Raw genomic sequence first — 144179 nt, forward strand, 5'->3', positions numbered from 1 at the left:
GTTTAGTTAAAAACCTCTGGCTGCAACCAATTCAGGGAGTTTAAGTTCAGAGCGGCTGAAAGAATGCTGCTCTCAAGTGTATGAAATTAATCATAATAAAAGTTATACAGTCCACTTTTGTTGTAGTTCAATGGTTGTGTTGCGTTGCAGAGTAGAGCCAACCGCAAGAAACCAGCTAATAGAAAAAGATAATCTTACCTAGAGGTAAGAACACTTTGAACATTGAAAAAAACTGCTTTTTCGTTAGTTAATTGTGAACAATTAAAAAAAAATCTTACAAGAAAGTGCTATTTAATTCAAGCGTTAATCTAGTTTATTGCTTATATTTATCAAACTAAGTTTCGTTTTCACTTACCATAATTTCTTGGTTCTTTTATTCCAATATTTGGTTCTGTTACACCGAGTTTCTTTATACTGCACCACCCCCCACATACACAAATTTCGTGCGATATTAGCTCATATAACTTAATATATTTCACTGTATTATGTGCACCAATATTTAGTTTCGTTTTTGTTTAATTAATTACTTTTGCTGAAATAACCTTTTTTTTCTTTTTTATTTCGTTGGATTTATGTTTAAAAACGATTAGAAAAAATATTAATACTCTGTATATTGAAAAAAAAAAATTTGTTTATCGTTAGTTATTAGTGAACAATTACAAATAATGTTACAAGAAAGTGCTCTTTATTACAAGCGTTGATCTAGTTTATAGCTTATATTTATCACATTGTTTCGTTTTCACTTACCATAGTTACTTTCTTTCTCCTCCTCCCATACATAAATTTCGTGTGATATAAGCTTACATAAAACTTTATGTATTACGTTTAGTTTGAAATTGTTGCTCTGCTCTGGATTTAAGTGAAATTTGAAGGAAAAAAAAGCAAAACATAAATATTTTGATGAAAAATATAAATTAAACAGTTCAATCTTAATTTCAATTGAATTCTCTACATGAGTGCGTTATTGAGTTTTTCTACTACAGTGGAGTTTCTATTATTCAAGTTAAGCATATGTGAAATTTAATAAATAAGAAGAAAAAGGACATGGAAATATAACTAGAAGAAAACAAAATTAGTGATTTAAATTCCAAAACTTTAGTTGTTCATTGCTACTCTCTTTCTATTTTTTTAAATGAATAACTTTAAAATCAAGTCTTCTCGCTTACTCTTAAAATTAAATGCATAGTACTCAGAAAAATTATGAAAACCGGATCGTAATTTACGGGTTTTATTGGGAGAAAATGTTTTCAAAAGTCAGCTAAAATCATTTTTAGTTTCATGGCAAATGAGCAGAACAGCCATATCAAAAACAATATACAAAATAGAACACAAATTGCACAACACATAACAAGAATGAATGCTCGCTAAAGTCGTAGCAGAAATACAAATTAAACACATCGAATGCAAAATATGCCAAAAACCTAGGGTGGAGTCAAGTATTCTATGCTTCTCTGAACAGCTTTCATGGCGAAAGTAGTTTAATACTTCCAAATATACAGGTGATAGTTTTTAAAACACACTTGTTTACAATGCTTCGCTACGAGCGAAAAGATATAAGCAGTGCGAGAGATGATACTCTAGCGGCCTCTGGCGGAGGTGGAATTTTGTTGCCAAACTGCTAACATGGAGATTCGTCTCCTTCCTTTTACTCCCTGTGTCCTGCTTATGCAGCAGAGTCTTCAATAACCGAAGAAAGAGTAAGTAGATCAAAAATAGTTTGTTTTCATAAAGTAGTTAATGTGAATTCGTTTGCATTCTGTGAAATTCATATAGGCGCTTCTTACAAAGTTTGCTCATGAGTTCCTGTTTTTTCGTGTTCCTCGCGTTGATCTAAGTAAGTGAAGCTTGGAAAAATATCATATTTAAATGAAACTTTTAATGCCGGTGAATGATATGAGCTTTTTTTTCTTTTTTTGTTGGTTGTTTTTTTGTCTTTTTTCTTGACTATTACTGTCTTTTTATTTACTTGAAGGATTATTGCAAGAGGAAAATTTTAAATTTGTCGGAACTTTTGATTTTCACTCGGATAATTTTCAATTTCATTGGCACTTTTTTTCTTTTTTGATGACTTGTTATGTATAGAGAAGCAAAATGAGTTTCCTTTGGCCAAACAATAAATAAAATGAAAAGTTGGTCATATTGTCATGATTAAAAGTGGTACCATTACGAGATAATATCTAGTCCTCCCCCCCCCCAATTAGTTTCCTATTCCACTGACCGAAAAAAATATGAGAACGCTCAAAACTACTCTCCGGAGAAAATTCCTTCAATATGGAATGCGTTCATCGGTAATCGATCTCCTAATTTGTCGTGTGCAAAAACAAAAGCAGAGAATATTCTTTCGACCTTTGAGAATGTGAGACACTGAGGTAAAAGAAGACTGGATAATGAAAAAGAAATCTATCTGTCTCGAGACAAAATACATTTTGCTGAGGAATATTAAAATTATGAATTAATTTCGTTGAAAAACTCAAAATCATTATCAACCCCTGGCTGTTTTCGTCAATGTTTATCTTCCCAATATTCTTTAGTGGAAAAATTGAATTTTTGAGCAGTTCAATTTGAAATGCTCAAACATGATAGCAATGATTGCAGAAAAATGGTTACAGAATTAAATATGTCACTTGGTTTTCATTTCAGAAAACATTTTGAAACAGCCTGCTTCGGAAGTACTTCTCGAAAACGGTGACATACCGATCGGAGGAGAGACGGACTCCGTAAGTTTGATTGATTTTCGAGAGATTCTGTTTCAATTCTCTCAAGAAATCCAAATTTAAAGATCTGAGACTGCCGTAAAATGCAAGATGAAAAAATATTTGAAATGAAAGATCCCTCGCGATCTCTGAATTTCGAAAGGTTATAGGACTCTTGCACTGTTAGCTAAGAGGTTTGACCTCGGAATGGCAGATTGACATGGGCCGTAAAGTGCAGTTTTTGAAACCAGCCATAAACATTTTGTTAAATCACTAGAAAAAAAAAACAACTACAGGGTTACCACTATAGGGTTTATACCCTGGGTTCATAAAAATAAAGATAAACTGTCCGAGTTTCTTTTCACTCACAAATATTCGATGTGTACGCCGTTTGTAATGTGGCACACATCAAACATGCATTTTTTTTCTTTGCAAAAATGTAAAAACATTTCTTTTGCCGCCAATGATTAACTTATTAAAAACGTCAAACTTTAATAACTCTTATCTGCACTGAAGTCAGTTTCTACGGGGAAAATAGCCGAGACCCCCTCCCCCCCCCCCCAAGTTAAAATTTGGCGTAAGGGCGCCAAGGCACACATGGAGCAATTGTGAGTGAAAAAAAACTTTCACAGTTAATCTTTACTTTCATGTATCTTGCATATAGTGCTAAGTGTAATAGTTTATGAAACATAAATTTTTAAAACCGGGATATTCTTTTATAGGCCAGTGGTTGGGGAGTGAAAAAAGGTCGAATACGGAAGTCATTGGCGGAAAGCTGGAAATTGCTTTAATCTATGCCGTATGGGTCTGGGACAGGGTTGCCAGACGTCCCGGATTTCAAGGGACAGTCCCGTATTTTGGAAAATTGTCCCGCGTCCCGGGGAACATCCATACGGGACGGCTAAAGTCCCGTATTCTGGATGATAACAATATTTTATAGAACGAGACATTATTTTAAGGGAAAAAATAAACTTAAAAAAAAAAGTGAAATAATGAGCAATAAGAAAATCATGTGACTGCAAACGAAAAAATTATTTTCCTTTCGATTTGGTTTGTATGTTTTTGTTTTGGCGGCAGACCATGAGGAACCGAATGGTTGCTTCCAGGGGAGGGTACAGAAATAATATTTGGAGGGGTCCCGGAAATTGCAAAGCCCCCCCCCCCCATAAAACGTTTCAAAACAAAGTTTCCATGACTTTATTTTTAAATGTTTTTTAGGATCCCTTGAGGGCAAGTAATCTCTTTAAGTACATAAACATTATGCACTAATATACTTTGAATGCGGATTTAAAATATGTTTAATTTATATTTCAACTATAAAATACGAAGTAATTAAGAAAATCATAGCTTCATAACGTATAAGTTTTATTTAAGAATGCGGAAATTATTTCTTTTGCGAATTTCAAAGCATCAGATGCTCATTTATTCTTAAAACAATGATACAGTTGAGGTAACATTTTAGTACAATATGACACTTCAATTAATAATATGGTTTTGCCAAGAAACTACCATATGGTTTCCTTTCATTTTGTATTTTTTATAATCTGAAAAAAGAAGTCCATTATTTCACAAATTACTTTCTGAATTAAAGTGACTTTCTAGGTTAAGTCTACACACTTTTTTTTAAATGTTAATAATTATTGATTATATCACAGATGAATTAATGAACGAATCCCGATATTACATTCCCTTAAGTTCAAAACCAATAAGTTAAACGCATTCTGCTGCTCTGGTCTCTGACTCCAGTATTACTTCTTCAGCAACCAGAAATGTTTTATTCAAATAAGCTTTGTGTTCTTTTTAAAAAACTAAAAAAATTCTTTATGTTATAGAGAAATCAACTAAAAATAATGCTTGAAGTAGTGAAATTAATTGATCCCTTTGGGAGGGGCCTGCCCCCCCCCTAAAATCCGCTACTGGTTGCTTCTTCTTTGCTCATAAATCTCTGCGTATGCGTCGGTAATCGCAATGAAAACGATTTTTATACTAAAAGGCGACATTTTGTGAGGTTTAATGCTTTGTTGCGAATGAATTTTTCAGATTTATCATGAATAGACGTCTCAAAAATCCCCCTCCCCCCCTTTTCTGTAATAGAAACCCTGTCCCGTATTTACTGTTCCTAATTCTGACAACCCTGGTCTGGGATGACCATACTGAGTTTTCGCCCTTCCACTACGTGAGCTTTAGCCGTTATGGGCACATTAGTGACAAAAAAACCTGCTTTTTCATTAATGTAACAATAGCTCAAAAGTTGCGCTTCCAATGGCCATACATATGGACAAAGTACTTGCAGAGATTGAAATTCTGAACAAAATGAGTATCTATATTGTATATCTTTGTTAAATTCTAAGCACACAACTTAATTTCAAAGTTTGGCTAAAATCACTAATCAAGCGCTTCAAGCCAGAACGTACCTTTCCCACTCCCACCCCCTGGAATAGAACGCCGTAACACCAAAACTGACGGCGGTGCTTTTCCACCTTCGAAAGCAGCTACACAGGTACGTATTCATCAGGTTGACTTAGATGTTGCTGAAAACAATATTTTTCATCACAATGTAACAGATAAATGAAAAGGGATCCTATCTTCACACAGAACCAATTTTAGTTCTTGAAAGGAAGCGCAAAAATACTGTTAGGTTCATTTCAAGTAGAACTATCCAGAGGAAATGACTGGTTTGAGTGACATAGTTTGAATTAGAAAATCAGTACTATGTTCAGGTTAGAGAAGTTTTGCAGTTAACTTTTCCTGAAGTAAATCATTTTTTTTTAATTTACCACAACTTGAAGAAGACTTCATTAATAATATCAGATGTTTTGCTGTGAGAGAAATGGCACTATATTGCTCAATCAGTGATTGCAGGAGTGAACTATATCGGGAAAACATGACTGACTTGTGTGTGATTTGGGATAAATTACATAAGGAAGGTGACGTGATTGAAGTCAAAGAACGTGGAGTTCAAAACTTTGCTGAAAGCAGCCATAAAACACTCACATGTCAAATGAAGCGAGAAAATTTATGTTGTTATCCATCGCCATCCCACGAACTGTCAAACTTTCGCATCTTTTCAAATGTTTTAGCCATGCTGAGCGTATTATTGTAGGCGATCCACGTGTATACAATATACTGTTTGTACCTTTTCATGCCTAGTTATGCCAAACTTTACATTTATAAACATAATGGAGTTCATACAATAGATGAATCCATTCAGCTTACTTTTAAATTAAGATAAGTTCTCTATTCAGTACATTTTTAAAAATTTATAAAAGCGAGATACAGCTTAGATAAGATGTGATTTTGTTTCATGCTTTGTTTAAAGATAAGGTTTCTACCATCATATACGTTTTTAGTTTAAAATAATATGATCAACAAATATTTTTCTTAACTATATTAGGCATGGTGTAAAAGAAAACTGCACATTTTTATTTTATTCTGAACTGTAATTACGGATTAAAAGCAATATTGCAAGAGTGAAGATCTGTTACGCGCACAGAAAGAGGGACCTTTGTAGTTTTGCCTGTTGAAATTGGGATAGTATAATGCAGTGCAGTCAAATTTAGAGCAATTCCTTCAAAAACTGCAAAATTAATTTATAAAAATAAAATCAACTGATTTTAATTGACAGTTTTCTTTAAAAAAATATCGCTTAATTCAAATCAATTTTTGAGCTGTAACCTTGATTATGCTTACCTTTTTTAGGGGATTTTAGTGAAAAATAGCCGTGTTATTGGCTCGGAATTTAGTTGGAATATTTTTGAAGAACCACTAAGAAAGTTTCTCAACTCAATTTAGCGCCAATGACCCCTCCCTATTTCCCAAACAGAGGTAAACATTTTCAGAGTCGGAGTTCAACTTCTCAGAGCCTCACAATAGAGCCGAACTCATCGTTTTCTTTTGAAATTGCAAAAAAAAAGAAAAGAAAAGAAAGAAAAAAAACATCAATTCATTAATTACTTAAATTTTAAAATCTGTTTGGATTCAAATACTTTTATTTTATAAAGACCAGGCAGCTGCTCTTCCTTCCCACCTACTTCCTCTGGATATGTCCGTGGACATTGATTGAAACATATAATAAGAAATATGAATGCAGTCAACTCTAGACAACTCGAAGTCCAAGCAGCCAGCTAAAACCTTTGAGGTATGGGAAGTTCCCACAGCCTTGTCAAGGGTTTGATGCCTAATGAAAACTTCGAGATGAAGGAATATTAGACTTATGAGGTTTCAAGTTATCGCAAGTTGACCGTAGATTGTCAAATTTTTCTTTTCTCTACAAAACCTTTTCTTTTTCCGAAAAATAAAATTATATTGACATTTACACTTTACAAACCTGACTCCCCCCCCCCTCAGTTTTAGCTTGGATAATTTAATACTTCTTATTGGCAAAAAATGAAACTGGTTTTTGCCAATCGTAGTTCAAACTGAAATAAAAGTGAGTGAATGTGTGAGAAATACTTTATTTGAGTTTTTACTTACACTTAAAAAGTGACAGCACAATATTTAAACACAATAAAATTGTAGCAGATATAGGATATAGACCAACTCACTATCAGTGCCACTCGGTAAACTACAAAAATAGATTACTTTTATGAAGAATGGGGCTTGCAAACTTGTTAAACAGTGATTCTTCTAGAAGAAAGCTTGTTTTGACAATGATTGATTTGATTAGCCAAGATTCATTTCATTTTTAACCACTTTTTAAGTAGATTCGCCCACAGAAGAATTCCAACAATTGTAACATGGACTGTACTAAGGAATATATTTTCACAGGTTTCATAAAAACGGGATGTTTTGTCTCCAGTTTTCAGATTCTTAGCCAATCAGTCCTAAATCCAATTCTCTTTAAAGCAACAGCAAAGCACATTTTCTAATTTCAACTCCAATTTGATCCATAGCACTGCGATGCCGAAATAATCGATTAGCAAGTTACCAGTGTGACAGATAATTTTGTTAATTAAATCTGCCAATATTGATAAACCAGCTGGTTTTGAGAGGAACAAGTGTGACACTTGAATTAAATCTTCTGCAAAAAGGACAAGAGAAGGGTCAACGAAATGCTTTTCGTCCACATGGTTGCGCATTTGCTTGCCGATGCACCATGTTCCGTTCACTTAAATACAAAAACTACAAACTTTCATGTTGTTGCAGTGGCCGCTGCTTATGTGAATCAACTTGGTTCTCAACAGCTTCAATAAAGCTGAATTTTGTTATTTTTGGAGATTTGATTTATCAGTGCAGTTTAATCAATTAACCGGCATCCACTGTATTAGCCTTACTTTAGTCATCTTTTGAATTTTTGAATCACAGAAAAAAAAAACATGAACACTTTACTATACATAAAATATTATAAAGTATATACTCTACATAAAGAGTAGAGAAGAAGAGAGGGTATAAAAGAGTAAAATATATACTCTTTCGAGCTTATTTGCAACTTATAGATATCAAAAGCCTCCAACTAAAAGTACTTTTAAACCCTACAAATTTATGTACAGTGAAATCCCGCTACAACAAACTTCAAGGAGCCTCACATTTTGTACATTGCAACGGGAATTTGGTTGCACTAGATTTTAAGCAATGCATTGGAACTGTAACCAGAAATCAAAAAAAAATTTTTTTTTTTGAAACAAATATTACACTGAAAAAGTTTGCCACAACTATTTCACTGTATTCTTTTCGATCAAACCACTTGAGACTTTTGTAAAAAGTTTTCAATACATCACAAACTGAACACAAGGAGGTAGCAAAGGAGTAGAATTAAGGGATATACCAATCCCCAAAACTCAAAAATTCCCCCCCTTTTTTTTTCACTAAAAGCAAACCATCTCTATTTCCGTATTTTTATCAAAATAAACATGCGTATATTGTATAGAAGTTTTTCAGAATTCAATTTTTATATCTCAAGACCATAGGTTGATACGAAGGTCAACTCTCATTCTTTCCATGTAAATTGGTTTATTTTTTATAAATTGGAATTTTTAAAACATTAATATTTCCCATAAGATATTTGGACATTGGATAATTTATAACGTTCAATATACAGTGAAACCTGTTTATAACGATACTGTCAATAACGATAACATGCTTATTACGACATTTTTTTAGGTCCCAACAGTATCGTTGTAGACAGGTTTTACTGTATAAGGGGACATAAAATTTATCTATCATGTGTAGTATTTACAAAGTTTTTGTTTTCACCTATGCATTATCAAATACTAAAATTAGTCAGAGACTGTTAGATGCTTGAATTTAAAGTGATAAGTGAACAAATTTCAGAGGTTTCCGTTTCCTGAAGATTTTGAAAAAAAAAAAAGAGGAAGTTTCTGCTCTTAAATAACTACAGAACATGTTTGGCTTAACAAAACGAAGTTTTACATTACAAAACAAATGCCACTCATTGAGTTTAAACGCAAGTCACTATCGCAATGTGCACTTCAGATAAAGATTTTAAAGAAAGCGCATGAAAATGAAGAGAAATTAACTTGAAGTAAGTGAAAATCAGTAGTGAACGAAAGCGTATTGCAGTATCACTTGATTTGCAAAACATTCCGCTGTAACGAATCTCTTCTGCCAGAACATGATTGAACATGTTTAAAAATAATAAAGCACATGGGGTACAATTATCTTTTTGCAATTAAGAGATAAAAAACACTCGAAACATGCAATGCGGAGTCAATCGCTTTATCGATAACATTATGCATTCATACCGATAACGCAAACATAACAACGAAGCTAAGTTAGTACTACTTGACAATAATGAGAGTTTTACGGATTAATTATACTACAACACTGGACGCTAAACGCAATACCCCTTTAACACTGAAATATATAAAAATACTGCACAAATAAGAGCTTATTTCGTAAAAAGAAATGCGAAACAGACTACAGCTCGCAACAAATGGGGAAAATCAACAAAGCTTGCTATGGAGAATGTGATTATGGCCACGGTTAGTTATAGGTTTCGGTCCGACATTGAGCATCCGGGCAACGCCCACTTCTTCTCATCGCAATCTCCAATCGTCTGCGATATGACTTGTCTAATACTATATTAATAAGCAAATGCAGTTATCAGTCATTCATAAGTTATTACTAAAACAATACTATTCCACACTAATAACTAAGCAACCAACTTAGTGAAGCCTAAAGAATGCAACGCCGCGTGCAGCGGGGAGCTCTATCGAAGGTCGAAGGAGGAAGATAACATGCCAGCAATGCAAGGGACGCTGGCTATAAAGAACTGTGCGCATGCGCAAGTATCAACGAAGGTCCACCTGCTCTATTGTGTACTAACTACCTTGACGGCGACGGCATGAAATCAATACCATCTTGACGGCGTCAACATGTATGCAATGCTGATATTGTAAGGTAATATCAATATTGGTATTTTAAGATGAATGCAATGTTGTATACGTGTTGTTATTACAATATTGCTTTTTAATCTTTATGCAACCCCTACTCGGCGCCCAATCTTCCTAGACCATGATTTAGTATACTGAAATAGTATCGACTCTGTAATGGATATGTTTGTATTTTAATATCAAACAGATGATGAGACTTGGTATTAACTCTTTCGAAACTAGTTTAAAAGCTACACTATTGCATGATTGCAGACAGAAAAGAATAATGGCTAAGTTTTTCATCATTATTTTAGTGTTAGTCATGCATGTGAACTTGCGCATTTCTTTTAAACTTCTGTCTAGTGTTACACAAAATCTGTGGGTGGTGGCGAAAAACTGCATCTTTGAATTCATTTTGCATGAACATCAGGTATTTTTCTCCGTGTAACAGAAAAAAGTTTTTTTTTTTCTAGACTAGTGTTATTAATTTTCAATTTTTTGTGTTACATACCTACGATAAATCTTTACTTTTGATACTGAAACGAACATTGCTTATTTGTTTTATTTGTATTTGTGGAATAAAACCAGCTGACAAAACTATTCTGAATGTAACGTTTCTTCCCACGGAAAGGACTTTTAATCAGTGATATTCCCACCAATTTTTCTGAGGGTATACTTCCAGTAATCCATTACGCACAATTTGTGTATGTGATCATATACATAGTATGTCATGATATGAAAGTTTATGAAGTTTCAGGGTGTACGCCGTGTCTAAAAAATATTTGAGAGTCTACAGCGTATACGGAGATGGGAATACCACTGCTTTCAATATCAATTTGTGAGCAAAATTTTGAAAAGATCGTAAGGTATGACTTTTTCCCAGGACCCCAGATAAAACGACTTGTCGATCAGAGTTCATAGACGAATGAATGATGCCCTCAAATATTCATCTTGATTCATAGGGTATAGCACTGTTCAGAATAAATTTAAGACCTTACTTATTTTATTTTTACTTCTGATTGTAAAATAAAATCAAAGGCCACAAAGTTAAAAAAGTGGATTCATTTTCATTTAAAAAAATCAACTCTTCTATTTAGCATTTTTGTGCTTCACAGTAATGTTCTTTTTTATATTCACCGTCCGATTTTTTAGTGCAAAACTAAAAGGAAAAGTATATGACTCAAAGAAAAAATTTTTTTTTCTATGGGGGCTTAAAAAAACTGACACAGGTTTTACATGAAATGTCATGTTTCTTGTCACAATGAATCTTCAAATTGACATAGATAAACGAATAAAAACATTTGAGCTAAGTATAAACATAAACAATGTTGGAAAATGTAAATGACTGCTCACATGTGAATGAACGTACATCATTGCATTGTGTGGAGGCGAAAGGAAACCGCTTCCCAATGCATAAAAATGCGAGCCTATGGACGAAGAGACACCCGACAAACGCTCTCTTCTGTGCCGTCAAGTCTTCACAGCCATTTACCCACATTTTTGCATTCAACAGATTCTTAGCAGCTCCGAAACAGTTTTCTTTTCGGCTAAATGGATGCATGCTTTTCAACGTCATTTTTTACATACATTAGTAAGATAACTAATGCATTAAATTATAAGCTTTTTTTTTTGTCATTTCAGGCACTGCCCAATAATAAACAGACTTCGGTTGAAAAAGCTGCAAGTACAAATACCCAAGATATAAAAGTAGTAATTTTAAATCTGTACCTCAGAGCAAGACCGACGTAAGTCCAAAAAAATGCGATTTTCAATTTTTTTGGTGAATTGCACGCAGAAGCATATTCCGGGGAAGATTTCAACAATTGGGGATCTGGCGATCTTTTCTGTATTGGCGTCCATTTTTTGGCTCCAGTGCCAGAAGTATTTTACCAAAATAAAAATATTTACCCCAAAAAATGAGACGGCCGCGACAGATTCCCAATTATCGAAATATTCCCCGATGACGCATCGAGCCATGTGAACGTCATTCTGTTTTTTAGCAGGGTCAATATTTTCGGCTCACTCTACTTCTTTCGTGCCAATAGGGTACAATAAAAGAGAATTTATCAATGGCTAGAATATTCCTTTTATTACGTGATTGATACACACAAAGCCATTTCAAAGGTGTCTCAGAATAATCATCTTGCGCATTTCTTTGCATGAATTCTTTGCATTGAATTTGCGCATTTCTTTCAAACTTCTGCCTAGTGTTACACAAAATCTGTGGGTGATGGCGAAAAACTGTTTGCATATTTGAATTCAGCGCATCATTTTACGTGAAAATCAGGGCGCTTATTCCAAGCTCGAAATTCACCTTGCGAGATTAGTTCTGATCGCCTCACTAGATGGCGCTATAGGGAAAAAAGCGATCTCGAAAGGAAATTCTCGCAAGTAGCGATTCCAATCGCCAAAAGAAGGGGAAAAGTGACTTTTCGGGCGCTTATTTGCGGAGCGAAATCTCGACTGCCCTAAAGTAGGTGAGATTGTGCGATTTTTGTGATACAATTTGGGAGTTCGTCTTTCTGAAAGGTATTGGCTCGAGGAAAACGAATTTGGATGTTGCCAAACTTGGAGATGGTGCAGGGGGCAAGGGGGGATTAAAACTGCACTGAGGGGGGGGGGCAAGTGGTTTTCGTTAAATTTTTGTGATACAAAAATGGGAGTTAGTTTTTCTGAAAGGTATTGGCAAGCAGAAAACAAATTACAATGTTACGAACCTTGAACATAGTGAAGGAGAGGGAGGGGGGTTAAAACTGCGCTGGGGGGGGGGGCAAGTGGTTTTCCGTTAAAATTTTGTGACACAAAAATGGGAGTTAGTTTTTCAGAAAGGTATTGGCAAGCAGAAAACAAATTAGAATGTTACAAACCTTGAACATTGTGAAGGGGAGGGAGGAGGGTTAAAACTGCGCTGGGGGCAAGTGGTTTTCCGTTAAATTTTGTGACACAAAAACGGGAGTTAGTTTTTCTGAAAAGTATTGGCAAGCAGAAAACAAATTAGAATGTTAGGAACCTTGAACATAGTGAAAGGGGGGGGAGGGGAAAAGTGGTTGTCCGTGGAATTTTTGTGATAAAATTACGGCAGTAGTTGGTTTTTCTGATAGGTATTGGCATGAGGAAAACGAATTAGGATGTGGCCAACCCTAAAAATGGTGCAGGGGGCGGGGGGGGGGGGTTATAACTGAAAACATAAAATAGGTATATATGCAACATTTTTCGCTTTGCAATAAGTTTTCAAAGCTTAAAATGCTTAATTTAACTAATAACAACATTATAATGCACAAACATCCGAATTAAATTGCAGACACGTGTTAAGAACTTCTTTTTCAATGTAAAATGTTAGTTTGTGAATGAAAATGCATTCGGCTACGGTTGATAACTTCCATTGATTCCACTTTCTTGTAACCAAACCCATCATTTAGGAATTAAGGTAAGGGTGGGGGGGGGGGAATCGGGGGCACTCCAAATTTTCAAGATATAATGCATTTGAAATAATTAAGGGGCTAGGAATTTCCTACTCCCTCTTATTTTTTTGACCGTTCGACGGCCTGCACAAATGCGTCTAGGGCAAATTTTATGTAAAAAGCGTTTATAAATTTTATTTTTCTTTTGTACATTATCCCACTTAAAATTTAGTTTTTCACAAAAGTACTAGTTGTTTCTGAAAATTGTATGAATTTCAAATTTACACAGAATATACAATCCCTTTTTTTTTTTTTGCGTTTTAGCGGGGGGGGGGGGTGACATCACAAATTACCGCCCCGGGTGTCACCCATGCTAGGTACGCCACTGACGTAGGTAATTTTTTTTTCCTTTTTTTTTTTCTTTTTGTCTTCTTTTGCTATAAAATCCTCCTCCCCCTTTTTTCCTAAATTCTTTATTTATTACCTACTGTCAATATTCAATTTCAATTGAATTCAATTTGTAAGATAATTTATTTTCCTTTATTGAAATTTGATATTGATTAACTAATTACAAAACAGTAGAAAGGCTGGTAATTTCTGGGGAGTTGTTTCTAAAATTTGATTTTCCATTTCGCCAACATCAAAATTAGCAATATTATATAAATACTGTATTCGATTATACTGTAAGCATTTGTAAATTGGCTGCTATATAATATGATGCATTTCAAGGAAAAGAGAATGCTTCAAAATGCTCCTTTTTTCTTTTCTTCTTCAATTTAGGATCTTTCCTTTGGGTTGAACTTTAAAGTTCTTTATCAGCTGAAGAGAAATAATGATTGAAAAATTTATTCCTTTTACGAATATTTTTCAATATACATTTACAGAAGCAGAGTATTTATTTATTTTAAACTGCTCTTGTAACCAAGATTGCTGTTTTGACTTTTTAATCTTGAAAATAAAGATGGAATTGTGTAATCATAGGTACAAGTTGCTTGTTTTGAAAAAAAAAAAATCTAGAAAAGTACTGTTTTGAGGATATCTTAAGATTGGGTCTTGGAAAACAATACCTAGAAAAAATGGAATTTGAAAACCGGAATATTGAAGAAGTAATACTTTTTATTTAGCATATGCTTATTTAATTATAATTTTAAAGGAGAAGAGAAAAAAAAAATCTGGAACATGTCTTTGAAACTGAGATTGTTGTTATAATTGCAACTGGAGCGGGGGGAGAGTTGGTTTTCACATTACTAATCCTAATATGGAAGATTATATATTCTGTTATGTCTGCTCCCATCCCCAAAAGCTCAATTAGCACAACAAACCTTTTACATTTTGTAGGGGTGACCCTCCCCCCGAATATCCGGAAGACTCCCCCTCCAAAAGCAAGAGCCCCCCAAATAAAAAAATACCCCTCAAGTCCCTTTAAAAATTTCAATGGCGCAATTAGCGCCATTGAAATCCCCCCCCCCCATTTTAGTGTTTTTTTATTCAATTTGAATTAGCAGATTTTTTCATCAAGACTTTTGGATGCCTTTAAACCTTTCGCACTCTGCACTTCATTAGACACGGCAACAACATAATATTCAATCCACGATTACGAACTATTTATATTTTTTCATCTGCATTTATGACGGTTAAGATTTTTTTTAGTATCATTATTTTTTTTAAGTTATTATTATTATTTCGATTATAGTTTCTTGGGAAAAATATATTTCATATAAGACATTCTTACTAATATAGATGGTGTTATACAGTAAATCAACAAAATTTACGGATAATTTTTATCAAATTTATGTATTGGCTGTTTTAACCTCTTCGATTTTTGTTTTAGACACTGTAATATTGAAATATGCAAAAAATACGACTTACTTTTTGCCATTCGACTAAGCTTTTTGCACCGGAGCATTCTGCCATTTTTCCTTTGTGTACTATTTTTTAAAATTCTCGGAGAATTAATTTTTAAGAACATCAGGATTTGCTTCAAGAAAATCTAAAATTATTTCGGCGTGATTCTTTGTAACGTAAAACGTATTCTTTGAAGAATAGCCATTAGCGTGCCAGTCGTCAAAGTTCGCGCTTTTCCGTCCAAGAATTAAACAAAACAAAACTAGCTGCACTGAAAGGGCATTGGTTGGAAGAAGTCACGTGTACTTCCTGGCCGAACAAACTAATCGAAAAAATTGGCGCCTCTTCGAAAGACAGCTGCGAGCTGTTCAGAATTCAACGTTGCGAGATTTTTTCGATAACATCGATCACGTGACGGGAAATCTCGAAGTCGAAACGTAAGTAGTTTAGAATGACCACCCAGGTCCGTATAACAAAAAAAAAGTTTTTTTTCTACACTAGTAATATTAATTTTCTGTTTTATATACCTACGATAAATCTTTACTTTTGATACTGAAACGAACATTGCTTATTTGTTTTAATTGTATTTGTGGAATAAAACCTGCTGACAAAACTATTCTTTATGTACCGTCTCGTACCATGGAAAGGACTTTTAATCAGTGATATTCCCATCGATTTTTCTGAGGGTATACTTCCAGAAATCCATTACGCTAAATTTGTGTATGTGATCATATACATAGTATGTTATAATATGAAAATTTATGAAGCTTGAGGGTATACGCTTTGTGTCTAAAAAATGTTTGAGGGTATACAGCGTGTATGGAGAAAACCTATGGGAACACCACTGTTTTCAATATCAATTTGTGAGCAAAATGTTGAAAAGATTGTAAGGTATGATTTTTTCCCAGGAACCCCAGATAAAACGATTTGCTGATCTAAATGAGTTCATAGAGGAATGAATGGTGCCCTCAAAGATTCATCTTAATTCATGTGGTATAGCACTGATCAGAATAAATTTAAGACCTTACTTTTTCTATTTTATTTTTATTTCTGATTGTAAAATATAACTAAAAGCTACAAAGTTAAAAAAGTGTATTCATTTTCAGTAAAAAAAATAATCTCTTCTATTTAGCATTTTTGTGTTTCACAGTAGATGTTAAACGAGCTCTTTTCTATATGCACCCTTCGATTTCGAGTACAAAACTGAAAGGAAAAGTATATGACTCACAGAATTCTTTTTTTCTCAGCTTAAAAAAACTTACAGGTTTTACATGAACTGTAATGTTTTCTGTCGCAGTAAATCTTCAAATTTACAGAGCTCAAATGTTTTTTATTTCTCAATCCAAGTATAAACATAAGCAATGTTGGGAAATGTAAATGATTGCACTCATATGAATGTACGTACATAGTTACATGTGTGGAGGTGAAAGGAAACTGCTTTCCAATGCATAAAAATGCGAGCCTATGGACGAAGAGACACCCGACAAACGCTCTCTTCTGTGTGGTCAAGTCTTTACAGCCATTTACCAATATTTTTTGCATTAAAAGTGATTCTTCGCAGCTCCGAGTTTTCTTTTTGGCCAAATGGATGCATGCTTCTTAACATCATTGTTTACATACATTATGCATTAAATTATAAGCTCATTTTTGTCATTTCCCAGTAATAAATAGACTTCAGTTGCAAAAGCTGCAAGTACAAACCCAAAATAAAAAAAATTGTATTTTTAAATCTGTACCTCAGAGCAATAACGCCGTAAGTCCAAAAAATGCGATTTTCAATTTTTTGGGGGGGGGGGGGAATTGTAAGCAGAATAATATTCCGGGGAAGATTTTGATCATTGGGAATCTGGCGATCTTTCTTCATTGGCGTCCATTCTCAGTTCCACTGCCAGCGCGAGAGGCATCTTACCAAAAAAAAAATATTTACCCCGAAAATGAGACCACCGCACCAGATCCCCAATTATCGGAATAGCCCCCGATTACGCATCGAGCCATGTGGATGTCTTTCTCAGTTTTTAAGCAGGGTTAAAATTTTCGGCTCACTCTATTTCTTTCGTGCCAATAGGGTACAATAAAAGAGAATTTATCAATGGCTTGAATATTCCTTTTATTACGTGATTCATACACACAAAGCATTTCGCACATGATGTACAAAGCTATTTAAAAGGTGTCTCAGAATAATCATCTTGACAAGACAAACGGGTTTGTTTACGAAAACAGCAGATAAAGTTCAGTCAACTATCTCGGGCACACTCAAAAACAAAAGATTCATACAGTTCAAGTCCTGATCTTTATTTTCTTTTTCGCCGGGGACTAGAGCTCCTCGGCCCGGGCGAAGTGCCTCAGGTCGTCCTCCGCCAGGTACGCGAGGAGGACGTCGGTGCACGTGGGGGGCAGGGGCGGGCAGAGGAGGGGGATGCAGCGCAGGAAGCGGTCCTCCAGGGCCCTCCTCTCCCGGACCTCCCGCAGCCGGACGAGGAGGAAGTCCCGGTCCGAGAGCCGCCGGATCGCCTCGTCGGAGAGGCGCAGGGCCAGGCGGGAGGGGGGTCGGCGGGCGGGACCCCTCCGTCAGGGCCTCCCTCATCTCGGCCTCGCACTCGGAGAGCAGCCGGACGCCGCGCTCCTTTTGCTCCTGTGGGAGCCCCATCTCCCCCCAATGTACCTCGATATTCCTCCAGGCGTAGGTCGCCAGAAGCACCCTCGCCACATCGTCTTGTCTACACCACAGGGCCAAGTACAGGGGACAGTGTCCATCTCTATCTTTAAGCTTCAAACGCGCACCCCTCGACAGCAAAGATTGAACTATCCGCGGGAGACCTTCTCTCACAGCGTAGTGCAGGGGGGTGCGGCCTTCCATGTCCGGCCCGTCGCATTCGGCGGCGGCCTCCAGCAGCACCTCCGCCGCGGCCTCCATCCTAGAGATCACGGCAAAATGGAGGGGCGTGCTTTCACTTCTGTCTTTCGCACTTGCATTCGCCCCTCCCGCGAGCAGGATACGGACGACATTCACGAACCCACACTCGGCAGCGAGATGCAGAGGGGTGCGCTTGTAGAAATCCACCACATCCGTGATGCAGTCCGCGTCCGCCAGCAACTCCGCCGCGGCCTCCTTCTCATACAACAGGGCCAGGTGGAGGGGCGTCATTCCATTCAGATCCCTCGCCCTCGTGTTCCATCCTCCTTCCAGCAGCTCCCTGATCCTCTGCGTGTCTCCGCTCAATGCCGCACGATGCAACGCGGTCCGCCTGAACCAATCCGTCTCCGACGCAGCTCCGTCCTCCGGCCGGCGTCTCCTGGAAGAGAGAGAGACAGATTCACGTTCTGTGCAAACTGAAAGCGGGAGGAATTTCGATCACTTTCCCACTTCTGCTCCCATGAAAACTTTTTGAATGAAATCTGGACTAGAAAACCTCAAAAGTGAAAGATTACTGTCAAATCTAAGCATATTTAGCTTGATGCAGGTACGGGACATTTGGATTCAATGTCCTAAATTCTTACTCCATCACGAATTTTACTGGATTGGAGTTTGAGAGACAGCACACGATTTCCACCAAACTATATTTATTACTAGTGGTACCCGCACGGCTTTGCCGTAATAGAAAAATTGGAAGGTCCTTTGGTTCGCCTGTATATTTACAAACAATGTATGGTGAATTTTCTCGCCAATTGGCTCGTGCCCGTGTTACGGTTCCACGTTATGATCATTTCGCATTTCGCCCATTGGCTCGTGCCCATGTGACGGTTCCACGTTATGCTAATTTCGTCATTGACTCGTCCATCTTCTGATAATTTTGTTCTTAAAATTGGAATAGGAAAAGAATCACGTCGAATTTTCGAAAAATCGCTTCGAGGTGCACACCCCCATGCTGCAAACTAATTTTGTGTCAAATTTCATGAAAATCGGCTTAACGGTCTAGGCGCTATGCGAGTCACAGGGATCCAAACATCCATACAGAAAGACTTTCAGCTTTATTATTAGTAAAGAAGAAAAGAAAAGAAGAAAGATAAAGAAGTAAAGAAGAGAAGAAAGATAATTAAGTAAAGAAGAGAAAGATAATTTTCAGAACAAATTCTTTCCCATTTTATTAAATTTCTGTGAAAAATGGGATTAAAATTAGAATAGAAAAAGAACAAAATCGAATTTTCGAAACATCGCTTCGAGGTGCACACCCCCCTGCTACATACTAACTTTGTGCCAAATTTCATGAAAATCGGCCGAACGGTCTAGGCGCTATGCGCGTCACAGACATCCTACAGACATCCAGACATCCTCCGGACAGAGAGACTTTCAGCTTTATTATTAGTAAAGATGAGCATATTGAAAACATCGTTACAGTTTACACGTGCTCGTGTGGGAAAGTGAAGCAAAAGTCCCTGACCGCCACAACAGCTTTACACATTGGACAACACTCTGTGGCCACACCAAGAGCAATGGGGGTAAAAAATGGAAACAAGGTTCATTTGCATAAACATCAATGATTTAACGACGTCGGTCACTAAACATGAACACAAAACATGGAGAATATTCTATTTAAATTATCTACTTTCAGTTTCAACAACAACAATGATTTATAAGTTGAAACTATGGTTGTTTATACGCAGATATATTTTTCGTTTAAAGTTTGTGCCCTACGATACGATCTGGGGCTCTGCTCTTTTAGTGTTTCATTGAATGTGCAGAACTACTGGTATACAACCTACATGAAAGTAGAAAGGTTTTAAAAATTAGTTTTAAATGCATTTAATTTGTTTTTGAGGAAATGATTTGTGAAAAAGCTCGATTCCTTATTCTGAAACAGCATTTCGTAAAAATGAATAAAGATGCACTGTTTTACTAAAAACAACTGTAGAGCCGGATATCCGAATCCGGCAGACAAAGCGCAGGATGTCCGGTATCATCGCTATCCGGCGCATCCCTAGTACGCATGCGAAGAAAACTGCATCGATGAACTGTTTTCCAAACATTATAAGAACACTTTAATGTATGAGATCTTCACCTCTTTCTACCCACTAGTGTTCGCCCAGTGGTCGAAATTCCACCCTGTTCACGATTGAATATTTGAGAAACCTTGTATGAATTTAACTATTCCCAACATTTTTATTTCTACTTTTACTTTCGTTTACTGCATATCCGAAAACAGACAATTTTTATACGTACACGCAATGACGAAAGGTAATTTTTTCCAATTTTGCTTTTTGTCCGTCAATCTCAAAATATATCGATGAGAGGGGTTATTTCGGTAATGGTGTCGTTTTCGAAACTTTTAAAGTGTTTTTTCTGAAAAAGCAAGTTTAGAAACATGGATTTTAGCCATTTTTTAAATAATTTTAAAAAATTTAATATTTTTTAGCAATTATTTTAGTTGGTGCGCAGATTGAAATTCAGTTTTTACGCTTCTGCACATGGCATCAAAAGTGATGAAATGCCATTCGCTGATGCCATTAGCACACGGCGCAAATGGTCACAGCGTGGAAAGGCGGTCGACAGCAGAGCGTAAACATTAAGCACGGCAATGGAGTAGCGTGCCAAAGTACATCCCTTGTAACGTCATAAAGATCACGCTTTATTTCCAAAATTGAACGTTTGAAATATTAATAAAAAATAACCGTCGAGAAAACAAAAGTTTTTTCTGGCCCCATGTTATTTCTTTTACTTATTCTATCAATTTCAGTGACTAAAAGTAGTACTTTTGACTGAAGAAAACAGCCCCATTGAGAAGTGGTCGTCCAATTCCTGGCTTGATTCATTTTATTTTGGATACCATGTTGCTTTGTGCTAACCCTATGCAAATAGATTCTTCCTGACTCTTTGTTTACGTATGCAAAGGAAAAAAAATTTTGCGCTGGCATTGGAAACAAAAAAATGGCCGTCAATGGGTAAAAATCGTTAATAATACAATTTTGGAAATTTTCCCGTATGAAATGAAGCATCAAAACTCAGTTTATACGAAAAACTTCTGTGTGAACAATATTACTTATAAAACGTCTACTATTACTGAGTAAGTAGCTTCTTTGTCGTTAGAAATATAAATTTCCAAGTAACAAATGAACGAACTCTACTCGTGGCAACTGTTCATTCAAAAACACTGGACATGATAATAATAGTGCAATTTTATTTAAAAAAAATGGCTTTTGTGATATGTTTACGGTTTAGGAAATAACTGACTAATGCACTTTTAGAAATTTTTGACCCCTCTCCCCTTTGTCACAAAGTTTCACACTTCACCATGCTCCCTGTTTCCTTTGCCACATGTCATACTCTTTTTAATAAACTTTCTTATCAAAAAAAAAAGCTTGATGTCACATTTTCTCCATTGTATGTCCCTCTTGTCATTTCTGTCCTCTCCTTTGTCACAAACTTTTACTATTTCGTGAACCCCACCTTAAAGCGGGACTTCATTCCTACTCTTTGCTTGTGTATGCAAAGAAAAAACATTTCTCGCGCTGCAATCGGTGCCAAAAATTTGACGCCGATAAATGAAGAGCGCCCATTTCCCAATTATCAAAATCTTCCCGAATGAAATGATGCTGCAAAACTGAGACTTTACGTAAAACTTCTTCATGAACAATATTTCTTCTAAAAAGTTTAATACTATTGAGTAAGTTGCCTTGACCTCTTCCATTTGAAATATAAAATTTCAAACTGACAACTGAACGAATGATACTTGCTACATTAAAAATTGTCCATTCAAAAACACTGGACATGATAATAATAGTGCAATTTTATAAAAAAAAAAAATGGCTTTTGTGATATGTTTACGGTTTAGGAAATTTCTGACTAATGTACTTTTGAAAATTTTTGACCCCTCTCCATTTCGTCACTAAGTTTCAATGAACTTTAAATTAATAAGTTTTAATAAATTTTCTTATCAAAAAAAAAAGGCTTGATGTCACATTTTCTCCATTGTATGTCCCTCATGTCATTCAGACGTGTGACCCAAACAGCATGAAAAATACTGAAATTGCTTGGCTGTGCGAACTAACACAACACTGTTAGTATATTTTACTACAACTGAAAGCTCTCCCATGTATTTTTGTGTCAGCAAAGTAGACTATTTTAATTCGATGCATGCAATTAACTGGAACATGTTGAATTTAACTTCGAATGCTCCTTCTTTTATTATACGTCCAGTATTTTGCTGTCTCAAAAAATACTGATTTCAGTAAAATTACTGAAAAATCACATGTCTGGTCATTTATTTCCTCCCCCTTGTCACGAATGGTTAATTTAATGAACCCCACCTTAAAAAGGGACTTTATTCGTAGTCAGTTCCTCGCAATTAGACATTTCTCTACTCTTTTTTTTTACGAATGAAAAAGAAAAATATTTTTCGCGCTGGCATTTTGGTGCCAAAAATTTTACACCAATGGATAAAGTTCGCCCATTTCACGATTATGGAAGTCTTCCTGAATGAAATGATGCCGTAAAACTCCTTTAATACATAAAACTTCTGTATAAGCAATATTCTTTGTAAAAGTAGGCAGAAATACAAAATTTTCAACAGTCAAATGAACGAATTCTACTCGCGGCAACAGAATTGTCCATGCGAAAGCATTGGACGTCGTAATTAATACGCCAATTTTATCAAAAGTTTCACCTTGAGATTTGTTGCTGGCGATAGCAAATGCAGGTATTATTTTGAGAAGATAATTTCGTCGAAACTGAAAGTCCTCCCTCCCTCACTGCGTAAAATGATTTATTTAAATATTAAAATCTCGAAAACATAACCAAAATGAAAATATTTTTAATGCCCATAGTTGCCCAAAAAGCCTCAATAATTTTTAAAAAAAATGCAAGAGTTGCATTTCTTTATGGTCAAGCGCGAAATGGCAACGAATAATATTATCTAGCAATTTCTTCTTGTAAGTCGCGTGAAAAATAAAAAAAAAATGAATTTTCACTAACTTATAATTGCTTCTAGATCCTTTTCTAGTCATCTTAGTGGGTTTTCGTTTTTTTGCCGCAAAAGGGGGATAAACGTTTTTAGAAGTAGTTTTCACGAGCTTTCCAACCATACCAAGCTCAAAGCACTAAAATGCATTTTTCGTGTAGAAAAAGTAGTTTAAAAAATGAATTAAAACTTAATGTTTCACGCTTCCGACAATGAATTTCAACAATGGAAAAGAGATAAATTAAAATTTTTGAGTTTCGATAACTAAAAAACGCTTATAACTTTTTTCTAATGGATTTAGGTTGTCGGACCTTGGGCGCCCTGACAATTTTTTCGTTAGGAGTATTTTTTAAAGACCTTTCCAACCATTAAAATTCTAAAATACTGGACCATCCGTTCGCGTAGAAAGAGCCAGTTAGGACGAAAAAGCGTTGTTTATTAACATCAGTTAATTAACGTTCGATTTCAAAATTTGTTATTGATGACACTAAAACTCGGCAATAACTACCGAACAAAGAAAGAATGAAGGAAATCGGTTCACAAACAGAGGAATCGGTACCGAAAGAAAACGCCTCGCCTATTAATATACAAAGATACCCCCTTTAGTTTGCATTCGTCCTTCACGGCTTATGAGAACTAAAAGGTGGGGGAACGTTATTGGGGTTGGAAAATACGTCACGTGAACGAGTGGCAGTGGCGTGAGTACATACCGCAAGGCCCCGGATTCGCAAGGGGCCTAAAAATGTGTTTGATCTTTGTTTTCATTCAATTTTATTAAACTTTTCCGTGAATCAAACTTGGTTTGAAAAGCTTAAACATAAGAGCAATAAAAAAAGTTGAGGAATTCATTAAATTCATGAACCTTAGGGACACAGTGAGGCACCTAGAATCCCAGAACCTATTGATTTAGGGCCTCCGATTAAGATATCGGGGGCCCTTGGCCAAACGCACTTTCGGGGCCCTCATGTAGCCAAATGTTACAAATTTTTGCCACTTTGGGCCCCTAAATAGCAGGGGCTCAAGGTCACTGTTTATTCGGCCAATTCAGTAAGTAGGCCCCGAGTAAAGAGAAGGGGGCCCACGGTCCAACTTCCAAGCGCGAAAACCAAACCTTGGCTCGGTACAAAGAGTACCACATGCCCTCCCTAGACCATCACTGGCCACGGAAAGAAGGGAAAATTCCTGAATGAAGAGGAAAGGAAGGAAACAGTCCTGACCGTACCAAAGCCAGTTAAAAGAAGTTTTTGAGTAGGATCTATCTTTGGGGGGTGGAAGGGGGCGAATCGGAAGAGGTCGGAAATTTTTTTGAGCTTTCTTTTCATTCAATTTTATTAACTTTTTCTAAAAATCAAACAGTTTTAAATGCTTATATTGATTCTGGGTCCCTGAGCCTATTGGTCTAGCCCCCCCCCCCCCGAGTAAGATATCAGAGGTCGTTGGCCAAACACTTTCTCCGGGCCCTCTTATAGCCATACGTTGCAATTTTTGCCACTTGCTAAAACAGTTTTCGCCATTTGGGCCCCCCCCCGAATGGCCGGGGTTCCAGGTCATGGCCTAGCTGGCCTATTCACTAAAGAGTGTCCCTGACATTAGGTGGGGAAATCGAATCAACTCTTGACCTCCCAACTTAAAGAAAAGAAATGGAATAGCTACTTTGTTTTAAGATTACTTTTTTTTTTTTTTGCGGGCAATTGTTAATATATTACCTACTAAGTTTTCTCATTTTTTTCCTCAAAACAAATAAAAGATAGGAACTTTACCAAGAAAGTGAGAAGGAAGAGATCCTCTAAGTAATTGCCTTCAAAACTGCCTTTTGTGTTTTTAAACTTATATTTTGGAAACATTCCTGAAGAGAGTCCAAGAAACCTCTTTCTTCCCAATATTCAAAAATTGCTTAAAATTCCATTTTTGGAATTTCGATTTCAAAAATTCCGGGGCGAAGTTCCGAAACCTTCCCCAAAATTTGTGATTTTTAAACTTTGATTTTCAAAAAAAAAAAGCTGGGACAGTCCCGGAACCTCATCTCTTATCGTCAGGTCATCAAAGGTGGCCTACAATTGTGTTTCAGGAGTTTAAATTCGGAAAATTTCCGGGGGAGAACCTCCGAACCCCCAATCTTTTTTGAATTACCGAGGATCATCTAAAATTGCGTTTTGGGAACTTCAATATCAAAACAGTTTTCCGGAAGTCTCATCTTTGAACAATTTCCCCTTACATCTTACATACATACTATAAACGCATTTGTGAACCACTTTGGATGAAGTTAGGGGAAGGGATGAGGGGGTTTGGAACTTTTCCTTATAAATCGAAGTTGCAAAAAGGCAATTTGAGAATGGCTTACAATCGCACTTTTAAATCTTCAATTTCGTAAAATTTACAAAGAAGGCCAACAAAATCGAAAAATTGTGCTTCAAATTTACATGAATACGATTTTTAGTAGGGGGCCCAAAATCAGATTTGCTGGGGGGAGGGGGGCAGAAAATTTGAAGTTACACAACTGATCAGTGGCGTGGCTAGCCGATGGTTTTTTTTTAATTGGGGGGGGGGATTCGGCGGGCACTAAATTTTTCACCTTATGTATACATAATAGCTGTACCTTCACGGCGATACCCGTGCAAAGAATTTAAAGCTTAAACTAATGCTCCATAACATTAAACTATGTCAACAGTTGCGCTGAAGCATAAAATAATCCCAAAATTGTATTATTTAACTTCACTAGAAAGTCGCTCGTCATGGTATGAGGGGTGAAAATTTGCTTCCATGTACATTTGAAAGCAGCGATTGCCTGTTTGGGGATATTTTAGTAGTTTTAAGTTTTAACCCAATAACCAGTGTATTGACCCATAACTCTGGTAGATAGCAGATAATGTTGATAGATGATGATGCAGTGGCTAATAAACAGTTTTTTTTTTTTTTTTACAAAATGATGTTTCCGTGTTTCACTTTAAAAAACGTAGCACTTCAGCGACTATTCGTTTTGAACAGGGAACATATTAAAAGCCTGGATATTCACCGTGGGGTGCAAAAATGTCAGTTTATGATTTGACTTATAAGAAAACCCTTAAATATTCAAATGGAAAGCAAAAATGAAATTGACGCAAGACTGGCTTTCGACAGGGAGTGGAGATGAAGCACTGAATAACAATTTGGATTGAGGAAAGCCTTCGAAATTTCTGAACCATCTGATGATTAAACTAATTAATCCTTTAGAATGTGACACATTAATTGACAAAAAATTCAATTTTTCTATTTTTCCCTCCATTTTCTTTTTTTTTTTTTTTTTTTTTTTTTTGCTGTAACCACCACTTTAAAATTTCCATAATTTTTACATCTCCAAATGTGACACAATAGGGAAGACATCCCTTCCCGTTTTGAATGAATGACAGCACAATGTCACTTCATCCACGGACAACTTACTTGGGAGGTTGTGGAGGTTCTCCTTCGCCATCTTGGGATTGACGCTTGGACGTCGATGGCAGCTCCCCATCTGCTCCACGGCCACTCCCCTGAAACAGAGCAAACACAGGGTTCTTAGGATGGACAGCGGAATCGTGACTCGCTAACACATCAAACAGTAGTCCAAAAGACAGCCGAAAAGGATGGTTCCTTTTCCAGTGACGATTTTACAAGAAAAAAAAAAAAAAAAGAAAGTCGAAGGCAGAGAGCAGTCCTTTTTACTTAAAGAGTTAACTTTCAAAACGGATTATATCCAGTTTTATAATTTTTTGAAAAAAGAAAAAACACGTTTTACGCAGAAACACTAACTGTTTGAATTTCGAATTTCCCACAATGTTTTGGTAGTGGCTATTCGCAACAACAAGTGACTATTGGCATAAGTCTAGGAATTTTTACTTCACTTTATCAGACCTAAATTATCAATTTTATTTTGGACTACGAATCAGAATACTTGGTGATGTTCTGCAACGTAAAATCATTTAACCAAAATTGTTCTGCAAGTACTTCGAGCGTTGTATACACAAGAAACCAACCTGACCTTTTCCACAAATCGGGTGTCCTAAATCAAAATCGTTTTATACAGGAGGTTTCCTTTCTTTTATTTCTCAGTTTTTAAGACTCTGCTGTTGCTATGCATTTCTGTGGAACCTTAACCGATTGAGGCTCTAATAAAATATTTTATATGCCTTTTAAAACGCACAGAAAGAGCAAAGATACAAAAATCCCAACCTAGGTGTCGAACCGCGGTTTTTTTTTTTTTTTTTTTTTGGTTTATTTTACATAGAATGAAGGAGCAATTAAAATAACGTTACTAAATGAACAAAATAACTGAAATAATAAAAATATTGAGCCAAATTAGGGCAGCACATAAAAAAACACTTCAAAACTTTCTAAATAATTGAAATATTTTCAGAATGTAAGAGGGTTAACATCTCAAACAAGACACGCAATTTTCGGCAATGGACGTGTTTCAATGCGTTGGCATGTTTCCAAAACATACTTTAATGGAGGAAATTGCAGTGGATGAAGATCGATTGGGAAAAATAAGGAAAAGGGGAACCGAAAACGCTAGAAAAATCAGAATCTTTTCAGATTTAGAATAATATGATATTTCTGCAGAAACTGCGGATGTCAACAGAAATTTCACAGAAAATTTGTCTAAGTTTTCCTCACGCATTTGAACAGAACTGTTCTGCAGCTCAAGCAGCTGTTCTGCGACGCATGTCGCAAATTTTATATTATTCTGCATTGGGGGTTTGAAAATATTCTTTTGGTATAAAACAGTAGATATCATCTCTTTTGCAAAAAAAAAAAAAAAAAAAAACACGCATTTTGTTCAGAAATATCTTTAAAATTGACACAAAATGTTCAACATTTTTTAATACATATATATTTTTTTACTCTACTTTACTCCTTCCTACTTTATTCTTTTGACTAAACATTAAAAAAAAAAAAAAAAAAAGGACCTTCAATTCAATTAAGTATGACCAATAAAACCACCCAAGCCGATTCAAATAAAAACGTTGTAGGTATTAATAGAGATCACAACTAATCACAATATTTTATTAAAACTTATCACATTAGTGATATTTATTATGTAATATTAATTTAGTAATCATAATTTAAGGTCGCACTTGCCTAACATATGGTTACAAATCTTGTAAATAGTAATTGTTTCTACGATTAATTTGCTGCAGTCTGGCTAATTTTGGCGGTTGTTCCATCAATTTTCATCTGAAATTATCGTAGTAACTTAACCGGTAAATAGTTTCTTGTAATGAGTATACAACCCCCTTACATTCGAAATGACGCATATGGTCCCCTGATCAGATTTCTGAATGGAATAAAAAAGAAAATATTGGTAGAACGTAATCGAAATTTCTCAATGGAATATTGTGGAAACTTTCCGGGGATTTATAAATAGCCAAGGCGGAGTGTTCAAAGTTAGTCTTGACTGAGTCGTCGCGCTGTTGAGTGTGTAGGGTATTAGGGTGATTTGCCAGTGGTTGACCACCTGCCAGTAGTTGACCACTCGAGCACTAATATGTGCAAAACAAGAATAAATAAGTAGATATTTTCAATCTGATTGCCGGAACTAATTTATAGCATCCCATGTTCTCTTATAATTTATAATTGTAACTAAAGTTTTGAATGGAGGTTAGGACGGTACAATTACAGAGACACATGAAAAATTTCAAGAAAATCACTTTTCTTACTAGTGAGAATTGTCATGAGATAATATGTTTAATTGTATTCCTTGACGCCAAATTTTATTCTTTAGGTTCATTTGCTGATGTATGCTGATCATCCATGTTTATGCTAAGTAAATAAAAAAAAATTGCATCATTTTACTAATCATTCATGCTGGGATTGAGGGGTGGTCAACTACTGGTTGTCTAAAATGCAATTAATGCTAGTAGTTGACCAGAACGGTCAAGTAACGAACTTATGTTGGTTTTAAAGCTTTTTTCTCGAAAACAAAATAATTAAAACATTTTTTAGCTTAAGATAAACTACAATGCTACTTTTGTTCCAAAAAAAAAGGTATTTTTGCAACTAGCCACCTGTCTGCTGAACCAATAGAACCAAAATTTGTGTTACGGTTATTTGAACAGATGCTCTCCTAATAGCGAAAACTTTAAACAACGTAGTTTCAACACAGAATTTATTACAGTGACCTAATTTCGGAAATTTCGAATTGCAACATCCACATTTTTCTTGCGCAAATTGATATGCGTATTGAAAAACCTCATATTGCGCTGTAACGAGTGGCGAGTGACCAAAAACTGCAAAGATAAAAATTGTTTATCCTAGTGAGAGTATAAAAGATAAGCATGTCGCATAACTCACAGGGTAGGACAGTAGTAGAAGCACCAACCACTAAACACCATGTGCAAAGCTTAAGGAAAAAAATCTGTAAAATGCAGAGTGGAAAGCGTCTTTCATCAGACGGTGCTTAATTTTTCGAACAAACTATTTTCGTCCCACGTCGATGGATCGAACGCCATTTCTGGCTCATCAATACACTGATCAATTCGCGCAAGGAAGACGTTGGTGTTGTCCTTTGAACATTTTGAGATTCTATCACCGTAACCATGAGATCACTGCTCTGTTTAAAATCATAAATCTCTAACACATTCCTTTAAATAACTGTTCTAAAATTTTGGATCGATAGGTTCAGCGAATAGGCCGCAAGGACTCCGTACAAAAGGAAATTTACTGTTCGACACCACTACAAACTATTAAGCATTTTTCATTCAAGTGTTACTCAACAGTAATGTTATCATGTTTAGGCATTATTCTGGCAGCTATGCCGACTAGATTCATTCGACTTACACGATGGGGATGTCATATCTGCTTGGAGTGGCTGCTGTGGATTTGGCGAGAAATTAAAGAGATATCGCTAAGTTGGCATCCTTTTTGGCAACTTATTTTTGGTGCCAAATTTGGCGAAAAATTGCTAAATGTCGCCAAATGTGGCGACTTTTTAAAATTCAATAGGTCATCGCTGGCAGAGTTTGAAAGTATGTGCGAGTGTTGATTTTAATTTAGTTTGCAGATTATCCGCGGTTACAATGTCACCCTATTCTGCAGATAATTGGGAGTTTACTGCACTTACACTGATCACTCATAATACCAACGCATGATTTTTAGTAAATATTTAAGCATGATACGAGCGGTCTAGGATGGCTCGATTCTCTGCCTTCGGCGTCTCATATATCAATGATGTCACATGCTTTTCTAGTCTATAGACTCGGCAACAAATTGAAGATGTAATATAAAGTTGGCACCATTTTTTGGTGACTTAGTTTTGGCACCAAATGTCACGACATTTTAACCTATTAGTCATCACTGTCGTGTAACCATCATCAAAGTCACGTGACACGTCATCCACCCAACAACCAATCAGGAGCGACCTTTAAGTGCACACAAGCATGCATGCGGTTCAGGGTTAGGTTTTGGACTGTCCAAAACTGGTTTAGGACAGGACAGGTGGTTTTTACCGTCCAAAACTGTCTAAAACTGTCCAAAACTGTCTTAAACTGTCCAAAACTAAAGGGGTGTAATATAATCGATTTGTTTTGATGCAATATTCGCAATACATAGATATTAATGAAGTTTAATTAATGAGTATTCAATAATATTTTTCTCCAAATGTTCATTTAAATATATTTTACTTAAAGAAATGCCAGTAACTAGTACATAAAAACTTCCTTATGTAACAGTTAGTAGAGTTATGAAAGAAATACACAACACTACCAAGACAACTAATTTCAGTTCCATTTATTTATAACTCAAAGGAATGCTATTAAATGTGCAATAAATATTGAGGTGAAAAAAAAAAGTTTAATTTTTTTTTAATTGTTCTCATATAATTTTTATGTAATGTTTAAAAAAAAATCACTTTTTAAATCAGATTAAAGAACAAGAAATTGATGATTTAACACTTAATTATAAAACTCTTGTGCTATTCTTTTTTTAGTTCATATTTTTAATATAATACATTCTCTAACTACAAAAATTTGTAATTTATTGCATTTAAGTCAATTATTGAACTATATTTTGAACACTTTCTTTTGCACATATGCATAAATGTGGAAAAATTTGGTTAATGAAGAAAAAAACTCCTGCATACAAATTGAAATTTTTATTGAAGAATTTAATTTCTACATAACTAGATTAAAATCAGCTGCATAAATAAGTTAAATATTTATACTTGAATATTCACATTGAATAAATGCATTAAATATTCCAAAAAATAGTTTTGACACATTTTGTTCTGTTTTTGATATTTTCTCACAGAATATAGTTTCTTAAAAAATAGTTTTGGACACTTTCGGACACAAGGGCTTTGAACAGGATGGTTCAAACCTTGCCAATCCTGCTTTCATTTGCACACATGCATAAACATAGGGAAATTTGGTTACTATTATCAAAAAAATAATAAATAAAAAATAACATAGACTCATGCATACAAATTGAAATTGTAATCAAGAATTCAACTTCTATGTAACTAGATTAAAATCAGCTGCACAAATAAGTTGAATGTTCTTATTGAATAAATTTTCAATCTAAAGCATTACTTTAATACATTTTATTCTGTTTTTAATGTTTTTTCACAAAATACAATTTTTCTAAAAACATAGTTTTGGACACTTTTAGACAGTTTTGGAGACAAGGGTTTTGGACAGGACGGTAAAAACCAGGGTTTTTACCGTAGTGTCCAAAACCTTGCCAACCCTGATGCGGTTAGATTTTAATTTAGTAGCTTTCAGATTTTACATTGTTTAAAAAGTGGTCAACTACTTGCACACGCTGCTCAACTACTGGAAGTGAGTGGTTAACTACTGGCAAAATCTCCCTTTTTAACATCTATTCGAAATAACTTAAAAAATAGTACGTAAAACAGAAAATTAATTAGGAACCGTTTATCCTGATAGTTTTATACACACATAGAAAAATTTACAATTTTTGTCCAGTTTTTTTTTCCTGTGAAATTAAATAGAACTTGTAGAGATTTCCACTAAATGGTCAACTACTGGAAAATCACTCTAGCTCTGTTTTGCAAAGCCTTTGCGCTGTGTGTTTTGCGTATTTCGATGTGAATATGTGTGTTACCGCTGAGTTTACGGTGTTAGTTGACATTTGCCTAATTGCTGAGAATAATTTAGCAGTTGTTAACTACATTTCCTGTATATAGTTGTAAATAAATATCCTGTGTTTTTCTCAAAAACTGTGTCGTCGTTTAAGAATTTCTTGAAGTGGCTGGACCAGGGTTGGCAAAAACCCGGGTTTTTAAAAAAAATCCCATGGACCCAGGTTTTTTTAAATAAAACTAAAAAAACTCAACTGAAGCTGGGTTTTTTAAGAGAAAGGTGGGGGTTTTTTTTTTTTGTCTTTTTTGAGGGAAAATGTAGGGTAATTGTAGCATGTTCGAACCTAAGTATATGGACAAAGCACAAAAATTGTCTTGGGGGAAAAAAAAAAGCTGGAAAATTCAGCGTTTTCTGAAGAAAAGTATAAAAGACGTTGAAACCCAAGAATGGTGAAGTTTCCGGTTTTTTAGTTTCCATAATTACCAACAGTTAAGGCAAATTTGCTTCTCGAGTGATAAAATCTATTGTTTGTTTGTTTGTTGTTAGATATTACTACCTTTTTTTTGCATTTTACTTTGTTGTATTTCATTTTGTTATGCAAAACTACGGTAGAACCTCAAGTAGTTTAAATCCCTTTTTACTGAATACCAGCTTAATCAAGACATTTCTTTGAATTTTACGTTGCCTGTTTTTCTATTTCTGTGTACGAAGTAAGAAATATTAAACTTTTTCATATACTGTACAACCTATTCTGTTTTCTGTCCGACCGTTTGTAAAACCTGTTAATTTCTATAAAAAAAATATACCTTGTTTATTCAAGATTTGTGACCTGTTGGTTTGCAGAAAATAATTCACATGAAAGCCTTTTAGCTAGAGTAGTTTCCTCTGTACAATCTACAAATATTGAGAAAATCGGACGTGACAGGACTTAATCAAGATAATTTGAGTTATTTATTGACCAGTGAAAGAAAAAGGTTAAACATATTTATTTAAAATCTTAGAAGTATTTTTTTTAATGCTTTTAAGAGTTAAGAAATACTACTAAAATTGAAAATTCATTTTTAATGTTCATTGTGGTGAAGAACAAATAAAAATAAGTTTAAATTGTGAAAGTATTTAAATTAATTAATTTTTTTAAAAACAACTCAGAAAATTTTTAAAAATCCAAAAGTGGGCTAAATAATGGTTTTTTTTAAACGTTTTATTTTTCAAAAAAAAAAAATCCATTTGGTCCAATCTGGCCAACCCTGGGCTGGAGTGGTGACAATATAAGAGACTTGCACAATGCGCAAGGTACTGCAATCTCTTAATATCACGCTTGATTGGAAATGCTCAGTCGGTGCTTTGCTTCGCCATTTTATTCGTGAACTGCATTTGAATTGGAAGCGGCAAATTCAAATTTGGATGTGAGCCCTTTTGATATGAAAGTGAATGGAGTGGGCACTGGCAAATAAGGGATAGGTTCCACTTTGCTGTAGAAGACCTGGCGAGAAATAAGGGGACGGATAAACACCGTTTAGGTGATAAAAACAATCCCGATGAATGAGAAAATGTTCTCAGATATGCTCAAAAGAAAACACCAGACATTGTTTACAGAATGAACCAGAATGATTTTTTGCAGGTGTCCAGTTTAAGACAACATTTTCAGCAACCATAAGCATCTGAATAAATGGGTACAAGAAACACCTCGCTAGGGGGCAGGGGGGGGGGGAGATGCGGTTGTCTTCAGAAGACCTCCGTAAAATAGAGATGTGGAAATAAAAGAGGAAGGACAATGAACCTCAAAGAACTTCTCGTTCAAGATTTGGGAAAGAAGTTCAGTTCCACGCTGCCGATTGATCGGGAAAAACCTGGACACGTCCTCTCTTGCTCAAGTTAGATTCCTTCTGTATATCACCCGTTTTATACAAATCTACATTCTAATTAAACATTACTTAATATTGTTTAGTTTAAAGTTTCATTGGTATGTGTTTTGCTCAATGAAAGAATTTTTTGAAGTAAACATAATGGTATCTAAACAACTTTTTTTTTAATATGTGGATTATATGTGGAAAAAAAAATTTCACAAGCAAAAATTTAATCAAATATTCCTGAAACACATAGCACTTTATTTATGCACGCACTTTCTTTTAAAAATTAAAATGCTAGCTACAGTAATTTCTCGAATTTTTCACAAGCTATATCTTTCTTTATTAAAAATACTAGTTACCACTATTTACAACCAAGCCCTTTGAAAATTGAACTTGTTAAAAAGTTACAAAAAATTAGGATGTTCAATGTCACTTAAATTTGTTTTCCCGAAAGTACGACAGCTGTGAGCGACGAGTGTGGAAAGTGCTTCCACCAGGATATTTCTGCGATTTAAGCGGGATATCACGGACGGTTTACTCTTAGTATGTTCGGGATTACTGTTGGAATCTTATTAGAATATTATATCTTATTTAAGTTTATGTGCTAGCGCCAATGATAAAGCATCCGCAGTTAAGGCATTTACAGCTACATGAAGTATGAAATTTAGGAATTTCTTTTACAAGTATCATTATTTTTTTTCATCGAAAATCTCTTCCATTCTTCTACAACTTCTTAGACAACGTGTATTTTTTGTGTTTTATACTAGTTCTAAGCTTTTCAATTGTTTATAAAGTGGTAAATGACAAAAATAGTGTACATGTGTTGAATAAATGTCATTAAATCGAGATTTTAAAGATTTTGGATGTTTCAAAAATCTGTGGGTGACGGAATATTTTTACTGTCATATTCTTCTTCAGCACCCCCTAAAATATAAAAGTCACCACTTACTTGATGAGGAACAGAAACCTTGTTGACTAGTGTTATTGACACAAACAAAATCTTTTCAATAATGCGTTATTAAATTTCAGCTGGAATTTTCTTTTAAAAACTAACATTTGGACATGGAGGTCTATACTACTATTTAATGAGTTCAAAATTTGTCACGGTTGTGTCGTGGTTCTTCTTAAAACAGAATTGGAACTCACTACTCGGCCAAAGTGCTACTCGGTACGTCTCTAGCAATTACCAAAAAAAAAAGAGGGGAGATTTCATCACAAGTGCACCAATATAATGTGCCAAACTACTCACCGCTCAAAAGGATCATCTTAAGGATTGGTTCTTTTTGACCCGTTCGTTCACGAATGACCCATCCCTGGCACCTGCTATTGCCCAGGAAGTAACAGGCGGAATCACATAAAATTTGGTTCATGTGTTGTCCCTAACAAGTACAGGCGCTGATTCATTTTTGGTGTCGATAGCTCAAACGGAGGCTGAGCTATAGATTGGTTTTCATCGTCACTTGTGACTGCTATATCTCAAGAAATAATGAAGGGGCGGTGCAATCAAACGTTCTTTCTTTTTCATTGAGAGTGCCATATCACCAGAAGTAATGCTACGTTCTGGATGAAATTTGGAATGAATGTGAACATATATGTAAACAGGTGTGTTAAATTTGGCGCCAATCCATGTCCTACACACACGAACACCTACACGCACACGCACGTACACAACACTCACTCACACACATGCATACATACATTTACGCACCCACACACATGCACGTACACAAACACACACGCTCGTGATTGCGAAAAACATAATTTGAATTCAAGATGCCAAAAATTCAAATTAATTTTTTTATTTTTTTATTTATTTATTTTTTTTTGTGAACAAAAATAGCTTTATTAATGCAGCAACATGAACGATGAATCATAACAGACAGTCGTCAGCGTACATTCGCGTGATTTTCATTGCTGGAAAATGACCGGAAAACCTACTTGATTTTGAAAATTTTAACTGTTGCTATCTTGTATTTTAAGGAATAAAATTTATTTATAATTGATAAAAACAAGGCTTTTAAAACAACTTTCAATTTTCGCTCTTTGCTTTGCTTTTCACTGTTAATACTCTATTTGGATCATAAAAAAATTCCATGACCTTTCAAAGAATTTTTCATGACTTCATAAAAATTTTCATGACCTTGTTACATGAAGAGAATTAGGTACAGATGTGATATACCCCCCCCCCCCATTTGGCGACATCCGATTTTTTGCACAAAATTGAAATATTTTTCTCGCCAATGAGGCGATAATTTTTTAAGCATGGCATCACTGGTGAAACTAACCTGTGTTTGCCAACGCGAAGACAATCTTGTTCAAACTTGTTTACTTGGGTTGTTTACTCGGTTTTACGCAGGAGAGATACGTTTTGCTTCGTGCAATATACCTTACAGGAAAGCTTGCTTTGTGTTAGTTTAAATTCAGTAGTTGTTTTAAAGTAAAAACTTTAGAAAATGCCAGTTTCTTCAAACTTGAAGGTTAATTAAAAGTTAACTCCAACGTGATGTGTATCTGTAACGTGCCATTGTCATATGATGTTTTGTTTTGGACTGAGTGTGAGGATTTATGCCATAAAAAGGTAAGTTCTTTATTTTAGAATTCAAAAAAAAAAAAAAAAAAAACTCTCACTTCCGAAATTCTTTGTTTTTTACAAACCCTTGAGGGGTTCTTGTAGTTTTTAACTTTATTTTTACTGTATGTAAATTAATTTTACGAAAATAGTACGGTTATTTTGTTCAAAACATTAATTCTTATCGATGCCACGAATTATTTAGACATATTCTATTAACCTGCCTCCTTTAGGTACTGAATTTCTGAAAATAAGTTGACTCCAGCATTTTATAAAAATATAAAGGTGTTATGTTATGTAAAATATAATAGGTATTTTGAGAGCAAGTCTGTACAGAAAATAAATGTATGGTATTTTTGTATTGTTTATGTTTAGGATGTTTTGTTGAGACATTTCTACTTTTCATACATCGAAATTTAAGTAATTAAGCGCTTTTTTGGCTGAAATAGTTATGGATTTTGGGGATGTTTTACGCTTTAAACATCGCGATTTGAATCGCTTTGCTCTTTTTTAGCAGAGTATCAGAAAAGTTTTTGTTCGATGAAATGCATGTTCGGAAATAGCTTTTATTTCTATTGGTACATATTTCATTGGTGAGCTGTTATAGTAATTTGTCAATTTAAGCATTTTAAATACTTTCTGGTAATTGTTCTTTGTGTACAAAACCTTCCTAGTTTCTGATATTTTTGAAGCGTATATTCGCGATGTTTTTTGTTGTGGTTTTATGTTGTTTTGATATATATTGTGTTCTGAAGTGCTTTGATCATGTTTTTTTATCTGATTTTTTTCTGTTGGTGCTAAAAAAAGCATCGCTAAAAACGATGTATGACATATGTCGTCATACATCGTTTCCTTGGCGACGCTTTCTTGGCGCCAAGAGGAAAAAGTCGCCAAGGGTGGGGTATATCACATCAGTTCCGAGAGTTACTCTTTGACTTGTCAAAATTTGGAAATGGACATTAGCAAAACTTTTATGTGAGTGCCACTACCCCCATCGAAGCACTCATCCCCCCCCCCAGTCATTGAGAAAATACCAAAAACTAAACTATTCACATTTGTCAAACAGTCGGAATGATAATGATTGGGACAAAGGTTTAATGCGTCATTACAAAGTTTCGATAAATTTGCTTCCAAAGTTGCTGTTTAGTGCTGATCCCATCATGTCCCCACTCTGAAATTTTTAGGATGCATTTATTAAAACAAATTAAAAAACATATATTTTTTTTCAAAATTTTTAAAGGACACTAACTTTAAAAAAATTTAAATTTTAAATTTAAAAAAAAATTAAAAATTTAAGAGAAATATGCAAGTTGCATGTCAAATTAAAGCTCATGCAATTCTCTTTAAAATGAGCTGTTAACCAACTGTATTGACCCCATAGCACTAAAATTGTAGCATTTTTAAGCACAACAGATGAGTAAAAAAACGTGAGTTTTTACACATTTAAAAAATTAATAACTCATTAACCAAAAAAGATAGATTTTTTTAAAAAAGTAGATCTGAATTTAGAATGTCAAACAGTATAATCCCTGAAAGTTTCATGAAAATCTGAGATGGTCATTTTGAGTGATTGGTTGATTTGACATGGAATGACCCACAATTAAAAGTCAAGAGAAGGCAATCCGTACAAGTCCAGACCTTAGTTTTAATATGCAGCTCGCACAGTAGTGTTTAAGCAAAATACAAACATTTTGAAATTGGAATCTGTTCTTGTATTGTAGATTATTAAGACCCTGAAAGAGGGGTGTTACCATAGATGTAATTGTTATAAAAGTAAATGCGAAGCTACTGTATTTAAAAATATATTAGAATGACGACCAGATAGCACAGCATAAATCATCATCTTCAATTTTTAAGTTATAAATGTAACTTATTGTATCTACTGTATAACTCTTGAACTAAGTTTGGAGGAAATTTCTGCAAATTAAGATATAGGTAAATAAATAGTAATAATAAATTGAGCGACATTACTTTACGTTTTGTTGTCATGCAGGGACATACTACTGGGACCTTAAAAAATTGATGTTTGCTTTTTTTTTGTAACCAGTTAAGTTTGCAGAATGGCTTTTTATATCTGAAATTTGGATATCAACATTGATTAAGCATATCCAGCACTTTTAATGTGAATATCATATTAGATTGCTAAGTTGTTTCACACAATAATTCTTTAAATATGTGATCAAAATACAATTTTTGGGCTAAAATTTATTGTTTTGTATATGGTTGGTTATATATAGTGGAATACATACAAAAAAGTATTTTAGTTGAATATAAATTTTTGAAATAAATACCGGGTAAATACCCATTTTGGGTATTTACCATGGGTATTTACCCCTAAAAGGAAATACCAGGGTATTTTACATCACTAGGAGAGTAATAACAAAACACACAAAGACTCACTTACCGAGTTCATTTCGAATTCAATTTTTCTTTTCTTGACACTCGTGAAAATACTCGATTTCTTTCTTTTTCCTTTTGAGGATATCCTGAAATCAAAAACAAATGAAACATTATAAATTTAAACATATTTCTCAGCAATTCACAAATGAATTCCTCGCAAATCAAACATTTTAATACCGAAGCATTAAAGAGACCTAAGACTTAAAAACAAGGGATTTAAATCATTTATTAACATGAACACCAAAAACTCGATCCTCCCCCAGCCCTGCCTTAATTATCTGTTCTCACTAGTGATGCGATTAGTGCTTTGGCCGAATACAGAATACCAAACATTTGGCCACGATACTTTCCAAATGGCTTCCTCCTTTTTGTCTAAAAATTCATTTCATTAACAGTTCAATGTATAATTAAAGGTTTGAAAAATGATTTTCAGCATGTTTTTAATAAAAAAGTATAACATTATTTCAAACATTAAAAGTATTTGGCCAAAAAACTACTGAAATCCAGAATATGCAATCAAACTCTAATTTTACATCCCACCAGCCTGTATTTTCTTCGAATTTTACATTTTTTTATCGGGTGCAGTGTATCTGCTCAAACTACTTAAAAATCATATTTCTTCGAAGAAAAAAAAGGAATTTCTCTTCTCTTAAGAGGCATTTTTTCATGAAGCTACTGAAATAAATAAGAAAAGAAGATGAATTAAACGGAAGTGATTTAGCACGATCACAATACTACATCACATAATTTTTATCCTATACGCGTGTATTGAAATTAACAGTAACAAACAAATTTCTCAATAAGCAAATTCAATTTCTACTGCTATTCCAATAGAAAGAATATGATTTATACCTAGAAAACCCCAATTTATTGGGATAACCCATTAAACCCATATTATTTCAATGATTACCACGGAAGGTACTCGCGAACAAAATTTTGAGAAGCGATGTTTATCAGTTCTAGAGCACGAACACTATATTACACCGCAACAGTTTCGAATAGGTTTAAATAGTTTCCTTCAACAAAGTTCGAGTCTTCGTCAACACAGAACTAAAATAAAAATTACCAACCCCGTTAAAAATAGTGACACCAAAGTGGTAGAAGAGTCTGAACACATTATTTCCAGCATGATTGGTACGTTGTTTCAAAGTAAAATTCTCCGTAGAAATATATTCACAAAGTTGCAAGTCAAACACAATGTGAAGCAAAGTAAAAAAATAACAACGTCATAGAACGCTGCGGTTAGTAACCGGTCGACTGGTGAGGTTCGTCGAACGCAAGGAATGCTTGCGTTCGACGAGCTCAACTGGTAGCTACCGGTGATTCGATTCGATCACGTGACATCTAATGATCACGTGCTTCAATCAACTAATCAACATATTAATACGGCAACCGGTTGATGATAGAACGCAGCGGTTAGCCATCGGTTACTCAGTGGTCGACCGGTTAGGATCGTCGAACAAAACCAATTACAGTACAATAGCGAAATGAGAAATAAAAACGAGCGCGTTCTATTAAACAGCATGGTAACCTGGATACATTAAAGCAACCCCGAGTAAAATGTAAACAGAGCCGCCCCTTTAAATAGTGAGGTAGAAATTGCAATGCGAAATATTGCTGTTTATCACGATTTACTGTTTTTTGTGTTGTGAAATATTTCCGTTTTCGTAGGGTTTCTTCTGAATCTTAATTTACATCTGTATTGTTGTTATGTTTGGAAAATTCTGCTTGCTGTGAACATTCGCAATAAACTCACATTGAAAGAGACGCAGAACAGATTTTAACATGGTAGATAATACATGCTGTTTCAAAATGAGTTTCTTGGACTGTTGATTTTTTTTAATATTTTTGAGAATAGTAACTGAAATACGATCTGAGTGTGCTTCTCTTATGTTGTTGATGTTTTAATTTAATGGTTTTCTCTGAACAATATGTTGAAGATTTTGGTTAGTTCATAAAGTTTTTTAACAATAAAAATGTCGGGAAAAAATCTGTAAAAAATACTACCATTTAATGACCTAAGAAATACATTTTATCTCAGGAAAGAATATACTCCTTTTCATTTAATTTGTAATTTCACCTTCATCTGTCTCAGTTTTTAGTTTTATAAAAAAAATAAATAAAAAGGGGAAAGGATGGGTGGGAAGATGTTGAGTCACTGCTCCTATGCTCTGTGGGGCTCGTGAGAATTTGAGCGACCTGTGTCAGCCTTTGCACACTCCCCCCCCTCCCATTTCCTAGAAAAATTGAAATGACACGTTTGGCTACCACCAACTACTTGCAATCAGTAGTCATTGGCCCCAGGAACTGTAAGCTGTTCCATTTCGATTGTTTTATGCTCCGAGCTTGTGTCACTCCTTAACTGTACTAAATCATTATAGTCTAATAGGTGTGAGTTCATTTGTATGCTAATGATAATAATATATTCAGAGCTCTAAATTTTTTTTTTTTTGGTCTTGTTAATTTTGCCTGAATGAACTGATAATTGATAACAATTTGCAGATTGCACCAAAAATCTTAATTATATTAAAATGCTCCCTATCAAAGGAGTTTACAGCAAATATTGTATAATTGACTTTGAATTCATAGCACCTGTGATAGTTAAGTTAGAGGGGGGAGGGGAGCCAAAGTGAGTGCCCTTGGCTAGTGCATTGTTGCACCCTTTGAACTTGTTCGTTTCCGTTTTTTCCCTTACATTCATGGCATATGAAGCAATCCCGAAAACTTGCAGAAGGGGTTGCTATTCATATTGTATTGTAACTAACTCTGAATTTGGAGCACTTCAGAAGTGATTGGTAGTCGGGGGAAAGGGGGAGGGAGGCTCTTGAGCCAAAGTAAGCACCCTACAACATCTGAGCCACCCATGTTTTTCTTTTTTAGGTTCAAAGCAATCCATATAAGTTTGCAGAAGGAGCTTGCAGTTAATTGTTCTTGCATTAAAATTAATTTTGAACTCATGGCACTGTGGAAGTGGAAGGAAAATTGGGGGAAGGGCCAGATCTGAAGCCTAAGTGAGCGCAAGATATGGCACGCTTCTCCATGACATTCAATCGTCTTCTCAACTTCATACTTTGTGCAGAATAGGAAGCTGAATAAGATTCAGTGCAAAAGGTTGTGAGAACCCATGGTGCGCCTACCAATCCTTACACTCTTATGAATGAAGAACCTTTCAACAGAAGACATTTTGACAAAACCTTATTCTTTTGAAAGTCAAAGCGTCGGAGTCATTTTTCCTCCGATTCCTCAGCCTTGGTTACCACCTGCTTTCTCGACACTAGCTCGCTTATTAGTAATGGCAGATTAAATCAATTAAATTACCTGTCTTATTGGTAAACTTGCTGCTAGTAAGTGTACTTCATTTAATGATAGTTGCTTCGAAATAAAAACTTTTTGCAATTGCTAATTAACAGTGAAATAAGAATCAAACAGATCAAAGTGATATGGCATCAAAAAAAATTGAGTAAACTACAAGAAAGGCCGGCATATCTTTCAAGATTCAAGACAGGAACTTAACATTTTGTTTGATTGCTGCTTCCAATTTGAAAGTTAATGATGATTATGAGCAAGACTTGAAGAAAAACATTTTTTTTACACATTTGTCAATTATGCATGTATGACATCCAGAGACTGCAATTTCATCCTTGTTATGGACTCATCAGTCTGGAATGGTCAATCACCAAGCTGAAGGCAGATGTCATCTCATTGAAGCTAAGAGTGCCAACAAACCGGTAACCAAATTTAATTGAGCAAATCACAAGGGTTCACAGCAGTGGTGTGCTTCAACTAAACAATCGAAGGCAATGCATGGGTATAAAGCAGAAAGTTACCGTCCTTCAGACTGGGCTAGGGCAGAACTACATGCAATATACTGACATCCCAGTCATGATATCCAGAGACTGCAGTTTCATCCTTGTTATGGGCTCATCAGTCTGAAATATTCAAGAACCGAGCTTGAGAGGCAGATACGAGACTCGTTCAGCTTGAATGAGATGATTTCCGTATGTTGCCTGTAGTTCTACCTTAGCCCTGGCTAAAAGGTGGTAAACTGCTTTATACCCATGCTTTGCTTTCAATTGACGAGTTGAACTGCACCATTGCTGGGGACTCTCGCTGGTGTGTTAATTTTAATTTAGCTACCAGTCTGTTGGCACTCTAAGCATCAATGAGATGACATCTGCCTCCAGCTTAGTTATTGACTGTTCCAGACTGATGAGTCCATAACAATGACGAAACTGCAGTCTCTGGATGTCATAACCAGGCTGTCGGTATATTGCATGTCTACCTTAGCCCTGATAACTTACTGCTGATTATGATAGTTCCATGCACGTTTTTCTGCAATAATGTAATTGTCTTTAAAAGTTGTGCTGTAATTAAAGTCACTGAAATAAAGTACTTTTTGAATACATATCTGTGCATTAAAAACTTTTCAAAAACTAATTAAAAAGTATGGCAAAATACAAATCGTCTTAGGATCCTGATTTTGCTTCATTAGTTTTTTAAAACGAAAACGTGGACACTTTAACTACTTTAATTTGTTTTTAAAAAAGTGGTTCATTATCTACATAGTTTAAAATTAATATGAAGTGTTGATGTTCAATATTTTTCACGGATCATTCTTTTTGGAACAGCCTGCATTATGATTCATTAATTTTGTTTATTTAAGGGTGTATTTGGGAGGCTTGTCAAAAACATCTCATTCAAACATTTCCCTATTGTTAGTATTGAATACAAAACAAGTTGCTTCAAATATCTCGAAAACTACTTTCTACAGATACAGCCATTTACCTGCCCACTGCACTATAAATGTTGAAAGGTGCACTGAATTTTACTTGTGCCAAACTCGTCAGTAAAAACTTGAAATTGAAACAACCACCAATCAATTAATTTTTAGAAATATCTTGTTTTTTTTTATGTTTTTTATTTTTTAAAGGGGACAGACACATCTACTCTTTCTCGATACCATCTGGATGTGCCCAAGTCTTTATGCACGATATTTAGTATTATGTAGCAAAATTCTGAAAAGAGGCCTAAATTTTATGCATAAGGATAACATTAGAAACACTATCACCTCACTACAATCCTTGATTACAAAAGCTTTAGTTTGTAGAAAACCAATCCAATTTTATTTGTTAAATTTATATAGGTCTTGCATACTTATATTCTGATGGCATTAAAACTTCACTGACTCAACAGTCTTTGTGAGCCCAAGAATCTTTTTTGTCCAAAAATATTATTATTTTCCTATGTCGTATACAAAAGGTGTATATATTTTAAATCTTTTTTCATTGTCTGCTGAGTATTTTCTTAGAATTCAATTCAACTTTTTAAACCTCTTGTAAGCTTTAAATAAATAAATAGTGCACATTGTTTTTTACCCTTTTTTATGAAGTAATGAACTGAAGTTGAAAATTTTGACAACTCATTATGCCCTTTTTCAAAATTAATAAATTTGATTCAATTATAATAAGGTTGCGAATGATATAAAATTTTTAAAATCATGAAATAAGAAAGAGATTTCAATTAAAATGGCCTTAATTTTTACTATTTAAATTCAGGGACCTTTGGGAGTCACTGTAGACCCCTTGTCAGCTAGGGGTTGCCAGCCCTCCATAAACATATCACTTCCAAGCTTGACCCACTATAATTGGGGCAAACCTAACCTGGGAATATTGTGAAGACTACGCAAATCCCAACCACAGCATTACAAAGCTGCCAGTTTAGGTTTAGGGCTTAGGTGAGGTTAGGTTTAGGTTAGAGGCCAGACATGGCCTCTTGTTAACCCCGTCGAAATTTAAACTTCCTATAAGCAGGCCTGTCATTTAGGAGGGTCAATTGCCTCACCGCTAGCTTTGAGAAATTAATGTATAAGGGGTTGTAGTTTTTGCAATAAAATTTGTATTGAGTAAACACCCTCCCCCACCCCTCAAACCCTGAAAAAATTCAAAATGACAAGCCTGCTTATACGAAGTGTTAGCAGTTCAGAAATTCTAAGAAATAAAGAATTTCTGTACTTATTCATGTCTTGAGTAAACCAATGTGATATAAGCCAGTTGTAATAATTACTGTGAATGAGAAACAATTACCTTTTCACAGATTATAGGTAATTCAAGTATTTGGTAAATATTCACTTTAAATTACTTCAGAGTTACCAGAAGATCAGTTTTCAGTGGCTGATTTTTGGGCTTAAGTTGAAATATATTTTTGGGAACCCCTTTGTCTATAATTATTATCATAATTGGCTGGATAGCCCACTGCGAGCTTCGGCCTTCTTCGGGAGATCCCGCCAGGCTGTCCTCCTCTTTGTCGTTGACCTCCAGTTTTTGATTTTAATGAAATCAAAATCAGTGTCCACACAGTCGACTCATCTCGTTTTTTGTCTACTCCTTGGTCGCTGTCCAAAAGGGACGGCATTGAAGACCGTCAACGCAGCTCTATCATTTTCCATTCTCAAGAGATGACCAGATCATCTCATTCTTTAGTTTGGTAAATTTCAAAATATTGATAGCTCTAAGAAGTTTATTAAGTCTTTGTCTATCATACAATAAGTTAAAAAGTAAAAAAAAAAAGGCTGCAATTTTGAATCATATTTATAGCCTTATGGTCCTGGGAGCCCCTTACAATTTTGCAACATGGTAGATCTGCCACTGCATCTTTAGAATTTTTTTTTTTTTTGTCTTGATGCTGTGTCCTAGATATTCTGGTCTAAATTCGGATTTTTTAAATGCAAAACCGAAGTACATCGTATTTTCAGAACAACAGTAAGATATCTAATCCCAGATATAACACTAAGATATCTTACTATTGCTTTGAGGGGACAATATAGGGTTTTGTTTAAAAAAAACACAGCCCAGATTTTATTAGTATTTAAAATAGATTGATAGGATATTCCGTTATCATTCTTTATTTTCAACTTTAACTTTTTAATCTACCAGTAGGATTGCTGGAAAGGTAGGAAAAATTCTTAACATTTTTTGACCGTTCCAAAACCCAACTAGTTTTTAACTCATACGTAAAATGCATTTTCATATTTTTCGGAAAATATGAAAGGAATATCGTCTGCAATTTGAATTATGCATAACTTCAACACATAGAAGAATCAAACTGAAGTATATTTACGAGTTAAAATACATTGAATCAATACTGAATTGAAAGAAATGTCAAACATATCCCAAAAAATCCATATATTTTTTACATTATATTAGTCAACAATATAACAACTTTTTAGTAATGCTAACAAAATTCGTGGTTGTTTCACAAAATAAGATTGTATGTGACAAAACATAAGTTTCAAGGATTTTTCACAAATTAATTGTGCAAAATAATTGTACAAATATAATACAAGTTAAAATATGAAAGCCATAACGTATGAAGATGAAGCCAAGCTTTCACGACTGCACACGGAGCATTTGTAAACAAAATTTATACTCAAAGTCTCAATACAAAATGTAACTAGCGTAATATCCATCCACGACTTGCAACATTTAAAAATTTGATTCATCTTGTGTTCAAATAATTGTTTAATAAGACCAAGAATATCGTTCAGAGATTTAAAAAATACAGAACTTTATGACAATGAGAATCGCGACTATTATAATGAACTTTGTTTTCAAACACAGGTTGCAAGCAGCGGCGCTTGCGCAGAGCATAAGCAGCATTGCGCTCCGCAAAGAGCAGCACTTCGAAATTCTCGTCAACCATTTTGGTAGCTTTCGAATTTCGCCAATGCAGTGTAACTGAGGGTTTCAAAATTCGCTTTCCGGCGCCCAAAGTGCTCAGCGCCCAATCTTCCCATTTTGAAATATAGTAACTTTTCAGTAGTGTTGCCTTTTAATTTTCAAAAATGTTTTCCCCCTATACTTTTCGTTTTGTTTTTAAAAACTGCCTATATGTTTCTAAAAGAAGTTCTTTTATTTCTCTCATTTATTCTTCAAAATTACTTGAAATACTTTGTACGTTTGTGTGTGAGAATTTTATCTTTTTAATGATACTGCATATTTTTCATGTAAACCTCATCTTCTTAACGTGCTGTAATTTCTACCAACTGTAAAACATACTATTTAGATAAATAATGCAAGATGATTAATTATGGTTTGTTTTACATTTCTTTTTAATAAATTATTATTTGGTTTTCATTTAAAATTTGATAAATATCTAAGTGGCCAAAGTTATCCCGGCCGGTTTTATCCATGGTTAAAACTAGAGATCCTATGTACGGAGAGATAGGACAACGGCGCGCCGCTGTCCGCCATGTTTAGTCCAAGTGTTGTAAGCTCGAAATGCTGCGCTGTGTGAATTTCTAGATTTCTCACGGAATATAGGACATGAAATCTTTGAAGAATAGATTGATTTTTCTTCTCCTTGTATTTTCATCAAACGGAGTGAGCGCCAAGTCTGGCAATCTGGTGCGAATCGTTTCGTATCGTCACAGCGCCTACAACGAAATTTGGACATAAAACGGCCGCCGCTCTGAAGTTGTCCAATCTCTTCGTATTTAGGATCTCTAGTTAAAACCACCACTACCCTGTTGTAGGCATTGTCCAATAATAAAAAGACTTCAGTTGCAAAAGCAGCAAGTACAAACCCAAAATTAAAAAAAAATAGTATTTTTAAATCTGTACCTCAGAGCAAGACCGACGAAGTCCAACAAAAAATGTGATTTTCATTTTTTGGGGGGGGGGGGAAGATTTCGATCATTGGGAATCTGGCGATCTGTCTTCATTGGCGACCATTTCCAGTGCCAGCGCGAGAGGTATCTTACCAAAAAAAAAAAATAATTAAATAAATAAAAATATTTACCCAGAAAATGAGACGACCGCACCAGATCCCCAATCATCGAAATATATCCTCCGATTACGCATTGAGGCATGTAACGTCCTCAGTTTTTTAGCAGGGTCAATATTTTCGGCTCACTCTATTTCTTTCGGGCCAATATGGTAAAATAAAAGAGAATTTATCAATGGCTAGAATATTCCTTTTATTACTTGGTTAATACACACAAAGCATTTCGCACATGATGTACAAAGCAATTTGAAAGGTGTCTCAGAATAATTCACAAAAACAACAGCAGATAAAGTTCAGTCACAAGAGGTTCATACAGTTAGAGCAATGTCCTGTGATCTTTATTTTCCCTTTCCAATCGCGAGGCACGCGAACGGAATATCGGCGACTAGAGCTCCGCGGCCCGGGCGAAGTGCCTCAGGTCGTCGTCTGCCAGGCACGCGAGGAGGACGTCGGTGCAGGTGGGGGGCAGGGGCGGGCAGAGGAGGGGGAAGCAGCGCAGGAAGCGGTCCTCCAGGGCCTTCCTCTCCCGGACCTCCCCCAGCCGGACGAGGAGGAGGTCGCCGAAGAGCGGGAAGTCCCGCGCCAGGAGGTCCCGGTCCGAGAGCCGCCGGATCGCCTCGTCGGAGAGGCGCCGGGTCAGGCGGGAGGGGTGTCGGCGGGCGAGGTCGCGGAGGGAGAGGCGGGACCCCTCCGTCAGGGCCTCCCTCATCTCGGCCTCGCACTCGGAGAGCAGCCGGACGCCGCGCTTCTCCTTATCCTTCGAGAGCTGCATCTCTTCCCAATGTACCTCGAATGTCCTCCAGGCGTACGTCGCCAGGAGCACCCTCGCCACACCGTCTTGTCCCCACCACAGGGCATGGCGCAGGGGACAGTATCCTTTTACATCTTTAGCCTTCAAGCGCGCACCCCTCGACACCAAGGCTCTCGCTATCCTTACAAAACCTCTTCTCGCAGCGTAGTGCAGGGGGGTGCAGCCATGACAGTCCGGCCCGTCGCATTCGGGGGCGGCCTCCAGCAGCACCTCCATCGCGGCCTCATTCCCCCAGAACACGCCGTGATGGAGGGGCGTCCGTTCATCTCCGTCTTTCGCAACTGCGTCTGCTCCGGCCGCGAGCAGCGTACGGATGACATTCACGAACCCACTCTTGGCAGCGCGATGCAGAGGGGTGCCCCCGTTGTCATCCACGACATCCGTGAGGCAGTCGGCGTCCACCAGCAGCTCTGCCGCGGCCTCCTTGTCCCACAACAGAGCCAGGTGGAGGGGCATATTTCCATTCCGATCCCTCGCCCTCGTGTCCATTGCTCCGTCCAGCAGCGCCCTGATCCTCTTCGTGTCTCCCCACATTGCTGCACGATGCAACGCGGTGTACCCCATCAGGTCCGTCTCCGACGCACCTCCGTCCTCCGGCCGGCGTCTCCTGGAAGAGAGAGCGAGATTCACGTTCCGTTCAAACTGAAAGCGGAGGGGTTGCCGATCACTTTCCCACTCCTGTTCACATGAAATCTTATTTGAATGATCTCTGGACTAGAAAACCTCCAAAATGAAAGATAACTGTTAAATCTAAACATATTTAACTTGATGCAGGTACGGGACATTTTGATTCAATGTTCTAAATTCCTACTTCATCATGAATTTTACTGGATTGAAGGTTGTTAGACAGCTCACGATTTCGACCAAACTATATTTATTAAGAGGAGATTAAAACATCGTTACGGTTCACACGTGCTCGAGTGGAAAAGTGAAGTCCCTGAAGGCCACAACACCGGCAGCCTTACACATTGGAAAAGACTCTGTTGCCACACAAAAGCAAAGGTGGTAAAAAATGGAAACAAGGTTCATTTGCATAAACATTAATGATTTAACAACATTGGTCATTAAACATGAACACAAAACATGGAGAACATTCGATTTAAATTACCTATTTTCAGTTTCGACGATAACAATGATTTATAAGTTGAAACTAGGGTTTATACGCAGAAATATTTTTCGTTTAAAGTTTGTGCCCTACGATATGATCTTGGGATCTCTTTTAGTTTTTCATTGAATGTGCTGAACTATTCGTATACACCCTACATGGAAATAGAATGGTTTCAAAAATTATTTTTTAATGCATTTAACCTGTTTTTGAGGAAATGAATTGTGAAAAAGCTTCGATTCATTATTCTGAAACAGCATTTCGTAAAAATGAATAAAGATGCAATGTTACTAAAAACAACTGTGAAGCCGGATATCCGAATCCGGCAGACAAAGCGCAGGATGTCCGGAATCGGGTGTCATCACTATCCGGCGCATCCCTAGTATCCATGCTAAGAAAACTGCATAGAAGAACTGTTTTTCAAATATTATAAGAACACTTCAATGTATTAGATCTTCACCTCTTTCAACCCGTACCCCCTTCAGGTTTGCATTCATCCTTCACAGCTTATGCGAGCTAAAAGGAGGGGGATCGTTATAGGGGCTGGAAAATACGTCACGTGTACCAGTGGCAGTGGCGTGACTACGTACCGCAAGGCCCCGCAATGCGGGGGCCCCGGAGTCGCAAGGGGCCCAAAAATGTTTGAGCTTTGTTTTCATTCCATTTTATTAAATTTTTCCCGGAATCAAACTTGTTTGAAAAGCTTAAACAATAAGAGCGTTAAAAGTTAAGGAATTCAATAACTTTATGAAACTGAGGGACACAGTGGGGTCCCCTAGAACCCCAGAACCTATTGACAAGGGACCCCTGATAAGATATCGGAGGTCCTTGGCCAAACACTTTTTCGGGGACCTCGGGTAGCCAAATATTACAATTTTTTTGCCATTTTGGGCCCCTAAATGTCAGGGGCTCTAGGTCACTGCCTAGTTGGCCTAGTCAGTAAACAGGCCCCGAGTAGAGAGAAGGAGGCCCACGGTCCAACTTCCATGCGCGAAACCCAAACCTTGGCTCGGTACAGAGAGTACCACATGCCCTCCCTAGACCATCACCTGCCACGGAAGGAAGGGAAAATTCCTGAATGAAGAGGAAAGGAAGGAAACAGTCCTGAATGAACCGAAGACAGATAAGAGACAGCCAAAAGAAGTTTTTTGAGTAGGATCTATATTTGGGGGTGGGGGGGGGGGCGAATCGGAAGAGGTGTAAAAAATTTCTGAGCTTTGTTTTCATTCAATTCTTAAAACTTTTTCCGATAATCAAACTTAGTTTTAAATGTTTATATTGATTCTGGGCCCCTGAACCTATTGGTCTAGGGCCCCCCGAGTAAGATATCAGAGGTCGTTGGCCAAACAGTTTCTTGGGGCCCTCTTATAGCCATACACAGGACCGATCCTAGCAGGTGTGCACCGCACAAGGGCGGCCAAGAGCCGCATCATATAGTTCTTATAATCAAGCAAAATTCCTCAAGAATTTATCACAAGATGAGTTAGGAACATTTTGTTGCTTCATTGTCCATTAATATCTACTCTTTACACACATGCTTCATTTGGTTGCAAAATTTATGAGAGAACTGTTAATCAGGCATGGATACAGGGGAGGAGAAATGAGGGAAATGGCCCCCCCCCCCTCCTGAAGCATGGAAGGGTGCCTTTTAAAAGGAGCACCGAGGGTGGCACTAATGTTTACCCCCCCCCCCCTCCCAAACTTTTATAGACCTAAACAATGAAGACATATTTTATTTATATAAAAAAAGAAGCTATACTGATTAGATACTCTCGCAAGCATTTCAAACAACAAATTCTGTGTTCAATAATCATGGATGCGTGGACAATAAGTAGAAAATTGCGACTCCCTGGGAGTCAAAAATATTTGAATGACGAAACAAATTTTGTAATTTTCCCCCTTTACGGTAATTTTTTCTAATTAAGATCCCGGATGAACTGCCCGGTTTCTGATCAGGTAGGAGGACAGGGCTCTTGCACTGGGAAGCAAATTTAAATGAAGCTCCAAAACGAAGATCCAAAAGGATGACATGACCTCCTTGAGGAGACTAAAGAAGGCTTAAAATTGCGTTTCTACTACTTAACTTTCAGAAACTTTCCCTGGTTGAACCACCGATCTTAAGGAACCAATTAAGTCTCTGATTCACCCCTTCCACCTTAACTTAATCAAACATAGCCTGAAAATGTTGGCTCTAAATTCCAAAGTGTGTTTTCAGAGGACAGCTTTTCCTAATGTCATCAAAAATTGCTAAACGGCATTTTTGGATTTCTTTTTCGAAATTTTTGCGATGGAGGGCCCCGAAATCCATTCCCAAACATTACTACCAAAGACGGTCTCAATTAGCGTCTTTAGAGAGGCCTCTCATCCCACCCCCTTTCACTTAACGTATTGAAAAACAAACTAAAACTCCGTTTTTCAAACATAAGTTTCAAGAACTTTCGGAGAAGGACCCCATATCCCCTTTTTCTCCAACCCTATCACTATACACTTCAAAATTTCTTTTTTAAAAGGTTCCGTGGAGCCACAGAACCCTTCCTGTCTAAAGTAGCCCGAAATTGACTTCAGTTTCAAAAAACAGTTCGTGAGGGCACACTGAGCCCCCGCCCGCTCTTTGTCCCATCTTTATCAAACAATGCCTAAAATATGATTTTGGGACTTCAATTTCTAAGAAATTCCGGATTAGAACTGCTTAGCTTATGTAACTTTTTACGGCGAAAGGGTATACCCATCAATGGTCGAGGTGAGGTGGACAAAAGCCAATAGTTATATTTTTTAGATATTAATATCGAAAAATGTCCGAAAGATCCACCGAATCTTCCCAGTTTCGCTAACGTCACTAAAGATAATATATAATTACGCTTTTAGAAATATCCGCTTGGGAGCTCCAAAACCCTACCTTCCCAAAAATAGCCCATAATGGATATTTCGGTTCAGAACATTTTCACGTTATAATCCCCTATCGTTTCCAATATAGCCAACAATGGGTTTTTGAAATAATAGTGCCGAGAAACACCAGGTGGAATGCCGCCAGATCCCCTACCGTAAGCAAAGACAGCCTAAATTTGCGTTTTAAACTTCAATTTCGAAAACTTTCGATAGGAGATGATTGAATCTCCCTCCCTCTAGCAACGTCAACAAAGGTTACCCAAAATTGCGTGTTTAAAACTTCAGTTTCGGAAAATTTTCGGGAAGAGCGCGATCCTTCCCAAGCTACGCTCACCAAAAATAACTTCGAGTTGATTTCAATTTTGAAAGAATTTTAGGAAAGAGCTCCAATATTACTTTCCCCTGAAGTCTCGAAAAAATTCTTAAAATTGCGATATTTGACGTCAATTTTGAAAATTTCTCCATGCACCTTGAATATGCCCGACTCTTTTGTCCTTGCACCCGAACACAACCAAAGATGAACTAAAACTATTTTTCATACGCTAATTTCGATAATCTTCTCAGAGCAATCCCCCCCTCCTCCATCCTTCCTCTGATGTCACTGAAGACAGACTATAAAATGCGTTTTTACGACTAGTAAATTTTGGCATCTATTACTTTCTTAAAAGATGTAAATTGTACTTAAGGAGTTTCTTACTATAAAACTTTTCTTCCTTCTTATAAGTTCATCACTTTTCTGTTTTCTTTTTCTTTTATTTTTTTAATTAGAACTTGGTATAGATATTTGAAGAAAGATTTATATGTACGTTAAAGGTTAGTCAAAATATGCAAATTGCTCTTGAGGGGTGGCTCATTAGGTCTTTTCACACGGGCGGCCGACATCCTAAGCATCGGCTCTGGCCATTTTTGTCACTTGCTAAAACAGTTTTCGTCATTTGGGGTCCCCCCAAGGGCCGGGGCTCTAGGTCATGGCCCAGCTGGCCTATTCAGTAAAGAGTGTCCCTGACATTAGGTGGAAAAATCGAACCAACTCTTGACCTCCCAATTTAAAGAAAAGAACTGGAATAGATACTTTGTTTTAAAATTAAACTCTTTTAGCGGGCAATTGTTAATATATTACCAACAAAGTTTTCTCATTTTTTTTTCTCTTCAAAACAAATAAAAGATAGGGACTTTGCCAAGAAAGTGGGAAGGAAGAGATCGTCTAAATAATTTCCTTTAATTCACCAAAGACAGCCTATTGTGTTTTTAAACTTCCATTTCGGAAAAATTCCTGAAGAGAGTTCAAAAAACTTCTTTCTTCCTCATATGTTCAAAAATTGCTTAAAACTTTTCTGGAACTTCGATTTTGAAATATTCCGGGGCAAAGATCCGAAGCCTTCCTAAAAATTTGATTTTTAAACTTTGATTTTCGAAAAAAGCTGGGACAGTGCCAGGAACCTCATCTCTTATTGTCAGGTCATGAAAGGTGGCCTACAACTGTGTTTCAGGAGTTTAAATTCGGAAAATTTCCGGGGGAGAGCCTCTGAACCCTCAATCCTTTTTGAATTACCAAAGATCATCTAAAATTGCGTTTTAGGAACTTCAATATCAAAAGTTTTTCTGGAAGTCTCATCTTTGAGCAACTTCCCCTTACATCTTACATAACATCCTATAAACGCATTTGTGGACCACTTTGGTTGAAGTTAGGGGAAGGGATAAGGGGGTTCGGAACTTTTCCTCAGAAATCGAAGTTGCAAAAAGGCAATTTAAGAATGGCTTAGAATCGCATTTTTAAAACTTCAATTTCGCAAAATTTATAAACAAAGCCAACAAAATCGAAAAACTGTACTTCATATATACAGTAATATGATTTTTAGTAGGGGGCCCAAAATCAGATTTTCTGCGGGGCAGAAAATTTGAAGTTACACTACTGACCAGTGGCTTGGCTAGCCGATGGTTTTTTTTAATTGGGGGGGGGGGGGGATTCGGCGGCCACTTAATTTTTCACTTCATATACATACTAGCTGTAGCTTCACGGCGATACCCGTGCAAATAATTTAAAGCTTAAACTAATGCTCCATAACATTAAACTATGTCAACAGTTGCTCCGAAGTATAAAATAATCCCCCAACTCTATTATTTAACCTCATTAGAAAGTCGCCCGTCATGGTATGAGGGGTGAAGATTTGCTTCCATGTACATTTGAAAGCAGCGGTTGCCTGTTTGGGGATATTTTGGTACTTTTAAGTTTTAACCCAAACTCCAGTGGATTAACCCTAGCAGATAATGATGCAGTGGCTAATAAACAAATTTTTTCATATTTTACAAAATGATGTTTCCGTGTTTCACTTTAAAAAACGTAGAACTTCAGCGACTATTCGTTTTGAACAGGGAACAGATTAAAAGCCTGGTTATTCACCGTGGGGTGCAAAAATGTCAGTTTATGATTTGACTTATAAGAAAACCCTCAAATATTCAAATGGAAAGCAAAAATGAAATTGACGCAAGACTGGCTTCGACAGGGAGTGGAGATGAAACACTAAATAACAATTTGGATTGAAGAAAGTCTTCGAAATTTCTAAACCATCCGATGATTAAACTAATTAATCCATTAGAATGTGACACATTAATTAACAAAAAATTCAATTTTTCTATTTTCCCCCAATTTTTTTTTCTTACCCACCACTTTAAAATTTCCATAATTTTTACATCTCCAAATGTGACACCATAGGGAAGACTTCCCTTCTCGTTCTGAATGAATGACGACACAATGTCACTTCATCCAAGGACAACTTACTTGGGAGGTTGTCCTTCGCCATCTTGGGATTGACGCTTGGACGTCGATGGCAGCTCCCCATCTGCTCCTCGGTCACTCCCCTGGAACAGAGCAAACACAGGACTCTTAGAATGGACAGCGGACCGATTTTGAAAAAAAAAAAAATTTTGTTAGAAAGGAGAGTTGATCGAGAGTGTTCTTAGTCAGGTTGCATCTTTGGATGACATTCATTAACGAAGATATTAATTAAGAACTTCTAAAGGGTTTTTCACGATTCTTGCAGTGAAAACGTAGTTAAAAATTTCAAAATGTAATACCAAAATAAAGAGAATAGATAAAAGAAGTCTGATAGAATGTGTTTGGAACTTCCATGGTTCATAGAATACAAATTTTTACGTTTTTTTAAAGCAGATTTTAATAACGGCTAAGCGTTTATTCACGCAGTTGATAACCGAATTCATTGTTGGCTGACAAGGAAATTAAAAGCAATGATTTAAAATTATTTGTTGCCAGTTTCTACTTAATAGCAAATAAAATACTTGACATTGACTTTTAATAATATAAGGCTTTTGAAAGGATTTTCAATTTTCCCTTTTGGTTTTACAGTTGCAACTCAGTCGGGGCTTTTTTTTTAAATTTTAGTTACTTTCAAAACGGATTATATTCTGTTTTATATTTTTTTTGGCAAAAGGAACAAAAAAAAAAAAAAAAAAAAAACTTTTTACGCACAAACACTAACTGTTAGAATTTCGAATTTCTGACAACGTTTTGGTAAAGGCTATTAGCAATAACAAGTGACTAGTGGCATAAGTCTAGAAATTTTCCCTCCCTTTTATCAGACCTAAATTGACAATTTCGTTTTGGACTCCAAAGCAGAATACTTGGTAATGTTCTGCAATGTAAAATCATTTGACCAAAATTGTTCTGCTATTACTTCCAAGTCAGTGTTTTTTTCAGACTGTTTGCTCTAGGGGGGGGGGGAGCACTTTGAAAGTTTGGGGGGGGGCAAGGATGTATTTAAGGAGGCAGGGCACTTTAAGAGTTCAGAGGGGGCAAGGTCGTATTTAAAGAGTGGGACATTCCCCCTCCCCCCTCCTCAGAAATAAATTCAAAACTAAAAACTCTGAATCATTTTATGATTTCAATTTGCGAAGTAACCTTCATGTTTGGTTTGTCCGCCCCTCCTCAAATAAATCCCTGTATGCGTCCACGGGCGGGACGATATGAGCTTTAAAAAACTCCTGGTTCATTACATGGCTCCCATAAAAATGTAACAGATCAAAAGACTGACAGTACTGCAATATTATGAAAAAAAAATATTATTGGCAAATGCAAAAAAAAAATCAATGAAAACATTTTTTAATCATTCAAACATACACAAAATCACTCTAAACAAGAAAAACAGTGTAATCAAGTTTCATATTGACGGTCCTCCGTCACACTGTAAATGCATGAGAAACTTTTAAATTTATAAAACACGCAACGAAGCATGAATACCATGCAATAAAAATTATTTAAAATGGAACACATTTACGGAAACAAATATTCGTCGAATCGCTTCTTCTGAAGTCGAAATTTGTTTCATTAGATTGTCTTACAATTCCTAAAACTGACAATAACATGTAATAAAATAAAGAAAAATAACTCTCTTCAAGTTTCAAAGGAAATAAAGACAAGGAAAATGATTAGAGCCCGGATTATGTGCACTAAAAACACTTAAAATGCATGTATTCAATAAAAGCTAAAAACATATGCGCTACAAACGAAAAAAATATTTGCTTTCTTTTTTTAACTTACGTGAAGAGAAACTAAGATCTTATTAAAAACGCAGTAATATGCATTTTTTTAAAAAAGGCAAAACCGTTTTTATGCATTTATATGCACTAAGCGTCAAAAGGGGCCAAAATTAGCGACTACATATAAACATATGGGCTGTGGGACTAAGGCATAAAAGGAGCTTAGAAAAATGGTTTCGTTTGCTAATTTTGGGGACTACAAAAAGTGATATTTTTCTGAGTCCTGTGACTGTCTATAAATAAAAAAAAAAAAAAAAAAAAAAACAATGTTCCCAAAAAAGTACCGCCTCAAAACATTTTTACAGACCGTTAGAGATACATGAAAAGGAGTGAAAATGGCAAGAGGTGGACAAATTTTAAATACATCGAACATATTATTGATGTACATTAAAAATACTCATGTACGTTCAAAATATTGTGCATGTGCATTAAAAAACTTTTATTTTAAAGAAGCAAACATGTTATTCTAAAGTGTCATTGTCAGAATCACTGAATCCATCGATCCGGTTTTCATGTATAAAGATATATTTTCTTCTTGAGAGTTTACACTCCTACTGTCACTGGAGCAGGATTGTGTACGTGAACAATTTTACACCTTGCATGTACATCTCTTCGAAGAACACCAAGTTTTCTGGCATGCACAGGAGATTAGTTTTGTTTTTGTACATTAGTTCTCCACTGCATTTCAATACTGCCCGCATTTATAATCCGCTCAATGCTCCGATGAAGTGGGAGCATTGACTGGAGTGGCGCTCAACCTACAGCCCGCGGGCCAAATGTGGTCCTTGAAGCTGACCCACGTGGCCCGTCGTTGTGTTCAGTGTTACAAAACGAAAAATATATTCCAAAACCTTACAAAACTACGAATCATCTTCTTTCAGTGCCATGAATTTTGAAGCCAAGTAGTCATAAATTAATTTCTAAAATTTTGGTTAGAAATTGTCCTTCCTTTCTCTTGTTTTCCCATGCTATCTAGAAAAATTTAAATCTTATAAATAAATTTTAAATTTTTTCTGCCTCGCAAGATTCCCATTAGTGTGAGTTACGGCCCGCGGGTAAAAAAAGGTAAGCACTACTGGATTAAATTATTCCAACATCAGCATTGAACATTTGCTTGATAGTTAGTGCACAAACAAGGGGATAGGGTGTGAGTAAGTCCTTGATTCAGTCATATTTATCGCTGACTTTCGTCAAAGTTAAGCCTGTGACATATGGGATTTCGATGTTTATTAATAACTTTTTTTTTTCTATTTCTTGTTACCAAAAATCCGAGAATGTATTCTGAATCTTCACAATGTTTAAAAATTTTTGTGCCCAAAAATAATTTTTCGCGTTATCGTTAATGCTAAAACTGTTAAAAAAAAAAAAAAAAAAAAATGCCCTTACAAAATCTGCTGTAAAAAATTTTCTTTATCAAGAGCTTTTTCCAACAAAGTTTTTCTTAAACAAATCCACCTTTAAGCTTGCAATTTATATTTGCCTTAAACTTATCCGCAAGTGCTAAGATTTAGGTCTTTGAACAGTTCAAATCAAAACATGAAATACAAGAATGAAGTCTCGTCGGCGAGATCTTCCAAAAAAAAAAAAAAAAAAGTTTGAATCGTACTTATCCTTTATCAGTTATTGGAGGGAGGGAGGGAGGGGGGGGGGGCGCATTAGCAGACAATTCGAAACTCTACCTTCCAAACGTTAAGTTTTCAATATTTAATTATTTTATTTATTTTGAACTTTTTTTGTCCTTTGCAATATTTTTACGATACATTAACCTTAATCCATTTAACCATGCACCTCTCTAGTCTTTATCTATTTTATTTTACTTTAAAGGGAAAGTTGGTTAAAAATGAACTTAAAAAACATCGTCTGCAATCAAAAAGCAAAGTACTTTTAAAAAAGGGGGAGGGGGGGAACATCGTGATATGAAAGTGAAATATCCTTTTTTTTTTTAATTTATCGTCCGCTAATGTTTTTTTAATGTGAATTGGCATCTGTTATAGTTGTTTATGATTTTAAGATTTCGTAAATCAATTACAGCTATTCGTGGATTTCTTAATCTATTTTTTGTGAAGTAAAGTGCCTTTTAATGTTTTGTACTTAACAATGTATATCTGCGCTGGCTCTAGTGTAATAAACGAAATCTTGAGATTAAGATCATGCAGCACTGCGGATTGATACAATTTTCGATTTCCTTTTTGTTACGAAATTGCTAAACAAAAATAATTTAAAACGCATTAATATATTTTGCAACAAAAAATTGAATAAAACAGTAAAATTGTGGTTGAAAAACGGTTTCTTAAATTTTTAGATTTCAAATATTTGGCGTAATAGCACAACCTAGAGTCAACATCTTTTGTATAAGCGCTAACAGGCCATGGAACAGAGTTCCTATTTCAAATACTAATTAAAACTCAATGAGACAGTTTCTGCATGGGAACATTGCATTTTTCTATTGAGTTCACCAATAATAATAGATTTTTAAGCAAGTTCTCTTAGTCCCCAAGATTGGTAAACGAACTTGAAAGAAATTGGTATTTGGCCCATAGACTAATATGCAAAAGACGATTTTGTAATATGTGCAAAAATGAATAATTAAATAAAATAATAAAACTAAGTAAAGAAACTAAGTAAAAATGAAATTAAGTTTAAAAAAAAAACTTGGGGTTTTTAAAAACTGAAATATTTTTAATTTTTTGAATTGAAAAAATGGATAATATTACTAAATCTGAACATAAGATATTAATTGTCAAATAAGCACGCATGAGAAACTTTCAAAGAGTTATTTATTTTACTTAAAATTTAAAAACAGATTATAAGGGTAACGTAATGGGACCCCCAATTAGTTTCAATTTAGGATTTCGATTGCATCGTTAAACAGAGGCGTATTTATTATTGATTAGATAAAGATTTTTAGTTTTAAAAAAACCATATCATGAGTGGAAGTCTTTTTTTTTTTTTTTTACAATTTCATTAAAATTAGTTTTGACAAAGCTGTCAAGCTGAAAAAACTTGGAGAATGACTTCTGGACACCCTTGTAAATTAAATATTGGAATTCATTCTTTCATACAATTTTTCAAAAAAACAGTACAATATTATCATGAGTGATTATTGTAAATAAAGTTTTCAACTAAAGAAAAAAAATGCATTAAAAGGCAAAAATTACCCTCAAAATATTTTGTTTTTGACTCTGATTGCAAAGATAATCGCTAAAGACAGTAAAGACCTTTGTAGGGAGACTCAAACAGGGTCACATGTTAGAGTTCTAAAAGGATTACGAAATAAATCTGTCCTTTAGGGAAATCCACGTTGATTTTAAAAAGTTTTCTAATTGGCGAAAAGTCTTGTTGGCCTAAAACCTGTTTAAAGACATAAAGAGGGGGGGGGGGAGTAATATATGCCAAATTTTCATACATTTCTTTTGAAAAGAAGACGTTAATGCCACCATGTTATGTCATTTAGAAGAGGATTCCCTCCATACAATGATCCTTATCCAGATAACTTTTGATTTCTATGAGATGTACCATGACTCCATGAGTGCCCACAGAGTGAGAGAGAGAGTACATGTCCTAAGGCTCCGGTACGAATCTCACCAATGTACTGTGAGAGTTAACGACTAGATAGATTAAGGATAACGTAGTTCCAACCACCTCATACCTACAACAGAAATAAGCGGACAACAAAGGAAAGAGGGCAATAAAAAGGGGGGAAATTTATCTTGTTCTTTAATTAAATGCACGTACATTTCCAGGGGGGGGGGAATATACTTTTAGCCATTTGTTGACGGCAAGAGACTTTCCATCGACAGTGACACAATGGAGACCACAGAGGCCTCCTCCCCAGATGATAAAATTCTGAATTTTCTATAATTTCCTTTTTTTTTTAAATCTTTACTAGCAAAACAAGTGTAATCGAAATGTTCCTTGTAATGCAGAAACACATGTCTGCAGTGCTCCTGCACATTTGTACTTTTACTGTTGTTCCATTTGCTTTTGAAAATTATTTATGTTCAGCGCACTAGAAGTATAGATTGATATAATTTGTTTTAACTCCAACTTGATTAATCCTACCTTTTATGTATTTGTTCATTTTTAGTTTAAAAAATAACTTATTTGTAAAATTATTCACTGAAACAAATTTTTTAATACATTTTCTGTTCCTCAATGTTCTTTGGGTCTTCCTTGTAGATTTCAAGGTGCTGAAAAAGAATATGTTTGCGAAAGTTTTCTATCACCCTCCAATTTTAAGAAATTTCATTTATAAGTTTTGGATTATTTATGCTATCTTATGGCAGTTAAAAGCATGCTATATGTTTCCTCCATATGCATTTGATCCACAGACACATTTTTTTAAACTCATTAGTGCGATAGAACACGTAACAAGAGAGTAGAAACCGTATTCACTCTGATTAAGTTTTATCTACGGGACCTCGAGCAGATGGAGCTAGGCGCTTCGTATCATTCTGGTTTCACGCAAGATCGCGGTTGTCGAAGCTTTCTTTGGGCGCGTGGAAATGCACGGCCATCGGTCCCCGTAGCTTATTCTTGCACAATGAAAGTATCCCGCGAAAATATGAAGATACTGATTCATGAAATGGACTACTCACATCACAATTGGAGCATGTGGGCAGTTTTTTTTAAAAAGTAATTACCGTTCTCATTGGTCTGCAACTCGATGATGCAATATACTGATACTTTCTGTGTGAGTGGAACAGCAGGGCAATACATGGACATTATATCGAAAAAGAAATGGCCAGAGCACAAACGATGTATTGCAGGTGAGGGGAAAAAAATGCAAAACGTTTCTCTGATCGATTAAAGAAAAAAAGTATTCTCCACCTTTACGCATAAAGTTGGGATTGATGAAGAATTTCACTAAATCAACGGATAAAAGCAGGAACAGTTCCCGTCGCTCATGTATGCAAGAATGAAGGAGGGTATTTTCATTGAACCACAGATTATGAGGGACCAAATTTTTGAAGCTGGTTTAAGTGATTTAGGAAAAACAGCATCGATTGATTTTAAAAATGTCGTGACACAGTTCTTAAGATATAATAAAAGTCCTAACGGAAGGGCTCGGGCGTAAAAAGTGGTATCGGACAAAATTGTAAAAATCGAGTGATTTGATGAAAACCAGATTTAGATAAAATGAAAAGCTTTCTACGAACACAAATACTAACTGGAAAATTTTCTGCAAATATTTATTTTGCCAAACTCACCCTTGAATAAAAAATTAAGTTTATATTCAGATATGAAAGAGAGAAAAAAAAGTGCTTTAAATCATTTATTTATTTATTTTTTTACAATAACATAGTTTGCTTATTTTTCATCAACTGAAGAAAACTGCCAAAACCATTATTTTCTTTACACATGTGCTTTAAAAGGCTTTAACAGAATTAAACTGGGATTTTCTTAAAAATTCCCTTTTAATTTTTTTTTTAAATCAACATTAGCAGTTTGAAAAAAAAAAAATTCTGCAGAGCCAAAAACTTTCTGTGAACGCCGTTCGCGCGTTCGTCTATATTATGCAAGACCGGTGAAAACAATGACATGTGGTCGTATAAACTGAAATCTTATACAGTTTTGATGTTTCCCTCACAAATGGCGACACAAAGTAATTTCTGCTATGTGGCATCACGTCCATGTAAATGGCGGTAAGTGGTAAAAATGGCGAATAGCGAACACGTGACCGGCACTTCTGGTGGTAATAATGGGCGTGAAATCTCGGCTAAGTATGGTGAATGTGATTCTGATGACTCCGATAAAGACTCGGAATACGTTCCTAGTGATGATGGATCTAACATTAAGGTAGGAATGATTATTATTTTAGGTATTTTAATATTTCTATGCAGCAATGTTGTGTGTATTCAGATACCATCTTTTACGTGCACTTAGAGTACGGCTGATAAGTTATCGTACTAATCCATATGAATGAAACAAAGAATACATAACTTCAACAGGCTTCGCCAACACCGAAACTTTCAACCGGACCGAGTTTCTACAAAAATGAGACATTTTGTTACAACTTCGGTATCCACCTCCTCGAAACCTTCACTGGAATATCTTTACGTGTGGGGGACGAATCGGCAGCCGAGAGGGGGGGGGGCGATGAAAAATAGGAAGCTGTCAATCGGAGACTTTTTCAGAACATAATGTCAAAGCTACGAAGTTCAGCCATTCCAGACAGCTGGCCAAAACAAAAATGGGTCTCTGGTATCACCGCCGCATTTTGTGTAAAATTAGCTCCTGACGTATATGTGCCCTACTTTCGTTGAAATTTCATTGATGAAATACAATTTAAAATATATTCGCGAAATTTTTCAGAATTAAAATATTTAATATTTTTTATAAACTTTGAAATTAACTTTGAGTGTCATCTACCAGATGGGTGTCACCCGGGGCAAACCACCCCCTCTCAATAACTTGGATTTAGAAAAAAAGCTTTTTTTCTCTCAAGTTACTGCTTTCAAAAATTGAAAGCACATGATTTGATCAATATCTATTGGTTAAACATTAAAGGGGGGCAAATTACAGACAATCCTTTTCAAATTTTTTAAAAGGGATTTTTAAGTCATCTCACTTTTTAACTCCTAACTATTGGAAAATTTGATTTTTAAATTGACATTCTAACGTTGCACGTGTCTTAGGTTTACAAAAAAAAAAAAAAAATGCGAAAGTGTCATAAAAAGGTGTATTTTACTGTGCATATGCAAATTTATATATTTATACTTTTCCTGTGGCAACGCCTCTGGGATTGCAGTTTTATACTGCGGTCTCTGGGACGAACAGCAGAAATTGTAAGACTGCGGCGGCATGATGTACACAATATAATTGTTCTTTAATAAAACCAAGCAAAACTACAATTGTGTCAGCCTCAGCTATTTCTCAAAATACGTTTTACAGTCCACTACCAGCGATCAACATATGGTCCAGCAGCCGGACAATAAAATGGCTAAAACATATAATAAAGTCGAGTTGAACCGATTAAGGGGACGCGTAAAAGCAAAGCTCACGATTATAACTAAATTTGATGAGAAAGATAAAGAATTGTGTGAGAAGACTAAAGTTGAATGCGAAAGTAAATTACGTGATATCTCGGAATTAAAACAAGAATTGAAAAGGCTCTTCGAGTTATACGGTGAGTTAAAGTTGGATGAAAAAGAAGAATTCGAGTGTGATGAAGTCTTCATGGAATTGGACTCTATCTGCGACACTCTGGAGGTAAACATTAAATATTTTCTTACTGGGTTTACTGATAAAACGGATAAGTCTAAAACTGAAGACTTTAGCGCTAACAATTCATTAAAGTTTGATTTGGCTACCAAATTGCCTATTATCCCGTTACCTAAATTTAGCGGTAGAATTGAAGAATTTGCTAACTTTAAGGGTCAGTTTCAATCCATGATTTCTGCTAATGAAAACATTTCAGAAACTCAAAAATTATTCTATTTAAAAGCTGCCTTACAAGGTGAAGCAAAAATTTTAGAAACTAGTGAGGACACGTTTAAATCCTTGTTTAGTGCATTAGAGGCTAGGTACGAAAATAAACGTACAATAGTGGATCTCTATATTCAGGAAATATTAGGATTAGAAAAAATAAATTTCGAAAACTCAAAATTATTGAGAAATTTATCTGATAAAGCTAAAAAGAATTTAAGAGGCTTAAAAGCGCTTAATTTAGAATGTAATGATCTTTCAAATGCGATAATAACGAACATCGTTCTTCAAAAGCTAGACAAAGATTCTAGAAAGGCATACGAATTATCTGTAGCTACTAAAGAAATTCCGTCATTACATGAATTATTACAATTTATAGATAACAGATCTAATGTGCTTGATTAATTAAATACGAGTATTTCTAACAAAAATGTAAAAGGGTTTCAAAATCCTATGTCAAAACCCAGAAATTTATTTATTAATGCCGATAAAAACATTAAACTTTGTTTTATGTGTAATGAACAACATTCTTTATTTAAATGTAAGCAGTTTAACAATTTAAATATTTCTCAGCGCTTAGAATTTGTAAAGAATCACAAATTGTGTAGAAATTGCTTAAGGCAACACAAGTATAATTGTCGTTCAACATTCAAATGCTCTGTATGCTTTAAAAGGCATAATACATTGCTACATTATGAAAAAGACAAAAATGGCAGTAATTCAGTACCTTCAAATGTAAATGTTAACAATTCGTTTTCCGCGATAAAAGAATTTTCGTACAAACAAGAAGCGTCACTCGTCAGTGTGCTTCAAGGTCAGAAACCTGAAAATAGTGGGGTAAATCAGAATGTTTCTATTAAAGAGTTGTATAGCGAGGAATATTTCAGTAAAACGGCTAAACGCGATGATTCTGATAGAGATATAGTAAAACTTCCAATAGAGGAAAAGAGTAGGTCATTAAGCAATTTGAAAAGCTCCAGAGATGCCGCACAGAGATATTCGCCATTTCTTACCACTCGTACTCGAGGGACTTTGATAGAGGAAGGACATCAAGATTTTCCCGATGCATGTGAAGTTGCACGCGGGGACGTTTGTGTCAATGACGTTCTGTCAGGTTCGGAAATTTTGGATCAGGCAAAGTTCCAACAGACTGATCTCATTCAAGTTTTGCATAAAGAAGAAATGGAACTCAATAAATCGATGTCTAACCATCCCGACTTACTACACACAAACTGTGAACATTCGTTAACGCCTCAAGAAATGACTGGAAAGACATTGGAAATGTTGCGTTCAAGTTCGGATTATTTTACATTTAAGGTGACTGTGAATCTCAAGGAAAATTACACGAAAGGTGAAGTTCCTTTTACGATTTCTAGAATTTTCGAACCCCATGGTCCAATACAACCATTCATTTCGAAGGATAAAATGTTCCATCAGAGACTTTGGGTGTTGTTACTCAACTGGTCGGATCCTTATCCCCCTAAGGAGTGGTGGAGTTTTTTGAAACAACATCCAGTTATAAATCAAGTGCAAATTCCCAGGCACAGTCTTCTTCCTAAAGCAATTACTATTCAGCTACATGGATTTGCTGATGCTTCAAAACAAGCTTTTGGGGCAGTTATCTACTTGAAATCGACAGATGCGTTTGGATACATAAAAACGAGTCTCTTGTGTAGTAAATCAAAGGTATCTCCTCTAAAAACCTTAACAATACCTCGTTTGGAGTTGTCATCAGCTCTGCTTTTAGCGCGACTTACATCCAAGATTATACCCATATTGCAGTTGCCAATAGATAATATTTATTTGTATAGTGACTCGACCATTGTTCTTGCCTGGATTAAAACCCCAGCGGAGAAGTTAAAGCCGTTCGTTTCCAATAGAGTAAAGGTAATTCAAACGATGAATCAAAATTACCAGTGGCGACATACCTCTTCTAAAGATAATATAGCGGATATTATCTCTCGTGGACAAGATGCAGATGTTCTCTTGACAAATAAACAGTGGTGGGAAGGACCAGAAATTTTAAAACAACCTCAATCACATGGACATTCATTTGAACTAAACGATCTTAATCAAGTTTTATATTACAGTGAAGTGAAGGATACTCATGAGACTGTCTTAACTGCTACAGAAAATGATTTGTTGGTAAATTTCCTGAATTTGAGTAATAACTATCAAAAATTAATTAATGTATTTAGTTATATTCTTAGGTTCATTTACAACTGCCAGAATAAAGTAAGGAAGATTGGACCTCTAACAGCTGATGAGGTCACTGCCAGTGAGTTAAAACTTTCATCGTTTGTTCAACAGGAAGGTCTTAGTGATGACTTTCAGTTCGGAAAAACCAGTAAAATTGTCAAGAAAATTAAAATTTTTGTTACCTTTTTTCGATAAAAATTCAAATGTCATAAGAGTTGGAGGTCGTTTGTCAAATTCTCAATTACCCTTTGATGCAAAGCATCCAATAGCATTGCCTAAAAATCATAAATTATCAAAACTCATTTTATTAGATTTACATCTAAAAAATTGCCATCTTGGTGCGCAAGCACTATTGCATGCATCTAGATTAAAATTTTGGATAATTCATGGAAGAGATCTCGCCCGGAAAATTGTACATGAGTGTGTGATTTGTTCAAAATACAAACCACGATTTTTAGAACAGAAAATGGGAGACCTTCCACCTGAACGCTGCCAACAAACATTTCCCTTTTTGAATACTGGCACTGACTTCGCAGGTCCATTTTATATTAAAAATAAAAATCAACGTAAAGGAGCATTACAAAAAATCTTTATTGCAATATTTGTATGTTTATCAACCCGTGCTGATCATTTTGAAATTGTGTCGGATTTGACGTCTGATTCATTTATTGCATCATTGAAAAGGTTTATATCCCGCTGTGGAAAATGTGCTGTTTTATTCAGTGATAACGCAAAAACATATATCGGTGCTCACAAAGAGCTCGACCGCTTGCATAAGTTAGTGAGTCAACCAGATGAGATTTTATCAAAATTTCTTTCTATTGAAAGAATAAAATGGAGGTTTATCCCACCCAAATCTCCTCATTTTGGAGGCATTTGGGAAAGTGGTGTCAAATCATTTAAATTTCATTTAAAACGCGCAATGGGCAAATTGATTTTTACTTACGAAGAATTTTTAACAATCTCAAATCAAATCGAAGGGATTTTAAATTCGAGGCCTTTAATGCCACTTCCGAGTGATGCAGAAGAAATAGAGGTTTTGACTCCGGCACATTTTTTAATTGGCAGAACAATGCTCACAGTGGTAGAGCCAGAGTTGTTAGATTTGTCTGATAGCAGATTAAAACGATGGCTGCAAACAACAAAAATAATTCAGCAAGTATGGAAAAATTGGTCGAGAGACTATTTATGCCATTTACAACAAAGGTCAAAATGGTGTTTTTTGAAGGAAAACATTGCCATTGGGGCAGTGGTTTTGATAAAAGAAGATAATATGCCTGTAAATTCGTGGAGCTTAGGACGTGTAATAAAGGTTTTCGAAGGCCGGGATAAATGCATTCGAGTCTGTTTGGTAAAGACTGAGGGTGGTACATTCAAACGTCCCATAACTAAGTTAGCAATTTTACCTGTTCCAGTGTAAAGTGGATGATTTTAATTAACTATATCTATTTTAATGTTTACATGTTTTAATTGTAATTGAGTTTTATATCTGTTCAATTTACTTCTGTGCATTTTATGGTATTTTACTGATAATTTTATTGATTAATATTTTTGAAATCTATCAATTTCAACGCCGGGAGTATGTATTTTACTGTGCATATGCAAATTTATATATTTATACTTTTCCTGTGGCAACGCCTCTGGGATTGCAGTTTTATACTGCGGTCTCTGGGACGAACAGCAGAAACAGTAAGACTGCGGCGGCATGATGTACACAATATAATTGTTCTTTAATAAAACCAAGCAAAACTACAATTGTGTTAGCCTCAGCTATTTCTCAAAATAAGTTTTACAGTCCACTACCAGCGACCAACAAAAGGGATTAATATTTCAACCTCTGTTTAGAGGTTTTCCCCCTTCTTGAAAAAATACAATTAAAAATTTTTTTTAAAAAAATCTGGAGTCGGGCGTTTCAAAATCCAGGAATTGGAGTCGGCCATTTTCCTTCCGACTCCGCAGCCCTGGTATCTATACTCCCGATGAATGAGAAAATGTCCTCAGATATGTTCAAAAGAAAACACCATTCGTTGTTTACAGAATGAAGCAGAATGATTTTTTTTTGCAGGTGTCCAGTTTAAGACAACATTTTCAGCAACCAAAAGCATCTGAATAAATGGGTATAAGGAACATCGGGGGGAGGGGGGGAGATGCGGTTTTCTTCAGGAGACCTCCGTAAAATAGAGATGTGGAAATAAAAGAGGAAGGACAATGAACCTCAAAGAACTTCTCGTTCAAGATTTGGGAAAGAAGTTCAGTTCCACGCTGCCGATTGATCGGGAAAAACCTGGACACGTCCTCTCTTGCTTAATTTAGATTCCTTCTGTATATCACCCGTTTTATACAAATCTACATTCTAATTAAACATTACTTAATGTTGTTTAGTTTAAAGTTTCATTGTTATGTGTTTTGCTCAATGAAAGAATTTTTTGAAGTAAACATAATGGTATCTAAACAACTTTTTTTTTTTAATATGTGGATTATATGTGGAAAAAAAAATTTCACTAGCAAAAATTTAATCAAATATTCCTGAAACACACAGCACTTTATTTATGCACGCACTTTCTTTTTAAAATTAAAATGCTAGCTACAGTAATTTCTCGAACTTTTCACAAGCCATATCTTTCTTTGTTAAAAATGCTAGTTACCACTATTTACAACCGAGCCCTTTGAAAATTGAACTTGTTAAAAAGTTACAAAACATTAGGACGTTCAGTGTCACTGAAATTTGTTTTCCCGAAAGTACGACAGCTGTGAGCGACGAGTGTGGGAAGTGCTTCCACCAGGATATTTCTGCGATTTAAGCGGGATATCACGGCCGGTTTACTCTTAGTATGCTCGGGATTACTGTTGGAATCTTATTAGAATATTATATCTTATTTAAGTTTATGTGCTAGCGCCAATGATAAAGCATCCACAGTTAAGGCATTTACAGCTACATGAAGTATGAAATTTAGGAATTTCTTTTACAAGTATCATTATTTTTTTCATCGAAAATCTCTTCCATTCTTCTACAACTTCTTAGACAACGTGTATTTATACTAGTTCTAAGCTTTGCAATCTTACTAATATTATATATGCAAAAGTTTGTCTGTATGGATGTATGGATGGATGTATGGATGTTTGTTACTCTTTCACGCAAAAACTACTGAACGGATTTTGATGAAACTTTACAATAATATAGCTTATGCATCAGAATAACACATAGGGTAGTTTTCGTCCCGTTATGGGGGGCAAAACCCCCTTAGGGGGGCAATAAAACACAATTTTTGTATAAATTCTCTAATATTGGGATGAAAAAATACTTGCACATATTTACATTATATGTCCATCGAAAGCTCTGATTTTTCTGCTGAAGATGGCACCTGTTCGAAATTTCTAAGTAGAATAAAAAACGAGTTATGAGCTTTTTAGATCCATGTTCGAAGGCTTTCCTCAACTCACTACAGTATTTAGTGTATCATCTCAACTCCCTGTCGATAGCGACAATTGTTGTATTGTTGACTTTCTTTGCTTTTCGTGATTGTTCAAGGCTTTTCTCAAGTCAAATCTTGAAGTAAGATTTTTGCACAAAATTGGCAAATAATACATGATTTGACTGATGATTTTCCATTTAAACGGAACTTTAATGTAATTAATGGTTTTTATTATTATTTATGCTGATTGAACACTTACTCATTATCCAAACAACCAGCAGATCGCCAAAATTTTTGCAGAAAGATTTCCGTAGCTGATGCATTTGGCAGTTTTTTCAACGTCGCTGTTTTTGAAGCCGAAGACTACGTCATAATGTTTCTCAGCTTTCACCATGTAAACAAAATATCGCCAATCAAAGAATTTTCAAAAGACTTTTTTTACTGTGTTAAATAATCCAGCAACTAAATTAGGCAAATCCATAAACAGCACAAAAACTTCCATTAATTTTCCTTTTTGCACAATTTTAAACAATCACCGAATTTTATTACTTATTTTGGTAACATTTCGGATGAAACTGTTTACCGCCATTTTATGGTGACCAAAAATATCTTAGCATCTGGTGACGATATCTCTGTAACGAAAATTAATATCATATCGTTTTACAAAGTAAGGAAAGAATGGGGGAGCATCATCGAAGGTACCCCGAAACGACTTTCGCAAATTCGGTAAAATCGCACCAAGAGCCATAATGATTGAAATTTCCCGAAATAACTAAAGCAAGTATAAGGGGATTACGAGCGTAGCTACTTTTTTTAATCACTTCGTACTTCATTAGCCATACAGAGAAGGTTTTAGACTCCATGTTAAAAAAAAGTATCAACAGATTAATCTTTTTAAATATGAGAAGATTAATTTCATGTTTTTTAAATTTGTATATGCTTAAATATAGTGCTTTCGTTTCTAAATCAATACTACTTTGTTCTTTATACTTATTGCTATTTTAGTGTAATGGGTAAGGAAGAAACTCGATTTTTAATCATGTCAAAAAGATGTGTTTTAAATTCTTTCACTTAAAGCAGAAAACAAAAGCAAGTAACGATTTTTTCTAATAATTATTACTGACCCAGGCAACGCCGGGTATTTTTGCTATTGTTTATAAAGTGGTAAATGACAAAAATAGTGTACATGTGTTGAATAAATGTCATTAAATCGAGATTTTAAAGATTTTGGATGTTTCAAAAATCCTTGGGTGACGGAATATTTTTACTGTCATATTCTTCTTCAGCACCCCCTAAAAATATAAAAGTCACCACTTACTTGATGAGGAACAGAAACCTTGTTGACTAGTGTTATTGACACAAACAAAATCTTTTCAATAATGCGTTATTAAATTTCAGCTGGAATTTTCTTTTAAAAACTAACATTAGGACATGGAGGTCCATACTACTATTGAATGAGTTCAAAATTTGTCACGGTTGTGTCGTGGTTCTTCTTAAAACAGAATTGGAACTCACTACTCGGCCAAAGTGCTACTCGGTACGTCTCTAGCAATTACCAAAAAAAAGAGGGGAGATTTCATCACAAGTGCACCAATATAATGTGCCAAACTACTCACCGCTCAAAAGGATCATCTTAAGGATTGGTTCTTTTTGACCCGTTCGTTCACGAATGACCCATCCCTGCACCTGCTATTGCCCAAGAAGTAACAGGTGGAATCAAATAAAATTTAGTTCATATGTTGCCCCTAACAAGTACAGGCGCTGATTCAATTTTGGTGTTGATAGCTCAAACGGAGGCTGAGCTATAGAATGGTTTCTGTCGTCACTTGTGACTGCTATATCTCAAGAAATAATGAAGGGGCGGTGCAATCAAACGTTCTTTCTTTTTCATTGAGAGTGCCATATCACCAGAAGTAATGCTACGTTCTGGATGAAATTTGGAATGAATGTGAACATATATGTAAACAGGTGTGTTAAATTTGGCGCCAATCCATGTCCTACACACACGAACACCTACACACACACGAACACCTACACGCACACGCACGTACACAACACTTACTCACACACATGCATACATACATTTACGCACCCACACACATGCGCGTACACAAACACACACGCTCGTGATTGCGAAAAACATAATTTGAATTCAAGATGCCAAAAATTCAAATTAATTTTTTTATTTTTTTTTTTTTTTTTTTGTGAACAAAAATAGCTTTATTAATGCAGCAATATGAACGATGAATCATAACAGACAGTCGTCAGCGTACATTCGCGTGATTTTCATTGCTGGAAAATGACCGGAAAACCTACGTGATTTTGAAAATTTTAACTATTGCTATCTTGTATTTTAAGGAATAAAATTTATTTATAATTGATAAAAACAAGGCTTTTAAAACAACTTTCAATTTTCGCTCTTTGCTTTGCTTTTCACTGTTAATACTCTATTTGGATCATAAAAAAATTCCATGACCTTTCAAAGAATTTTTCATGACTTCATAAAAATTTTCATGACCTTGTTACATGAAGAGAATTAGGTACAGATGTGATATACCCCCCCCCCCCCCATTTGGCGACATCCGATTTTTTGCACAAAATTGAAATATTTTTCTCGCCAATGAGGCGATAATTTTTTAAGCATGGCATCCCTGGTGAAACTAACCTGTGTTTGCCAATGCGAAGGCAATCTTGTTCAAACCTGTTTACTTGGGTTGTTTACTCGGTTTTACGCAGGAGAGATACGTTTTGCTTCATGCAATATACCTTACAGGAAAGCTTGCTTTGTGTTAGTTTAAATTCAGTAGTTGTTTTAAAGTAAAAACTTTAGAAAATGCCAGTTTCTTCAAACTTGAACGTTAATTAAAAGTTAACTCCAACGTGATGTGTATCTGTAACGTGCCATTGTCATATGATGTTTTGTTTTGGACTGAGTGTGAGGATTTATACCATATAAAAAGGTAAGTTCTTTATTTTAGAATTAAAAAAAAAAAAAAAAAAAACTCTCACTTCCGAAATTCTTTGTTTTTTACAAACCCTTGAGGGGTTCTTGTAGTTTTTAACTTTATTTTTACTGTATGTAAATTAATTTTACGAAAATAGTACGGTTATTTTGTTCAAAACATTAATTCTTATCGATGCCACGAATTATTTAGACATATTCTATTAACCTGCCTCCTTTAGGTACTGAATTTCTGAAAATAAGTTGACTCCAGCATTTTATAAAAATATAAAGGTGTTATGTTATGTAAAATATAATAGGTATTTTGAGAGCAAGTCTGTACAGAAAATAAATGTATGGTATTTTTGTATTGTTTATGTTTAGGATGTTTTGTTGAGACATTTCTACTTTTCATACATCGAAATTTAAGTAACTAAGCGCTTTTTTGGCTGAAATAGTTATGGATTTTGGGGATGTTTTACGCTTTAAACATCGCGATTTGAATCGCTTTGCTCTTTTTTAGCAGAGTATCAGAAAAGTTTTTGTTCGATGAAATGCATGTTCGGAAATAGCTTTTATTTCTATTGGTACATATTTCATTGGTGAGCTGTTATAGTAATTTGTTAATTTAAGCATTTTAAATACTTTCTGGTAATTGTTCTTTGTGTACAAAACCTTCCTAGTTTCTGATATTTTTGAAGCGTATATTCGCGATGTTTTTTGTTGTGGTTTTATGTTGTTTTGATATATATTGTGTTCTGAAGTGCTTTGATCATGTTTTTTTATCTGATTTTTTTCTGTTGGTGCTAAAAAAAGCATCGCTAAAAACGATGTATGACATATGTCGTCATACATCGTTTCCTTGGCGACGCTTTCTTGGCGCCAAGAGGAAAAAGTCGCCAAGGGTGGGGTATATCACATCAGTTCCGAGAGTTACTCTTTGACTTGTCAAAATTTGGAAATGGACATTAGCAAAACTTTTATGTGAGTGCCACTACCCCCATCGAAGCACTCATCCCCCCCCAGTCATTGAGAAAATACCAAAAACTAAACTATTCACATTTGTCAAACAGTCGGAATGATAATGATTGGGACAAAGGTTTAATGCGTCATTACAAAGTTTCGATAAATTTGCTTCCAAAGTTGCTGTTTAGTGCTGATCCCATCATGTCCCCACTCTGAAATTTTTAGGATGCATTTATTAAAACAAATTAAAAAACATATATTTTTTTCAAAATTTTTAAAGGACACTAACTTTAAAAAAATTTAAATTTTAAATTTTAAAAAAAATTAAAAATTTAAGAGAAATATGCAAGTTGCATGTCAAATTAAAGCTCATGCAATTCTCTTTAAAATGAGCTGTTAACCAACTGTATTGACCCCATAGCACTAAAATTGTAGCATTTTTAAGCACAACAGATGAGTAAAAAAACGTGAGTTTTTACACATTTAAAAAATTAATAACTCATTAACCAAAAAAGATAGATTTTTTTAAAAAAGTAGATCTGAATTTAGAATGTCAAACAGTATAATCCCTGAAAGTTTCATGAAAATCTGAGATGGTCATTTTGAGTGATTGGTTGATTTGACATGAAACCCACAATTAAAAGTCAAGAGAAGGCAATCCGTACAAGTCCAGACCTTAGTTTTAATATGCAGCTCGCACAGTAGTGTTTAAGCAAAATACAAACATTTTGAAATTGGAATCTGTTCTTGTATTGTAGATTATAGAGACCCTGAAAGAGGGGTGTTACCATAGATGTAATTGTTATAAAAGTAAAAGCGAAGCTACTGTATTTAAAAATATATTAGAATGACGACCAGATTGCACAGCATAAATCATCATCTTCAATTTTTAAGTTATAAATGTAACTTATTGTATCTACTGTATAACTCTTGAACTAAGTTTGGAGGAAATTTCTGCAAATTAAGATATAGGTAAATAAATAGTAATAATAAATTGAGCGACATTACTTTACGTTTTGTTGTCATGCAGGGACATACTACTGGGACCTTAAAAAATTGATGTTTGCTTTTTTTTTGTAACCAGTTAAGCTTGCAGAATGGCTTTTTATATCTGAAATTTGGATATCAACATTGATTAAGCATATCCAGCACTTTTAATGTGAATATCATATTAGATTGCTAAGTTGTTTCACACAATAATTCTTTAAATATGTGATCAAAATACAATTTTTGGGCTAAAATTTATTGTTTTGTATATGGTTGGTTATATATAGTGGAATACATACAAAAAAGTATTTTAGTTGAATATAAATTTTTGAAATAAATACCGGGTAAATACCCATTTTGGGTATTTACCCCTAAAAGGAAATACCAGGGTATTTTACATCACTAGGAGAGTAATAACAAAACACACAAAGACTCACTTACCGAGTTCATTTCGAATTCAGTTTTTCTTTTCTTGACACTCGTGAAAATACTCGATTTCTTTCTTTTTCCTTTTGAGGATATCCTGAAATCAAAAACAAATGATACATTATAAATTTAAACATATTTCTCAGCAATTCACAAATGAATTCCTCGCAAATCAAACATTTTAATACCGAAGCATTAAAGAGACTTAAGACTTAAAAACAAGGGATTTAAATCATTTATTAACATAAACACCAAAAACTCAATCCCCCCCCCCCCCAGCCTTGCCTTAATTATTTGTTCTCACTAGTGATGCGATTAGTGCTTTGGCCGAATACAGAATACCAAACATTTGGCCACGATACTTTCCAAATGGCTTCCTCCTTTTTGTCTGAAAATTCATTTCATTAACAGTTCAATGTACATAATTAAAGGTTTGAAAAATGATTTTCAGCATGTTTTTAATAAAAAAGTATAACATTATTTCAAACATTAAAAGTATTTGGCCAAAAAACTACTGAAATCCAGAATATGCAATCAAACTCTAATTTTACATCCCACGAGCCTGTATTTTCTTCGAATTTTACATTTTTTTTATCAGGTAGTGTATCTGCTCAAACACAGTTCTTAACAATCATATTTCTTCGAGAAAAAAAAAAGGAATTTCTCTTCTCTTAAGAGGCATTTTTTCATGAAGCTACTGAAATAAATAAGAAAAGAAGATAAATTAAACGGAAGTTATTTAGCACGATCACAATACTACATCACACAACTTCTATCCTATATGCGTGTATTGAAATTAACAGTAACAAACAAATTTCTCAATAAGCAAATTCAATTTCTACTGCTATTCCAATAGAAAGAATATGATTTGTACCTAGAAAAACCCAATTTATTGGGTAACCCATTAAACCCATATTATTTGAATAATTACCACGAAAGGTACTCGCGAACAAAATTTTGAGAAGCGATGTTTGTCAGTTCTAGAGCACGAACACTATATTACACCGCAACAGTTTCAAATAGGTTTAAATAGTTTCCTTCAACGAAGTTCGAGTCTTCGTCAACACAGAACTAAAATAAAAATTAATAACCCCATTAAAAATAGTGACACAAATCTGGCAGAAGAGTCTGAACACATTATTTCCAGCATGATTGGTACGTTGTTTCGAACCCAAAATTCTCCGTAGAAACATATTTACAAAGTTGCAAGTCAAACACAAAGTGAAGCAAAGTAAGAAATAACAACGTCAAATTGCAAATTGCTGCAGACACGTGTTTCGGCGTTACGAGGGACACCTCTTTCAACGCAAAAAGTAATGAGTTTATGGATGAAAAGACATCTACTCCTTGCACTGAAAAAGGCGGTCCTCATAACACCAAAACAGGTGTCTGCAAAGGTGCCCATCCCCCCTGAGTTCAATGGCGCAAAACCCCCTTAAAAATCTCCCCCCTCTTTTATTTTTAGCTCTCTTTTTTTAAATATTTTTTTTATTTTTTAAAAAATATTTTTTTTTCAAATATTATTTATTTGTTTTAAATTATTGTTATTATTGATATTTTATTCAAAAAGTTCTGTGCTACGCCAATGACACACACACACACACAAACTAAATAAACAAAGAAAATTAAATACAAATAGAATAAACTGAAGTAAAATAAAATAAAATACAAAGAAAATGAACTGAAATAAAATCAAATAATTTTAAATTGAAAATAAATCAATAAATCAATTTAAACAAAAAATAAATTAATAAATAAATAAAACAATTTAAAAAAATCCCCCCCCACACAACAATTTAGATGGCGCAACTTGCACCCCCCCCCCCCCCCTGCGTGTCTGCAGCAACCTGCAATTTGTGGTCTTTTGACGTCGTTATTTCTCACTTTACTTTTCAGCACCAAGGTATTTATTTATCTCACAAAGTGAAGCCTCCGCAGAAACATCGGCTCAAAAGCGTTACGCACTTCAAAGAGCAACGTAAGGCAGCAGAGGGATGCGAGTGGACTGTTTAAAGTTCAGGTCCTCGGTGGGCTTCCATCAAAAGAAATTTCCAAATTGTACTGTACGGCAGCGGATACAGGGCTGTTAGTACTACAGTCGAGTCCCGACTTACGCGAGGGATGCGTTCCGAGACCCCTCGCGTAGGTCGAAATTTCGCATTGTGGAAAAAGGTATGCGTAAAACTTTTATAAACTACCCAGTTATTTTAGACACTCGTAAACTCCGCCTCAAACTGTTTTTAACCATTCTGTAACTATACGTTACCATTTCTAACATCAAGAACGCAATTTTTATTTGTATTTTTTTAAGCTGTTTCGTTCGACATAAAATACTGTTACGATGCAAAATCAATGATCGGTGGGAAAGAGGGACATAAAATAAACTAGCACCCACGTACAGTATACTAATAAAATAATGCACTCTATTGTATACTGTACACATGGGCGCCACTCTAAAAATTGGCCGGGACTGAAAAGCGCATGGCTCCATTTCGCAACACCGAAATGTTAGCGCTTAGTTTGTTTGATGTTTTAGACATATATAATGCTAATTTTTGATGCTGTAACTGTATAGTAAAACCAAATTGTAAGATTAAGTAAAAATTAAAACCCAAACAAAAAAATAACATATCATTGTCCAAGATTTTTAGGAGGTAAAAGCAGAAAAAGAACTTAATAATAAAGTACAATAAAAAAACTTACTATTTGCTACTGCAGAAAAAAGCTTCAGATTTTATAGTTCATGTTACATAAATAGTTCATATTTCATACAAAAAAATAGTAATTAAAAAAAATTCAGGTATGAGATTCTTGGCTATAAGATGCATTGTGATAAAAACTTTAATAAAATTTTCCAGATTAAGATAAGAATGGTTGAAATCAACAGATTGAGTGACTTATTTAATTATTTTTTTGGGCGAAAAAAACAGCTTATCTTTCTAACTTTAGCAGATGGGCCAGTTTTTTGTTTTTTGTCCTCAGAAGAATAAGACCTTTTTTGAGAATGGGAGATTCAAAAGTAAAGATTTGTTTCATCTATAAAAATCATTTTGAACATGGAAAAAAAAATCCGATGACCGAAATTTTTGAAAAGACGGAAGTGTGGCAACCATGACTGCACAGCAGATCCAGTAATGATATGTGTAATTTAAATAACTAAGATGACGATTTATGCTGCGTGATCAAACCGTTATTCGAATACATATTTTAAATACAGTTGCATCGCTCATTCTTTTATAACATTTCCATCTACGGCAACACCCCTCTTCCAGGTTTCTTTAATTTGCAATACAAGATCAGCTTCCAGTTTCATCCTTTTTGCCTTTTGCTCAGACACTACTCGGCGAACCGGTTAACTTTTACGGATATCCTTTTCTTGACTTTTAATTGTGCGCATGGAAGAGTCACTCATATCCAATTGTCGTGTTACCTTACTTTATATAAACAGCGGTCCTATATATATATATATATAAATATATATGTATATATATATAGGTGTCATTACATTTCATCAACTTTCGCATTTAGAATGAAAAAAAAATAAATAAATGGAAAATGAGGAGTAGAGTTAATTGTATGCACTAAGAAAACGATGTTCAGACTAGTACGCTGTGAGAACTTCCAGTGTCAGTGATGCTAAAGGGATGAAGGTTCCTTTGAGGGGGGGGGGGAATATTTTAGTAGCCATAACACAAATTCGATACTTACGCACAGCGATTCAACTTCCGAAAATTTTGGTGTTGCTGGCGATTAATTCGAGTTAGGCCTAAAATTCTTTACTGGGAAAAAATCGCGTTATAGCCATTTCGCGTAAGTCGAATCGCGTTGTAGCGGGAGTCGACTGTATCTCTTGCCCAAAGACAGAGGAGAGGATCCCCCACCATTTGTACTGGTTATCTCCACATTTGTAATTTTGTCATTTACACCCCTTTGCTTCCGCCTGCCTCGAGTCGTCTTTTCATGGATGCAAACAAAATGTCACATCCTATCTCGATTGACCAGAAAGTGTCTTTCGGAACCTGGAGCTCTCTAATTGTGTACCAAATGTACTGATGACTTATTTTCAAAAATCTGGAGACTTTATGTGATGGGAAAAAAAAGACCTATCTGCTAAAAATTCTGAATATTTTTTTTCTTTTCTCCATCATCATCGGTGTTTGTACAGAACTAAAAATTTGCAGCACGATCTTCACAAACTGTAAACCTTACATATTGTTGAAAACTATGTAGGAAATCATACTATTTTAATGATTATTTTTTGATTCTAAGTTGTCATATTTAACAAGAAAATGAAAAGATTGGTAACTCCCCATCCCCACCCCTCATTTTTGTCATACTATTCAATTTTATACTCATTTTGTGCTGAGAGAAAAAAAAAAACCTTTGCCCCATGTATGATTTATGCTTGTATTTTATCTACTTATGATTCCTTTTGTTTTTGTATCAAAAATTAGCCTCAAAAATAAAATAAGTCTTAACCTTCCAAATATGTACAAAGTAATTTGTTTTTTTCGGACTCGTACGGAAATTTTGTATTAATTCATTGTGTGAGTCAATGAATGGTCAAAGATTTGCAGTAGACATTTTCTGTAGCCAATCATTAAAGAAAACCCTTAAAAAGGTCAATGTACTAAAAGACCCATCAAGCATGATATACGTTTCAATGCATGGAAGTAAATGTATTTTTTGCACTCTAGGTATTCTGACAGGGCCGAATATTTGTTGCATCACAAATTCTTTCAAATGATTCCGCAGAGGTTGGAAGAATATTTTTGGCTTTTCGTTTTTGTACTTATTTCATAAGAAAATCAATAACCGCTTCACGCGTTTAATGTTGTTTCAGTTATATCCAGTCTGGATACAGTCGAGCCATTTATATCCTTTTCCGATCCACAGCAACAAAAAAAAAAAAAAAAAAACTAATGATACAACCTTAAAGTCACACATTTACCAACAATAAAAAAGAGAAAGTTAATAATGAAAAGAGCGACGATTGTTTTGATTCTCCCAAGTGAACGGGGCGGAAAAAATAGAAGTCAACTTTTGTGAAAAGTAGAAACAATTCTAACTTCATGGGATACGAACGAATCAGAAAATAAATTTTCCACTTCTTTGAAAAAAGAATTGATTGAAACACTTACTTTGGAGCTCTGAATTCGTTCTTTCTTTCGAGAGACAAAACACTTCAAAACAGAAAAAAATGGATGCCCGCACGCTCAAAAAGCAAACTACATTATATTACATTAGGCGGGGCAGTCGAAGAGAAGAGAGAGGATATTTGCACAGAGTGCTTTTCCTCTTCAATAATTACGACACATGGTAGTCGGCAAGGATAGGGTGTTAAGTGACGTCATACTGGTGGACAAACTCTAAGCGCTGCTGACAACTAAACATACTGGTTTACTCGGCTGTCAAAGCATCTCTTTGTGCCGATTTACACGATTCCCGCTTTCGGACATGTGACGTCATTTTGAGCTCGAAAACCAGTTTTCGCGCCTCCAAAACCTGCCTGACTTCGTCGGGAAGGGGTTGTGGATCGTCCACAACTCCAAGTCAGAAAAGCGAAGTCCGACGTGCGATGATTGGCTATTGATGTCACATGCTTTCGTTTCTATGGTAACAATAAACCTTCTAAAATCAGGGAAAAGGTAGCCATCTTTGTGTCTACGGCAATAGTTTTGATAAAGTGAATTTCAAAGTGTAACTTCGAAATTGAACAAAGCTACGTAAATCATTGATAATCGCGCGAAACGAATGAGCCTCTTTTTTATGAAGGACCATCATGCACTGGAAAAAAAAAGCGATTTTAAACATGCTAGGAACTGCAGCATAGCATCTATACGAATTAGCTGGGTAATTCTTATCGGCAGGATCATTTCTGCATATTCTGTCATAAGAATTATCTTGCTGGCAAAAAGAAGATATTATAATATTATTCTTGCTTATGGAGGCAATGAGAAGATTTACTAGATTTTCAATGTTACACCCGAAACCTTTTCAAGTACTAAGTACCATTGTGATTGTTTATCATAGAAATACTTTGTGATATTACTTACACCTAGTATGTAATAAAAATAATGACATTGTTTTCATTAGTAGCTAGAAGTGTTTAAACAATGTTTTAGGCAATATTGTAATAGCTTCATTTCATAACAAATGAAGAAATCTTTAAATAATTATCAACCAAATGTTGCAAAATCACCTTTTTCTTAGCAACTTCCAAGTAGGTACATATTCTCAATTATGGGACCGCTTATAGTTCAATGGATTCTTTTAAATTTACTGTGTTTTATTCTAGGGCATAATTGTACATAACTTATTATGGGACATAATAATATATGTACTAGTTATTGTAAAAAAAATATTCACGACAAATTGTTAAGTGCTGAATCAGTTCATGATTTGGCTGGGCTGAAGCTCTGTTCCACTCCTATTTTTAATCAACAATTGCACTTAATGTTGAAACAACAACAAATTTTGGCAAAATATTCAGTATTCAGCTGAAGATAAGGACTGAATTTTAACTTAATGATCGGTATTCAGTGCATCCCTAGTTTTTGGTTTATGCGGTCTTTAACTCTTTAAGACCGAGCCGTGAGGAAACTTTGCCGCAGTTAAGTCCTGACTTTTTCGCCTAAGCTATTTTAGAAATGGAACCGTCCACGCTGAAGATCCCTCGACCGTTCCTCTTCCGTTCTTCTGTTTGCTAATTGCAATAGGCGTGGTCAGCTGTCACCTTAATCGCTCACGCTTCGGACGCGCGGACTTCTTCACATTTGCTCTAATGGTATCTTTGATGGCATTCAAACTTATGTCGAGATGCATAGCAGTCATCTTGGTTTTTTTTTTTTTTAGAGTAGGTAAACAAAGAAAAAAATATATTAATCATAAATAAGAACATTACAGTTCAAGCACAAGCTTAAGATTTATTATGCAATAATTTAAATTTTCCAATTTCAATCAATTAAATTTGCACAAACTGATGAGAATAATTACCGAAAAAACGTTTTTGAAAATATTTTCAAATATTTGAAGAAATCCCCTATGTCCTCTTTTCCATTTCTGAGTATACTACGAACAAATAATAAAAGCTATCCCAGCCAGGAGGAAAAAAAAGGAAAGTTAAAAAAAAATAACAGAAAGATAATTTTTCAAGAGTAATAATGAAAAAAAAATATTTTCCTCAAAAAACGGGGGTTAAGAGAATGGTTAGTGGGGAAGCCACGAAATCTTATTTATTCCCCCCCCCCTTTTTTTTCTTTTTTAAAATAAAACTAGCCTATGTAATTGGATTTTGACATTACTTATTAAATGACAGATAAAAATGGAGTTTGGCGTCAAAATTTGGGATGAATAGCCACCGTAGACTAACTCTTCCAGGGTCGGATTTAGGGGAGGGCAGGCGGGGCTACTGCCCCGGGACCTCCACAATAAAGGGGCCTCCACAATAAAATTTTTACAAAAGATCCTAGCTTTCACGGGTCGAAAATATCGGATATATACGTATATATCAATATATTCGGATATACAGTAGAAGACCATTATGACGCACACCTTGGGACCAGAGCTTTTGCGTTATACAGGTTTTAGCGTTATATAGATCATTTCACAAATTTTGAAACTAATGTTCAGAATATGTCTAAATATTAGCACTTCAGAATGAATTTTATCTGCAATGAGTATTAAAGCACCAACATTACAATTAGTTATTCACAAATAAATATGTTTCACAATCAAAAGGAAGTACATTATCCTGCACTTCTGCTCGCTTCTTCGTTTGCATAACAGCTGCATTTGCAAGAGTCATCTGGTATTCTCTGTTTACTGTAAGGGAGGGGGGGGGGGTACTAATTTCCATTTAAAAGCTTTGGATTAAGATGGAAAGATGAAAAACTGTTTCAAAATAACAATTTTTATGTTTGCATAACAAAACAGAGGTATTTTTTAAACTTCAAAACCTATTGTTTACTTCTGGAAAGTTGTACGGTTTATAGAGAATTGCGTTATATAGGTCGGCGTTATAATGGTCTTCTACTGTATATCAAAGTATCGGATATTTTCGAAAATATGATGATCTTTTCGAACCCTGATTAGGGGCTTCCACTCCTTCGTTTGCCCCGGGGCCTCCACACTTCGAAATGCGGCCCTGAACTCTTCCAATTATAATCTTCATTCCAATGAAATAACATAAGAAAGATTCAGCTTTTTTTGGAGTTTTTTGGTTTTATTCCCGCAAAATAAATTAATCCGTAAAATCAATCCGAGTAGAAATAATTTTTCAGTCGATTGTTAATTTTTAACTCTGAAAAGTGAGAGGGCAAGGCCCCTTTACTTTTAAAAGTAAGGTAAAATTGCCCCCCCCCCCCAACCCACAAATACACAAGTTGCCATCGTAATCGTTCTAACTAGCTAATCGAATATGATAAAGATGAGAACATACAACTTTTTAACATAGAAATGCAAGATAGATAAATCTGTAAGGAACGAAAGTTTTCTTGTTTTGATGCAACTCTGAAATCGCTTAATTATTATTGACAACAATTTCATATTGGGGGAAGGGGGCGACATTTGTTTTCTCTTAAAAAGTCAATTAATTCTAAATTAATGTTAAAAGTGTAAATGCAACAGATGTAGAAGCACAGATTTAGATTTTCTTTATATTTATCAGTAAGTAAAATGCTGTATGACATAATTTAAAAAACTATTCCCTACAATTTATTCTGATGATGTTTTCCTGAATAATGCCATTTATACGGAAGTAAATATGTACTTTAATTTTTTTGAAGAATTGAACAATTAATTTATATTTTCAAGGAAACAAAGTTGTGGGATGTGCTACTGAAAGCAAGAGACAATGTTTTTATAAATTAATTAAATGAATTTAGGAAAGAATTAAATCCGATTTTTTGGTGTTTGTTACATTACAATCGTTAAAGGAATATTACAATGTGACTTAGCGCCATTAGAAATTTCTGTTTATCCCACTTCAGAGACAACTGTTTTTGAAGATTTAAGCAGATTGTCATTTTTCACCTTCTTTTTTGTAAATCATGGTTCTGAATTTACATGTTGACAAACTGACTGAATTTCCCAAATTAATGAATAACATGTTGTTCAGAAGAAAATTAGAAAATGCTATTTTGTGATTAAATTTTTATAAGTGCAAATATGTATTATATTGCTAGCAAATATTACTTTACTCAAAATTTTGAACTCTAAAGGTAAACTGGATAATACGATAGTTTGTAAATTGTATAATATCGTAACAAAATTCTTTTCTTTCGACCATTCTGAGAGAACTAGTATCTAAGGCATTTTCTTTAGTCACCCGTGCGACCTGAATACTGGAGTTGGTTGACCCATGCATACATTTTTACATATTATGTGTGTTTTACGTCCTGATGAAATTATGACCTCCTATCTCACTTTTTGTGGGGCGCTACTGTTTGGGTAACAGTTGTGTGGTGGGGTGCAGTATATTTTCACGAGCAAGTTTAAGCTCTGGGCAGATTTGTTTTGTTTAGATGCCTTCCAAGCTCTGATTTGCTGAATACTACTTTTAAATTTCTAGAACTGGAAAGAAATAATTACATTTGGGTTGAAAATAAAAATAATGAAAATAGAAATGGTTAATAGATGGCGAAATATAGCAAGTAGTAATTGCACACCCGTGTTTCGAGGTTCCTTGTAACCCTGAAGCATGTATATGCAGTTATTTGCAAAGTTTGTGCTTTAATGTTGTACGAATTATCATAAAAATTATACAAAACATTAATTTATAAATCGTAGAATATAATTTATTTTTAAAAAAGTGGTACAAAAAAGTGAGGATTAGAAGTGGAGGAAATTGAAACGAAATCGTACAACGCATTCATCTTTTCTCATTTTTTGAGGAAGCCCAGCGACATCAAGTCATTAGCAGCTCCCCATTCATGCAGTTGTCGCTATCACTTGCTAAATAGCTATCGGCTAGAAGAAAGGGTCTTCTTCGGGGAGGTCTCGCAGTAGGGGGTCTTCTTCTACCCACCACCCCTGAATTCGCAGAACTCGGCCGGATAGGGGCGGACTCGGATCTAAGCTACAAAGCCGTATACGGCCGGCCTCGGTCTTAAAGAGTTAAAAAAATTCGAGTTTACGGAAAAAAGACACACAGGTATAAATTTTACATTTAATGATAAAAATAAATACAATGTGTACAAGTTAATTACAACTTTTTTCTTTAATTTCCTGATAAATATTTTCTATGAGCATTCAACAGGAGTTGAAAAAAAAGTTATTACTCGTTTGATGGCTTCATAATAAGAATATTGAATGCAAAAACTTTGTTCTATATCTTTCTTTCCAAAGCTACATCAACATTGGAAAAGGATAGGCGTTACTTGCGAGCGCCAAACTAGAGTGAAAGGTGGGTGGACGAAAGGAAAATAATCTCAATGCATGTTACGCATGTTCATTTTAAGCTATATTTATCTGATATTTTTCTGTTCGTATACAGGAGGGGGGATCTTCAAGGTTTTTTTTTTCTTGCCATCATTGAATAAAAAATGACCATCAATATCTTTTATCTGACTAAAATTTCAATGTTAAATAGTTTCTTCTCGCATCCTTCACAATTAAACCTCCGGTTTTGCTAATCAACTTAGCTGAGGGTAAAATATTTATCTTCGTGTTTGTTGTTTTTATATTCAATTCCTTTGGTGTTTGCAAGTAGCGGGAGTCCCAAAAAAAAAAAAAAAAAAAAAAAAAAAACCCCTAAAGATACATTTCTGAACATTTCTATAGTGCAGACTGTGTCATGACCTCCCAGTAACTTCCCATCCATAATCACTTCTTCGACCACCAGACAAGGTGGTCGGTAAAACTAGCATTTGTAAAAACCCAACTGGATTTTTAAAGAATCATCTGGATTTTTTCAGGTAACTTTTAAATTTTGGTTTCTTTGAAAATTTAAACTGATTGTTTTTCAATTAAATCATGGAAAAAGTTAAATAAATAAACAATAAATGTAAAATCTATATATCTAAACAAAATATGATGTATGTTTGTGATTGTGTGTGTTATGTCCTCTATACAAATCCACAATTAGGGTCAGATTTTTGCCAAATTTGTCACAAAGGTTCTTTGATACTTTTAAGAATTTACATGAGGGGTTTCATCCCGCGGAGGACAACCATGGGAGGGGGGTTCCTTACACAAATACAGTTTATCAAATCTTGTGCAGAGGTTGTGTAATGCTTAGGAATACACATAGGAGGGTTTTCGTCTACCTATGGGGAGAACGCCCCATAAGAGGTTTTCCTTATACAGCTCCATAACTTACAACAGATCTTTGCGAAATTTGGCGCCTTTCCGCGATTTTTAATTTGTGGTAATTCCACTGCTTCATGTTATCATATATAAAAAATACAGTTTTTGCATTTGTATTATTTAGATGTGCGTAACATTTATGTATTGCGGACAATAATGTAGGTTAACATTTTAGTTCCGAAAAGTAATGACTTGACCATAATTACTCAATTCCCCTCCCCCTCCCTTTATTTCTTTTACTATTTGTGTATTTAAAAAAAAAAAAAAAAAACTTTTGGAAGGACTACATATTTGTTTTAGATATTAAATTTAATGCCTCTTGCAACGGTTCCGTGTTTTAGAGCTTTTGATTTCACCGGAAATGATTTCAGTTTCAGGAAGAGTTGGCAAGGTTTTGGACATTACGGTAAAAACCCTGGTTTTTACCGTCCTGTCCAAAACTGTCCGAAAGTGTCCAAAACTATATTTTTAGAAAAATTGTATTCTGTGAGAAAACATCAAAAACAGAATAAAATGTATCAAAGTAATGTTTTATATTGAACATTTATTCAATGAGAACATTCAACTTATTTATGCAGCTGATTTTAATCTAGTTACATGGAAGTTGAATTCTTTATTAAAATTTCAATTTGTATGCATGAGTTATTTATTTATTCATTTTTTATAATAGTAACCAAATTTCCCTACGTTTATGCATGTGTGCAAATAAAAGCAGGGTTGGCAAGGTTTTTACCATTGTGTTCAAAACCCTCGAGTCCTAAAGTGTCGAAAACTATTTTTGAGAAACCAGATTTTGTGAGAAAATATCAAAAACAGAACAAAATGTGTCAAAATTATTTTTTTGACTGTTACCAACCAAATTTTTCAACATTTATGCATGTGTGCAAAAGAAAGATTTCAAAATATAGCACAATAATTGACATAAATGCAATAAATTACAATTTTGTATAGTTACAGAATGTATAACCTATATTAAAAATATGAACTAAAAAAAAAAGAATAACCCAAGTTCTATAAAATAAGTGTTAGTCATCAATTTCTTTTTCTTAAATCTATGATTTAAAAAATAATTTTCGTTAAAACATCATATAAAAGTTATTTGCAAAAACCATTTTTAAAAAAAATAAGCCTTTTTTTTTTTTTGCACCTAAATATTGCACATTTAATAACATTCCTTTGTGTTATAAATGGAACTGAAATTAGTTGTCTCGGTAGTGTTGAGAATTTCCTTTCATAACTCTACCAACTGTTACATAAGGAAGTTTTTATGTAATAGTTATTAGCAATTTTTGAAGTAAAAATTTTTTTAAATGAATATTTTGGAGAAAAATATTATTAAATACTCATTAATATCTATATTTATACATTGCGAATATTGCAGTAAGTACGAATGATTAAATTACACCCCTTTAGCAGTAGCGTAGTTTTGGACATTTTAAGACAGTTTTGGACGGTAAAAACCACCTGTCCTGTCCTAAACCAGTTTCGGACAGTCCAAAACCCAACCCTGGTTTTAGACTTTAAAAAGGAATATCCTCTACTTCAATTTAGAAATCTATTCAGCACTCTGTTGTCATGTTTTGACACATATGAAACTTTGAATAATTATTTATAAATTTGAGATTAGAGGGATATTAAGAGCAGCGACAACTTTGATATTTAAAATATTTTCTTCCTCCAAAAATGCATTTGCATATCTAAAGCAGGGCCCAGCGCGAAAAATCACACCTGGGTTTTTTCGAGCAGGCATATTTGGAAAAACCCACTATCTCGATAAAGTAGATTTTTCAAAATTTTGTTTTATTTTGCAACATTTGCTTCAGAAACAAACTAAATATTGATCAATACGAAGTCCAGAAATCGACATCTTGCTTTATGGACAGTAAATCGAATATTATAAATTTAAGCTGCACATTAGCCGTTTCCCATTTTTAAAAGAAGTACTTATCAGACTAAAGTAAGCAATAATTATTTCAATCAAATTCCAAGATGTTTTTTTTAAATGTTGGGGGAAAATGCTTTGATTAACTGAAACTGGCCATCTTTTTTTTTAACAACAGCTCAATGCAAGGTTTCCAAGAGAAAAAGTCATAATTCAAAAGTCAATTCCGATCACCCCTCCCTTACATCCGCCCTTACTCGAAACAACTTCGAGATGAAGAGATAACTAATTCCTGCTTAAAGGTAAAAACGTACACTGTGTTCCAAAATTAAATATATACATTGCTTTCCTTTTGATACATTAAATAAATGCCAAACGCATTTTTTCAATACTGCATTTGTCTATAAAACCTCAGCCCAGGAGTTAACTAGAATTTTCTTGAACGTTAATGCATAAAGGCGCTCAAAAGACATTTGCACGACGGCCCCGATCAGGCTTGGTGCGGGCCTGCAAACACATAGATTTGTACATGTGTTAAATGTAGCCTCCCCCCCCCCACCGAAAAAAATTATTTCAGCACTGCTGTTATTATTATTCCACACTAACATGCAAAGCAGTTCTAAAAAAATATACTTTTGATACATCACTACAAGCATTTTATTATACAGTGAAACCTCTCCGAGAAGCCACCCCTTCGTTCAGTGAAAATGTGGACACAGAAGGGGTGGCCATTCTTAACAGTTTTCATTATTGAGCTCGAGCTGTACAACGAATTATATAATTCAACACTTTTTAATGATGTTTCAAGAAAATAAAGGGGTCAACATACACAGGTTTCACTGTATCACTAAATGAAAAAATGCTCCTCATAGAGTTCTGAAAATGTAATAGCAATAACACAGCAAAAATTATCAACTGTTGTTTTCCGAGCGGCTATAAGAAAGGAAAATTTTTTTTAAAAAAAGAACAGTGGTGTTCCCATAGGGTATATTCCATGTATGCCGTATACTCTCAAATATTTTTTAGACATATAGCGTATACCTTCAAGTATCAAAAATTTTCATATAAAGACATATTACGTATATCGTTGCCTCAGAGCAACACTAAGACATCTAATCCCCGAAATAACACTAAGATATCCTACTGTTGCTCTGAGGCAACGATTTGATCGCATACAAATATTGTGCGTAATGGATTACTGGGAGAATACCCTCAGAAAAATAGATGGGAACATCACTGTATGAGAATAATTTGCACAAGCCAAAAACCTCATTTTTGAAATTGATTAAAATAAGCAAATAAATAACAACAGCATGATGCGATAAGATCCTAGAACATAGACCATTCTATTTTTTAAATTAATCTTTGAATTTCAGGGGGCGGGAGGGAATGCTTGTTCGATGAACCCAGAATTATCTTCTATTTATTTTTTTAGCTTGGCTTAATGTTATGTATTGAATATGCACACAGTTTTTAAAAAAAAACAGCGGTAAACCATTACCGCAAAACACGGGAAAGCACTGTTTGGCGAATTTAGAATTTTTTACTTCTATTTTTTTAGCGTGGTTCAAAAAAAGATTAAAAAATAAATCAGCGCTATCCAAGACATGTTTTCTAAAAAATAAACCTTCAACATTTACGGAAAACACTTCCATTCTTTAACAATTAAAAAAAGAACAATAGGAAATAACAGAAGATTCAACGGAAACAAATATAAACAAACAGGAGCAGACGCCCTGTCAAAACACCGAACCGGTTACGAAATTTGCATACGCTTTCCGCCTTCGTGTAAATGAGCAACGATTTTCCTCTGACTTGTGACGTCACATGTCTGCCGTCCGATGTCCGAAAGCGGGAATCGTGTAAAAGGGGTCTTAGGGATTCTAACGACATGAAAACACAAAAATACCATCATCGAGATAAAGCAGTTTGAAGTTTTTCTTTTGCATAAGAGCACACAGCGAGCATGGCCTAAAACCACTCATAACTTTTTAAATATTTGAACTAAAGCAATGAGACTTTTCCCCCCGAGTTGAGAATAGTTTTTAGTTTTGAAATAAGCAATAAACATTTTCTGATCGTTTCATCATTTTTGAGGCACTGTGACCCCTTAAACTCGTCGGATCCAGTGGCGCCGACTCCATGGGGCCTGAGGGGGCTCGAGCCCCATCAAAAAAAATTTTGAGGGGGCAGAGCCCCCCAATAATTTAAGAAAATTATTAGCTATTTAATGCATTCTAAACTCAAATTTGTCTTAGTATTTTTTATTTTCCTAGTTTGGAGAGAGTTACCTTGTAAAATACATTCCGTAATGAGTTAAAACAATTATTACAGTAAAAAGCAGGTTAGCTGAAAAGCAGAAACGATTAAAGAACTTGGCTGTTCTTTATAACCACCGAGATATTTTGGATGAATTAAATATTTGACAAGTCGTCAACGACTTCAAATTCAGTAATCTCGTCAGGCGGTCGACATTTGCACCTTTCTAAAGAGAGCCCTAATATTGGTGTTCAGAGCAATTTTAAAAATGTCTGTAAAATAGAGGATTAAGTACATACACAATGTTAGATTAAAATTTCGAAATATTAGTACAGTGAAACCTGTGTAAGTTGACCACTTGCGGTGCAGTACTTTGGTGGTCAGTTTAGACAGGTGGTCAACTTATAAAGGGGGTAAAGATTTTTTTTTTTTTTTTTTTTTTGGAATTCTTGCACCATGACACCTTTTGTAAATCTTGCAATTGACACCTACTCTTTCTGTTTAACTCACTTTCATTGTTTAGCATTACTTTGAAACAATAATTTAAGATGTTATTCAAATATTTTTAGAGATTATTTTCCCAGAATGACATATGTGTCATGCAAATTTAAAATTTCAGTAAATTGATCAAAAAAAGAAAGCCTTATTGTTTATGAAAAGTTACTCATTTTATATTAATAGTTCCTAAAAATTTATAACTAATCAAAAATTAAAATTTTTTCGCTTAACAACAGAAGAAAAACAAGTTTGGGGAATAAAAGGGTTCTTAGTAGTTTTCCCATGTGATTAAACTCAAAAGGAGGTTTAGTTATGCTGCTGTTTCGCTTAGTTGGTAAAATGCTGGTCTGGCATCAGAGATATTCTTGGAAAGCTTAAAAAAAATAATAATAATAATAATAAAAAAATTTGCTAAATAAAATTTTAAAAAATAAACCAAGTGGTCAACTTACAAAAGGTTTTTTACAATACTCCAATCCAAACTTGGTGTTCATTAGTGGTCAAGATAGACAGGTGGTCAAGTTACAGAGGTTTTCCTTCATTATATAAGATAGGACTAATTCCGTTCCTGACAAAAGCGGTCAACATAGACAGGTGGTCAACTTACAAAGGTGGTCAACTTTACAGGTTTTACTGTACTATTATTTTATTACCGTATTACTATAGTACTGCATTAGTTTTTTTCGAATACTTAAATATTTTTAGGGTATAAGACAATAAAAACCGGCTATTTTAAATACTTTATTAACTAATATTAAACAAATTAACTTTGGATATTATTTTTGTTTAATGAACTCTGAGCCTTATTCAAAGCAAGTTTAAATTAGCTATTTCACTTATTAATCAAAGTGCGATAGCAACATTTTATGATTTATTTTTTAATGATAGTTTAAGATTTATTTAAATGTAATTTCAATCTTTTTACAGATATATATATACTGTTCTGTAATAGTCTAAAAACAAAATTATTATACTATAAATTAGATTAACTTTTTACGAAAATACCGTACAAGTGTTTTTTTTTTTTCGTTTTTCAAAGCCAAAACGTGTGTCGAGTTAGCGAGAATAAAGTTTTCGGGATTCTAATGTTGTTCTAAAATGCTTAAACTGTAAAATTTACTTTTTCCATCTCCAATTTAGAAAATTTCTCAGAGTTAGACTCGCGGTATGTCCCCCACCCTACCAATTTTTTGTGGGTAGGCGTCACTGGGAGTGCCCTTCCATACAAGTCAAGTGCCCTACTTTATATCAATGCCTAGCCACGGCACTGCACGACGACTTCGCCCAAAATAGAATTGTAAAAATGTCCCTCACTAAAGACAAGTGATATGATCTAATTGAACCAGAAAATTTGCATACCAATTCTTAGATTGACTTTGAAAACGCTATGCCACATATTGTTTGTTTGTATAAATCAGAAAATATGTAAATGGGCAAGTTCAAAAATCTGAACTTTTATTTATTTATTTTTTGAAAAAGGGGAGGGGGTCCGTGGAATTACATACCCCCCGGATCACCGGTGACGTTTAACCCACCCAATAATTTTTGCAAGTCGTCGCCCCTGTTCTTTTCTACCGGGTGTTCCGTTTTAACCTGCAAGAACTTTATTTTCGCAACCGTTAGTCCCTACGTCCAATTGCAAAAATGTTCAAAATCAGATGCAGAGTTAAAATATTGAAAGTTTTCAGCAAAAATAAAAATGAGTCAAAAAATACAAAATTTAACTTTTTACACGGGCCCTAGGTCCCCTAACTAATATTTAGAGAAATAATCTCCATTGGAAACTATTACTGACACAAAAAACTTGACATTGATGCGACCAAAACTCAAGGAGATATTCCAGTTCAAAGATTTAAGGAACCATACAGAAGATGAGATTGGAACTTATCGCCCATTAAGAAGAATGTAAGGAAGTTGAAGTAATAAAAACAAGGTATAATTAATTTTCTTTGCTGTTCAAAAATAAAAGCAAATGTTATGCCGTGATACGCAAAAACACACGACGAAACCTCGATCAATTTGAAAAAAACTCACTCCGTGCACACATATAGGTTGCGTTCGACGAAACTCACCGGTAACCGGTAACTAACTGGTTACTAACCGAATCGTTCTATAATCAACCGGTTACCACGGCGGTTACCATTCTAAGCAGTTGATTGGTTGATTGGAGCACGTGATCATTAGCTGTCACGTGATTAACTAACCGGTCGCTCTCGTCGAACGCAACCATAGTTGTAAACACTTGTTTCCTTCCAAAACTCAAAAGTAATGTAAGACACAAAACGCTGCGCTTCATATCTCGGTGAATACTGGTCGTACTAATTTCAAACTTTTGGTGTTGGAATTATTTTTCAATGGATATTATTTCCCTAAATATTAGTTAGGGGACCTGGGGCCGGTATAAAAAGTTAAATTTTGTATCTTTCGACTTATTTTTATTTTCACTTCAAACTTTCAATATCTTAACTCCTATCTCTAATCTTGAACACTTTTGCAATTGAAAGTATACATCTAGAACTAACACGGTTGCGAAAATAAAGGTCTTGCAGGTCAAAACAGAACACCGTGTATATAGCGGCTCTAGGCCGACGCATCAGCTTAAGTTTATAGCCATTTCGGATCGGATTTTTCAGTTGCAAAGCAAGCATTACAGCAAAGTTACGGGTTTCGCCAAATTGGCCAACAATACTATTTTATTTAATTAACAATTCACGTGCCGCTCATAATTGCTCGCAATGAACAATCACCAAACGCGATAACTTGCCAGAAAAGACAACCACTAAAACACGCGCTCCGATCCAAAATGGCTGAATAACTTGCTTTTATGCGGCTTATAAACTCTTCTTTCTATGTATAAAAATGCGATCTTTTGGAAGTTTTTAACTAAGAAACGTTGGTAAAGAATGATGGACGAATCATTTTTTTTAATACGAAATACTCTCTTTATTATCAGAGCCTGATTACCGCACGGGCACAGGTCTCTCCTCTTAGATTTCACGGGGGCCCAAAATCCAACTTACAAAATAACCCAAATGTTTATATGAGGCTGCAAAATTTTTTCAGAGCGATTATGCCAAAGATGTAGAGCCAGATTTCCCTAATGGATTTCAGTAACTTCATTGAAATGAAAGATGAAGCTACGGACATTTTGAAACAATCACTAGTTAATCCTCTCTTTAGGGTTTCCAAATGTTGAGACTATCATACGCACTTTTTTTAGTATTGCCAATATCCAATTGCACTGCTGAACGATGATTTTCATTGTTAAAAAGAATGAAATCTCCTTTGAGAGCTTTTTTGCAGCAAGGAAAGCTGTCATCCATGGGTGCCACTCTAAAAATTGGCCAGGACTGAAAAGCGCGTGGCTCCATTTCGCGACACCAAAACGTTAGCGCTTAGTTTGTTTGATGTTTTAGACATATATAATGCTAATTTTTGATGCTGTAACTACATAGGAAAACCAAATTGGAAGATTAAGTAAAAATTAAAACCTAAAATTAAAAAAAATAACATATCATTGTCCAAGATTTTTTGGAGGTAAAAGCAGAAAAAGAACTTAATAATAAAATACACTAAAAAACTTACTATTTGCTACAGCAGAAAAAAAGTTTCAGATTTTATAGTTCATATTTCATACAAAAAAGTAGTAATTAAAAAAAATTCAGGTATGAGGTATTCAGGTTCTTGGCTATAAGATGCATTGTGATAAAAACTTTAATAAAATTTTCCAGATTAAGATAAGAATGGTTGGAATCAACAGATTGAGTGACTTATTTAATTATTTTTTGGAAAAAAAAAAAAAAACAGCTTATCTTTTTAACTTTAGCACATGATCCAGTTTTTTGTCCTCAGAAGAATAAGACCTTTTTTGAGAGTGAGAGATTCAAAAGTAAAGATTTGTTTCATCTATAAAAATGATTTTGAACATGGAAAAAAAAATCCGATGTCCGAAATTTTTGAAAAGACGGAATTCCGTCCCTTGGACGGAAGTGTGGCAACCATGCTGTCATCCTTATCATTATTATGCTTAAATAATGATTTCAATAAGTAGAATGTTGTCATTGATATTTTTGCAAATGAAAAGACCAAGAAAAAATAACTCTTTATTTGATGATAAAACTTCCCCTTAGAAATTTGATCTCTTTTGCAAATCCCAAAACAACTCGTTTAGTCTGTATTTACAGTAAAAAGTTACATCATCGAAAACTTTAATACTTACGGTTTAAAATCACAGCTTATATAATTATAGTATACTATATCTCTTTTTTTTTTAAATGTATATACTACAGTCAACCCTCGACAACTCGAAGTCCCAAGGGACCTGCTAAAAGTTCCTTGTGCTTGAGAAGTTCCCACAGCATTCTCAAGAGTTTGGGACCCGATGGAAACTTTGAGTTATCTAGCTTCGACTGTATATTGTGATATGAGGCTCCACCAAATTTAGCACGCTGTGTGAATACGAAAGTATCGAAATATTTTATTGCTTCCTTATATAGAATGAGCGGGAATGGGTGGGGGTGCAAAAGGATTTTTGTGCTCCGTTTCTTCAAAAATCTTGGGCTCTAGGGGAGGGGGTCCTGAAATAGAAATTTGCCCTACGTCCAATATCAGAATGATCGGGCTGTGTTTGTTGATAGTTTGATGTCGGCAAAATGACTTTTATGCCCTTATGCAGTAAACTTTGTACTTAAAATTTGGTATTTTCTCAAAGTCCAAGTCCCATTATCTGTGCCATTTGGCACTTGTCCCTTGCCGTAACACCAAAACTTACTATGTTTCTGAAACCGGTCATTTTTTACTGTTTGCATTCACATTTATTACTTGATCTGTAGCTACACAATTATTTAGTTTCGTTGACCTTTTTAGTTTCCATTACTTGGAAAGAATTTTCATTTTGTGCAAGTCCTTCACGGAAATGTAAGAACCTTTTTTTAATTAATTTTCAATTTTCTGTGTTTTACCTACGATAAATCTTTACTTTTGATACTGAAACGAACATTGCTTGTTTGTTTTATTTGTATTTGTGGAATAAAACCAGCTGACAAAACTATTCTGAATGTAACGTTTCTTCCCACGGAAAGGACTTTTAATCAGTGATATTCCCACCAATTTTTCTGAGGGTATACTTCCAGTAATCCATTACGCACAATTTGTGTATGTGATCATATACATAGTATGTCATGATATGAAAGTTTATGAAGTTTCAGGGTGTACGCCGTGTCTAAAAAATTATTGAGCGTCTACAGCGTATACGGAGATGGGAATACCACTGCTTTCAATATCAATTTGTGAGCAAAATTTTGAAAAGATCGTAAGGTATGACTTTTTCCCAGGACCCCAGATAAAACGACTTGCCGATCAGAGTTCATAGACGAATGAATGATGCAATCAAATATTCATCTTGATTCATAGGGTATAGCACTGTTCAGAATAAATTTAAGACCTTACTTATTTTATTTTTACTTCTGATTGTAAAATAAAATCAAAGGCTACAAAGTTGAAAAAGTGGATTCATTTTCATTTAAAAAAATCAACTCTTCTATTTAGCATTTTTGTGCTTCACAGTAATGTTCTTTTTTATATTCACCGTCCGATTTTTTAGTGCAAAACTAAAAGGAAAAGTATATGACTCAAAGAAAAAAAAAATTTTTTTTCTATGGGGGCTTAAAAAAACTGACACAGGTTTTACATGAAATGTCATGTTTCTTGTCACAGCGAATCTTCAAATTGACATAGATAAACGAATAAAAACATTTGAGCTAAGTATAAACATAAACAATGTTGGAAAATGTAAATGACTGCTCACATGTGAATGAACGTACATCATTGCATTGTGTGGAGGCGAAAGGAAACCGCTTCCCAATGCATAAAAATGCGAGCCTATGGACGAAGAGACACCCGACAAACGCTCTCTTCTGTGCCGTCAAGTCTTCACAGCCATTTACCCACATTTTTGCATTCAACAGATTCTTAGCAGCTCCGAAACAGTTTTCTTTTCGGCTAAATGGATGCATGCTTTTCAACATCATTGTTTACATACATTAGTAAGATAACTAATGCATTAAATTATAAGCTTTTTTTTTTTTTTTTTTTTTTTGTCATTTCAGGCACTGCCCAATAATAAACAGACTTCGGTTGAAAAAGCTGCAAGTACAAATACCCAAGATATAAAAGTAGTAATTTTAAATCTGTACCTCAGAGCAAGACCGACGTAAGTCCAAAAAATGCGATTTTCAATTTTTTGGTGAATTGCACGCAGAAGCATATTCCGGGGAAGATTTCAACAATTGGGGATCTGGCGATCTTTCTGCATTGGCGTCCATTTTTTGGCTCCAGTGCCAGAAGTATTTTACCGAAATAAAAATATTTACCCCAAAAAATGAGACGGCCGAGACAGATTCCCAATTATCGAAATATTCCCCGATGACGCATCGAGCCATGTGAACGTCATTCTGTTTTTTAGCAGGGTCAATATTTTCGGCTCACTCTACTTCTTTCGTGCCAATAGGGTACAATAAAAGAGAATTTATCAATGGCTAGAATATTCCTTTTATTACGTGATTGATACACACAAAGCATTTTGCACACGATAGACAAAGCCATTTGAAAGGTGTCTCAGAATAATCATCTTGCGCATTTCTTTCAAACTTCTGCCCAGTGTTACACAAAATCTGTGGGTGATGGCGAAAAACTGTTTGCATATTTGAATTCAGCGCATCATTTTACGTGAAGATCAGGTCCGTATAACAAAAAAAAAGTTGTTTTTTTTCTACACTAGTAATATTAATTTTCAATTTTCTGTTTTATATACCTACGATAAATCTTTACTTTTGATACTGAAACGAACATTGCTTATTTGTTTTAATTGTATTTGTGGAATAAAACCTGCTGACAAAACTATTCTTTATGTACCGTCTCGTACCATGGAAAGGACTTTTAATCAGTGATATTCCGATCGATTTTTCTGAGGGTATACTTCCAGAAATCCATTACGCTAAATTTGGGTATGTGATCATATACATAGTATGTCATAATATGAAAATTTATGAAGCTTGAGGGTATACGCTAAGTGTCTAAAAAATGTTTGAGGGTATACGGCGTATATGGAGAAAACCTATGGGAACACCACTGTTTTCAATATCAATTTGTGAGCAAAATGTTGAAAAGATTGTAAGGTATGATTTTTTCCCAGGACCCCAGATAAAACGACTTGCTGATCCCTAAATGAGTTCATAGATGACTGAATGTTGCCCTCAAAGATTCATCTTAATTCATGGGGTATAGCACTAATCAGAATAAATTTAAGACCTTACTTTTTCTATTTTATTTTTATTTCTGATTGTAAAATACAACTAAAAGTTACAAAGTTAAAAAAGTGTATTCATTTTCAGTAAAAAAAATAACCTCTTCTATTTAGCATTTTTGTGTTTCACAGTAGATGTTAAACGAGCTCTTTTCTATATGCACCCTTCGATTTCAAGTACAAAACTGAAAGGAAAAGTATATGACTCACAGAAATTTTTTTTTCTCAGCTTAAAAAAACTTACAGGTTTTACATGAACTGTAATGTTTTCTGTCACAGTAAATCTTCAAATTTACAGAGCTCAAATGTTTTTTATTTCTCAATCCAAGTATAAACATAAGCAATGTTGGGAAATGTAAATGATTGCACTCATATGAATGTACGTACATTGTTGCATGTGTGGAGGTGAAAGGAAACTGCTTTCCAATGCATAAAAATGCGAGCCTATGGAAGATGAGACACCTGACAAACGCTCTCTTCTGTGCGGTCAAGTCTTTACAGCCATTTACCAACATTTTTTGCATTGAAAGTGATTCTTCGCAGCTCCGAGTTTTCTTTTTGGCTAAATGGATGCATGCTTCTTAACATCATTGTTTACATACATTATGCATTAAATTATAAGCTCATTTTTGTCATTTCCCAGTAATAAATAGACTTCTGTTGCCAAAGCTGCAAGTACAAACCCAAAATAAAAAAAATTGTATTTTTAAATCTGTACCTCAGAGCAATAGCGCCGTAAGTCCAAAAAATGCGATTTTCAATTTTTTTGGGGGGGGGGGGGGGGAATGTACGCAGAATAATATCCTGGGGAAGATTTCGATCATTGGGAATCTGGCGATCTTTCTTCATTGGCGTCCATTCGCAGTTCCACTGCCAGCGCGAGAGGCATCTTACCAAAAAAAAAATTAAATAAATAAAATATTTACCCCGAAAATGAGACCACCACACCAGATCCCCAATTATCGGAATATCCCCCGATTACGCATCGAGCCATGTGGATGTCTTTTTAAGCTTTTAAGCAGGGTTAAAATTTTCGGCTCACTCTATTTTTTTCGTGCCAATAGGGTACAATAAAAGAGAATTTATCAATGGCTTGAATATTCCTTTTATTACGTGATTCATACACACAAAGCATTTCGCACATGATGTACAAAGCTATTTGAAAGGTTTCTCAGAATAATCATCTTGACAAGACAAACGGGTTTGTTTACGAAAACAGCAGATAAAGTTCAGTCAACTATCTCGGGCACACTCAAAAACAAAAGATTCATACAGTTCAAGTCCTGATCTTTATTTTCTTTTTCGCCGGGGACTAGAGCTCCGCGGCCCGGGCGAAGTGCCTCAGGTCGTCGTCCGCCAGGCACGCGAGGAGGACGTCGGTGCAGGTGGGGGGCAGGGGCCGGCAGAGGAGGGGGAAGCAGCGCAGGAAGCGGTCCTCCAGGGCCCTCCTCTCCCGGACCTCCCCCAGCCGGACGAGGAGGAGGTCGCCGAAGAGCGGGAAGTCCCGCGCCAGGAGGTCCCGGTCCGAGAGCCGCCGGATCGCCTCGTCGGAGAGGCGCCGGGCCAGGCGGGAGGGGGGTCGGCGGGCGAGGTCGCGGAGGGAGAGGCGGGACCCCTCCACCCGGGCATCCCTCATCTCTGCCTCGCACTCGGAGAGCAGCCGGACGCCGCGCTCCTCGTCCTCCTTCGGGAGTTCCATCTCCTCCCAATGTATCTCGCTGTCCCTCCACGCGTAGGTCGCCAGCAGCACTCTCGCCACACCGTCTTGTTTACACCGCAGGGCATCGTACAGGGGACAGTGTCCACCTCCATCTTTAAGCTTCAAACGCGCACCCCTCGACAGCAAAGATTGAACTATCCGCGGGAGACCTTTTCTCGCAGCGAAGTGCAGGGGGGTGCAGCCAATACTGTCCGGCCCGTCGCATTCGGGGGCGGCCTCCAGGATTACCTCCGCCGCGGCCTCCCTCCTAGAGATCACGGCAAGATGGAGGGGCGTCCATCCCTCTCTGTCTTTCGCACTTGCGTCTGCACCCCCCGCGAGCAGGATACGAACTACATTCACGAACCCACTCAGTGCAGCGACATGCAGAGGGGTCCACCTGTAGGAATCCACCACATCCGTGATGCAGTCCGCGTCCGCCAGCACCTCCGCCGCGGCCTCCTTCCCACTTGCCAGAGCCATGTGGAGGGGCGTCCTTCCATCCATATCCCTCGCCCTCGTGTTCCATCCTCCTTCCAGCAGCTCCCTGATCCTCTCCGTGTCTCCGTCCATTGCTGCATGATGCAACGCGGTCCGCCCTTTCCAGTCCGTCTCCGACGCATCTCCGTCCTCCGGCGGGCGTCTCCTGGAAGAGAGAGAGAGAGAGATTCACGTTCTGTTTAAACTGAAAGCGAGAGGGCTCTCGATCACTTTCCCACACAGGAAATCTTATCTGAATGATGTCTGGACTAGAAAACCTCCAAATTAAATGAAAGATAATTATTAAATCTCAACATTTTTAACTTGTTGCAGGTACGGGACATTTGGATTCAATGTCCTAAATTCTTACTCCATCATGAATTTTACTGGATTGGAGTTTGAGAAACAGCACACGATTTCCACCAAACTATATTTATTACTGGTGGTACCCGCACGGCTTTGCCCGTAATAGAAAAATTGAAAGGTCCTTTGGTTCGCCTGTATATTTACAAACAATGTATGGTGAATTTTCTCGCCAATTGGCTCGTGCCCGTGTTACGGTTCCACGTTATGATCATTTCGCATCTCGCCCATTGGCTCGTGCCCATGTGACGGTTCCACGTTATGCTAATTTCGTAAATGACTCGTCCATCTTCTGATAATTTTGTTCTTCAGGGTTCATACTCTATTTAGATGAAAAAATTCCATGACTTTTCCAAGACTTTTTCATGACTTCAATGAAAATTTTCATGACCTCGTTACTTGAAGAGAATAACACTATTTAATCTCAAACTTGGTAGTATTTGGAAATGAGCATTAGCAAAACGTCTATATGAATGCCACAGCCTCATTGAAGCACTTACTCGTAATGGAAAAAATATAAGTGCACACTCTTATTTGTCTTCATCATATAAATTTAAGTAAAGTAAAAATGCAGTAAAGCGAATATGATGATGCTTAAATGTCTGATTTTTTTTTTAAACAGGCAGAATGATATTGAATGGGACAAAGGTTGAATGAGTCATCACTAAGTTTCAATAAATTTGCTTTAAAAGTTACCTTTTAGTGTCAACAGTGCCTTTAATCATCCACATAACTTGACAGTATTTTGGTTCTTTGAAGTAAAGCCACATAGTTTAGTTCTTTATGTTTCTAAACCAGATCTTTTTTGAAAAAACCATTCAGTAATGAATCAATATTCTGATTCAAAAGTATATTTGTTTAGTTTACAAATTTGCATATTTTCAAATGCATATAAATTAATAGGTTCAAAATTCCAGAACACGTTTAATTCCCGACATTGAAAGTAGCAGTGGGTCACCATGTATTAGTTTTGCGTACCGTATGTTGGCCACTACTGTTTTAGAGCATTAGAATTCCTCTTGTTCTGATTTTCTAAAACATTAAAAAAAAATAAGATAAACTCTGATAAATTTAATAATCAAGTCCTAACGAGTGATGGAATCGAATTTGCATTCAATTAAATTGCTTTTTTTCTTTGAGTGGGCGTGGCAAAACTAAGAACGTGAAATTTGCTACTACAGAATATGAAACATAAGAAGTGTTGAAAATAACAGAAAATTCAAAATAAGTGATGTCCAGGCAGTAAAATCACATCGCAAAAAATGGCAAGCGACTGTGACAGAAGTGGATGCAATGAGATTTCAAAATTCAGATTTGATTTTTGGATTGGTCAATTTTCCACTTTTAATAGCTTTCATGTGCTATACTGTTAAATCACTCAAGATTTCTAATGCTCCTTTAGCTACTGTTTCTTTCTCTTTGTCCGGGAAATTTTTCCATGACTTGAAATAATTTCCATGACTTTCAATGAAAATTTCAATTTTCCATGACTTTTCCAGGTCTGAAATTTCGTTATTTTTTTTCCATGACTTTCCAGGATTTCCATGACCCGTACGAACCCTGGTTCTTACAATTGGAATAGGAAAAGAATCACATCGAATTTTCGAAAAACCGCTTCAAGGTGCACACCCCCATGCTGCAAACTAATTTTGTGTCAAATTTCATGAAAATCGGCTTAACGGTCTAGGCGCTATGCGAGTCACAGGGATCCAAACATCCATACAGAAAGACTTTCAGCTTTATTATTAGTAAAGAAGAAAAGAAAAGAAGAGAAAGATAATTTTCAGAACAAATTCTTTCCCATTTTATTAAATTTCTGTGAAAAATGGGCTTAAAATTAGAATAGAAAAAGAACAAAATCGAATTTTCGAAACATCGCTTCGAGGTGCACACCCCCATGCTACATACTAACTTTGTGCCAAATTTCATGAAAATCGGCCGAACGGTCTAGGCGCTATGCGCGTCACAGACATCCTACAGACATCCAGACATCCTCCGGACAGAGAGACTTTCAGCTTTATTATTAGTAGAGATGAGCATATTGAAAAAGTCCCTGACCGCCACAACAGCTTTACACATTGGACAACACTCTGCGGCCACACCAAGAGCAAAGGAAGTAAAAAATGGAAACAAGGTTCATTTGCATAAACATCAACGATTTAACGACGTCGGTCACTAAACTTGAACACAAAACATGGAGAATATTCTATTTAAATTATCTACTTTCAGTTTCGACAACAACAATGATTTATAAGTTGAAACTAGGGTTGTTTATACGCAGAAATATTTTTCGTTCAAAGTTTGTGCCCTACGATTGGATCTGGGGCTCTGCTCTTTTAGTGTTTCTTTGAATGCGCAGAACGACTCGTACACACCCTACATGAAAATAGAAATGTTTTAAAAATTATTTTTAAATGCATTTAATTTGTTTTTGAGGAAATGAGTTGTGAAAAAGCTCAATTCCTTATTCTGAAACAGCATTTCCAAACATTATAAGAACACTTTAATGTATGAGATCTTCACCTCTTTCTACCCACTAGTGTTCGCCCAGTGGTCGAAATTCGACCCTGTTCACGAATGAATATTTGAGAAACCTTGTATGAATTTAACTGTTCCCAACATTTTTATTTCTACTTTTGCTCTCCTTTACTGCATATCCGGAAACAGACAACTTTTATACGTACACACAATAACGAAAGGTTTTTTCCCCCAATTTTGCTTTTTGTCCGTCAATCTCAAAATATATCGATGAGAGGGGATATTACGGCAATGGGGTCGTTTCCGAAATTTTAAAGAGTTTTTTCCGCAAAAGCAAGTTTAGAAACATAGATTTTAAGCATTTTTTAAAAAGTTTTTAAAAATTTAATAATTTTTAACAATTATTTTAGTCGGTGCGTAGATTGAAATTCAGATTTTACGCTTCTGCACATGGCATCAAAGGCGATGAAATGCCATTCACTGATGCCATTAGTGCACGGCGCACATGATCGTAGCGTGGAAAGGCGGTCGACAGCAGAGCGTAAACATTTAGCACGGCAATGGAGTAGCGCGCCAAAGTACATAACTTGTAACGTCATAAAGATCACGCTTTATTTCCAAAATCGAACGTTTGAAATATGAATAAAAAATAACCGTCGAGAAAACAAAAGTTTTTTCTGGCCCCATGTTATTTCTTTTACTTATTCTATCAATTTCAGTGACTAAAAGTAGCACTTTTGACTGAAGAAAACAGCCCCATTGAGAAGTGGTCGTCCAATTCCTGGCTTGATTCATTTTATTTTGGATACCGTGTTGCTTTGTGCTAACCCTATGCATATAGATTCTTCCCGACTCTTTACGTATGCAAAGTAAAAAAAAATTTGCGCTGGCATTGGAAACAAAAAAATGGACGCCAATGGGTAAAAATCGTCAATGATACAATTTTGGAAATATTCCCGTATGAAATGAAGCATCAAAACTCAGTTTATGCGAAAAACTTCTGTGTGAAAAATATTACTTATAAAACGTCTACTATTACTGAGTAAGTAGCTTCTTTGTCGTTAGAAATATAAATTTCCAAGTAACAAATGAATGAACTCTACTCGTGGCAACTGTCCATTCGAAAACACTGGACATGATAATAATAGTGCAATTTTATTTAAAAAAATCGCTTTTGTGATATGTTTACGGTTTAGGAAATAACTGACTAATGCACTTTAAAAATTTTTGACCCCTCTCCCCTTCGTCACAAAGTTTCACACTTCACCATGCTCCCTGTTCCCTTTGCCACATGTCATACTGTTTTTAATGAACTTTCTTATCAAAAAAAAAAGCTTGATGTCACATTTTCTCCATTGTATGTCCCTCTTGTCATTTATTTCCTCCCCCTTGTCACGAATGGTTAATTTAATGAACCCCACCTTAAACAGGGACTTTATTCGTAGTCAGTTCCTTGCAAATAGACATTTCTCTACTCTTTTTTTTTTTTACGAATGGAAAAGAGAAATATTTCTCGAGCTGGCATTTTGTGCCAAAAATTTTACACCAATGGATAAAGTTCGCCCATTTCACGATTATGGAAGTCTTCCTGAATGAAATGATGCCGTAAAACTCCTTTAATACGTAAAACTTCTGTATAAGCAATATTCTTTGTAAAAGTAGGCAGAAATACCAAATTTTCAACAGTCGAATGAACGAATTCTACTCAAGGCAACAGAATTGTCCATGCGAAAGCATTGGACGTCGTAACAATACGCCAATTTTATCAAAAGTTTCACCTTGAGATTTGTTGGTGACGATAGCAAATGCAGGTATTATTTTGAGAAGATAATTTCGTCGAAACTGAAAGTCCTCCCTCTCTCACTCCGTAAAATGATTTATTTAAATATTTAAATCCCGAAAACATAACAAAAATGAAAATATTTTTAATGCCCATAGTTACACAAAAAGCCTCAATAATTTTTTTAAAAAATGCAAGAATTGCATTTCTTTATGGTCAAGCGAGAAATGGCAACACATAATATTATCTAGCAATTTCTTCACGCTAAGTCGCGTGAAAAATCAAATAAAAATGAATGTTCACTAACTTTTAATTGCTTCTAGTTTATTTTCTAGTCATCTTGGCGGGTTTTCGTTTTTTGCCGTTAACGGGGGATAAATGTTTTTAGAAGTAGTTTTCACGAGCTTTTCAACCATACCAAGCTCAAAGCACTAAAATGCATTTTTCGTGTAGAAAAAGTAGCGAATTAAAACTTAATGTTTCACGCTTCCGACAATGAATTTCAACAATGGAAAAGAGATAAAATTAAAATTTTTGAGTTTCGATAACTAAAAAACGCTTATAACTTTTTTCTAATGGATTTCGGTTGTGGGACCTTGGGCGCCCTGACAATTTTTTCGTTAGGAGTATTTTTTAAAGACCTTTCCAACCATTAAAATTCGAAAAAACTGGACCATCCGTTCGCTTAGAAAGAGCCGTTTAGGACAAAAATGCGTTGTTTATTAATATCTCAGTTAATTAGCGTTCAATTTCAAAATTTGTTATTGATGACACTAAAACTCGGCAATAGCTACCGAACAAAGAAAGAATGAAGGAAATCGGTTCACAAACAGAGGAATCGGTACCGAAAGAAAACGGCTTGCCTATTAATATACAAAGATACCCCCTTTAAGTTTGCATTCGTCCTTCACGGCTTATGAGAACTAAAAGGTGGGGGAACGTTATTGGGGTTGGAAAATACGTCACATGTACGAGTGGCAGTGGCGTAATGCGGGGGCCCCGGAGTCGCAAGGGGCCCAAAAATTTTTGAATTTTGTTTTCATTCAATTTTATTAAATTTTTCCGTGTATCAAACTTGGTTTGAAAAGCTTAAACATAAGAGCGTTAAAAAAAAGTTGAGGAATTCATTAAATTTATGAACCTTAGGGACACAGTGAGGCACCTAGAATCCCAGAACCTATTGATTTAGGACCTCCGATTAAGATATCGGGGGCATTTGGCCAAACGCATTTTCGGGGCCCTCATGTATCAAAATATTACAATTTTTTGCCATTTGGGGCCCCTAAATAGCAGGGGCTCAAGGTCACTGCCTAGTGGGCCTATTTAGTAAATAGGCCCCGAGTAGAGAGAAGGGGGCCCACGGTCTAACTTCCTTGAGCGAAAACCAAACCTTGGCTCGGTACAAAGAGTACCCCATGTCCTCCCTAGACCATCACTGGCCACGGAAAGAAGGGAAAATTCCTGAATGAAGATTAAAGGAAGGAAACAGTCCTGACCGTACCAAAGCCAGTTAAAAGAAGTTTTTGTGTAGGATCTATCTTTGGGGGGTGGAAGGGGGCGAATCGGAAGAGGTCTGAAAATTTTTTGAGCTTTGTTTTCATTCAATTTTATTAACTTTTTCTAAAAATCAAACAGTTTTAAGTGCTTATATTGATTCTGGGCCTCTGAGCCTATTGGTCTAGCCCCCCCCCCCCCGAGTAAGATATCAGAGGTCGTTGGACAAACACTTTCTCCGGGCCCTCTTATAGCCATACGTTGCAACTTTTGCCACTTGCTAAAACAGTTTTAGCCATTTGGGGGCCCCCCGAATAGCCGGGGTTCTAAGTGATGGCCCAGCTGGCCTATTCAGTAAAGAGGGTCCCTGACATTAGAAGGGGAAATCGAACCAACTCTTGACCTCCCAACTTAAAGAAAAGAAATGGAATAGCTACTTTGTTTTAAGATTACTTTTTTTTTTCGCCGGCAATTGTTAATATATTACCTACTAAGTTTTCTCATTTTTTTCCTCAAAACAAAAAAAAGATAGGGACTTTACCAAGAAAGTGAGAAGGAAGAGATCCTCTAAATAATTGCCTTTAAAACTGCCTTTTGTGTTTTTAAACTTTATATTTTTGAAACATTCCTGAAGAGAGTCCAAAAAACTTCTTTCTTCCCAATATTCAAAAATTGCTTAAAATTCCTTTTTTGGAACTTTGATTTTGAAAAATTCCGGGGCAAAGTTCCGAAACCTTCCCCAAAATTTGTGATTTTTAAACTTTGATTTTCAAAAAAAAAAAGCTGGGACAGTCCCGGAACCTTATCTCTTATCGTCAGGTCATCAAAGGTGGCCTACAATTGTGTTTCAGGAGTTTAAATTCGGAAAATTTCCGGGGGAGAACCTCCGAACCCCCAATCTTTTTTGAATTACCGAAGATCATCTAAAATTGCGTTTTGGGAACTTCAATATCAAAACAGTTTTCCGGAAGTTTCATCTTTGAACAATTTCCCCTTACATTTTACATACATACTATAAACGCATTTGTGGACCACTTTGGATGAAGTTAGGGGAAGGGATGAGGGGGTTTGGAACTTTTCCTTATAAATCGAAGTTGCAAAAAGGCAATTTAAAAATGGCTCACAATCGCATTTTTAAATCTTCAATTTCGTAAAATTTAAAAAGAAGGCCAACAAAATCGAAAAATTGTGCTTCAAATTTACATGAATACGATTTTTAGTAGGGGGCCCAAGATCAGATTTGATGGGGGGAGGGGGGCAGAAAATTTGAAGTTACACAACTGATCAGTGGCGTGGCTAGCCGATGGTTTTTTTTAATTGGGAGGGGGGGATTCGGCGGGCACTAAATTTTTCACCTTATGTATACATAATAGCTGTACCTTCACGGCGATACCCGTGCAAAGAATTTAAAGCTTAAACTAATGCTCCATAACATTAAACTATGTCAACAGTTGCGCTGAAGCATAAAATAATCCCCCAATTGTATTATTTAACTTCACTAGAAAGTCGCTCGTCATGGTATGGGGGGTGAAAATTTGCTTCCATGTACATTTGAAAGCAGCGATTGCCTGTTTGGGGATATTTTGGTAGTTTTAAGTTTTAAGCCAATAACCAGTGGATTGACCCATAACTTTGGTAGATAGCAGATAATGTTGATAGATGATGATGCAGTGGCTAATAAACAGTTTTTTTTTTTTTTTTTTTTTTGTTTTACAAAATGATGTTTCCGTGTTTCACTTTAAAAAACGTAGCACTTCAGCGACTATTCGTTTTGAACAGGGAACATAATAAAAGCCTGGATATTCACCGTGGGGTGCAAAAATGTCAGTTTATGATTTGACTTATAAGAAAACCCTTAAATATTCAAATGGAAAGCAAAAATGAAATTGACGCGACTGGCTTTCGACAGGGAGTGGAGATGAAGCACTAAATAACAATTTGGATTGAGGAAAGCCTTCGAAATTTCTAAACCATCTGATGATTAAACTAATTAATCCCTTAGAATGTGACACATTAATTGACAAAAAATTCAATTTTTCTATTTTTCCCTCCATTTTTTTTTCTTTTTTTTTCTTTTTTTTTTTTTTTGCTGTAACCACCACTTTAAAATTTCCATAATTTTTACATCTCCACAATAGGGAAGACATCCCTTCCCGTTCTGAATGAACAACAGCACAGTGTCACTTCATCCACGGACAACTTACCTGGGAGGTTGTCCTTCGCCATCTTGGGATTGACGCTTGGACGTCGATGGCAGCTCCCCATCTGCTCCTCGGTCACTCCCCTGAAACAGAGCAAACACAGGGTTCTTAGGATGGACAGCGGAATCGTGACTCGCTAACACATCAAACAGTAGTCCAAAGGACAGCCGAAGAGGATGGTTCCTTTTCCAGTGACGATTTACAAAAAAAAAAAAGTCGAAGGCGGAGAGCAGTCCTTTCTACTTAAAGAGTTAACTTTCAAACCGGATTATATCCTGTTTTTAAATTTTTTGGAAAAAAGAAAAAACACGTTTTACGCAGAAATAATAACTGTTAGAATTTCGAATTTCCCACAATGTTTTGGTAGTGGCTATTCGCAACAAGTGACTATTGGCGTAAGTCTAGGAATTTTCCCTTCACTTTATCAGACCTAAATTACCAATTTTGTTTTGGACTACGAATCAGAATACTTGGTGATGTTCTGCTACGTAAAATCATTTAACCAAAATTGTTCTGCAAGTACTTCCAGCGCTGTATACACAAGAAACCAACCTGACCTTTTCCACAAATCGGGTGCCCTAAAGCAAAATCGTTTTATGCAGGAGGTTTCCTTTCTTTTATTTCTCAGTTTTTAAAACTCTACTGCTGCTATGCATTTCTGTGGAACCTTAACTGATTGAGGCTCTAATAAAATATTTTATATGCCTTCTAAAACGCACAGAAAGAGCAAAGATACAAAAATCCCAACCTAGGCGTCGAACCGCGGTTTTTTCGGTTCATTTTACATAGCATGAAGGAACACTTAAAATAACGTTAATAAATAAACAAAATAACTAAATTAATAAATAAATTGAGTCAAATTAGGGCAGCACATAAAAAACACTTCAAAACTTTCTAAATAATTGAAATATTTTCAGGATGTAAGAAGGTTAAAATCTCAAACAAGACACGCAATTTTCGGCAATGGACGTGCTTCAATGTTGGCATGTTTCCAAAACATACTTCAATGGAGGAAATTGCAGTGGATGAAGATCGATTGGGAAATATAAGGAAAAGGGGAACCAAAAAAGCTAGAAAAATCAGGATCTTTTCAGATTTAGAATAATATGACATTTCTGCAGAAACTGTGGATGTCAGCAGAAATTTCACAGAAAATTTGTCTAAGTTTTCCTCACACATTTGAACAGAATTGTTCTGCAGCTCAAGCATCTGTTCTGCGAGGCACGTCACAAATTTTATATTATTCTGGATTGGGGGTTTGAATATATTCTTCTAGTATAAAACAGTAAATATCATCTCTTTTGCAAAAAAAAAAAAAAAAAAAACACGCATTTTGTTCAGAAATAACTTTAAAAATTTAAACAAAATGTTTAAAATTTTGTAATACATATATATATATATATATATATATATATATATATATATTTGCTCTACTTTACTCCTTCCTACTTACTTTATTCTTTTGACAGAACATTAAAAAAAAAAAGGACCTTCAATCCAATTAAGTATGACCAATAAAACCACCCAAGCCGATTCGAATAAAAACATTGTTGGTATTAATAGAGATCACAACTTTCATCACAACTTTTATCAAATCTTATCACAATAGTAATATTCATTATGCAATATTAATTTAGTAATCATAATTTGAGGTTGCACTTGCCTAACATAGTGTTACAAATCTTTGAAATAGTAATTGTTTCTATGATTAATTTGTTGCAGTCTGGCTAATTTTGGCGGTTGTTCCATCAATTTTCATCTGAAATTAACGTAGTAACTTAACCGGTAAATAGTTTCTTGTAATGAGTATACAACCCTCTTACATCCGAAATGACCTATATGGTCCCCTGATCAGATTTCTGAAGGGAATAAAAAGGAAATATTGGTAGAACGTAATCGAAATTTCTCAATGGAATATTGTGGAAACTTTCCGGGGATTTATAAATAGCCAAAGCGGCGGGTTCAGAGATAGTCTTGCCTGAGTCGTCGCGCTGTTGAGTGTGTAGGGTATTGGGGTGATTTGCCAGTGGTTGACCACCTGCCAGTAGTTGACCACTCGAGCACTAATATGTGCAAAACAAGAATAAATAAGTAGATACTTTTGATCTGATTGCCGGAACTAATTTATAGCACCCCATGAAGTGTTCTCTTATAATTTATAGTTGTAACTAAAGTTTTGAATGGAGGTTAGGACGGTACAATTTACAGAGACGCATGAAAAATTTCAAGAAAATCACTTTTCTTACTAGGGAGAATTGTCATGAGATAAAATGTTTAATCGTATTCCTTGACGCTAAATTTTATTCTTCACGTTCAGTTACTGATATATGCTGATCATCCATGTTTATACTAAGTAAATAAAAAATGCATCATTTTACTAATCATTTATGCTGGGATTGAGGGGTGGTCAACTACTGGTTGTCTAAAATGCAATTAATGCCAGTAGTTGACCAGAACGGTCAAGTAATGAACTTTGTTGGTTTTAAAGCTTTTTTCTTGAAAGCAAAATAATTAAAACATTTTTTAGCTTAAGATAAACTATAATGCTACTTTTGTTCCAAAAGGTATTTTTGCAAGTAATTAACTAGCTGCCTGTCCACTGAACGAATAGATCCAAAATTTGTGTTACGGTTATTTGAACAGATGCTCTCCTAACTGCGAAAACTTTAAACAACGTAGTTTCAACACAGAATTTATTACAGTGAACTAATTTCGGAAATTTCGAATCGCAACATCCACATTTTTCTTGCGCAAATTGATATGCGTATTGAAAAACCTCATATTGCGTTGTAACGAGTGGCGAGTGACCAAAAATTGCAAAGATGAAAATTGTTTATCCTAGTGACAGTATAAAAGATAAGCATGTCACATAACTCACAGGGTAAGACAGTAGTAGAAGCACCAACCACTTAACACCATGTGCAAAACCTAAGGCAAAAAATCTTTAAAATGCAGAGTGGAAAGCGTGTTTCTTCAGTCGACGCTTAAATTTTCAAACAAACTATTTTCGTCACACGTCGATGGATCGAACGCCATTTCTGGCTCATCAATACCCTGATCAATTTGAGCAAGGAAGACGTGGGTGTTGTCCTTTGAAAATTTTGAGATTCTATCACTGTAACCGCGGCCATGAGATCACTGCTCTGTTTAAAATCATAAACCTCTAACACATTCCTTTAAATAACTGTTCTAAAATTTTGGATCGATAGGTTCAGTGAATAGGCCGCTAGGACTCCGTACATAAGGAAATTTACTTTTCGACACCCCTACAATTTATTAAGCAATTTTCATTCAAGTGTTACTCAACAGTAATGTTATCATGTTTAGGCATTATTCTGGCAGCTATGCCGACTAGATTCGGGTACTGCGGCGACTTACACCATGGTGATGTCATATCTGCTTGGAGTGGCTGCTGTGGACTCGGCGAGAAATTAAAGAGACATCGCTAAGTTGGCATCATTTTTGGCAACTTATTTTTGGTGCCAAATTTGGCGAAAAATTGCTAAATGTCGCCAAATGTGGCGACTTTTTAAAATTTAATAGGTCATCGCTGGCAGAGTTTAAAAGTATGTGCGAGTGTTGATTTTAATTTAGTTTGCAGATTATCCGCGGTTACCATGTCAACCAATTCTGCAGATAATTGGGAGTTTACTGCACTTACACTGATCACTCATAATATCAACACATGATTTTTAGTAAATATTTTGAGTATTTCGATGTGAATACGTGTGTTACCGCTGAGTTTACGGTGTTGGTTGACATTTGCCTAATTGCTGAGAATAATTTAGCAGTTGTTAACTACATTTCCTGTACATAGTTGTAAATAAATCTCCTATGTTTTTCTCAAAAACTGTGTCGTCATTTAAGAATTTCTCGAAGTGGCTGGAGCAGGGTTGGCAAAAACCCGGGTTTTTTTTTTTTTTTTTAAATCCCATGGACCCAGGTTTTTTTAAAATAAAACAAAAAAACCCAACTGAAGCTGGGTTTTTTAAAAGAAATGTGGGGTTTCTTTTTTTTTTTTGTCTTTTTTGAGGGAAAATGTGGGGTACTTGTAGCATGTTCGAGCGTAAGTATATGGACAAAGCACGAAAATTGTCTTGGGGGAAAAAAAAAGCTGGAAAATTCAGCGTTTTCTGAAGAAAAGTATAAAAGATGATGAAACCCAAGAATGGTGAAGTTTCCGTTTTTTTAGTTTCCATAATTACCAACAGTTAAGGCAAATTTGCTTCTCGAGTGATAAAATCTATTGTTTGTTTGTTTTTAGATATTACTACCTTTTTTTTGCATTTTACTTTATTGTATTTCATTTTATTATGCAAAACTACTGTAGAACATCAAGTAGTTTAAATCCCTTTTTACTGAATTCCAGCTTAATCAAGACATTTCTTTGAATTTTACGTTGCCTGTTTTTCTATTTCTGTGTACGGAGTAAGAAATATTAAACTTTTTCATATACTGTACAACCTATTCTGTTTTCTGTCCGACCGTTTGTAAAACCTGTTAATTTCTAAAAAAAAAAAAAAAATATATACCTTGTTTATTCGAGATTTGTGACCTGTTGGTTTGCAGAAAATAATTCACATGAAAGCCTTTTAGCTAGAGTAGTTTCCTCTGTACAATCTACAAATATTGAGAAAATTGGACGTGAAAGGTTTTAATCGGTGTTGGGCATCAACTAAAAAAATCAACTAAATTTGTAATTGATTGATTAGTTGACTAAAGTAATCTGACTCCCATTTAGTTCAGACTAATATTTTAAAAATTTAATTCAATTGCAGACGAAGATTAACGTTAGTTTAAACGAACTCGTTAGTTGACTAAAAAAACTAATTTAGTTCTGATTGATTTAGTTCAGATTAAATTAATCAGATTGAATTTAATCAAACTAAAAGTAATCAGATTAAAAGTAATCAAATTGATTTGATTACTTTTTTAATTCAGATTAAATTCGTAAAACATAAATATCACATGAACAGAGGCACATTTGTATTTCTACGTGTATATATATATTTATGCAAGCATACACGAGTTAATGCGTGTACATACGACTACGTGCGGGTATACACGTATATAAACGTGTTATCCCGCGTATGTTCGTGTACGGAGGTATATTTGAAATTTTAAGTAAATATACATATTTATGTGTGATTACACCAGTAAATACGTGTATATACGAGTATGTACGTGTACACATGAGAATATGCATCTAGATACATGTTACCTCGAGTATACTCGTGTAAAAAGGTACATTTGTATTTCTACGTCATATTCCAGCGTGCGTATACGAGAAAGTACGTGTATATACAAGTGTGTTCGTGCACACACGAGAATATGCTTATAGATATGTGTTTCCCCGAATATACTCGTGTAAAGAGGTACATTTCTATTTAAACGTGTATATACATATTTATGCAGGCATATACGAGAAAATACGTGTATATACGAGTAAGTACGTGCACACACGACAATAGGCTTATAGATACGTGTTTAACCCGAGTATACTCGTGTAAGATGGCACATTTGTATTTCTACGTGTATGTGCATATTTATGCGTTTATAAGCGAGTAAATACGTGTATATACGAGTATGTACGTGTACACACGATTATGCGTATAGATACGTGTTACCCCGAGTATACTCGTGTACAGAGGTAAATTTGCTTTTAATTGTGTATAGACATATTTATGCGTGCACACAAGCGAAGATACGTGTATATACGTGTACACATGAGAATATGCGTATAGATATGTGTTACCCCGAGTATACTCGTGTAAAGAGCTACATTTGTATTTCTACGTTTATATACATATTTAAGCGTGCATATACGAGAAAGTATGTGTATATACAAGTATGTTCGAGTACACACGAGAATATGCATATAGATACGTGTTAACCCGAGTATACTCGTGCACAGAGGTGAATTCGTATTTAATCTAGTACATGCACTTTTATGCGTGCATATACGAGAAAAGACAAGTATATACGAGTATGTTCATGTACGCACGAGAATATGCGTATAGATACGTGTTTAACCCGAGTATACTCGTGTACAGAGGTACATTTGTACTTGTATGTTAAAATGCATATTTATGCGTGCATACACGAGTTATACGTGTATATACGAGTAAGTACGTGTACATACGAGTATTTTTGTACATATACGTGTATATACGTGTTGACTCGACGATATTCGTGTATACAGGAATTCTGTATTTCTACGTGTATATACCTACAAGTACGTGTGAACACAAGTAAATATGTGTATATACGATACATATTTGTAAATACGAGTTTATACGTAAAAATACGTGTTATCCCGAGTATATTCGTTCACGGAGATATGTTTAATTTCTAAGTGTATGTACAAATTTATTTGTGCATACACGAGTAAATACATGTATACACGAGTATATACGTGTACACAAAGAAATATACGTATGGATACGTGTTAATCCGAGTATACTCGTGAACAGAGGTAAATTTGTATTTAAACGAATATATACATATTTATGCATGCATATACGAGAAAATACGTGTATATTCGAGTAAGTTCGTGTACAAGCGAGAATAGATGTCTAGGTTCCTTTTTTAGCCCGAGTATACTTGTGTACAATGGTACATTTGTATTTCTATGTGTATATGCATATTTGTGCGTTTTATACATAAATAAATGCGTGTATAAACGAGTATGTACGTGAACACACGAGAGAATATGTGTATAGATACTTGTTAACCCGAATATACTCGTGTACAGAGAAATTTGCTTTGTATATACATATTTATGCGTGCATATAAGAGAATACGAGTATGCACGTATTCACACGAGCATATGCGTATAGATAAATGTTACGCCGAGTATACTCGTGTGTAGAGGTCGTTGTATGTACACGAGAATATGCATATAGATAAATGTTACACCGAGTATACTCGTGTGTAGAGGTACATTTGTATTTAAGATTGCATATACATTTTTATGCGTGCATACATGAGAAAATACAAGTATATACGAGTATGTACGTGCACACACAAGAATATGCGTATAGATACGTGCTTAACCCGAGTATACTCGAGTAGAGAGGTACATTTGTATTTTTGGTTAAAATACATATTTATGCGTGCATACACGAGTTAGTACGTGTATATACGAGTAAGTACGTGTATATACGAGTAAGTACGTGTATATACGAGTGTGTACGTGTATATACGGAGCTGTACGTGTTAACCTGAGTATATTCGTGTCTACAGGAATTTTGTATCTCTACGTGCAAACAGAAGTAAATACGTGTATATACGAATTCGTAAGTGTAAACACGAAATCTTACGTATAAATACGTATTTCCCGAGTCTATTAGTGCACGGATTTATATTCAAACTTCTAAGTGTACACAATGTTGATCAGATTTTCAGGGCAGATAGAGTACACCTAGACGGGGGGGAAACACATAGCAATGCATGGTCGGAAACACTTTCCTGGCGCGGTAGTGACAACACCAATCACCAAAAAGACAAAACACGAGTAAGAGAAGAGAACGTGTTCAGAATCTTTAGTACAGCAAAAAACTAAGGAAAAATAAAATTAAGGAGCCAACGATCATCATCAAAGAAGGTGTTCGAAATTACGACCCCGCCCGTAATATTGAAATTTAGCAAAAATACCGGGCGGGTCCCGGACTTCCTGGTGGAACAAAAACCACGTGTGCGCATGCACCGTCATCTGATGCTTCGGTTTACGTAGCAACATCTGTTGTATGCACCAGACAAATCTTAGCAGTATTTTTGCCGCATTAAAAATAATAAACATGTTTTCTCCTCTTAATCGTGCCCTGTCTCGCGCTTTGTGTCGTCACTATCGCGTCTAGGTGCACTGTATCTGCCCTCAAAGTAAACGCTGTACTGATACATCCTGTATACTTATTTATGTGTGCAAACACGAGTAAATACTTGTATATACGAGTATGTTCGTGTACATACTAGAATTTGTGTACGGATACGTGTTAACCCGACTAAATTCGCGTACAAAGGTAAATTTGTATTTAAACGTTTATATACATATTTATGCATGCATATACGAGAAAATACGTGTACAAACGAGTAAGTGCGATTCCACACGAAAAAAGACATAGATACGTGTTTAATCTGAGTATACTCGTGTACAATGGTACATTTGTATTTCTACGCGTATATGCATATTTATGCATTTTTGCACGAGTAAATACGTGTATATACGAGTGTGTACTTGTACACACGAGAATATGCGTATAGATAGGTGTTACCCCAAGTGTACTCGTGTACAGAGGTAAATTAGCTTTTAAACGTGTATATATATATTCATGCGTGCATATAAGAAAAAATACTTGTATTTTCGAGTATGTACGTGTACAGACGAGAATATGCGTATAGATATTTGTTTAACCTGAGTATACTCGTGTACAGACGTACATTTGTATTTGTAAGTTAAAATACATATTTATGATGCATACACGAGTTAATGCGTGTATATACGAGTATATACGTGTATATACGAGTATGTGCGTGTATACACGTATGTAAACGTGTTAATCCGAGTATATACGTTTACACACTAATTTTGTATTTGCCACGTGTATGTACATCAAAGTACGTGCAAACACAAGTAAATACGTGTATATACGAGTATATAAGTGTAACTTGTTATCCCGAGTATATTGGTGTACAGATGTATATTTTTATGTCCAAGTGTATGTCAATTGCAGATACAAAGAGGGGTCATGAAGGTCAGGACCCGCTCCCCCCCCCCCCCGCGGGGAAAATTTTGAACGTTTGCTTGAAAAATACAAAAAAATATCGAAACCATGAGAAAATGTAATAATCTTTTAGATTTTTTTTGGTGGGGGGGGGGGGGGGCATTACAGTAGAACCTCGATAATTTGAATTAATTGGAATCCGACCCAATCCGGAATATCGAAAATCCAGAGAATGAAAAAAACAAAACAAAATAAAACATACTCACTGAAAATCACCTTAAAAGGAAACACATAGAATTACAAATAAACAGTAAACATGTCTACTTTGTTATTACAAAGTCTGTAATCTTCTCCTGTGACAGTTCAATTTTTTCCCTATCGAATAAAACAAATTGATTCAAAGTTGCATTGTGAAGAAAATGGAACTCAATCAACGACATAACACGGTCTTGCCCGTGAAAGGGTTAGATAAATATTTAATTATTATGGAATTTTGACGATCGCTCTTTAAATGTAAAGGGAAATCGGTCAAATCGATCGAGCCGGATTATCCGGTGATCCAGACTAACGGGGTCCGTGGCGCCGACTTCAAATTTGTAAGGTTTGTTTTTGAAAAATTTTCGTGTTTTAATAGGTTTTTTGAAGGTGGGGGAGCCCCCCAGAATATGAGGGACTTTCTTATTTAAGGAGGGGTATCCCCTTACGTAAGTTACTCAGAAACAGACCATGCATCGGCCATCTGGATAAAAAAATTCAAGCATTTTATTCGAATAAGATCAGAAGTGGTGTGGCCTACGGGGGGGGGGGGGATTAGTGGGGCGGGGTGGCGCAGACTTCAAAATTTTAAGGTGTGTTTTTGGAAAATTTTCGCGTTTTTAACCACCCCCCATAATTTGAGTGGAGTGAATTTCTTTTTGAGAGGGGGGCATCCCTTCATATAAGTAACTGCAATAGGGAATAGGCATCAGCTATCTGGATATGAAAAAAATCAAGCCTTTATTCCAGTACTAGTGGTACCCGCACGGCTTTGCCCGTAATAGAAAATTAAAAGGTCTTTTGGTCCGCCTGTATATTTACAAATAATGTATGGTGAATTTTATCGCCAATTGGCTTATGCCCATGTTATGGTTCCACGTTATGGTAATCTCGTCCATCTTATGATAATTTTGTTCCTAAAATCGGAATAGAAAAAGAACTACATCGAATTTTCGAAAAATCGCTTCGAGGTGCACACCCCCATGATACAAATTAACTTTGCCAAATTTCATGAAAATCGGCCGAACAGTCTAAGCGCTATGCGCGTCACAGAGATTCAGACATCCAGACATCCTCCAGACAGAGAGACTTTCAGCTTTGTTATTAGTAAAGATTCTGTGAAAAAGGGCTTAAAATTTTAATAGAAAATTAATAAAATCGAATTTTTGAAGAATCGCTTCGAGGTGCACACCCCCATGCTTCAAACTAATTGTGTGTCAAATTTCATGAAAATCGGCTGAACGGTCTAGGCGCTATGCGCGTCACAGAGATCCAAACATCCATACAGAGAGACTTTCAGGTTTGTTGTTTAAAAAGAAAGGAAAAGGAGAAATATAAAGAAGTAAAGAAAAGAAAGATAAAGAAAGATAATTTTCAGAACAAATTCTTTCCCATTTTATTAAATTTCTGTGAAAAATGGGCTTAAAATTGGAATAGAAAAAGAACAAAATCGAATTTTCGAAAAATCGCTTCAAGGTGCACACCACTATGCAACAAACTAACTGTGTGCCAAATTTCATGAAAATCGGCCGAACGGTCTAGGCGCTATGCTCGTCACAAAGATCCAGACATCCAGATATCCTCCGGACAGAGAGAATTTCAGCTTTATTATTATTAAAGATAGTGAAAAAGGGCTTAAAATTTTAATAGAAAATAAATAAAATTTAATTTTCCAAAAATCGCTTCGAGGTGCACACCCCCATGTTTCAAACTAATTGTGTGTCAAATTTCATGAAAATCGGCTGAACGGTCTAGGCGCTATGCGCGTCACAGAGATCCAAACATCCATACAGAGAGACTTTCAGGTTTGTTATTTAAAAAGAAAAGAAAAGGAGAAAGATAAAGAAAGATAATTTTCAGAACAAATTCTTTCCCATTTTATAAAATTTCTGTGAAAAATGGGCTTAAAATTGGAATAGAAAAAGAACAAAATCGAATTTTCGAAAAATCGTTTCGAGGTGCACACCACTATGCAACAAACTAACTTTGTGACAAATTTTATGAAAATCGGCCGAACGGTCTAGGCACTATGCGCGTCACAGAGATCCAGACATCCTACAGACATCCCCCGAACAGAGAGAATTTCAGCTTTATTATTATTAAATCTTATGTGAAAAAGGGCTTAAAATTTTAATAGAAAATTCATAAAATCGAATTTTCGAAAAATCGCTTCGAGGTGCACACCACTATGCAACAAACTAACTTTGTGCCAAATTTCATGAAAATCGGCCGAACGGTCTAGGCGCTATGCGCGTCACAGAGATCCAGACAACCTACAGACATCCTCTCGACAGAGAGACTTTCAGCTTTATTATTAGTAAAGATAAAGAAGATAAAAGATAAAGAAGACCAAAAGCAGTATTGTATACCAAATGGGGGCGGGGGGGGGGGTAGTGTGGGTCATGTTGCAAACTGCGTCACTCCAAAGGGGATGTTATTAAAAATTATTGATTTTTTAAGGTCTTAAATCGGTAAGGGGGGCAGCCCCCCAACCCCCAATGTCCCCCCCCCTCGTAACACATTAGGAGCTACTTAATATTCATTGGGGGGGGGGAGAAGAGAAAGGAACCCCTTAAAGAATCCAAACGCAATCTGTAGTTTTAACAGTGTAGATTTATTTCAATCTGATTAGATTTAGTATAAATTTTAATCTGACAAAATTTAATCTGATTACTTTAGTTGACTAAATCAATCTGATTAAATTAGTTTGACTAAATTCAATCTGATTAATTTAATCTGAACTAAATCAATCTGAACTAAATTAGTTTTTTTAGTCAACTAACGAGTTAGTTTAAACTAACGTTAATCTTCGTCTGCAATTGAATTAAATTTTTAAAATATTAGTCTGAACTAAATTTGAGTCAGATTACTTTAGTCGATAGAGGATTTAGTTGATTAATGCCCAACACTGGTTTTAATCAAGATAATTTGAATTATTTATTGACCAGTGAAAGAAAAAAGTTAAACATATATTTATTTAAAATCTTAGAAGTATTTTTTTTTAATGCTTTTAAGAGTTAAGAAATACTATTAAAATTCAAAATTCATTTTTTTATGTTCATTATCTGTGGTGAAGAACAAATAAAAAAGAAGTTTAAATTGGGAAAGTATTTAAATTAATTTTTTTTAAAACAACTCAGAAAATTTTTAAAAGCCCAAAAATGGGCTTAATAATGAGTTTTTTTCAAAACAACCCATTGGGTCCAATCTGGCCAACCCTGGGCTGGACTGGTAACAATATAAGAGACTTGCACAAGGCGCAAGGTACTGCAATCTCTTAATATCACGCTTGATTGGAAATGCTCAGTCGGTGCTTTGCTTCGCCATTTTATTTGCGAACTGCATTTGAATTGGAAGCGGCAAATTCAAATTTCGATGTGAGCCTTTTTGATATGAAAGTGAATGGAGTGGGTACTGGCAAATAAGGGATAGGTTCCACTTTGCTGTAGAAGACCTGGAGAGAAATAAGGGGATGGATATATGCCGTTTAGGTGATAAAAACAATGTTTACGCATTTCTTAACAGTAGATATAAACCACTTCGAGAAGAAAGAAATTCGTGGGTCGTTAGGTTATTAAAGATTCTGAAAACGAAAAAGAAAAAAAAAAACATTTTCTTCCAGAAGTGGATATAATCTGTTTTGAAAGTAAACCCCTCATTTTATCCAATATATAAAAAAGAGTATTGGTTTGTGCAAATTTTCGGATTTCGAATTTTGACAGATTCGAACGTTTTAAGGTGTGCCGATTCCATTTGGACCATTTTTCAAAATGTCTCTGTCTCCCTGTGAGTGTGTTCGTGTGTCTGTACGTGTGTGGTCGGTTTTTTTGGCCGCTCTACAGCAAAAACTACTGCATGAAATTGAACTAAATTTGATATCCCTATGTAAATTTGTGCCCCACGAATTAATCCAAGGGGGTCGATCAACTCTGAATGTTTTTTGAGTTGTGCGTTTCTGCTAGAATGTCGTACTATTTAACGATCTGTTCATCAGAGGATCGTTCATTCTTTTGATCCGCTCATTTGAACGACTTCGTTCATTTAAAAAACTGGCAGATGATTTCTCTGAACGACATACTCACAAACAGTTGAAATGTTTCATAGGATCAGTAACATTCTTCGAAGAAAAAAATAACTAAATTTATCTGAAAGTAAGAAATAATGGCTGTGAAAAATGAATAAAAGGAAGCTTTATTCAGGTTTTGATGCAAAAAGCAATTACAGTTGATTTTGTCAGACACTTCTCAGTTGCTGAACGGTAAGATTTGTTTTCCATTCCAAAAATCACAGATTCTATTTCAGCATGTCAAAAAATTAAAATATTAAACATTTCCAGCTACAGCACTGCATATATGATTACAGTGTTATCAATAGACCATGCAACGGAAAAAGCAACAACAAATATACAGGTAGCTCAGCCGGCGGGTTTGGGTTTTGGACTCTACGAAACTGGTTTAGGACAGGACAGGTGGTTTTTACCGTCCAAAAGTGTTTTAAACTGGCCAAATGTATACTAAAGGTAAAGAGGAGTAATCTAATCTATCAGTACTTGATGCAATATTCGTAATGCATAAATATAAATACCTTGTAATTAATGAGTATTTGATAATATTTTTCTTTGAAATGATCATTAAAAATATTTTGCTCAAAAAAATTGCCAATAACTCGATTACATAAAAACTTTCTTTTGTAACAGTTGGTATAGTAATGCAAGGAAATTCCAAACACTACCTAGACAACTAACTCATTTCAGTTCCATGCATAACTCAAAGGAATGTTATAAAATGTGCAATATTTAGGCGCCGAGAAAGAAAAAAGCTAAATTTTTGTGATGGTTTCTGCATGTAAGTTTTACATGATGTTTTAACGAAAATTCTTTTTTGAATCTGTGTAGATTAAAGAACAATAAATTGATGTTTAAATAGATGCACTAAAATTTTAAGAATTCTTTTTTAAATTCATATTTTCAATATAATACATTCTGTAACCACATATTAAAAAACAATGGCAGCTTGACACAATTTTTAGAAACAAATTATTGGCATTTTCCTAAAGCAGTTAGGTGGTAATTCAGTTTTAGATCACGAAATGGCACCATAGCCAAGAGAAGAAAATCTTCACAAAGCTGTGCCAAAACTTTCAAATATATCTGTATTTTTCCTCCCTTCAGTTCCAAATTGTCACTTATTGCATTTTAGTGATTTATTGCATTATATTTTGAACATTTTCATTGTCACATGCATAAAAATGTCGATAAATTTGGTTACTATTTTATTGGGGGGAAAAACCATGCGTACCAGGGTTGGCCGGATTGGACCCAATTGGGTTGTACCCAATGGGTTTTTTTTTGAAACTTTTTTACTTTTACAACAGGGTTGGCAAGGTTTTGGACACTACGGTAAAAACCCAGGTTTTTACCGTCCACCTTGTGTCCGAAACTATATTTTTAGAAAATTGCATTCCGTGAGAAAGTACCAAAAACAGAATAAAATGTATCAAAGTAATGTTTTATATTGCACATTTATTCAATGAGAACATTCAACTTATTTATGCAGCTGATTTTAATCCAGTTACATAGAAATTGAATTCTTGATTAACATTTCAATTTGTATGAATGAGTTCATTTATTTGCTTATTTTTTGATAATAGTAACCAAATTTCCCTCTGTTTATGCATGTGTGCAAATGAAAGCAATGTTGGCAAGGTTTTTATCATCCTGTTCAAAACCTCTGTGTCCGAAAGCGTCCAAATTTTGAGAAACTATATTTTATGAGAAAATATCAAAAACAGAACAAAATGTGTCAAAATTATTTTTTTGACTATTTAATATGTTTATTCAAGGTGAACATTCAAGTATGGTAACTTATTTATGCAACTGATTTTAATAATTTAGTTTGAGTAAAAATTAAATTCTTCATTAAGCATTTCAATAAGTATGCAGGAGTTTTTTTTTTCCATTTACCAAATTTTTCGATATTTATGTATGTGTGCAAAAGAAAGTGTTCAAAATTTCGTGCAATAATCGACTTAAATGCAATTAATAACATTTTTTTTTGCACCTAAATATTGCACATTTAATAATATTCCTTTCAATTACAAATGGAACTGGAATTAGTTGTCTTGGTAGTGTTGTGAATTTCCTCTCATAACTCTACCAACTGTTACATAAAGAAGTTTTTATGTAGTAGTTATTGCCAATTTTTTAAGTAAAATATTTTTTTAAATAACATTTTAGAAAAAAATATTAGAAAAAACTCATTAATTAAACCTCGGTTATGCCTATATTTGTGCATTACGAAAATTGCAGTCAATACGACTTGATTAGATTAACTTTATCATCCCTTTAACTTTATCATAGTTTTGGACAGTTTTAGACAGTTTTGGACGGTAAAAACCACCTGTCCTCTTCTAAACCAGTTTTTGACAGTCCAAAACCGAACCCTGTTTTACAATTTAAACTTCTTTTTCATTTGTTCTTCACCATAGACAATGGACATAAAAAATGAATTTTGAACTTTAATAGCATTTCTTAACTCTTAACGGCATTAAAAAATACTTCAAAGATTTCAAGAAATATATTTAACTTTTTTCTTTAACTGGTCAATAAATAACTCAAATTATCTTGACCAAGTCCTGTCACGTCTGATTTTCTCAATATTCGTAGATTGTACAGAGGAAACTACTCTAGCTTAAAGGCTTTCATGTGAACTATTTTCTGCAAACCAACACGTCACAAATCTCGAATAAACACAAGGTACATTTTTTTAGAAATTAACAGGTTTTCCTAACGGTCGGACAGAAAACAGAATAGGATGTACAGTATTTTCATTATCTTACGAAAAAGTTTAATATTTCTTACTCTGTACACAGAAATAGAAAAACAGGCAACATAAAAGCTGTAATTCAGTAAAAAGAGATTTTAACTACTTGAGATTCTACAGTAGTTTTGCATAACAGAATGAAAGACAATAAAGTAAAATGAAAAAAAAAGGTAATTAAAAACGGGCAATAGACTCGAGAAGTAACTTTCCCTTAACAGTTGGTAATCGTGGAAACTAAAAAATCGGAAACTTCACCATTCTCGGGTTTTGTCGTCTTTTGTACTTTTCTTCAGAAAAACGCTGAATTTTCCAGCTTTTTTTACCCCAGACAATTTTTGCACTTTGTCCATATACTTACACTACAATATGCTACAAGTACCCCACGTTTTCCCTAAAAAAAGATAAAAACCCACATTTCTTTTAAAAACTCAGCTTTAGTTGGGTTTTTATGGGTTTTATTTTAAAAAACCCAAAAAACCCCGGGCCCATGGTTTTTTTTAAAAAAAAACAACGGATTTTTCCCAACCATGGTGCGTACAAATTGAAATTTTTAATGAAGAATTCATGTCCCTCGTAACTAGATTAGAATCATCTATAAGTATCAATAAGTAATAATATAAGAATCAATAAGTTACGTATATATTTATAATTGAATGTTCACCCCCCTCCCCCCCATCGAGCAACTCTGTCAGCCGGAGTACCAGATTGCAAAAAAAAAAGACTCACCAAAAAATACCCCACAGTACAGATGAGAACAGAAAATAAACGCAACTTTTTTTTAATGGGGAGCAACATTAGACAGTAATAATCAGTAAAAGAAGAGAAGCACAATCAATACAGATGATAGGGATGTTATAGAAAACAAAAGGTTTGCCAGAAAAGTGGTAAAAGATGTTTTTAGAAATAATTTTGGCGACAGAAAGCGTGAGGAGAATTTTAGCAGGTGCGTGGGACAGGAAGTTGAATGTCCAAATATTTTGCTCGTAGCGCAAACAAGTTTCATGAAACATTACTGATGGATGCAATGGAAAACAGAAAATGAACCCTGCGAAGATTAAAGAAAAATGACAAATAAAGCCGAAAGTGAAAAAGTACGAATGAATATATTGTACTGCACGGAGAAAAAAGAAATTTGAGGTTCATTGAGAGTTAAAAATTTGAAGATGCATGCAATTATTACAGACGTATCGAGTACTCGGCCAATAAGCAGTTGTAAAAAATTGAATATTGTTCAAAGCAGATTTTACAATTAATAAAAAAGTACAAGCACATAATATACTGCAATCATTTACAATTCAAATTTAAAAGTGAAATTCAAATTTTGAGAATGATGAAGTTTGTTATGCTTTTTTATATTATTAAATGGTTTTTTGAAGCATAAAAATACCTTTTCTTAAAAAATAAAATGACGTTAAGCGCACAAATGTGCAGGAACACTGCAGACACGTGTTTTGGCATTACTAGGAATGCTTTTCCAATGCACAAAACGTGAGCTTGTGGATTTAAAGACATCCGACAAAAGTCGGATTGCTTTACATTCATTAGCTCACATTTTATGCACTGAAAAGGATGTTCCTTGTGATGCAGAAAAGCAATCCAGCGATTACCAAAAAAAGAGGGGAGATTTCATCACAAGTGCATCAACACAATGTTCCAAACTACTCACTGCTAAAAAGAAGAGTTGTTTATTTTAAGTGAACGAACGGCTCGGTTCATCTTGAGGATTCGTTCTTTTTGACCCGTTCGTTCATTGACGACCCAACCCTGGCGCCTGCTATTGCCCACGAAGTAACAGGCGGAATCAAATAAAATTTAGTTCATTTGTTGCCCCTAACAAGTACAGGTGCTGATTCAATTTTGGTGTCGATAGCTCAAATGGAGGCTGAGCTATGGAATGGTTTTTGTTGTCAGTTGTGACTGCTATATCTCAAGAAATAATGAAGCGCAGTGCAATCAAACGTTCTTTCTTTATCATTGAGAGTGCCATATCACAAGAAGTAATGCTACGTTCTGGATGAAATTTGAAATGAATGTGAACATATATGTAAACAGGCGTTGGTTAAATTTGGCGCCAATCGCCTCAGGGGGGTGGTTGTTTTTTTTTTTTTTTTTTTTGAGAATAAAAATAGCTTTATTAATGCAACAATATGAACGATCAATCATAACAGACTATCGTCAGCGTACATTCGCGTGATTTTCATTGTTGGAAAATGACCGGAAAATCTCTGTGATTTCGAAACTTTTAACTGTTGCTATCTTGTATTTAAAAAAATCAAATATATTTATAATTAATAAAAACAAGGCTTTTGAAAAATATTTCAATTTTCGCTCTTCGCTTTGATTTTCACGGTTCGTACTCTATTTGGATCATGAAAAAATTCCATGACTTTTCAAAGAATTTTTCATGACTTCATAAAAATTTTCATGACCTTGTTACATGAAGAGAATGACTCTTTGACATCAAACTTGTCAATTTGTGGAAATGGGCACTGGCAAGACTTTTATGTAAGTGCCACTACCCCATGGAAGCACTCATCCCCCCAGTCATTGAGAAAGTATCAAAAACTAAACTATTCACATTTGTCAAACAGTCCAAATGATAATGATTGGGACAAAGGTTTAATGCGTCATTACTAAGTTTCGATAAATTTGCTTCCAAAGTTGCCGTCTAGTGCCAACAGTGTGTTTAACCATAACTTGCCAGCATTTTGATTACTTAGAGTAAAGCCACATTTTTTGGCAAATTCATCTTTCTAAATCAGATATTTATTTTTTAAAAAAATTAGTGATGAATAAAACTTCTGAGTCAAATGTACTTGTATGTTTATTTGCACATTTTCAAATGCACTTAAATCAATAAGTTCGGAAATTCCAGAACTGAGTTTGATTCCTGACATTGAACTGAGCAGAGGGACGCATGGATTAGTCTTGAGGGCCGTATGCTGGGCACTATTCTTTTTTTAGAGCATTGAAATCCCCCTATTCCTGTGTTTTATCGCCTGAATTAAGATCTAAATTTTCTAAAACTTTCGACAAATTAAGACAAACTGGGATGAGTTCAGCAATGAAGGTTTTACGGGAGATGGAAACAAACTCGCATGGAATTGATTGTTTCATTTTTTTGAGCGGGCGGGACAAAATCAAGACTGTGGAAGATCTCTTCTACAGAACATAAATTATATGAAGTGTTGAAAATAATGGTAAACTCAAAATGAGCGATGCCCAAGCAGTAAAATCACATTGCAAACAAAATAGGTGCGGCTGATACAGAAGTGGATGCAATCGGATTTCAAAATTCAGATTTCTTTTGGGTTCCTTCCATTTCCCAGTTTTAACGGCTTCTATGTTCAAAACTGCTAAATCACTCAAGATTTCTAAGGTTTGTTTTAGCTACTTTTACTTTCTCTAAGCCCAGGACATTTTTCCATGACTTTAAATAAATTTCCATGACTTTTCCAGGTCTGGCATTTGCTCATTTTTTTTCATAGGCCGCACAAACCCTGGTTCTATTTATTCAGTCGTTACAATTCAGGGGGCGTCAATGGACGGACAGTAGTTGTTATCATTGCTCAAAGCTCATTTTATGAATGCATGCTTTTCAGTCGCCATTTCATGAATGGTCGGCCCCATGTTAGAGACACTTGAAGTGCCTCTTGATTCGTGACAGCGAACGAAACACTGTGTCACGAGGATCTGGCACCACCCATTTACAGCGTTTGAATTTATTTCCCAGAAACATTTCGGTTGAAGATTTTACGGCGCAGATCGTCAAAGTATAGTGCTTCGGGGAACGGATGGAATACAAACACAAATTTGGGACGTGAAGTGGGAAAGGAATGGGAATTCCAAGTGTTTACATTCAAACCCAAACTGTGAGGAACGATGTCGTTAAAGAAAGTACGACAAACTGAAATTCAGTTTTGAGTGCGAGTCATTTCGACGCACACAACCAAGCTCGGCAATGAAAACAAAAGTGCGCTTAGAAATTCATCACCTTATTCGTTCTGCTCCGAAGAAGTCCGGTTGCAAAGCTTTGAGTATACAACGTTGTTGCAAAACATTCATGGAATTTAGTTTCATTTCGGGAGAGTAATAACAAAACACACAGTCTCACTTACCGAGTTCATTTCGACTTCAGTTTTTCTTTTTTTGAGTTACGTGAAAATACTGGATTTCTTTCTTTTTCCTTTTGAGGATATATCCTGAAAATAAAAACAAATGAAACATTATAAATTTAACATATTTTTCGATTGAAGACTTAAGACTGAAAAACAAGGGATTTAAATCATTTATTACCATGAACACCAAAAAATCCCCCCCCCCCCCCAGCCCTGCCTCAATTATTTGTTCTCGCTAGTGATGTGACTAAAAGTTTGGCCAAACACAGAATACGCCAAACATTTGGCCACGATACTTTCCAAATGGTTTCCTTGTTTTTGTCTAAAAATTTATTTTATTAATAGTTCAATGTACATAATAAAAAGTTTGAAAAATGATTTTCAGCATGTTTTGAACATTAAAAGTATTTGGCCAAAAAACTACTGAAATCCAGAATATGCAATCAATTTCTAATTTTACATCCCCCAAGCATGTATTTTCTTCAAATTTTACGTTTTTTTTATCGGGTACATTGTATTTGCTCAACAACAGTTCTAAAAAATAATATTTCTTCAAAAAAAAAAGGAATTTCTCTTTTATTAGAGGCATTTTTTCATGAAACTAATGAAATAAATAAGAAAAGAAGATGAATTAAATGGAAGTGATTCAGCACGACACTACATCACATAAATTTCTATCCCATGCGCGTGTATTGAAATTAACAGTAACAAAGAAATTTCTCAATAAGCAAATTTAATTTCTACTGCTATTCCAATAGAAAGAATATGATTTATACCTAGAAAAACCCAATTTAATTGGATAATCCATTAAACCCATATTATTTCAATGATTACCACGAAAGGTACTCGCGAACAAAATTTTGAGAAGCGATGATTATCAGTTCTAGACCACGAACACTATATTGCGCCGCAACAGTTTTGGATAGGTTTAAATAGTTTCCTTCAACGAAGTTCGAGTCTTCGTCAACACAGAACTAAAATAAAAATTAATAACCCCGTTCGTTAAAAATAGTGACACCAAACTGGCAGAAGAGTCTGAACACGTTATTTCTAGCATGATTGGTACGTCGTTTCAAACGTAAAATTCTCCGTAGAAATATATTCACAAAGTTGCAAGTCAAACACAAAGTGAAGCAAAGTAAGAAATAACAACGTCAAATTGCAAATTGCTGCAGACACGTGTTTCGGCGTTACGAGGGACACCTCTTTCAACGCAAAAAGTAATGAGTTTATGGATGAAAAGACATCTACTTCTTGCACTGAAAAAGGCGGTCCTCATAACACCAAAACAGGTGTCTGCAAAGGTGCCCATCCCCCCTGAATTCAATGGCACAAATCCCCCTTAAAAATCTCTCCCGTCTTTTATTTTCAGCTCTCTTTTTTTTTAATATTTTTTTTTATGTTTTAAAAACTATTTTTTTTTAAAATATTATTTATTTGTTTTAAATTATTGTTATTATTGATATTTTATTCAAAAAGTTCTGTGCTACGCCAATGACACACACACACACACACAAACTAAATAAACAAAGAAAATTAAATACAAATAGAATAAACTGAAGTAAAATAAAATACAAACAAAATGAACTGAAATAAATAAATTTAAATTGAAAATAAATCAATAATTCAATTTAAACAAAAAATAAATAAATAAAACAATTAAAAAAATCCCCCCCCCCCCAACAATTTAGATGGCTCAACTTGCGCCACCCCCACCCCCTGTAAGCACCCCTGCGTGTCTGCAGCAACCTGCAATTTGTGGTCTTTTGGCATTGTTATTTCTTACTTTAGTTTTCAGCACCAAGGTATTTATTTATCTTACTAAGTGAAGCCTCCGCAGAAACCTCGGCTCAAAAGCGTTACGCACTTCACAGAGCAACGTAAGGCAGCAGAGGGATGCAGGTGGACTGTTTGAAGTTCAGGTCCTCGATGGGCTTCCATCAAAAGAAATTTCCAAATTATACTGTACGGCAGCACCTACGGGGATATTAGTACTGTCTCTTGCCCAAAGACAGAGGAGAGGATCCCCCCCCCCCCATTTGTTATTTCGTCATTTACATCCCTTTGCTTCCGCCCGCCTCGAGTCGTCTTTTAATGGACGAGAACAAAATGTCACATCCTATCTCGATTGACCAGAAAGTGTCTTTCAGAACCTGGAGCTCTCTAATTGTGTACAAAATGTACTGATGACTTATTTTCAAAAATCTGGAGACTTTATGTGATGAAAAAAAAAAAAAAAGACCTATCTGCTAAAAATTCTGAATATTTTTTTTTCTTTTCTGCATCATAAATCGGTGTTTGTACAGAACTAAAAATTTGCAGCATGATCTTCACAAACTGTAAACCTTACATATTGTAGAACTATGTAAGAAATCATAATATTTTAATGATTTTTTTTTTCGATTCAAAGTTGTCATATTTAACAAGAAAATGAAAAGATTGGTAACTCCCCATCCCCATCCCTCATTTTTGTCATACTGTTCAATTTTTATACTAATTTTGTGCTGAGAGAAAAAAAACCCTTTGTTCCATGTATAATTTATGCTTGTGTTTTATCTACTTATGATTCCTTTTGTTTTTGTATTAAAAATTAGCTTCAAAAAATAAAATAAGTCTTTATCTTCCAAATATGAACAAATTAAGTTATTTTCGGACTTGTACGAAAATTTTGTATAAACTTATTGTGTGAGTCAATGAATGGTCAAGATTTGCAGTAGACATTTTTTGTAGCCAATTATTAAAGAAAACCCTTAAAAATGTCAATGTACTAAAACAGCCATCAAGCGTGAGAAACGTTTCAATGCATGAAAATAAATGCATTTTTTGCACTCTAGGTATTCTGACAGCGCCGAATATTTGTTGCATCGCAAATTATTACATCTGGTTCTGCAGAGGTTGGAAGAATGTTTTTGGCTTTTCGTTTTTGTACTCATTTAATAAGAAAATCAATAACCGCTTCATGCGTTTAATGTTGTTTGAGTGATTCGTAGTCTATACAGTCGAACTATTTATATCCTTTTCCGATCCAAAGCGCAAAAAAAAAAACTAATGATACAACCTTAAAGTCACACATTTACCAGCAATAAAAAAGAGAAAGTTAACAATGAAAAGAGCGCCGCTTGTTTTGATTCTCCAAAGTGAAGGGGGCCGAAATAATAGAAGTCAACTTTTGTGAACAGTAGAAACAATTCTAACTTCATGGGATACGAACGAAACAGAAAAAAAAGTTTCCACTTTTTTGAAAAAAGAATGGATTGAAACACTTACTTTGGAACTCTTAATTCGTTCTTTCTTTCGAGAGACAAGAGACAAGACACTTCCAAGCAGAAAAAATGGACGCCAGCACAAGCATCAAACTACATTATATTACATTAGGCGGGGCAGTCAAAGAGAAGAGAGAGGACATTTGCACAGAGTGCTTTTCCTCTTCAATAACTACGACACATGGCAGTCGGCAAAGATAGGGTATTAAGTGACGTCATACTGGTGGACAAACTCTAAGCGCTGCTGACAGCTAAACGTACTGATTTACTCGGCTGTCGAAGCATCTCTTTCGCTTCATCGCTTCCATGTTTTTCAATCGCAATGCTGCGTGTGATCTAATTTTTGTTGAATTAGGCACTGCTCTACAAATTTCTTGGCATTGAAGAGCATTTATTTTAATACTAGATAAGTTGAAGTGACAAATACAACCAGTATTTTGTTAATTTTATGTACAGATTTTTTTTGAGCGTGAGAATAAGGTTTTGTTTTCTTCACTCACCCAACCACAATGTTTTCATTATGCTGTAAATATTGTTGTCAAGTTTGCCTTCCATCAAATCTATTTGCATTCTCGATGAGTCCCAGTCACAACTTCGCTTCGCAACTCCAGCGCTCGAATACGCTACCTTGCGGTGATTTACAAAACTGCCGAAAAAACTAAAACATTGCGTTCCACGTATGTCTGTTGACTTAAACATAGGCAGTTTGCTCTGAGTATTTATTAACGCATTCGATGTGTCTTGGATTGCTTTCAGCAACAGAAAGTGTTCGAGCTCCTCAAAATAATGTTAGTTTTCATTATTTCCCTCTAAAAAGTGATTTGATTGAGAAATGGTGAAAGCGCGTTAACACCAGAAACTCTGGATTAGCAAACTTGGATAACGTTATACCAGGTAAAAATTTTTATTGTTTTGTGTGAATTTGTAAGAATATGGGTTTTTTTTTTTAATCTTAAATTAATTTAACAAACCATATTTTACAGCAGCATTTAGTTGGAATAGACAGTATGCAAAACTTTTTCTTAAATATATTATCGTAGAACGAAATGGAAGATCGCCAAATTTGTTTACGGTTATAGTTTTAGTATTGTGCGAGCTAAGTATCCTTGTCGAGATTTCGCGTTTTTAGTTAAACCATTTTTATTTTTTATCATGAGTGGAATAAAATGGTAGGAAAATTACAGAATTCGATAAGTAAAAAGAAATAATGGTAGATCAATTGAAAAGAAAACTACCACCATATATCCGTGAGAATTTTGTTGATGATTTGTATAGCATGACATAACTAAATCACAACTCAGAAATTAGAAACATACCAAACAGAAAAATTTAAAATGAACCGATTCGGCATTTTGAGAAAAATAATTCAGCTACAAATGCAAAATAATTAGCGCTAGCCAAGCAAGGCAAAGAAGTATCATCTTCTTTTGACAATAATTCGTAATGTCATATAATTAAATTTTATAGCATTAATTGCTATTATTGTCAGGCCACAATTATTATTTAGTTTTATCAAGAATTGATAAATATCGAATTCAACATCGTGGAAATGGCTGGTTAGAACTACGAACTGCGTATTTTGCATTAATTTCTAACGTTTAATAATGCTTCTTGATTTCTCATTTCTTTCTACGTGGGCCAGAATATCAACAAGGCTTTGAAAATTAATTTAAAAAGAATAAAGCAAAAAAATCCTGCAAAAGAAAAAACAATTTACTAGACTTATTAGCATTTTCTTCGTTACCACATGCGTTTGGTTTGTTTTAGTTTTTTCGTCCGCCATTAGACAGTGACTGCAGTGCCCCCTATAGTTCGTTGGAGTTGCGACTTGCCTGTAGTGTGGGTATTCTTTCTGCTGTTTTCTTTTTTTTTTTTTTCATCCCTTCATCATATTACTTCTTTACCTTTGCCATAAATTTTGTCAATACTTTTTGTGTTACGTTAAACCATTATATGCAATGTTTAGATTCTAAAATGTTGTTTACAATCACTGAACCACCTTGCTCCGCGTTGTGTTGCTATTAAATTTCGTGCTAAACAAATTTCGTTCTACTTTTTTCTCTCAGTAAAACTCATCACGTTCACCATGGATAAGTCAAAGTCACAGAGTAAACAGTATTTCACAAATTTTATGAACTCTCCCCCCCCCCCTTCTTTCGTTTTTGAGAAATGTTTATTGGACATTCGTTGCCTTCTATACTATTTCTTTTGCTGTGCAGTGTAGATGTCATTTTTTGCTGCTATTGAGTTTTTCATAGTGTTTCTTAAGCAATAAATTTTCACCAGAGCTGCGGATCGGGACTGATTTTGGGGTAAAGGAGTCAGAGTCGAAAGCTCTAAAATTAGCGGATTCTTTCATTACCCCTCCAACTCTACAGACCCATGTTGTCAAAAACTTCCTCTTGGATTTATGTTTAAATGTTCTTTATTAAAACTTTATTTGTATTAAAACTAATATTGTTCTTTATTAAATTTATGTTCTTTATAAAAATTTAGTGTTCTTGAACGTTTGTATAGTTATGACAATTCCCAAAGAAGGCAAAGGATATGTACTTAATGCATGTTCTATTGAAAAAGAACGTAATTCCGGGACAATCTTGGAAATATTTCGCCCTGTAGGGTTTCAAAAATGCGGCTTTTCGTATAAAAATGTAAGCAATATCGTTATAGCTTCGGTCCTGTTTAATGTTCAGGTATTACCACTATCAGTGTAACTCCTCTACTAATTTTTGAACGTTACTTAGGTATGAGCACTGAGATTAGATGCACAAAACTCCTTAATTGAAATGTTTTATTTATTTATAAATTGAATAGTTTTTTATTGTGTTGATCAGGACAGTTTTCTTGTTTAATTACATCGATGTGAGTTTTTTATGTGTTCCCTGTTTTTATTATTTTCATTACGGTGGTGATTTTTTTTCGTACCTGATTGCAAACATTGCAGTGAGCTTAATAAACTTTTTATGATTCTCTGCGGATGAGAAGCGCCGAAAAAAGATGGATCAGAAAGGCAAGGAAATTTTTCACTAGCTGGATCAATTTGTTCAGAGACAAAGGCCTTTACTTTCATCTATACGTAATTTTTTCCGAGTCGGTAGCGCTCCGGTATCGAAGCATCTTGTTTCCGAAGCAATATTCCGAGTGCAAACCGTGAGCTTACTACGAACGCACCAGAATTCCCGACGCGGTATTTTTGAGGCGTCTATGTTTGAGGTTACCCAGTTACGATGCTGGAAATGTGAACGAATCACAGAGCGGCTTCAATCTTTACATATTGTTTACAAACGCCATTGTTGGATTTTGTTGATCTTTGCTTTCTCGTCTGTATTCTGTTAAAGAAAGTGTCGCAGCAACATAATAAAAGTTTAAAATTAGTTACATAGGGGCTATCAGCAAAAAATAAGTTTTTTAAATATATCTTACAAATATACTTTGATAATAAATGCCAAAATCATGCATCTATTTGGTGTTAGCCGATCAGCTCGATAAAATATCAGCGGTGAATTTCATACGATATTATAGTTTTCAATTTATAGTTCCTTTATTTTGCCTTAAATTTAAAAAAAAAAAAAAAAATACATACGTATTTAATACAATGCATTTTCAATGGAATACAAAATCTGTTAGTACAGCGAATCTTTATTTTCTGGTGTCGTGAAGATATATTGCTTATTGATTTACTTAACTTCTTACTTAAATTTTGATTTTTGTGCTATTTTGATAACTTCGACACTTTTACTTGTAGTTATAATATACGGTGAAAAATAATGAAAACGAAACTAGGGTTCAATAAATTATTTCGTGTAGAACGATGCAAACGTAAAACAAAATAGCCGTTATTTGAAGTTCTAACTCATCACACTAATAGATGCACTACTTAATACTATTACTTGCGCTAGTGTTAAAATCTAACATTGCTGACTTGATAAAGAGATATTACAATTTTGTTCCGTGATGGGGATTTATTTATTTTTTTTTTTTTCAACTTCATACTGTCGACAAATGTTTCAATAACGATCCATTTTGACTTATTTTCTTTGAAATGCCATCTGACTGATGAAAGAGAGATAACAAAAAAAAAAAAAAAAAAAAAAGAAACACCGGAAATCATATCAACAGAACGGAGAACATTCCAATCATTTTGTTATTTGGTTTGTCGTTTTACTAGCTTTAAAATATTTGAACACTTAATTATAATAACAACAATATTTATTTCTATCTTAAGTGCAACAGAAAGAAAGATACTTAAAAAATTCATTTGTCTATTTCACCGGGTCGCATATAAGCTACCTTTACTCCTGGTCGGGCATAGGAAAATTTCAGGCCCTCTCATTGGCCTATTCGAGTATCAATCAAAGCTTCAAAGTAATGTTGCTAGTCGTCTTTCGTGGTGTGCAGGGCCCGATCAAGCCAAACTGGTGCCCAGGTCCTGAGTAGATGCTGGTGCCCCCCCCCCCCCCCCCCACACATGAGAACATCCGCGCAATTTTAAAGTCAATGTTTCAAACTAGAAACCTAATTACTAGAAACTACATTTTAAAGGAACATTACTACATTTGAAAGGAAATCTGGGATTTGAATACCAAACACTTGATAATTACCAAACTAATCACAGTTAAAATTGCCTCTTAAGGCGAAAAAGAGTTAACAAATAATTTAAAACTGCAAAAAAAATCTTACTAATTCTGACATCAAGCTTTAAAAAAGCTTCTTTCTGGCTTTAACAGATGAAAATGTGTCTATCAAATAATTGAAATCTATGTTTGGTGTCACAGAATTTTCAATTGTCAATAAGGAAAATGCCTGTAAATTATAATGAGAAACGCAGCTTCTCAAATGATTTTTATTCTTTTCAAAAATGAAAAGGAACGTTCACTGGAACAGCTGCTGATAGGCAAGGTAAGAAGAAGCTGCAGGGGTGAATCCACATTCGGAAATGTATGTGTAATGTTTAGTGATCTTATCCTTTTAAACCATTCTCCAGGAGAAGGGCTACGTTTGCAAAAATTTGAAAGTGTGTTCATTCTTCTGGAAAATGTTCATCTATGTCATCCGAGTAATTATTCTGAAATTCCAGAGCTAAGGGACGACTTCTTTATGCGAAAGATTTTAACTTTATGAGGTTTTGAGCTGATTTTTAAAAAAAATTGAGCCTCCTCTCCCTTAAAGTTGAGAAAAAGTAAAATGAGCTTTAAAAAAAAAAGGAAGTAAGTAAGTGAATTTAGGCTAGGCTATTTTGGTGCCCCTAAATTTGTGGTGCCCAGGTCCGCGGACCCGCTGGACCGTGCGTTAATCAGGCCCTGGTGGTGTGTTTCTTGTTTGTAATCTGCTAAATACGAATAAGCATTTGCAAACGAGATCTTTAATTGAATGTTGCTGACAAAAACAGCATTCTTATTTCCAATCAATTTCATCCTTTTCAAAACAAATGAAAGCTGCCTTTGAAATTGAAATAATTTTTTAAATAATTCCTACGGTAAATTATTTTGTTAATTAAAAAGCGAATTCCGCAGTTTTTCATATTCTTAATGATATTTAATGCAATTTAAACAGCTGTTCTATAAAGAAATGATTACCATTTAAGCTAATAACAAATATTTATTCCGAATAATTTTATACATACTAATTTCCAATGTAATTTGCTCTTGTGCCAGTAAATAAATTGTTTATCGTATAATTTTTCTTTCTCGTTGCTATATCTATTTTTTCACACTGTATCTGGCTGATATATTATGTACATCTGTTTTACAATATTTACTTTATTTTTATGTGAGTTCAATATGAATAAATCATGATTAATTCCCTGTTGGTTTTCAAGTACACGTGACTGGACTAGAAAGCCATAGTATTATTAAAATAATAATTCTTCCACATCATATGAAAAGAAATTACATTTTCATGCATTCACAGTTGCAAAACGATTCAGAACCAAAGAAGTTTTGTAACACTTACACATAAACACATACACACACACACGCACAAACACTTTTATTAATAAAATATGTACATCAAGGAAAAAAATGCAAATTATGAAAGTGTGCTCACCCTAATTTTCAACTTCTCAAGCTCTACGAGAAACACAGAGTTGTAAAACAGCTTGTTTCAAAGACAACTTCTTAAGTCTGACACTTTTCAAAGAAAAAAATATTTACACAAGATTTTAAATTCAAATTTTTTTAAAATACTTTAAATTTTTTTCAATGAATGTATGATATTTAATACATCTGGATGATTACATTCAAATGGATTTGCGATCTATTCATGAAACCACGAAGGTCTTATCAACAGTACAGCAAAAAAAAAAAGGAATACTTTTTTGCTAATTTTGCTGAAAATATTTAGCAACTGCTGATCTCTTCATGGGCCCAGTCTAAAATATTTAGTTGTATTTATTACAAAACATTCATATATTGATTTCTAACTTTCAAGTCTTAGAATTTTGTGAAATTTTTTTTCCCCCAAATGTATTTAAGTTAAATAGTTAATGAAACTGCATGAATTTCTCTTGATTTGCCTCATCAACTGTGTGTGAAATTTTTTTTTTCAAACTAATAAATTAATTTAAGGTGTCAAAGGGTGCGATTTCTGAAAGTTTGACTTGAAAGTGATTTGACTTGAAATAACATGTATATAATTTTACATTTAGAAACATTGCTTTTTAATATTATTTTCAATTATTTCATTCAAGAATTTAAATTACCTATTCCTTTTTACATAACTTTAACTATTATGAAGAATATTAAAAGATAAAGAATTCGCTGTTCAATTTTAAAAACTTATATTGAGAATTAGTTGACAAATGAGCTTAAATAAACTCCAATAGTACCTTCTTCAAAAGCGATATTTTTTGCTTAAAGATAATGCTATTTATTCGCTTAATTATGTATTTCACATGTTTTTTTTTTTTTTTTTTTTTTTTTTTTTTTTTTTTTTTTTTTTTTTAAAGCTGAGAATTATTTTATGAGTTATGAAATAAGTATGAGACAAGAAGGATATGTTCGCCAGACTCACTCAATATTCAATTGGAAGTTATATTCTCGGATGCAAACTCATATTCAATAGAAATAAGCTAGAAACAAACTGGCACAAGAGAAAATTTTATTAGAAATTCTTATGTATTAAATTATATACTAGAAGTATTTATTATTAACTTAAATGGTAATCATTTCTTTATAAGAAGAGCTGTTTAAATTGAAGTAAATATCACTAAGAATATAAAAAATAGTGGCATTCGCTTTTCCATCAACAAAATAATTTACCGTGAGAATTATTTTAAAAATAACTTCAATTTAAATTAAAATGATGTCGTAAAACATGCATTTTTTGCTTAAAGATGGCGCCACCTATTTTTATTTCGAAGCATAGCTTCTCAAAGGCAGCTTTCATTTGTTTTGCAAAGGATGAAATTCATTGGAAATAATAATGCTGTTTTTGTCAGCAGCATTCAATTAAACATCTTATTTGCAAATGCTTATTCGTTTTTAGCAGATTACAAACAGGAAACACTGCGAGAGACGGCTAGCAACATTGCAGTACGTCACAGCTTTGAAACTTTGATTGACACTCGAATAAGCCAATGAGAGGGCCTGAAATATTCCTATGCCCGAACAGGAGTAAAGGTAGCTTATATGCCACCGGGTCTTAACCTAAGGTAGGAAGTGGAGAGCTTCAGCGCCCCTCTAGGGAGTGCAATATTCGCAGCTTATAAATTTTCTCTCTAAATTTAGAGGGAAATCTTCGGAATCGGGCACGAAAGAAAGGAAAAGTTATTTGGTTCATTCACCAGTTCACCCAATCTGTGGGGCGCTTGAGGTTGGTTTTAGACGTCACAATTATTTAAAAAAATCCATTTGTGGCGATTTCTGCAAAATTTTACATTTGCTGACAAAAAGAAAAAAAATGAAGGAAGGGTCGCCATATGAGGAGGGCGCACCGGGATTCGTTCCGATGGGCCAGCACGGGTCTGTAAACTAGTATTACTCGGCCAGTGTAAACGGGGTGTCAACCATATTTGGAAAAGACCAACTACAAGGACGTAGCCAAGGGGGGGGTCCATGGGGTCCAGACCCCCCCCCCCTTCCCCAAAGACCACTGTCTGCTTTTTCTCGGTTGTTGCTCCTCACGACAACAAAAAATTTTCAAAGAGAGAAATTTTATGAAACCCGGTATTTTCCCCTTAAATATTCCCATTTATCGACAATTTTCCCGCGTCCGAGTCAATTCAGAACACGAGAACCTCGTGAAATAACTGCGGGTTCCGAGTTGCCGCCGGTCTCCTCCTGTGTCGCGAAGAATCCGTCCGAAAACGACGAATTTCCAATTCAACCCAACTGAGTTGTGACCTTGAAATTCGGCCCCTCTCCCTCAGCCCACCAAATTGCCATCGGCAAAGTAATTGAAAACAAACATTCCCCAGTCTCATTGGGGTGGTTTTCTTTCTTTCTTCTTTTCGTTTTGACTCTTTTCCCGTTTGGACTTGATTTCCTAGACACATGCTGCACGAAGGACAGCCAGAGTGAGGTGCATCCCTGGTGAATTAGTAATTGAAATTCCTATTATTTTCTGTTTTAACACACAGTTTTTTCTACCACGCGCTTATAGGAAACATATCTTGAACAAAATTGTAATCAAAAGAAAATTAAGTGTACATAAACTAGGTAAGTTGTAGTGTTTCCTTTTAAAGTTTTCTTAACAATACGAGCAATTTATGTGTTAATATGTTTTCCCATTTAAAAACTAAGTTCCGACAGCAACGAAAAAAAAATTCTACACATTTCGTGTGATTGAGGATGAGAAAAAATAAATATTAATTATTAATTTATTTTTGAACTTTATATTTTTGGTATGATTTATTTCAGATTCATTTTATATTTTGATTAATAATCTTATTTAAACTTTTAGTTTATTTTTAAAAATAATAGATTACTTATCTCCCCGGAAGCTTACAACTTTTAAACTGTAATCCTGAAAAGTTCGGTTTTTTTTTTTTGAACATAAGTGAATAAATAAATTTGAAGTTGATGCAACGAAATTACTTTTCGCTGTATCAAAATTTTATGAAGCGAAGAATGAAATTGAAAATTACTTGAATATTTTACTGTAATCAGTTTATGAAATTGCAAGTTCGGCCATATTAACACATGTAATTTAAAAGTAATTATTAGAAATTCGTACTTTTAAATCTTACTGAAATGTGAGTCTATGGTCCCAAGAGAAGAGCAGCTAGTCATTTTTAACTGAAGAAAAAAATCTTTCTTCGATGTTGTTCCGTTTTTCAAGAAAAGCATATTTGTATTTGTTTCATTGGAATACATTTTCTGATTAGTATTTACCGCCTTTTTACTGAGGAATTATTTAATAAGCGTCTATGTATCCATCATTAGTAAATTGCGAAGGTAGCATTAAACGTAACAAAAAACGGACATGTGCATTTAACTATAAAATTACTAGGTGAAAGTTTCTGCTATTTACTACGCATATAATTAAAAAAAGGTCAATGCGAGGTACATTTTCTTGTGTTTTTCACGCCCATATTAGATTTTTTTTAACTCTTAATTTCTTCAAGTTAAAATTATTTGCTATTTCTTGCAATAGAATATCTTTTACTAACATCACATAAAAGAAAGAAAAAAAAAGTCAATACCTACGTTATAAAATATGATATGCTTTCGAGAATACAGGATGATTACAAAATCGCTCCTAGAATGGAAGTTATACCAATTTGAAAATGAAAGAATCAGAAGTGTTATTATTGTTAGATGAATTTTGGAAGGTAGATTTAAATCATTACTGGATTTTTAACCACAATCATTCTAAGATTTTTTTCCAAAAGATTGTCTTTAGGCTTTTGAACATCAGATGACTGTTGAGCAAAAAATTTACAAACTGAGGCTATAAGAAACCTATAAGTTTTGATTTCAAAAATTGGCTAGCTTTATGCATATTACATATTGTTGAAAATGTATCTAATTTAATGATACTGTATTATCGCAATCGCAAACGGGACGAAGATTACCTTAATGATCAAAATTTGACGTTTGACTCCAAATCATGGAATTTTCGAGTCTGACACTTGCTTACTGCTAATAAAGACAGTAAAGTAACCAAGTTATAATCAAATATTGACACGATAATTCGTAATAGAGTATATTGCCATTTTCCCTGTAGTTGTTTACAATTATATTTTTAATTTGAAAAAGACTGATTTCTACAGAAGTTTTTTTCGTACTGGCAGAATAAACTGAACTCGTGTTTGGTGGTGAGATAGGTGGGTGCGATGCCTCCTCTTGATCTTTTAAATGAAACATCAAATTGAAAACATCAGAGGAAAATCGCCAATAATGTTTAAATCATTCATGACCTTATAAAAAACATTTATAAAAAGCAATCATTTGCATTTTTTCCAAAATGTTGTTAAAATAAAAATACATAGATGCTTAATTTCATTCACCATACATTCCACTACTCGACAGGTAAAAGATCTCTCAGGTATTCGTTTGGCTTGACAAAATTAAACCCCTAGTGCAGTTTCGCACCGAAGAGAGCTCAAGTGTCTCCATCTGGTGGAAACACGGCATCGAAATTTCCTGTGCAGTCACATCCGCAGCTTAATGGTAGCATTTGAAAGACTAGATGCCATATCGGTGGTTCGCACTAGGTCCGAAAAGGCTAAAGCCTCTAACGAAGCCCCATTAGAAAGAAAAAAACATACCATAACGGATCCTAAGATAGCTTATTTTACCAATTCGTTTTGCAAAAAAATAATAATAACGATTTAAAAAAAACGGCAATACGCATTTTTTTTTTTTTTTTAATGATTGCAACAAAGGAAGTCTCCATCCTTCAAAGAGTTAATAGTTTGTTCAAGTTTTTAAATGATGGTTAGAAATGATAATTAGAAAACGGATAAAATTAGAAACTTCATTCAATTTCGTATAATCAAAAGAATGTTATAAAGTAGATAAATAAAGAACTAAATAACAAATAAATGCCTTTGTGCTGAAACTTGGATTACTGATTATTTGAAATAAAGAACTAGTTCAAGCTTTTTAAATGAAACCTTGCTAATATTTTCGTCGAGAGGGTAGTTGAATTTTGCCAGAAATCTTGTTCAAATCGGACAGGGTGGCGGAATTACGTTATATTGCATTCATAGTTATACATTCGACTCGATAGATATAGATTTCTTTATTTTTTTCAAATAAAATGACTTGTACATATTTTGTTGAAATATATTACAAAGCTTTAATATTTTATTAAACTATTACCTGCGTTTTCCAAGTAATCCATAGAACAGTTTTCGTTTTCCGATTTTCTTTTATTGTGAACTTTTTATTAATAGGAATTATATCACTCACTAGCAAAAATACCCGGCGTTGCCTGGGTCAGTAATAATTATTCGAAAAAATCGTTACTTGCTTTTGTTTTCTGTTTTAAGTGTAAGAATTTAAAACACATATTTTTGACGTGATTAAAAATCGAGTTTCTTCCTTACCCATAAAACTAAAATAGCAATAAGTATAAAGAACAAAGTAGTATTGATTTAGAACCGAAAGCACTATATTTAAGCATATACAAATTTAAAAAACATGAAATTAATCTTCTCATGTTTAAAAAGATTAATCTGTTGATACTTTTTTTTTAACATGGAGTCTAAAACCTTCTCTGTATGGCTAATGAAGTACGAAGTGATTAAAAAAAAGTAGCTGCGCTCGTAATCCCCTT

General features: G+C 35.0%; 2 protein-coding genes across 2 annotated transcripts; both read right to left on the minus strand.

The window, feature by feature from the left end:
- Nucleotides 1-17500: 17500 nt before the first annotated feature.
- Nucleotides 17501-80766, minus strand: LOC129232411 (serine/threonine-protein phosphatase 6 regulatory ankyrin repeat subunit B-like). Its single transcript, XM_054866556.1, has 7 exons — nucleotides 80673-80766; nucleotides 75547-75628; nucleotides 55397-55476; nucleotides 48229-49233; nucleotides 39039-39120; nucleotides 26580-26668; nucleotides 17501-18563 (listed from the first exon to the last, which is right to left on the minus strand). Exons 2-7 carry the CDS (start codon nucleotides 75553-75555, stop codon nucleotides 17501-17503), a joined length of 2328 nt encoding a protein of 775 aa, XP_054722531.1. The 5' UTR covers nucleotides 75556-75628; nucleotides 80673-80766.
- Nucleotides 80767-99878: 19112 nt separating this feature from the next.
- On the minus strand, nucleotides 99879-101487 carry LOC129232390 (26S proteasome non-ATPase regulatory subunit 10-like). Its single transcript, XM_054866540.1, has one exon. The coding sequence runs from the start codon at nucleotides 101050-101052 to the stop codon at nucleotides 100093-100095; it is 960 nt and encodes a 319-aa protein (XP_054722515.1). The 5' UTR covers nucleotides 101053-101487; the 3' UTR covers nucleotides 99879-100092.
- Between the last annotated feature and the right edge of the window lie 42692 nt (nucleotides 101488-144179).

The sequence above is a fragment of the Uloborus diversus genome, unplaced genomic scaffold (assembly GCF_026930045.1).
Source record: "Uloborus diversus isolate 005 unplaced genomic scaffold, Udiv.v.3.1 scaffold_12, whole genome shotgun sequence".
In the NCBI taxonomy this organism is placed as follows: domain Eukaryota; kingdom Metazoa; phylum Arthropoda; class Arachnida; order Araneae; family Uloboridae; genus Uloborus; species Uloborus diversus.

Excerpts from the sequence above, each read along its gene's own strand:
- LOC129232411 (XM_054866556.1), bottom strand. Across the intron at positions 39,121-48,228 it reads CTGGCAGACGACGACCTGAG|GATATCCTCAAAAGGAAAAA; the intron begins GCACTTCGCCCG and ends TTTTGATTTCAG. Across the intron at positions 18,564-26,579 it reads GAACCTCCACAACCTCCCAA|GAGACGCCGGCCGGAGGACG; the intron begins GTAAGTTGTCCG and ends TCTCTCTTCCAG.
- LOC129232390 (XM_054866540.1), bottom strand. The coding sequence starts at position 101,052 with ATGGACGGAGACACGGAGAGGATCAGGGAGCTGCTGGAAGGAGGATGG.